This window comes from Brachyhypopomus gauderio, chromosome 10 (assembly GCF_052324685.1).
Source record: "Brachyhypopomus gauderio isolate BG-103 chromosome 10, BGAUD_0.2, whole genome shotgun sequence".
NCBI lineage: Eukaryota > Metazoa > Chordata > Actinopteri > Gymnotiformes > Hypopomidae > Brachyhypopomus > Brachyhypopomus gauderio.
Window position 1 is genome coordinate 20,433,165 of NC_135220.1, and position 144,179 is coordinate 20,577,343.

At 42.8% G+C, this 144,179-nt stretch overlaps 10 protein-coding genes and 1 pseudogene across 10 annotated transcripts; 3 read left to right on the forward strand and 8 right to left on the reverse strand.

Moving 5' to 3' along the window:
- Positions 1-8,357: 8,357 nt before the first annotated feature.
- LOC143526201 (olfactory receptor 1500-like) lies at positions 8,358-11,342 on the reverse strand. Its single transcript, XM_077020846.1, has 4 exons — positions 10,534-11,342; positions 8,867-8,990; positions 8,493-8,762; positions 8,358-8,366 (listed from the first exon to the last, which is right to left on the reverse strand). Exons 1-4 carry the CDS (start codon positions 11,340-11,342, stop codon positions 8,358-8,360), a joined length of 1,212 nt encoding a protein of 403 aa, XP_076876961.1.
- A 10,834-nt stretch (positions 11,343-22,176) lies between these two features.
- Positions 22,177-26,480, reverse strand: LOC143524936 (olfactory receptor 1J4-like; annotated as a pseudogene).
- A 7,201-nt stretch (positions 26,481-33,681) lies between these two features.
- On the reverse strand, positions 33,682-34,674 carry LOC143526202 (olfactory receptor 1J4-like). Its single transcript, XM_077020847.1, has one exon. The coding sequence runs from the start codon at positions 34,672-34,674 to the stop codon at positions 33,682-33,684; it is 993 nt and encodes a 330-aa protein (XP_076876962.1).
- Positions 34,675-42,072: 7,398 nt separating this feature from the next.
- LOC143526203 (olfactory receptor 1J1-like) lies at positions 42,073-43,065 on the reverse strand. Its single transcript, XM_077020848.1, has one exon. The coding sequence runs from the start codon at positions 43,063-43,065 to the stop codon at positions 42,073-42,075; it is 993 nt and encodes a 330-aa protein (XP_076876963.1).
- Positions 43,066-52,880: 9,815 nt separating this feature from the next.
- Positions 52,881-55,106, reverse strand: LOC143526204 (olfactory receptor 1-like). The gene is made up of 2 exons (XM_077020849.1): positions 55,091-55,106; positions 52,881-53,752 (listed from the first exon to the last, which is right to left on the reverse strand). The coding sequence occupies exon 2, from the start codon at positions 53,715-53,717 to the stop codon at positions 52,881-52,883; it is 837 nt and encodes a 278-aa protein (XP_076876964.1). The 5' UTR covers positions 53,718-53,752; positions 55,091-55,106.
- A 6,408-nt stretch (positions 55,107-61,514) lies between these two features.
- Positions 61,515-62,435, reverse strand: LOC143526205 (olfactory receptor 2AT4-like). The gene has a single exon (XM_077020850.1). It carries the CDS (start codon positions 62,433-62,435, stop codon positions 61,515-61,517), a length of 921 nt encoding a protein of 306 aa, XP_076876965.1.
- Positions 62,436-70,614: 8,179 nt separating this feature from the next.
- On the reverse strand, positions 70,615-96,582 carry LOC143525919 (olfactory receptor 1M1-like). Its single transcript, XM_077020393.1, has 2 exons — positions 96,412-96,582; positions 70,615-71,967 (listed from the first exon to the last, which is right to left on the reverse strand). The coding sequence occupies exons 1-2, from the start codon at positions 96,566-96,568 to the stop codon at positions 71,165-71,167; spliced, it is 960 nt and encodes a 319-aa protein (XP_076876508.1). The 5' UTR covers positions 96,569-96,582; the 3' UTR covers positions 70,615-71,164.
- Positions 86,230-89,678, forward strand: LOC143526119 (olfactory receptor 1F1-like). Its single transcript, XM_077020775.1, has 4 exons — positions 86,230-87,177; positions 87,959-88,018; positions 88,499-88,682; positions 89,452-89,678. The coding sequence occupies exons 1-4, from the start codon at positions 86,230-86,232 to the stop codon at positions 89,676-89,678; spliced, it is 1,419 nt and encodes a 472-aa protein (XP_076876890.1).
- Positions 96,583-102,269: 5,687 nt separating the features above from the next.
- On the forward strand, positions 102,270-105,479 carry LOC143526207 (olfactory receptor 51F2-like). Its single transcript, XM_077020851.1, has 2 exons — positions 102,270-103,274; positions 104,646-105,479. The coding sequence occupies exons 1-2, from the start codon at positions 102,270-102,272 to the stop codon at positions 105,477-105,479; spliced, it is 1,839 nt and encodes a 612-aa protein (XP_076876966.1).
- Positions 105,480-119,186: 13,707 nt separating this feature from the next.
- LOC143526208 (olfactory receptor 1500-like) lies at positions 119,187-120,161 on the forward strand. Its single transcript, XM_077020852.1, has one exon. It carries the CDS (start codon positions 119,187-119,189, stop codon positions 120,159-120,161), a length of 975 nt encoding a protein of 324 aa, XP_076876967.1.
- A 2,591-nt stretch (positions 120,162-122,752) lies between these two features.
- ubl3a (ubiquitin-like 3a) lies at positions 122,753-144,043 on the reverse strand. The gene is made up of 5 exons (XM_077020394.1): positions 143,391-144,043; positions 130,714-130,822; positions 128,407-128,493; positions 126,697-126,774; positions 122,753-126,322 (listed from the first exon to the last, which is right to left on the reverse strand). The coding sequence occupies exons 1-5, from the start codon at positions 143,415-143,417 to the stop codon at positions 126,270-126,272; spliced, it is 354 nt and encodes a 117-aa protein (XP_076876509.1). The 5' UTR covers positions 143,418-144,043; the 3' UTR covers positions 122,753-126,269.
- Between the last annotated feature and the right edge of the window lie 136 nt (positions 144,044-144,179).

Sequence of the window (144,179 nt, forward strand, 5' to 3'; positions counted from 1 at the left end):
AAGTAAGTGTCATCTTGCTAGTAAGGAGGTCTCATACCTAGGCAATATCCTGGGTGGGGGACACATACGACCCCAAGTGGACAAGGTTGAGGCTGTGAGGGCAACACCGCAACCTACTACAAAGAGGAGGGTGCGCTCATTTCTAGGTCTTGCAGGATGGTACCGTAGGTTCATTCCCAATTTCTCAACGGTGGCAGCACCACTGACAGATGCAACTAAAAAGGACATGCCACAGAGAGTCAACTGGATGCAGGATTGTGAAAATGTTTTTAATGAACTAAAGGACGCTCTGTGCAAGGAACCAGTGCTAGTCAGCCCAGACCTTTGCAGACCATTTTTGGTTCAGACTGATGCATCAGGTTTGGGGCTGGGCGCTGTCTTGTTGCAGGATGAAGGAGAGGACCGAAGGCCCATCCTGTATATAAGCAGGAAACTGAGAGAGGCCAGGTATTTGACCATCGAAAAGGAGGCCCTCGCTATAAAATGGGCCCTGGACTCATTAAAGTATTATTTGCTGGGCAATGACTTTATCCTTGAGACTGACCATAGGGCTTTGCAGTCGATAAGAAAGATGAAGGATTCTAACGCCAGAGTCACACGCTGGTATCTGTCATTGCAGCCCTATCGTTTTGACATTCGGTATAGGAAAGGCTCCCAGAATGTTACAGCGGACTTCCTTTCTCGCCACTGGGATTGTGTCGAGCTTAAGGTGGGGGGTGTGTGATGATGTAGACCTATACACCTACACATCACCTGTAGACATATGACTATGATTATGATTTATGAGTATACTTACCTGTGACCAGTCTGCATCCAACTGACTAAAAGAGTAAGAGTTTAAAATTCAGGCTTTTACTTACCTGGGCAGGTGCAACCTCTGCAGAAGAGGAGGGACAAACTTGAACTGTATAAAAATGATTGTATATGCATGTGGGAATTATGTAAAATGGAGCAATGTCATGACATGAAAAGATGTGACCAAAGCTGTTTATTCATCGCATGTTGACAGCAATTAGAATGTTTTATATTCTTTGTTCCCGTTGTACCGGTATCAGGAATGGAATGTTCTGGGGGAGGGGCTTATAGAATATAATGAGGTGTAATTAGTAGAGTGGGGAACGAGTCCGGGAGAGCAGGCTCACAATGTATGTGATGATGGGATCTATGTGACTTTGCAGTCACCAATCTGTAAACTCTGATTAAGAGGACTCAATTTAATATTGTTTTATTTCTTTCCATGAACGCGCATTGTAAATATGTATATAGCTGTAGGTGTTTAAAATAAATGTGCAAAGGAAAAAGGCAAAGTTTCGACCTCTTGATTTATTCCAGGCCACAAGGCCCTCGCCCGACACTACCCATAGAGTGCAACTCCCTCCTCCTATACACCTGAGGGGTTTAGGGTCGCGCTTTATCACAGGGGTGTCCCGTGGGCCTAGTGGTCAGAGAAATTGTAAATTCTAATTGTCTCTTCTTTTTGTAGGACACCAGGATGTCCGTTCACTCATGGTTTGGCACCCTACTTGCTGTGGTGTGAGTTCACGTGCATTGCACTTTTGCTGGTGTGGGTGTGTACTGGAGATTTTAAAATATAGACAGGGCCAGACTGTTGGTACTTGGGCACGCACGGTCAGTAGGCCAGATTTTTGGAATTCCTGTGTTTCTGTACTATTTTCTGCATTGTGTGTTAATTCTGTCTTTTAAGTAATATTAATAAAAGAAGTGATTTTATGGATGGGTTATGAATAAACCTTTGATTACCTCAATCCACATCTCTGGATATTTATTCAGGTTTACCTGTGTTACGGTGACAGCTCCGGACCCTTCCCTGTGGGCGTGCCGCTACGTTGTCTGCGTGTCGTTGTGTCCATGTATGTACTTCCGTGGGTGTGGGTTGTTTGTGAGCGTGTTCGTGGTCACACCTGTGCCTTGTCTCGAAATCACGAGGGTGTGTTGATCATCTATTTAATGTGCGCTCGCGCAGTGTCCTTTGCTCGTCTTTGTCTGAGTGTCATTACGTCCGTGCTTGTGTGTATGTGTTCCGAGTTTGAGACACTCAATAAAGTTGCGCTTGAGTGTGCGCGCTGGAGTTTGTGCCTCAACATTCCGCCCGCACCCCCGCGTTACAACCTGTGTGTGTCTAGGTGCCTTTATTGGCTGACATTAATAGATGTCCTAGGGTGAAACTCCCCAGGTGGCGTAGTCGGGTTTTTCTATATTACTACGGGCCACACATGTAAAAAACAATACATGGTGCAATCAGAAGTGACAAACAAAACCCACAGACAACGTGCTGTCTTGCTTTTGAATGTAGGGCATTCAGTGATTCTATGTTTATATTGTTTATGACCAGTGTTGCGAATAACACCGTTATTTTTAAGGTATATTTTAGGTAACAACGTCATTTTGTCAGTAACGGGATAATATAATTAATTACTTTTCCTGTCATTACAACGCCGTTGACGTTACTGGTCATTAAAAGCGGTGCGTTACTATATATTGATATACTAACAGTAATCCGAGCGGACCCCTGCCTAGGCTAGTGAGGAGTAACAGATCTCGATAGGTCACAGTTCTCGGTGTAACACCTGTTTAACTTAACAAGTCAGTAAGCAATTGGCTAAGGTAGCATTATGGTGGCCAATCAGAGCCAGTGTTTTTACACGCGTGCAGAAGCACGCCAGTGACGCGACACAAACGGAGAAGAGGCAGAAATGGCGAGTCAGGAGCAAGCCGAAGAAAAATTAGCATTTTCAAGGTGGCGATATAAACATTATTTAAGAAAATACTTTAGTTCCTGAATGTCTGCCAGATTTATTTGATTTATTTAATTAAGAATAGAGGTTTTAGTGTTAAGTTTACTTCTGTTGTGAACAAACCAGTTGTCTCAGGTTGAGATAATTTAATTTGATAGATGTAAATGCACTTTATATAGTGTAACTGTTTACTTTTGCTTTTTGCTTTTTTTTACAATAATTTGGGATTTTAAAGGATTTTATCCTGCACTGGTCTATTGATGTGCAATAAATATCAAAAGTTACACCTATCTGATCTACTCATCTATCTGATCTACTCATTTCAACTGACTGTGAAAACTGCTTTTTCAAAAAAATCCTTATTCATTGGCATATAACTTTTTTTAACTGTAATGCAAATAGTTACTTTCCCTGGTAACGAGTTACTTTTATTATAAAGTAATTCAGTTACTAACTCAGTTACTTTTTTGAATAAGTAGTGAGTAACTAATTACTTTAGTTCTGTGCCCATGACAAAATAATTGCCTAAAACAGTTACAGCGTACACAAAACAAATAAATATATAGTAATACTTTGTATGTGGAACATTGTAAAATCCATTGATGTAATATGTGACCGGATGAAAAATCGTTGTATTATCTGTGTATGTCATGGTTGCATGAAATATTTGAATATGTGTTATTGGAAAAATATCTAATTCAAGAAGCATGGAGGAATTTCATATAAAAATTTAAATGATCAAAATAGATGTGTCAAATATTAGGTTTTAAAACAATCAGTGAATTAATAATAAATAGTAGTGATAATACAATTGTTATTAACCATATTATTACTAAAATACAGGAAAATTTTTAATATCTGCAAAGGATTGTTACCAGGGCTTAATTTGTAAATCAAACATTGCCGGAACGCAAACAGCGTTTACAGCGTCGACTGGGGGGTGGCGAGTGTAAATTGTTACACTGGCGGTATAAAATGTTACCGGATCGAGGCAAACAGTTGCCGGAACGCACGCTTCAAAATTAAAGAGTTCCCGTATCCTGTTCCGGCAGGATTGATTAGTAGACTTCAATTATACTCCCACCCCCCCAAAATAAATTATTTGTCATTCATCATTGTCGTTGACAATCACTTGGTCCAAAAAGGTACTCTCAAAGAGTAAATGAACAGAAGCACTCAAACAAGACAACTTGTTGAACCTAATTTTACCCCAGTGCCATCCACTGCACGGCTGTAGGATGAAGTCAACATGGTCCGTGGTGGGTATAGCAAGCTAATTCAAGAAAATGCTAATGGATTTGTAGCAAATTAAAAAGGGAGAGCCAGCAAGCTTTAACAAACCTGTCCATAACACTTTTTTTCCAATCTTCCTCTGTCCAATGTCTGTGTTCTTTTGCCCATATTAATCTTTTTCTTTTATTAGCCAGATATGGCTTTTTCTTTGCCACTCTGCCCTGAAGGCCAGCATCCCGGAGTCGCCTCTTCACTGTAGATGTTGACACTGGCGTTTTGCAGGTACTATTTAATGAAGCTGCCAGTTGAGGACCTGTGAGGTGTCGATTTCTCAAACTGGAGACTCTAATGTACTTGTCTTCTTGCTCAGTTGTGCAGCGGGGCCTTCCACTTCTCCTTCTACTTTGGTTAGAGCCTGTCTGTGCTCTCCTTTGAAGGGAGTAGTACACACCATTGTAGGAAATCTTCAGTTTCTTGGCAATGTCTCGCATGGAATAGACTTCATTTCTCAGAACAAGAATAGACTGTCGAGTTTCAATTGAAAGTTGTTTTTTTATGGCCATTTTGTGAGTTTAATCGAACCAACAATTGTAATGCTCCAGATTCTCAACTAGCTCAAAGGAAGGTCAGTTTTATAGCTTATAGCTTTATAGTTTTTATAGTTTTCAGCTGTGCTAACCTACTTGCACAAGGGTTTTCAAGGGTTTTCTAAATATCCAATAGCCTCCTTACAGAGTTAGCAAACACCATTAGAACACTGGAGTGATGGTTGTTGGAAATGGGTCTCCATACATCTATGTAGATATTGCATTAAAAACCAGATGTTTACAGCTAGAATAGTCATTTATCACATTAATAATGTATAGTGTATTTTTGATGCATTTAATGTTAGCTAAATTGAAAAAAAAAACCTGCATTTCTTTGAAAAATAAGAACATTTCTAAGTGACCCCAAACTTTTGAACGGTAGTGTACATCTGCTACGTCCTCACTGGAGTGTGACGTGACGTGTGCAGGTGCGATGTATCATGTACAAACCAATAGGGTGTCGGAATATTATATGTTTATACTTCTCATCCAACCACAATCAAATTCATTCTATCCTGATGGCGCGAAGGAAATACTTTTCTAAAAGAGTGATGACAGACTTTTAGATCAGAAGTTGGCAAAATGTACAACACATGCTGCTGTTGACTGTAGACTGTATTCAGGCCCGTTGACAGTTTTGCTGGGGCCCGGGACAAAGACTAACCCCCCCCCCCCCCCCCCCCCCCCCCCCGCGCTTACGTCATTTGAATTTCCTCTGTAGCAGACAATCCTTGTGTTAGGTCATATAGTATATAATATAGCCACACATCAAAGTTGTTTCTGACAGCTGACTGGTTTGCGAAAATGACATAATCGCAGTGGTACCGCCCGTGCGCGAGGGCCTCACGCGCTGTCGATTCGCGAGGTCGTGCACATTGATCTATATTACTGATTGATCTATATTACATTAATCTATATTATTATTATCTATATTATTGATCTAATATAGATCATTGGTCATGCACCTCTCGAATTTTGTAACTTTGCGTGCTCCGCGCCTCAGCGCAAAGAACAAAGTCATGTTTGCAGGGTTCATACACCTTTATAAGGTGGAATTCAAGCACTTGTACGTCACTTTAAAGGTCCATTTCAATATTTCCCAGAACGTTAAACTTAATTAAGTTAAATATTTATACATATACTCGGAATGATTCGAAATAATTCGCTTTTTATCACATTATTTAAAGGTTGTTTATTTTCAAAACGCCCAATCTTAACATCTTCACGTTCTCTCATGTTTCGTCCTGGAATTGCAAGAGGCTCGTATTTGTTAACGTAATACAAGAGAACTGTTCAGTCAGATAAATATTTGTTGTGAAACGAAGTAGTTACAATTTCAAGCATTTTCAAGTACTTTTGCCTAAATTCCAGCACTTTTCAAACCTGGAACACAATGCAAAATTAAAATTCGTCAGGTAAATGTTTTTCCTTTCTTTTCCGCGCTCCAGATTTCTGTTTACTTTAACTATCCACCACTATATTTCCCACTGTTGGACGGGTACCAGCCGGCTACGGTTGGTGCTGGATCAAACCATTTTTCAATGGGAAGCGGGGGTGTATGCACTTAATGGAAAATATGCAGATATGTAAAAACATATATATTTTAGCCATTGAGCTTATTTTGAGTACAGAATTTTATATTAATGAAAGATTTCAAGATTATTTGAAATTATAGACTTTAAATAAAAAATAAATTGCTGGGCTCTTTGATGGGCCCCCCTGGCCCTGGGGCCCGGGACAACAGACCCGGTTGTCCCCCCCTGTCGACGGGGCTGACTGTATTGACAACAGATATGTTGTTTTTCCATCCTACGCTTGTTCATGTGTCTTTTAGATTTTCCTGGTTTTCATGTATTCCCTGGATCTGTTTGTATCATCAATTCTATGTCCCTGGACTGTCTTAATGACTCTGATTGTGTATTTGCCCCTAATAAATCTCACTCTTCTCAGAATTTACATACCTCATAATTGCTTTGTGTTAGATAAACACTGGTGCAGTTATTTGCATATTAGAATTTCATAGTGGAAAAATCTAAAATTCAAATTTGCTGTGTGAAGAGACCAACATTTCTTGTTTTTGCATGGAGAAAAGTTTCGAATTAGAGTGTATTTTGAAAATAGGTGTTTTAAAATTATTGTTTTGATAAACAATGAGATAAAAGGTGCAATAAAATAATTTCATTGCAAACACTCAAAAAATTCAAAGTCATTTATTTAGATGTATGTACTGAGTTCATCAAATTAATTATTACAAAAGACATTTTTTTCTTTGAGAGAAACCCTAGTTTCATTTACAGTTCCTGAACATGAGCTTTCTCCACAGTATAGCTTAGAAGTCTTTGCTTCCTTTCAAGACACTTTACTGCTGTTTTGACATTTTAATTCTCTTCATTGCTAATCATATTTCATGAAATTGCATAGTTCAGCTTTGCTCGTCTGTACAGTTCTTTAAAAGACTGCAAAATCTCTTTTGTCTTAAGAGTATATATAATGGGATTCAACATGGGTGGAATAGTTTGTGTCAGCACAGAGTTAATTATCCTAGCATTTGGATGTAGATATGTTGTAAAAACAACAATGTAAATGCTAATAATTGGGAGGTAATACATGGCCACTAACATGAGATGAGAAGTGCAGGTCTTAATAGCTTTGATTCTATCAGCACCATGTGAGATCTTGAGCAATGCAAAACCAATACAAACATATGATGTTGTTATCAATATCAAAGGTATATAAAGTATTGTAGCAACACAGATTATGTAATTCATGTAAGTGTCATTACATGCTAGTTTATATACTGGTCCATGATACTGGTGTTCAGTGCATGTCTGACTGGGAGGAGTCCCAGGTGAAGAACCAGGACACACTGGAGTGATTGTCTCTCGGCAGTCCTGGGAACTGAGGTGGAAGATCTTGACCCAGATAAGCAGTGGTGAATGGATGGATGGATGGATGGATGGATGCAAGGCCTCCTTTGAAATAGGAGTAGTCTTGTTATAGGTCAGATGAGCCACATAAACTTGCTCCTTGCATGTTTTACTAACACAATCCATAAAATTGCAAACTGTCAGTTATGAAATAGGTATACAGCTCAGGTCTCCCAGGGTTTAATTGAAAACTTACACCCTTGCAGAACAGGTTTTAATGGCCTACAATGGTGGGGGATTATAGGTACAATACAAAGGAGTACTCTGTGCTCAGGCTAAAGTTCCGAAAAAGACTTGGTCATCACTAACTTACCAAATGCTCAAGGCAAAACAACAGGTGACTGTGATAGGCAGGTTTTTTAAAGCATGCAGGCTTATCTCTGTGGCTACGTTACCTACAGTGATGGAAACAGCCAAGCAATTAGGATATTACTGTATGTGTTTCATCACCATGATGTGCAGTTAACTTTGTGAGTCTGGTGGGTTTTCTGCACTGCACTAGAAATCCATGTCAGTCAGACCTCAAGCTGTCATTACCTACAGTGATGGAAACAGCCAAGCAATTAGGATATTACTGTATGTGTTTCATCACCATGGTGTGCAGTTAACTTTGTGAGTCTGGTGGGTTTTCTGCACTGCACTAGAAATCCATGTCAGTCAGACCTCAAGCTGTCACCCCATTCATGGATGGATACATGGATTCATGTATCCTGGTGTCACTACAACAAAGCTTCTTGTGATCAGAGGTGTATTGTTACGTTTGTGACGGGCAGGCATGACGCAAGTGCAGAAGATTCGGATATTTTAATAAGAGGGGTTAACAGACACGATAAAGACACAGAAGACAGAGGGAGCTATGCAAACTACCGGGGAGAGGAACATTAACTTAAAGGGTACGCTACACAACTAGGAACATGCATACATGAGAATACACAACTAACAAACCATAAACACACAAGCAGTAAAGAGTATCGGGGCTGACGTCCGACCTCCTGGGGTGAGTGGCCACTGCGTCCCCCCAAAAAATTCTTGGGGGGCCGTTGGGGAGTGGCTTCCAGGATGCAATCATCGGGGGTCGTGGAGGTCCTAAGCCTGCTACTGACCCACAGGTCGGCGGTTATTCCCCGTTGAGGCTGAGGAGTAGAATCATAATTTCCCCCCCCAAACCTTTCACACAGCAAGCGACAAAACCCTGCCACGGTCCAGGCGTCCGTCGCCCGGTGTTTTAGGATAATGTCAGCCCACTCCAGGGCTCTTCCCTTCAACAGAGACCGCAAAAATATCACCAGTATGTTCTCAGGTGGGCTAGGAACAGTGAGGTGTCGTGTATATATGCTTCACTCTGAAGAAGAAAGAGTCTGACTAATCCGTTCTCGCCATCGTATTCCTCGGGGCAGGGACACAGAGAAGGCAGCGCCACAGGCTTACCCTCAGCGTCCTTAGCCAGTAAGGCTTGGATAGAGTACAGTTGCTCTGTGAAGGCGTCCCTATCAAACGGTTGTATAGGAACAACCAATGTCTTAGCACTCTGCTGCGTCACATCTTTAGGGTCGGTCATTCTGTTACGTTTGTGACGGGCAGGCATGACGCAAGTGCAGAAGATTCGGATATTTTAATAAGAGGGGTTAACAGACACGATAAAGACACAGAAGACAGAGGGAGCTATGCAAACTACCGGGGAGAGGAACATTGACTTAAAGGGTACGCTACACAACTAGGAACATGCATACATGAGAATACACAACTAACAAACCATAAACACACAAGCAGTAAAGAGTATCGGGGCAACGAGACACAAGAAAACCTAAAGCACAACAGTACAACTTTAACTGAGTAACCAATGAGACATAAAACTACTAAAGATTACAAAAGACTAGGGATACATACAAGGAAGACATAGGCGCTGAACATGGAATATCAAAACAAGCAAGGCTAAAACAAAACAGAGAGGGAGCAAGAACCATAACACGAACAGACCATCAGGCAAAACAGAGGAACAGCAAGGGACTCACATACAGGGAATGACCGACAAGGGAATGAAACACTCGGGGTTCTTTATACACAGAGACAAGACGGTGAAACGAGACTCAGGTGTGTGGGCACTAACGAGGGGGGCGTGACAGACAGAGGGAGGAACAAATGGGAGCGGGGAGCTAGGCGAGACCAGGGAGGAGGGAGGGGCTGGACGTGACATGTATAATCCAGGTTCAGAAAGTAAAAGTCCTCACCAGGATTTTGCTCAAGCTAGCTAGATTTTCTAATTAGTGCAATCCAGGTAAAATTAGTGGAATCAACACAATCCAGGAAAAAAAATCCTGGTGAGGACTTTTACTTTCTGAACCTGGATTATACACCTCTGCTTGTGATACTTGAAAATCTTCAAAGAAAGCATAGAAGCTAAATGGCCTTCTAAATAATGGTATTTTATTAGTGAGATACGTGCATAGGTTTTAGAGGGTGTAGCTATCATTGAATACCAAATACAAAGTATTTCCATATTTTGTTTATTGGTGTCAACCAATGTGCAGTATATAGCCTGATGTAGGCTATGTAGAAATGCTAAGTATTGTATTTAGGTGTTTCAACTACATCTTTGCTAAAATGTGCATACACAAACTGTGTTTAAATTAAGGATTCTATTTTAAATATGAACATTAACCATGTATGTTGATTATTTGGGAAAGTTACAAAATTTTAGGGTATGTGGCTTGTACAAGCACAATCCAAAAATTGAACTAATTTTTTATCTCATTTATTAGAATTTTTATTAGAAATTATTAGGAAATTGGATTTTAATAGATGTTAAACACAACATCTTTACTTGATTAAATAAATGATGAAATTAGTTTAATATGTTTAATCAAGTTACTTAATCAATAGTGAATCACAGTAAAGTGGCAAGCCATATATAGTAAGTAGCAGTCATTATGCTGATGATCTCTAAAGATGTTCAGTTAAGAACAACTAAGAATTCTTTTCTTTCTTGCAAGACAGTATCTACTGTGTTTATTCACATTGTTTGCCACTGACACTGTAGACTTCATTTTAGACCGTTTGTAGAGTACTGTAATAGACTGCAGAATCTCCCTTGTCTTTAAAGTATATATAATAGGATTGAGCATAGGTGGAATAGTTTGTGTGAGGACAAAGTTGATTATCCTAATATTCGGATGAATATATGTTGTAAGAGCAGTAATGTAAACTGTAGTAATTGGGATATAAAAAATGGCCACTAATATGAGATGAGAGGTGCAGGTTTTCATAGCCTTAATTCTGTCAGCACCATGTGAGATCCTGAGCAATGCAAAGCCAATACATGCATAAGAGAGAATTATGAGTGACAATGGAATACAAATAAGTGCAGCAGTACCGACATATGACATTATGTAATTCATGGTATTATCATTACATGCTAGTTTATAGATAGGGCCATAATCACAGAAATAGCTGTCAACTGTAGTTGATCTACAGAAGGACAGTCTGGTAATCAGCCCCACAAGCAAAGCAACGAAAGTCATCGCAATAACCCATATTGTGCCAGTGATCATAGTCATTGATGTTTTTGTTACAATAGCATGATACCTCAGAGGGAAACATATAGCAACCAGTCTGTCATAAGCCAAAACAAGTAGACTAAAAGATTGCAGACACATAAAGAAACTAACAAAGAACATGTTAGCCAGACAGTCCTCATATGATATGTACTGGTTATCAAAAAGAAACATTTCCACATGCTTTGGAATGAGAGCTGAGCTTCCACACAGATCACAGAAGGCCAAGTTGAAGACAGCTATATACTTTGCTGTGTGTAAAGTCCGTTCCAGGAATAAAACGCCCATTACGAATGAATTTCCTAAAACAGTCACAGCATAAACAAAGCATAGGAACATATAGTAATACTTTGCATGTGGAACATTGTAAAATCCATTGATGTAAAATGTAGCAGGACGAATTATTGTTGCATTATCAAGGGATCCTATGTAAGTCATGTTCACGTGAAATACTGAAAGAAAAATATGGTTATAGAGCAATTAACTTTATCTCACAATTTAAATTATTAAAATAGATATGTAAGATTTTAAAACATACAGTGAATGAATAACAAATGATACTCTCTGCAATACATATTACAAATAGTATAGTAGAGTACTACTATAGTAGAGTATAAAGAGACCTCTTTCAGGTGAATGTTACAATATCTTCTGCAGCCGGAACAAGAGACCAAGCTCTTTTATAACTGACCTATAATTAATTACGTAATCCATATTCACACATCCAAAGCCAATTGTCCCATTATTTGTGACAAACAAAGTTTTAATAAAGAGTAACATAATTTGGCTTCAAAATGTTGTACTGTCTCTTTAAGAGCTATATGCATTTCATTGATTCGCTCCTTCAGGCTGCATTAAGTAGTGAAAGGAGAGGTACGGGTATGAATTGTGCCGTGTAAAAACATTGTTAGATGTGTATTCAGCGTTTTGGATGTATTTTTTCCTTTAATGTAAAAGTAAGTCGAGTGGTTAGGCTACACGGCCAATTGAGTACGGTGATGCGGTTAGCTTGTACTAAAATGGAGTTTATGGTAATGCTAATCCAGTGCATTTACGGAGATTTTAAGAATAATTTTTTTAATTGTCCGGGGGTGTCTACAAAGTGCTTTATTAAGAATTACAATTTTAGTTACATTTAAAAATATAAACAAAAACCTTTGTGAAATATTTAATGATGTTTTTTTTTTTTTTTTTTTTTTGCTTTGCGCTCATATTTTAGCTATCTGCTGGGCTAGCTACTACCATTCACCTGAATGTGTTTGTCCTTTAGCATGCTAGCTTGATTTACAGGCTAACCAAATTAACTGTTTAAAGTCCTTAACAGGTATTCGTTGGAATCATACATGACTATTACAGACAATAACAGAAGGTATCAAATATTTGGTGTTGGAAAAACGTTTGTCGATGTCTATGACACAACCTAGCCTACCCAATTGGTATCATTGGACCTATCTTAGACCTACTGTTCGACAAGCAATACATGTAAATTAAATTTGTATGAAGTAATGAAATGCAGTTTGGTATCTAATCAAGTGCAATACGTGCAGATTGTATAGAATGCAGTATTTAGAGATAAAATACAGTTATTTACAGCTGGTGTAAGTAAAGATGGTTAATAGATATGTGCAGAATAGATAAATTACCTAGGGAAATGCATGTAGGGTATGTGTAATGTAGTTATGGCAGTACAATGTACAGGGCAAAGAAAAATAGCATGGTATAAATAAATGTGATAAACAGACGGAATCATACAGATAATATACAGATTATCCTATACCACTGTAGATAGGGCTATACAGATGTGAATTGAAGAGGAACACTGTACAGATGTGTGGATGGTAAGGTATGAATAGAGGGGAAGGAAAGAATGTTCTTTGGAAAGAGTTCAATAAGGTAACCGCTGTGGGAAAGAAGTGGTTTCTGAACCTGCTTGTGTTAGTCTGCAAACAGTGAAAATGGTAGAGCCTGGGAGAGGAGCAGAAAAGAGTATGGCCTGATGACAGGAGTCTGAGAATCTTACATGCCTGGTGCAGGCATCTCTTCTTGTGGACCTCCTGTGATTGCCTGTCAGCAATTCCCTCTCAGCTTAGTACTCTTTTAAGGTTCATATTGTCAGTTCTCAAAAATTTTATGTTGAACATGGGTCAATACTCATTTAAACCTTAACGTAATCAAAAAGTAATCCAAAAGTAAATAGTTACATTACTTTTTAAAAGTAATCGAAAAGTTACACTACAAGACTTTTTACAAGAACGAATTACAAGAACGTAATACAAGAGAACTGTTTAGTCAGATAGCTATTTTTTGTGAAACGAAGTAGTTACAATTTCAAGCATTTTCAAGTACTAAATTCCAGCTCTTTTCAAACCTGGAACACAATGCAACTTTAAAATTCGTCAGGTAAATGTTTTTCCTTTCTTTTCTGCGCTCCAGATTTCTGTATTGACTTTAACTATCCACCACTGTATTTCCCGCTGTTGGGCGGGTACCAGCCGGTTACGGTCGGTGCTGGATCAAACCATATTTCAGTGGTAGGCGGGGGTGTATGCACTTAATGGAAAATATGCAGATAGGTAAAAAACATATATATTTTAGCTATTGAACTTATTTTGAGTACAGAATGTTATATTAATGAAAGATTTCAAGATTATTTAAAAATTATAGACTTTCAATAAAAAATAAATTGCTGGGCTCTTTGATGGGCCCTCCTGGCTCTGAGGCCCGGGACAACAGACCCGGTTGTCCCCCCCATTGATCTATATTACTGGATTGGACATCGCCTGTTGCCGCTATAGCTAGCGATGCGCCGCCCTCGGCGCCATTACTATGAATTGAGTCATGTCAGCAAAGCAGTATAGTTCCTATGTGGGATGTGCATCCATCTATCACAAAAACAGTCCTAGCGCCCTTATTTCTTATCCGATTTTGATAAAATATGGCTTAAATTAAAGGTGAGAATATTGCCGATGTTGTGATATGTAAAACTTTGTATTATCCCAAGAGATAAATTTATAAGCAGTCTGGGAAGTTTTCAATTTAGGTAAAATTTTAACAAAACCCTGCATAAAGCCCTTTTCTTTCACCTGGCTAAAACTAAATAACACATGTATGTCATGTTTTTGATATTCAATCATAATTATGGTAAAAAAAGTTGTAAATAAATAACTTTGATAAGTTTTAATTATGATCACAATTCTGATATTGAAAGTCAAATTTATGAGTTTATCTGTCACGTCTAGCCCTGCCCCCCTCCCTGGTCCCGCCTAGCTCCCCGCTCCCATTCATTCCTCCCTCTGTTTGTCACGCCCTCATCGTCAGTCTCGTGCACCTGAATCTTGTTTCACCGTCCTGTCCCTGTGTATAAAGATCCCCGAGTGTTTCACTCCTTTGTCGGTCATTCCCTGCACGGTACCCCTCGCCTCTCCTCTGTATCTCCTGGTATAGTCCTGTTCCTCTCGTTTGGTTTCTCCTAGTCTCCGTGTGTTGGTTTATCTTTCCCAGTGTCTAGCGCTTGTATTCCTTGTGTATGTTCCCCGTCCTCAGTGTTGTTGATGTTCGTTCTCTCGTTGTCTGTTTGTGGTTCGTATGCCTTAGCGTTTCTAGTACTCCGTTGCCCCTGTATTTCATTACATCTCATGTGTATTTGGTTTGTTAGTTGTTATGTTCTCCTGTGTTCACGTCTCCCGGTTGTCTAGCCTACCCGTCACAGTTGTATCCTTCCCTAGCGTTTATGATTAACTTCCTTGTTGCTTGTTGCGTTGTGTCGTTTGTATTTTAGTTCTCGTTTAGTATTCTCCCTAAGTACGTTGTTAAGTAAGGCTTGTATGTTTCTTAGTTCTGTTTTCTCTGGATTCTGGTTGTTATCGTGGTTTTTATTATTTAATAAATTAGCTTGTCTTGCATTTGCGTCACCCCCTTCCCTTGCAACGTTATATTATCTCTTTTATTTGTCAACTCTCCCCGTTACAGCTGTAGTTTTCATAAATTCTTTAAGTGCAATACCTCTTATATATGTTCAAGTATAATATGAGATGGCATCAGTGTGAAGGAGCATCTTTGAGCACTACATGGCTAAATGTGGGTGAAATTAATTGTGAAATTATGATAGAGAAAATAATGAGTTTGAATCTGAAAGTTATGACAAAATTTGTCAGATTTTTTTACCTTCAAGTAGCAGAAAAGAGCTTACACAATTCAGTTTCCCACAAATACATAGATAAATTGACCTGACACAAAATATACAATTTTCAAAATAATTTATTGCAGCCACTTCTCATTGGCTACAGAATTTCATCAACGTATAATAAAATATATAATATAATAAAATATTTATTATTAATAATATAGTCTGGAAGGTTGAAAATCTGTGGCACTGCTCCTTCTCTAACATGTGCCCTCTTCAGTGTACGGCTGATATCAGTGGTGTGACGATTGGGTCGTGGCGAAGGATGAGACACTGAATCCTCCTTTAGACTGACGTCACTTTTATTTTAAATAGGAATTGAGCAATAGCGCACACGGAACACTTATACATACACACTGAGACGTGTAGACTTTAGACAACGACGAGCACAGGACACTGCGTGAGCGCACATTAAATAGACAAACCACATTAGCCCCATGTGATTACGAGACGATTCACAAGTGATACACATTATCACACGACATAGCCTTCACCACAGAGTTCCACAGACGCAGACAAAGCACGTGGACCACGTATACACACGCCCAAAGGGGAGGGGCCGGGGTCCTCAATGTGACAGACGCCCCCTCCAAGGGCACTACCCGTCCCGGGGTGCCAACAGGACAGAGTGCCCTGAACCCACGACGATGGGCGGATCCGATGCGCTCAGTCCTGCGTCTGGGAGGTGACTGCCCTTGGTGAAGCGTCCATCACGAATCGCCTAGCACACACTCCCTGGGAAGACCGGGGAAGAACGTTAGACACATTCAACGGAACAGATACGAATACACACACGGGTACATTAACACAAAGAGGAACGAGAGGGAAAAAGGGGTTAGGTAGACATACGGGTAGACTTACAAACACTGGAACAAACAAACAGGCGCCAGGCTACGCGCCAGGAGTAAGGCGATAAGGGGAGATAGATCGGGAGCTGCAGCAAACGGTCCTCCTCCGACCTGTGCTGTGAAGCCACCACCCGGTGCAGCGCGACCACACAACGGACCACAGAGGGACCGCCGATCGAACGGCCACCACAGCTTCCCCTGGACGGAGCAACGCGATCCAGCGGAACCTTCTCCTCAAAAGCGCACGAAGGAGTCCTCCTCAAGAGGCTACCTGGCCTACTGCACGGGCCGCGGACTGAACAACTCAAAGGAAGACTGTGCATCTGGGCAGACTTAGAACAATATCTTGTTTTACTCTTTTCTGTGTGCTTAGATCGATATTTTGTGAATGCTTGTTTGCAGTGGTGTTTATAATCACATTCATGTTAAACCGTACTCTGTTTAAGGCTTAAAGAGATATTCCGTTTAAAGCTTAAATAGGTATTCTGTTTAAACTTGTTCGGTTATTCACACTGATTCCTTTATTTCATAGTTAATATCCGATTCCTCGTGTACTTGTTAAACGTGTGTCCCACTATACGCTCGTTGGGGCTGTACAGTGACTGACGAAACCGTGCCTTAGTTAGTTAGAGTAAATTTGCGTTGTGTTCGTGACTGTAGTGGGAGCTCGGTTTGGTTTTCGCGCCATCGAGTTTCTCTTTGTCTAAAGGATCTCCTCCCCCATACGCACGTCCACACGCACGTACCCACGCGCGCACTCGAATACACATCCACGCACGCACGCATACACACACACACACACTAGCCTACCCTGTTGCCCCCTTTGTTGGTGATGTTTTTAACTATTATGCTTTGTGATTAATAAATGTTTTATGTTTAAATGCTGTCGTTTGAGTCGTTGTTTCTCTGTTACAACCTGAAGCCAGAACTATTATTTGAACTGTAACCTTCAGATTTATAGTTTGTTAATCAAACAATTTGGGCTACGGGAGTTGACCACAATTAGTGGCGACCTTAGTTAAATGAATTTATATAAAATTTGGGTAAATTTGACACGGTCTGAACTCCCACCATTTCGTAGGTAATTTTATGAGACTGATTACTAAATAAATTTGGCCAGCACCTACATAATTGGTGCCCTGTGTGAGGAATAGTTGCTTGGCTTCAGTTGTAACCGCGACAACGACTGTTCAGTAACAACCGCATAGTTAAAGGTATATACACCCATCCCGCCACTAGGTGGAGCCAAAATCTAAAAACAAAGGTGTATACAAGGGCAAAGGTTTTGTTTCATATACACTCATCCATATCGGATAACACTAGATGTAATTTCAACACATAATACATCACTTAATACATTTTTCCCTAAGAATAACAACTAACCATACTCTAATTTGATCATTGTTAATTAATGAGCAACCACTTTTACTGTCTACTCATATTAATTAGGACTCTTATTGATCACATCTGGGGTGTTGTTATTCAGTAACCATTGACTGGTAATGAATTAACTGTTATACTAATAAGCATTGATGCTTTGATATACCGATCTTGATTGAATTCAGAGTAGCCTTTTCACCTAACTGAAAGTTCGGTTGCTTGCTCCTGTTGAGTAGAATTTAATGCTGGTACACATCATTGGAGGTAGCTAGCGCGTGTGCTAACTGTAGTCCCCCCTTGCCATAACTAGAATAGATCCCTTAGCCGCTCCAGTACATTGGGTTTGCAGAAGTTGCTGCTCCTCGCTTGTTGCCCTATTTGATATAGTCAAGGCTTGGTGCTAGCTTCATATTCCCTTTTAATACATTGCTTGTGGTTTCTATTTGAGATATATTCAAGGTTTGCTGCTAACGTCCTACCCCGTTTGAGTACATTGCTGGTCCCCATCTGAGGTTTGCTGCTAGCTTCATATTCCTTTTGAGTACATGCTTGTCGTTTGACCTAGTCAAGGCTTAGTGCTGGTTCTATACACTTTGAGTACAGTGCATAGCCTGCTTGCCCCTAGGAAAACTGAGCCCTAGTCATAGGCCTGAGAATGAGCACAGCATCAGCATCCCGACGCAACTCTGGGGAGCAACCCCAGCAACCCCCTCACATCTCCCTTCCCAACCTGATCAGCCAACTCATCCGGCTGCCTGAAGAAGAGGAGAACAGCATCCAGCAATATTCCAGGGAGGACTGTGAGAGGAAGATAGGTGAAATGGTGGCTTTTATCCAGCAAGCTTCTGAGGTCAACATTCAGGAGGCCATTGGTCGAATATTCCTGCTCTTCCACAAGAAAACCAGGATGGAGCTAGATGCCCTGCAGGAGGAGGTGGATGACCTAACCAGTGCGCGACAGAGGCGGGAGGATGCCGGCTCGGGAGGTGAGAGCGACCTGGAAGTGAGGTCCATAGTGGAGGCAGTCAGCAGGATGTCCCTTCGCTCCCAGAACCCCAGAGATGGCCATGTCGTGCCTCCCCTGGAGCCAATACCATCTCGCTGTATGAAGCTAGATGCTGCTGTTGACTTACAGTCGCCGACTGGGCTAGATATGAAACATGCTAGATATTAAACATGCTAGATATCTGCCGGTCGTCTGTGATGAGTTGGCGACCACTCGGCGACAGCTCGGCGAGCGTCTTTCAGCAGTTCACACTACACGACTGAGCGAGCGCCGAATGATCCCCGATTTGCCTCCGACCACAGTTTCTGTCGGCGATCTACAAAAACAGTTGGCGACTGAAAAACCAGCCTAAAATCATGTAGTGTGAACCTGAACTTATTTCTCGCATATTAATGTTGATGGGCCCCCTAGCTAAATTCGCCTTGAGCCCCCAAATTGCTAAGTCCGCCACTGGGTACCAGACAACCCAGCCTACGCCTCAGTCCGCCACGGCCAGCAGTACCAAGTACTGCTCCACGCCACCACACTTCAGGTTATGACTCAGAGGAGGAACACCCTGAAGAGCTCAGCCCAATACGGGCTCCCCGAACCCCCTCCAGGGTTCGCACGTCCCGCCACGCGCCTGAGAGACCCCGAACTACGCGTCAGCACTACTCCTCCTTCATGTCCCCCTTTTTCTTCTCACCCCCACGACGAGAGTCAACTCGCTGCTCCTACCGCTCTGACGCTCAGCACCAGGAACAAGTTCGCTTTGCTGACCAACAGCGGAAGGGCCTCCTAGAGGTGTGGAGAGCTGCACACTCCAGACCTCCCTACCAGGACTACAGAGACTATGGACTTGATGACTACTCCCAGGAAAGAGAAGAGCCCCCGCACCATGACAGATATGACAGACGCATCCTCCAGTCTCCTCAGCGTGGCAGGTACGAGCCACATCACTATAGCTTTGCCCGAGAACCAAAACCTAGTGAGGCCCCACGCCTGAAGCAGCTGGACGCCCTCGCCAAAGACATTGAGCGCTTTGATCCAGAGAAGCGCGACCACAACATTGAAGACTACCTCAGAGAGATAAGGCATTGCTCAAGCAAGCTTGAGCAAAATCCTGGTGAGGACTTTTACTTTCTGAACCTGGATTATACAACTCTGGTTGATAACATGTTTATTCAGCTAAACATGATATTTGAAATGTAAGCCAACATTTAGTACATTTAACCTCACAGACGTAATTTGGGGGGACACTTTTTCAAAAGCCGGTTTTGGTCCTCTGCAGTTTTAACGGTTAAAAAGAAATATTTAAATAGCGACAAATCTAGCGCTAGGACCATGCAGAAAACGACCGCTCCGAGCTCCACTCCGGTAACACTTTCCATGAAGCAAACCTGGCGACTTCGTGACTGCAATGCATCCATGTAAACACATGTACGATTTGTAATTCACAGGTTTGAAAACTCGTTCTCTCCCCTACTGTGCAATTTGGTTAGGAATACAGCCGAGCTAAACTATCAAGTTGAAAGTCATCATAGTTTGCTTACCCATTTTGACCCCGTTCCCAACCGAACTTTAAGAATAGATTAACGGCGATAATTTTTATATCGCCCGATAAGAGTATCAAATTAACGAACGCCGTTAACGGGCCACCACTAATATATATATATATATATATATATATACACACACACACACACTGCTCAAAAAATAAAGGGAACACTTAAACAACACAATATCAAGTCAACCACTCTTCTGTGAAACCAACCTGTTCAGTTAGGAAGCAACACTGTGAATCAATTTCACCTGCTGTTGTGCAAATGGAATAGACAACAGGTAGATATGAGAGGCAATTAGCAAGACCCCCCCTATAAAGGAGTGGTTCTGCAGGTGGGGACCACAGACCACTTCTCAGTACCTATGCTTTCTGGCTGATGTTTTGGTCACTTTTGAATGTTGGTGGTCCTTTCACACTCGTGGTAGCATGAGACGGACTCTACAACCCGCACAAGTGGCTCAGGTAGTGCAGCTCATCCAGGATGGCACATCAATGCGAGCTGTGGCAAGAAGGTTTGCTGTGTCTGTCGGCGTAGTGTCCAGAGGCTGGAGGCGCTACCAGGAGACGTGGAGGAGGCCGTAGGAGGGCAACAACCCAGCAGCAGGACTGCTACCACTGCCTTTGTGCAAGAAGGAACAGGAGGAGCACTGCCAGAGCCCTGCAAAATGACCTCCAGCAGGCCACAAATGTGCATGTGTCTGTCTGCACAAACGGTTAGAAACCGACTCCATGAGGATGGTATGAGGGCCCAACGTTCACAGATGGGGGTTGTGCTCACAGCCCAACACCGTGCAGGACACTTGGCATTTGCCAGAGAACACCAGGATTGGCAAATTCACCACTGGCGCCTTGTGCTCTTCACAGATGAAAGCAGGTTCACACTGAGCACATGTGACAGACGTGACACGGTCTGGAGACGCCGTGGAGAGTGATCTGCTGCCTGCAACATCCTTCAGCATGACCGGTTTGGCAGTGGGTTAGTAAGGGTGTGGGGTGGCATTTCTTTGGAGGGCCGCACAGCCCTCCATGTGCTTACCAGAGGTAGCCTGACTGCCATTAGGTACCGAGATGAGATCCTCAGACCCCTTGTGAGACCATATGCTGGTGCGGTTGGCCCTGGGTTCCTCCAATGCTAGACCTCATGTGGCTGGAGTGTGTCAGCAGTTCCTGCAAGATGAAGGCATTGAAGCTATGGACTGGCCCACCCGTTCCCCAGACCTGAATCCGATTGAGCACATCTGGGACATCATGTCTCGCTCCATCCACCAACGTCACATTGCACCACAGACTGTCCAAGAGTTGGCGGATGCTTTAGTCCAGGTCTGGGAGGAGATCCCATCCCCCCACCATCATAGGGAGTTTTTCCTCGCCACTGTCGCCTTTGGCTTGCTCATTAGGGTTCTGGACCCATAGTATTGTTAACCTTTTAAATCCTGTAAAGCGCTTTGTGACAACATGTGTTGTGAAAAGCGCTATACAAATAAACTTTGATTTGATTTGATTTGACCATCCGCCACCTCATCAGGAGCATGCCCAGGCATTGTAGGGAGGTCATACAGGCATGTGGAAGCCACACACAATACTGAGCCCCATTTTGACTTGTTTTAAGGACATTACATCAAAGTTGGATCAGCCTGTAGTGTGTTTTTCCACTCTACTTTTGTGTGTGGCTCCAAATCCAGGCCTCCATTGGTTAATAAATTTGATGTGTGTGTGTGTGTGTGTGTGTGTATTTGTATTAACCCAGTGTAATTTCAATGTACCTACAAAGTACCTTCCCTCAGACACCAACTCATGTTTGGTATTTTATATACTCATATATATGTGTATTTTACAATGCAGAGCACTACAATAAATGCATGAGTGAAACCTCAGGACCATCTCTGCATTTACTTCACACGATGTGGAGTGATGAGCAACACACACCTCAGCGGTGCGGGGGGAACGCACTTGTACAAGGGAAAGACTCCGGCCACATACAGACCATTTAGAAATGAACAGAAGTAAATGAACCATTGACAATCACTGCACAGCATTATTACACATGTGTCAACAGTACACCACCAGATTTCCGTGTAGGCTTGGCTTGATGTAGACACATGTTGGTTTGCTCCCACAGAGCCAAATTAAAATTTAATGTGTTAATCAATCTACAACTCCTTTTATTTGATTCAATTACTGATATTGCTTGATTCTGCCAACTAGACAATCAGTGTTGTAATGCCTCCTAAATTTAATGAAAAGTTGGGTCCATCACCATTGTTCGTTTGGCCTTATTTTACAGGCTATATCCTCACATGGTAGTACCCCTAATCCTCCACTAAAGAACTGTTGTACATCAACCTACAATATATCTGGGTGCTGTGAGGCTGAGGGTCAAGCTAGTTTGTGCTGTAGTGGCAGAGCTCTGATCTGTTCTGAAGCAACCATACCAGCATTAAATAGGAGCTCTAGGATATGAAGACCAAACGTACCCGAGACTTTACATTGTTATGGTCAGAGTTTGCTAAGAAGACTGCACTGACATTCTGCTGGCACCGGGGAAGTGAGCTGCTGTGTGGCTGGTTTACTGTACAAAGGATTTTGTAGTTTAGTCATTTTAGTGTTAAGAAAGCCAGACGGGAACAGCAGATCACAGTGTCGGTTATTGTGGTTGCTGCCTTTTCTGTTTTTACAGTCAAGGTGGCTACTACTTGCAGACGTCGCTGAAGTTTAAAGTGACGTAGCTAGCTAGCTAGGTTTAGCAAAGGAACATTGGTAGCCAGTGAAGAATTACATTTCTTAAGAACTAAGCTATACATGTATATCTCTCTTCTGGTTGAATAAACTGGTGTTCAATATAAAGGGAAATTGGGTCCGTAAATAATTGTTCTGTGTACGGGTTGAAGTAATGCTGAGCCAGTGGGACTGTACTAGTTTGTAGTAACAATGATCATACCAAAATGGTGGTTCTATTGCTGTATGTATGCTGTGTTACTACATTTGCCCATTAGTAGAAGGCGAGTTAGCTATTGTCATCATTATTATTATTATTATTACTGTAACTTGTGATTTAATTAATGTAAGAATGTTTATTCCAGAGTAATGTGTATAATGTGAATTGTTAAAAGCTAGTTTAAAAAATACAAAAAGGTCAGAATAAACCTTATGCCACAGGCTAAACGCAACTCCACTGTTGTGCTGTTTCCCTTCGTTACCACAGAGAGAGAGAGAGAGAGAGAGAGAGAGGGAGAGAGAGAAAGAAAGACAGAACGAGGAAGGGAGTGAGCAAACGGCTCTTATAACGCCATCATAATGTCATCCCAGGGGTTGACGTCATCTTGTGCCTGGCCAAGGTTCCCCTAGGCCTGTGGCCAGCAACACAACCATACCAGCATTAAATAGGAGCTCTAGGATATGAAGACCAAACGTACCAGAGACTTTACATTGTTATGGTCAGAGTTTGCTAAGAAGACTGCGCTGACATCCTGCTGGCACCGGGGAAGTGAGCTGCTGTGTGGCTGGTTTACTGTACAAAGGATTTTGTAGTTTAGTCATTTTAGTGTTAAGAAAGCCAGACGGGAACAGCAGATCACAGTGTCGGTTATTGTGGTTGCTGCCTTTTCTGTTTTTACAGTCAAGGTGGCTACTACTTGCAGAGCGTTCACCAATGTTCTGGAACAGCTTTGCGCTATGGATGGTGTTAAATATGATATGTTTTCTCCAGTGCTCCACCAGACACCTATAACGGCATGTTTCATGACTTTACCTCACCCGAAGAGGTCAAACAGTCTGTCAAATAGGGAGAGTCGCCTGTGGTTACATGCATCTTACCATTGCCGTAGCACTCATCAAACGATCACAGTTGGTGAGCGCTTAAGTAGCAGCCAATCAAATTTGTACATTTGCTATTCTCTAGATACAGTGTCAGACCTGCAAGTGGATTTATCCACTGCCCTGTTACACGTGCCCCCCAGTCAAATTAAGCATTTAAGGAAATGCAGATCTGAATGCAGATATAATATTGTTACAAGAAATCCATTTTAAAGATTTTCCCGGCTGGTTGCTAAAACAATTAATGAATTCTGATGAATTGTTATTGTTGCATTTTCCCTTACCTCTTCCACACACATTTCTTACCAAACTTACCAAAACTTGTTCTACTGAGGTGGAGATCTCTGAAAATTTATGTTTTGCCAAAGTTCCTTTGTTTTGTGATGACAGGGGTGTCATAAATGAAGAGGAGACTGTGGGTGAGGATGGCAGAGGAATGTCTTTACTTTCCATACTCACAAGACAGTCAGGAACTGTTTTGTGTGGTTTGGACTGTGTATGTTAATGAGAGCGCGTCCCCATTGGGACATGGGACACTTTACTTTACATATATGCCATCATCTTTACCCAGAAAAAATTTAAATCTCTTGACCAATTTTTTGGCACTTGTATGGGATAGGAACTCTCAGAGAGGGCAAATATCTCTTTTGCAGAGATTTATACATGATTGAGGAATTCCTTAACATTTTGCATTAGTATTGGTCAGCTCATATCCACAAGACTCTTGTACAACACTGGTTGAATGCTTCTTGGAACTGACTGAAGCTTGTGCTTTTAGTTTGGTAGGAATGTTTACCTAAACACAATATTCAACACTAAAAATAAAATAAAATGTAAATGTGCCATATTTGTCAATTGTGGTTTTCACCTCAATCAAAATTTGTCCTCCGCATTTACCCATCTGTGCAGTTAACACACACACACACTAGTGATTACTAGGGGGCTGTGGTGCATCCATGCCCAGAGCGGTGAGCAGCCCTAGCCCAGTGCCCAGGGAGCAGTTGGGGTTAGGTGCCTTGATCAAGGGCACCTCAGTCATGGCCTCGGGCCTGGGAATCGAACCTACAACCCTCCGGTCACAAGACTGGTTCCCTACCCACCAGACCATGACTGCCCCAAAATGTGCTGTTTCATTGGACAAAAAAAGGAGTCTTAAAATGTTGCTACTTTAAAAAACTGACAGAGGGCACTGCTGAAAACAACCCAGTAGAGATCTTTGGAATATTTATAGGGGTTGTAAACATTGTACTCTAGAAATACTTCTAGAATAATTTATACACATTTCTAATTTATAGAAATTGTGACTTATTTAAATAAAGCTCTGAAGGGCACCACTTTATCATTATAATTTATGTGTATATACACCACACTATTTTTATTGAAAATGCTCACAGATCAGAGAAATTATTCATAATTTAAAATTCAGCAAACTGAAGATTATTACTATGCATACAATGTAAGTATACTTTGCATGTAAATATGATCTAATACATGCCCAGACTTTATAGATTAAGCTACAGTATATCGGTACAATGACAGACAAGTTGAAGGAAATTATGATTTCAGTAAGTCTATAAAAGGAATGTAGTATATAAACTGTTCAGCTCTGTACTTTTGAAAATTCTATTCTTTGAAATTAAACTATCCTTGCAAATTAATATTATTTCATTGCATTACTAATCGTATGCCCTTCTTTTGCAAAGATCAGCTTGGCTCGGCTGTAAAGAACTTTAACAGACTGCAATATCTCATTAGTCTTTAGAGTATATATAATGGGATTCAACATAGGTGGAATAGTTTGTGTCAATACAGAGTTCATTATTCTAGTATTTGGATTTATATATGTCACAATAGCAGTAATATAAACACTAACAATTGGCAGGTAAAACATGGCCACTAATATAAGATGGGAGGTGCAGGTCTTTAAAGCTTTGATTCTGTCAGCACCATGTGAGATCCTGAGCAATGCAATCCCAATACAAATATAGGAAACAATTATCAACAACAATGGAATATAAAGTATTGTTGTAACACCTACATGTGCCACTATGTAATTCATACTAATATCATTACATGCTAGTCTAGTGACTGGACCATGATCACAGAAATAACTGTCAACTGTAGTAGATCTACAGAAAGATAGTCTGGTAACCAGTCCCACAAGTACAATAAAGATTGTCATCCCAATCACCCATATAACTCCAATTATCACAGTCATTGATGTTTTTGTCACAATAGCATGATATCTCAGAGGGAAACATATAGCAACCAGCCTGTCATAAGCCAAAGCAAGCAGAGTAAGAGACTGTAGAGTCGTAAAGAAAAAAACAAAAAACATGTTAGCCAGACAGTCCTCATAAGATATGTACTGGTTATCAAACAGAAACATTAGCACATACTTTGGAATGAAAGCTGAGCTTCCACACACATCAGAGAAGGCCAGGTGGAAAACTGCTACATACTTTGCTGTGTGTAGTGCACGTGCAAGTAAGATAACACCCATGACAAAAGAATTGCCTAAAACAGTCACAGTATACACAAAACACAGAAATATATAGTAATACTTTGCATGTGGAATATTGTAAAATCCATTGATATAAAATGTGACTGGACGAACAATTGTTGTATTATCAAGGGATCCTATGTAAGTCATGGTAGCATGAAATATCTGAAACACCTTATTTAAAGAAAAATAAAGTTATACAACCATGAAGGAACTTCATAATACAATTCAATTCAAGGAGTCAAAATAGATGCATTAAAAATAGATGTGTTGTAAAATGTCAAAATGGAGCTGTACAGATTTTCAAACACATTGACATAGCAGATAATGATCTCTGCAATATGTACTAAGCATATTATTACTAGAGTAGAAGAAAAAAATATCTCCAGGAGTGATGCCTTCTGCAGTTGGAACACATTAGCAGAGATAAAGCACATTTATAGACCTTTATTTACGTCACCCACCAAATCACACCTCCAAAGCCCAAACCCTCGAAGAGAGGATAAACTGTATTATATGTGTAACGTGTAGCCCCATCCCGCTGTCAATCACCTCCCTGTCAATTCCCTTCTTCTGTGCTTTTTCCTTCCAATGAGTGTTTTTGTTTACTTTTATTTTCACGCCCCTGTTCAACCTCCTTGTTCCTAGCCATCACGATCACCTGCGTCTTGTTTTATCCCTTGTTAGTCTGGTTACTTATACCCCGCATTTCTTCCTTGTCTTTGTTGGTCATCGTCTGTTTGTGAACTTCATTGTGTTCCTGAGTTCTGTTATTTGTGTATATTTGTATAGCTTTAGCTGTTTTGTTAAAAACCTTTACATCTGGTTTGTGCTTGCATTCCATGTCAGTACTACTGTTTCGTGTTTGGGAATTTAGGCCCCGTCCACACGACGCCGGAGGTTTTTAAAAACGGAGGTTTTTGTCTCCGTTTTAGCCTCCCGTCCACACGACGCCGGAGGTTTTTAAAAACGGAGGTTTTTGTCTCCGTTTTAGCCTCCCGTCCACACGACGCCGGAGGTTTTTAAAAACGGAGGTTTTTGTCTCCGTTTTCAAAAATATCTCTGTCCACACGACACCGGAGGTTTTTAAAAACGGAGGTTTTTGTCTCCGTTTTAGCCTCCCGTCCACACGAAAACGGAGGTTTTTGAAAACGCCTTCCAAGGTGGAGACTTTTGAAAACTGCGGTCTCGGCGTTGTCGTGTGGACGGGGAAAACGCATGTTTAGGAAAACGCTGACGTCACATAGGGATTCTGCGCATGTCTTTTTTTGTTTACATTCGTTCAGCTTGTTCAGCATGGACAGCTCCGTGATTGCTTTCGTTGTCACTGCAATTGGCGGATTATTAACATGTGTACAGTTTAATTTAATGTTACTTTCGCATTACATAACACAGCGGAGGTGCCTAAATGCGCTGCGTTCAGTTTTTTCAAATCGTTCCCATAATCCCTTTCGTGTCATATTTGGTCGCTAAGTTTAGTGTTATAATGTCTGTAATGTGCTTGTGATAAAGTGCTATGTGATGAATGTGTCTGTACAATGTAAGCTTCTAATCGATGTATGTATGAGTGTTTTTAATGTGCTTGTCAAACCTACCACCCCGTCTGTTCGTACTCATTCGATACCCCGCACCCATTCAATGTATGTGTAAGTCCGAGTTCACAAGCATTACCCGTTGTGTTGAAACAGGGCTGCTTTCTAATAAAGAAAGCAAGTATTCAAAATGGCTCGTTCCCTGAATCAATCATCCGCACTACACGCTACATTATTGTTAACTTTGTAAATCCTGTAAAGCGCTTTGGGACAACGTGTGTTGTGAAAAGCGTTATACAAATATATTTGATTTAATTTGATTCTTCAAGTGTTTTGATGTCATTCTGTGGGAAGTACGATCGCCCTCTACTGGGCTGGCATGTTAATTGCAGCGTTTGACGGCTGCGTATCAGCTGCGTATCCATGCTGAACAAGCTGAGCGAATGTAATAAAAAAAAAGACATGCGCAGACTCACTATGTGACGTCAGCGTTTTCCTAAACATGCGTTTTCCCCGTCCACACGAATACGCCGAGACCGGAGTTTTCAAAAGTCTCCACCTTGGAAGGCGTTTTCAAAAACCTCAGTTTTCGGTGACCGAAAACGCCGTTTTCGTGTGGACGGGAGGCTAAAAACCTCCGTTTTTAAAAACCTCCGGTGTCGTGTGGACGTAGATATTTTTGAAAACGGAGACAAAAACCTCCGTTTTTAAAAACCTCCGGCTTCGTGTGGATGTAGATATTTTTGAAAACGCTGATCGTGTGGACGGAGATATTTTTGAAAACGGAGACAAAAACCTCCGTTTTTAAAAACCTCCGGCGTCGTGTGGACGGGGCCTTAGTGTCTTCTTAGTTTCTACGCTTGGCCATTTTTGTTAAATACCCTTTCATCTGGTTCATGCTCACGTTCATGTTAGTACTACTGTTTCGTGTTTAGTAATTTAGTGTCGTCTTAGTTTTTACGTTTAGCTATTTTGTGTCGGCCCAGATATGCATTCTAATGCTACTTCTATGGTCTTAGGAACTTCTTTCCAACTCCTAATTCCGACTTCCACTTCAACATTCCTTACTAAGTTACTTAGTTTTATTATTGATCCAAGGGTGTTGCGAGAAGGGAGGGACTTGCTGTCATGCCGACATATATTCAAAGTTAAGGCATTTCCCTCCAATTGGTGTCACGTAGGGCTACGCCCCCTCTCCTAGCTGTCACTCTGGTTTCCCTGTTCCCTCGTGTCTGTGTTGTTACTTGCCCGTTAGTCCCGCCCTGCTTGTCTGTTGCCCTGGTTTCCCATTGTCTGCCACGCCCTTGTCGTCATTGTTATCACCTGTTCCTAGTTAAGTTTTGTGTATTTATAGTCCTTGTGTTCCCCTAGTCAGTTGTCGGTTATTTTGTGCTGTTAGCCCTTTGTGCTACTATCTGTTTGTTTCTATGCCTAGTTTGTTTCTCGTACCTGTTGATATCCCTGTTGCGTGTCCTAGTTGTGAGTATTGTTTTCCTTTTTGAGTATTCCTGCCTGTTCTGTGTTTCCCCGCCGTGTTTCGTTTCCCTGTCCTACTATGCCTATGTATATTTCTTGTTCTGCCTGCTCACCCGATATGACCCATGCCTGTTGTAATGACCACGTCTTTGGAATTCCCTTGAATAAATCTCGCTCTCCTCAGCGTTTGTGTCCGCCTCCCTGTTCTGCCTCGTGCAGATCGTTGCATAATAACCGACCATACAAGGACACAGCGAGGGAGCGAGACTCTGGTAAGTTTAATCGTTGTGATGAGATCTTGGCTGCTTCAGTTCAGTTTAACTCTCCGATATCACAGCGCGAACGAACCAGAGACAGGAATTCCCCTTGCGCTGTGGGTACAGGGTCTCGTCGCTTTAAAAACAAAGTGAAGTTACTTTCAGTTTCTAGTTTTAGTGATGAGCTCCCTGATAAGCGCTATGTGTATGCCCGGCTTGGTGAATGCTACAGGGAGGAGCAACCTGTAGTACAAGTTGCTGGCTGATGGAACGAGTATGCAGACGAGCGTTGGCTTGGCTCCCGGTTGGCTTTCAAAAGCCATTGTGAACTCCCGATGCCTCCGACAGGGCGGAGTCACAATAAAAGCCACAGAGAAGCGGTTGTGTCTGTATGTTCTTCCAGGCGTAGACCAGACCGGGGAAATAAGACCACGCCCCCGGAGCAGAGCCCTGCCGCCACAGCGCATCGTGTGGTCAGCACCTGCCCCGTGGAAGCCGACCTCCCTCCACTGATCCCGCCAGCTACTCCGCACAAAACTCCCAAGAACTTTTTTGGGGGGGAGTAGTGGCCACGTCAACTTGGCGGCTCCGCCCCCCGAGGACAATCACTGCACAGTATTATTACACAAGTGTCAACAGTACACCACCAGATTTCCGTGTAGGCTTGGCTTGATGTAGACACATGTTGGTTTGCTCCCACAGAGCCAAATTAAAATTTAATGTGTTAATCAATCTACAACTCCTTTTATTTGATTCAGTTACTGATATTGCTTGATTCTGCCAACTAGACAATCGGTGTTGTAATGCCTCCTAAATTTAATGAAAAGTCGGGTCCATCACCATTGTTCGTTTGGCCTTATTTTACAGGCTATATCCTCACATGTTATTACCCCTAATCCTCCAGTAGAGAACTGTTCTACATCAACCTACAGTATATCTGGGTGCTGTGAGGCTGAGGGTCAAGCTAGTTTGTGCTGTAGTGGCAGAGCTCTGATCTGTTCTGAAGCAACCATACCAGCATTAAATAGGAGCTCTAGGATATGAAGCAGACCCTCCAGAAAGTTGCGATGTTGCGATTTGCAACTTCAACGCAACTTCAAGCAAACCCCGCGAATTCAGGGCGGTGTTGCAACTTCAGCCAATCACCGCAACTTTCCCGCAAATTTGACCAATCACTGATGTCGTCTTGATGTGACGTCGACAAACTCCCGCCTTACCTCCGTATATACGTTCAAGAGGAGCAGACTGAAAGCAGCATGAGCGACGAAAATAACGGCAAAAAGATCGGGAAAAGCAGTATCCCGGTACACTACATGAAAACGGGGATAAACTGTCCAGATCCGACCCGCGAATTGATTATCTATGGCCCCCTGGATGATATTTAATTACTATTAGAACCGGCCCGCAGGCCACAGCCGCCCGATGGTGTTTTGCACCCACAAACACTACATTCCCCACAATGCAACGGTAGCCCGCGAAGTCACTGCAGCGCACGCAAGCGGCGAGGGTCTGAGATAAAGTTTATAAGTTTAAACTTTGAACTGAGATTAAGTTTAAAGTCAGAGATAAAATTTATTTATCTCTGATCCATATCTATGAGTTACTAGTTCGCTCTGGCGCCAACCACTGGCGATCGATGTCGATATAATACTTAATTTGTGTCCATTTTACAGGCCGCCCGGTAACAACTTACGTTCGCTAACCCCGCCCCCCCTCCCCGTCAACAATTAATGTTCGCCACCCCCCCCCCCCCCCCCCCAAAAGGTTCAAATCTCACTTCAAGCGATCTTGAAAAGTTGGCAACCCTGAATAAATAGGTAAATAGATAATTAAAATGGACTACTAAATAGAGGAAACCATACAACATTTACTCCCTATTGTAATGTACTCACAAAAAAGCAAAAACACACCGCAACTTCCATCGCAATTTATAAAAAAAACACCCGCAACATCAAACATTTTAGCCCGCAACAATCACAAAAAAGGCCCGCGAAATCCTGGGGGGACTGATGAAGACCAAACGTACCCGAGACTTTACATTGTTATGGTCAGAGTTTGCTAAGAAGACTGCGCTGACATCCTGCTGGCACCGGGGAAGTGAGCTGCTGTGTGGCTGGTTTACTGTACAAAGGATTTTGTAGTTTAGTCATTTTAGTGTTAAGAAAGCCAGACGGGAACAGCAGATCACAGTGTCGGTTATTGTGGTTGCTGCCTTTTCTGTTTTTACAGTCAAGGTGGCTACTACTTGCAGAGCGTTCACCAATGTTCTGGAACAGCTTTGCGCTATGGATGGTGTTAAATATGATATGTTTTCTCCAGTGCTCCACCAGACACCTATAACGGCATGTTTCATGACTTTACCTCACCCGAAGAGGTCAAACAGTCTGTCAAATAGGGAGAGTCGCCTGTGGTTACATGCATCTTACCATTGCCGTAGCACTCATCAAACGATCACAGTTGGTGAGCGCTTAAGAAGCAGCCAATCAAATTTGTACATTTGCTATTCTCTAGATACAGTGTCAGACCTGCAAGTGGATTTATCCACTGCCCTGTTACACGTGCCCCCCAGTCAAATTAAGCATTTAAGGAAATGCAGATCTGAATGCAGATATAATATTGTTACAAGAAATCCATTTTAAAGATTTTCCCGGCTGGTTGCTAAAACAATTAATGAATTCTGATGAATTGTTATTGTTGCATTTTCCCTTACCTCTTCCACACACATTTCTTACCAAACTTACCAAAACTTGTTCTACTGAGATGGAGATCTCTGAAAATTTATGTTTTGCCAAAGTTCCTTTGTTTTGTGATGACAGGGGTGTCATAAATGAAGAGGAGACTGTGGGTGAGGATGGCAGAGGAATGTCTTTACTTTCCATCCTCACAAGACAGTCAGGAACTGTTTTGTGTGGTTTGGACTGTGTATGTTAATGAGAGCGCGTCCCCATTGGGACATGGGACACTTTACTTTACATATATGCCATCATCTTTACCCAGAAAAAATTTAAATCTCTTGACCAATTTTTTGGCACTTGTATGGGAAAGGAACTCTCAGAGAGGGCAAATATCTCTTTTGCAGAGATTTATACATGATTGAGGAATTCCTTAACATTTTGCATTAGTATTGGTCAGCTCATATCCACAAGACTCTTGTACAACACTGGTTGAATGCTTCTTGGAACTGACTGAAGCTTGTGCTTTTAGTTTGGTAGGAATGTTTACCTAAACACAATATTCAACACTAAAAATAAAATAAAATGTAAATGTGCCATATTTGTCAATTGTGGTTTTCACCTCAATCAAAATTTGTCCTCCGCATTTACCCATCTGTGCAGTTAACACACACACACACTAGTGATTACTAGGGGGCTGTGGTGCACACATGCCCAGAGCGGTGAGCAGCCCTAGCCCAGTGCCCAGGGAGCAGTTGGGGTTAGGTGCCTTGATCAAGGGCACCTCAGTCATGGCCTCGGGCCTGGGAATCGAACCTACAACCCTCCGGTCACAAGACTGGTTCCCTACCCACCAGACCATGACTGCCCCAAAATGTGCTGTTTCATTGGACAAAAAAAGGAGTCTTAAAATGTTGCTACTTTAAAAAACTGACAGAGGGCACTGCTGAAAACAACCCAGTAGAGATCTTTGGAATATTTATAGGGGTTGTAAACATTGTACTCTAGAAATACTTCTAGAATAATTTATACACATTTCTAATTTATAGAAATTGTGACTTATTTAAATAAAGCTCTGAAGGGCACCACTTTATCATTATAATTTATGTGTATATACACCACACTATTTTTATTGAAAATGCTCACAGATCAGAGAAATTATTCATAATTTAAAATTCAGCAAACTGCAGATTATTACTATGCATACAATGTAAGTATACTTTGCATGTAAATATGATCTAATACATGCCCAGACTTTATAGATTAAGCTACAGTATATCGGTACAATGACAGACAAGTTGAAGGAAATTATGATTTCAGTAAGTCTATAAAAGGAATGTAGTATATAAACTGTTCAGCTCTGTACTTTTGAAAATTCTATTCTTTGAAATTAAACTATCCTTGCAAATTAATATTATTTCATTGCATTACTAATCGTATGCCCTTCTTTTGCAAAGATCAGCTTGGCTCGGCTGTAAAGAACTTTAACAGACTGCAATATCTCATTAGTCTTTAGAGTATATATAATGGGATTCAACATAGGTGGAATAGTTTGTGTCAATACAGAGTTCATTATTCTAGTATTTGGATTTATATATGTCACAATAGCAGTAATATAAACACTAACAATTGGCAGGTAAAACATGGCCACTAATATAAGATGGGAGGTGCAGGTCTTTAAAGCTTTGATTCTGTCAGCACCATGTGAGATCCTGAGCAATGCAATCCCAATACAAATATAGGAAACAATTATCAACAACAATGGAATATAAAGTATTGTTGTAACACCTACATGTGCCACTATGTAATTCATACTAATATCATTACATGCTAGTCTAGTGACTGGACCATGATCACAGAAATAACTGTCAACTGTAGTAGATCTACAGAAAGATAGTCTGGTAACCAGTCCCACAAGTACAATAAAGATTGTCATCCCAATCACCCATATAACTCCAATTATCACAGTCATTGATGTTTTTGTCACAATAGCATGATATCTCAGAGGGAAACATATAGCAACCAGCCTGTCATAAGCCAAAGCAAGCAGAGTAAGAGACTGTAGAGTCGTAAAGAAAAAAACAAAAAACATGTTAGCCAGACAGTCCTCATAAGATATGTACTGGTTATCAAACAGAAACATTAGCACATACTTTGGAATGAAAGCTGAGCTTCCACACACATCAGAGAAGGCCAGGTGGAAAACTGCTACATACTTTGCTGTGTGTAGTGCACGTGCAAGTAAGATAACACCCATGACAAAAGAATTGCCTAAAACAGTCACAGTATACACAAAACACAGAAATATATAGTAATACTTTGCATGTGGAATATTGTAAAATCCATTGATATAAAATGTGACAGGACGAACAATTGTTGTATTATCAAGGGATCCTATGTAAGTCATGGTAGCATGAAATATCTGAAACACCTTATTTAAAGAAAAATAAAGTTATACAACCATGAAGGAACTTCATAATACAATTCAATTCAAGGAGTCAAAATAGATGCATTAAAAATAGATGTGTTGTAAAATGTCAAAATGGAGCTGTACAGATTTTCAAACACATTGACATAGCAGATAATGATCTCTGCAATATGTACTAAGCATATTATTACTAGAGTAGAAGAAAAAAATATCTCCAGGAGTGATGCCTTCTGCAGTTGGAACACATTAGCAGAGATAAAGCACATTTATAGACCTTTATTTACGTCACCCACCAAATCACACCTCCAAAGCCCAAACCCTCGAAGAGAGGATAAACTGTATTATATGTGTAACGTGTAGCCCCATCCCGCTGTCAATCACCTCCCTGTCAATTCCCTTCTTCTGTGCTTTTTCCTTCCAATGAGTGTTTTTGTTTACTTTTATTTTCACGCCCCTGTTCAACCTCCTTGTTCCTAGCCATCACGATCACCTGCGTCTTGTTTTATCCCTTGTTAGTCTGGTTACTTATACCCCGCATTTCTTCCTTGTCTTTGTTGGTCATCGTCTGTTTGTGAACTTCATTGTGTTCCTGAGTTCTGTTATTTGTGTATATTTGTATAGCTTTAGCTGTTTTGTTAAAAACCTTTACATCTGGTTTGTGCTTGCATTCCATGTCAGTACTATTGTTTCGTGTTTGGGAATTTAGGCCCCGTCCACACGACGCCGGAGGTTTTTAAAAACGGAGGTTTTTGTCTCCGTTTTAGCCTCCCGTCCACACGACGCCGGAGGTTTTTAAAAACGGAGGTTTTTGTCTCCGTTTTCAAAAATATCTCTGTCCACACGACACCGGAGGTTTTTAAAAACGGAGGTTTTTGTCTCCGTTTTAGCCTCCCGTCCACACGAAAACGGAGGTTTTTGAAAACGCCTTCCAAGGTGGAGACTTTTGAAAACTCCGGTCTCGGCGTTGTCGTGTGGACGGGGAAAACGCATGTTTAGGAAAACGCTGACGTCACATAGGGATTCTGCGCATGTCTTTTTTTGTTTACATTCGTTCAGCTTGTTTAGCATGGACAGCTCCGTGATTGCTTTCGTTGTCACTGCAATTGGCGGATTATTAACATGTGTACAGTTTAATTTAATGTTACTTTCGCATTACATAACACAGTGGAGGTGCCTAAATGCGCTGCGTTCAGTTTTTTCAAATCGTTCCCATAATCCCTTTCGTGTCATATTTGGTCGCTAAGTTTAGTGTTATAATGTCTGTAATGTGCTTGTGATAAAGTGCTATGTGATGAATGTGTCTGTACAATGTAAGCTTCTAATCGATGTATGTATGAGTGTTTTTAATGTGCTTGTCAAACCTACCACCCCCGTGTGTTCGTACTCATTCGATACCCCGCACCCATTCAATGTATGTGTAAGTCCGAGTTCACAAGCATTACCCGTTGTGTTGAAACAGGGCTGCTTTCTAATAAAGAAAGCAAGTATTCAAAATGGCTCGTTCCCTGAATCAATCATCCGCACTACACGCTACATTATTGTTAACTTTGTAAATCCTGTAAAGCGCTTTGGGACAACGTGTGTTGTGAAAAGCGTTATACAAATATATTTGATTTAATTTGATTCTTCAAGTGTTTTGATGTCATTCTGTGGGAAGTACGATCGCCCTCTACTGGGCTGGCATGTTAATTGCAGCGTTTGACGGCTGCGTATCAGCTGCGTATCCATGCTGAACAAGCTGAGCGAATGTAATTAAAAAAAAGACATGCGCAGACTCACTATGTGACGTCAGCGTTTTCCTAAACATGCGTTTTCCCCGTCCACACGAATACGCCGAGACCGGAGTTTTCAAAAGTCTCCACCTTGGAAGGCGTTTTCAAAAACCTCAGTTTTCGGTGACCGAAAATGCCGTTTTCGTGTGGACGGGAGGCTAAAAACCTCCGTTTTTAAAAACCTCCGGTGTCGTGTGGACGTAGATATTTTTGAAAACGGAGACAAAAACCTCCGTTTTTAAAAACCTCCGGCGTCGTGTGGACGTAGATATTTTTGAAAACGGAGACAAAAACCTCCGTTTTTAAAAACCTCCGGCGTCGTGTGGATGTAGATATTTTTGAAAACGCTGATCGTGTGGACGGAGATATTTTTGAAAACGGAGACAAAAACCTCCGTTTTTAAAAACCTCCGGCGTCGTGTGGACGGGGCCTTAGTGTCTTCTTAGTTTCTACGCTTGGCCATTTTTGTTAAATACCCTTTCATCTGGTTCATGCTCGCGTTCATGTTAGTACTACTGTTTCGTGTTTAGTAATTTAGTGTCGTCTTAGTTTTTACGTTTAGCTATTTTGTGTCGGCCCAGATATGCATTCTAATGCTACTTCTATGGTCTTAGGAACTTCTTTCCAACTCCTAATTCCGACTTCCACTTCAACATTCCTTACTAAGTTACTTAGTTTTATTATTGATCCAAGGGTGTTGCGAGAAGGGAGGGACTTGCTGTCATGCCGACATATATTCAAAGTTAAGGCATTTCCCTCCAATTGGTGTCACGTAGGGCTACGCCCCCTCTCCTAGCTGTCACTCTGGTTTCCCTGTTCCCTCGTGTCTGTGTTGTTACTTGCCCGTTAGTCCCGCCCTGCTTGTCTGTTGCCCTGGTTTCCCATTGTCTACCACGCCCTTGTCGTCATTGTTATCACCTGTTCCTAGTTAAGTTTTGTGTATTTATAGTCCTTGTGTTCCCCTAGTCAGTTGTCGGTTATTTTGTGCTGTTAGCCCTTTGTGCTACTATCTGTTTGTTTCTATGCCTAGTTTGTTTCTCGTACCTGTTGATATCCCTGTTGTGTGTCCTAGTTGTGAGTATTGTTTTCCTTTTTGAGTATTCCTGCCTGTTCTGTGTTTCCCCGCCGTGTTTCGTTTCCCTGTCCTACTATGCCTATGTATATTTCTTGTTCTGCCTGCTCACCCGATATGACCCATGCCTGTTGTAATGACCACGTCTTTGGAATTCCCTTGAATAAATCTCGCTCTCCTCAGCGTTTGTGTCCGCCTCCCTGTTCTGCCTCGTGCAGATCGTTGCATAATAACCGACCATACAAGGACACAGCGAGGGAGCGAGACTCTGGTAAGTTTAATCGTTGTGATGAGATCTTGGCTGCTTCAGTTCAGTTTAACTCTCCGATATCACAGCGCGAACGAACCAGAGACAGGAATTCCCCTTGCGCTGTGGGTACAGGGTCTCGTCGCTTTAAAAACAAAGTGAAGTTACTTTCAGTTTCTAGTTTTAGTGATGAGCTCCCTGATAAGCGCTATGTGTATGCCCGGCTTGGTGAATGCTACAGGGAGGAGCAACCTGTAGTACAAGTTGCTGGCTGATGGAACGAGTATGCAGACGAGCGTTGGCTTGGCTCCCGGTTGGCTTTCAAAAGCCATTGTGAACTCCCGATGCCTCCGACAGGGCGGAGTCACAATAAAAGCCACAGAGAAGCGGTTGTGTCTGTATGTTCTTCCAGGCGTAGACCAGACCGGGGAAATAAGACCACGCCCCCGGAGCAGAGCCCTGCCGCCACAGCGCATCGTGTGGTCAGCACCTGCCCCGTGGAAGCCGACCTCCCTCCACTGATCCCGCCAGCTACTCCGCACAAAACCCCCAAGAACTTTTTTGGGGGGGAGTAGTGGCCACGTCAACTTGGCGGCTCCGCCCCCCGAGGACAATCACTGCACAGCATTATTACACAAGTGTCAACAGTACACCACCAGATTTCCGTGTAGGCTTGGCTTGATGTAGACACATGTTGGTTTGCTCCCACAGAGCCAAATTAAAATTTAATGTGTTAATCAATCTACAACTCCTTTTATTTGATTCAGTTACTGATATTGCTTGATTCTGCCAACTAGACATTCGGTGTTGTAATGCCTCCTAAATTTAATGAAAAGTCGGGTCCATCACCATTGTTCGTTTGGCCTTATTTTACAGGCTATATCCTCACATGTTATTACCCCTAATCCTCCAGTAGAGAACTGTTCTACATCAACCTACAGTATATCTGGGTGCTGTGAGGCTGAGGGTCAAGCTAGTTTGTGCTGTAGTGGCAGAGCTCTGATCTGTTCTGAAGCAACCATACCAGCATTAAAAAGGAGCTCTAGGATATGAAGACCAAACGTACCCGAGACTTTACATTGTTATGGTCAGAGTTTGCTAAGAAGACTGCGCTGACATCCTGCTGGCACCGGGGAAGTGAGCTGCTGTGTGGCTGGTTTACTGTACAAAGGATTTTGTAGTTTAGTCATTTTAGTGTTAAGAAAGCCAGACGGGAACAGCAGATCACAGTGTCGGTTATTGTGGTTGCTGCCTTTTCTGTTTTTACAGTCAAGGTGGCTACTACTTGCAGAGCGTTCACCAATGTTCTGGAACAGCTTTGCGCTATGGATGGTGTTAAATATGATATGTTTTCTCCAGTGCTCCACCAGACACCTATAACGGCATGTTTCATGACTTTACCTCACCCGAAGAGGTCAAACAGTCTGTCAAATAGGGAGAGTCGCCTGTGGTTACATGCATCTTACCATTGCCGTAGCACTCATCAAACGATCACAGTTGGTGAGCGCTTAAGTAGCAGCCAATCAAATTTGTACATTTGCTATTCTCTAGATACAGTGTCAGACCTGCAAGTGGATTTATCCACTGCCCTGTTACACGTGCCCCCCAGTCAAATTAAGCATTTAAGGAAATGCAGATCTGAATGCAGATATAATATTGTTACAAGAAATCCATTTTAAAGATTTTCCCGGCTGGTTGCTAAAACAATTAATGAATTCTGATGAATTGTTATTGTTGCATTTTCCCTTACCTCTTCCACACACATTTCTTACCAAACTTACCAAAACTTGTTCTACTGAGGTGGAGATCTCTGAAAATTTATGTTTTGCCAAAGTTCCTTTGTTTTGTGATGACAGGGGTGTCATAAATGAAGAGGAGACTGTGGGTGAGGATGGCAGAGGAATGTCTTTACTTTCCATACTCACAAGACAGTCAGGAACTGTTTTGTGTGGTTTGGACTGTGTATGTTAATGAGAGCGCGTCCCCATTGGGACATGGGACACTTTACTTTACATATATGCCATCATCTTTACCCAGAAAAAATTTAAATCTCTTGACCAATTTTTTGGCACTTGTATGGGATAGGAACTCTCAGAGAGGGCAAATATCTCTTTTGCAGAGATTTATACATGATTGAGGAATTCCTTAACATTTTGCATTAGTATTGGTCAGCTCATATCCACAAGACTCTTGTGCAACACTGGTTGAATGCTTCTTGGAACTGACTGAAGCTTGTGCTTTTAGTTTGGTAGGAATGTTTACCTAAACACAATATTCAACACTGATGGGTAATAAAATGTAAATGTGCCATATTTGTCAATTGTGGTTTTCACCTCAATCAAAATTTGTCCTCTGCATTTACCCATCTGTGCAGTTAACACACACACACACACACACACACTAGTGATTACTAGGGGGCTGTGGTGCACACATGCCCAGAGCGGTGAGCAGCCCTAGCCCAGCACCCAGGGAGCAGTTGGTGTTAGGTGCCTTGATCAAGGGCACCTCAGTCATGGCCTCGGGCCTGGGAATCAAACCTACGACCCTCCGGTCACAAGACTGGTTCCCTACCCACCAGACCATGACTGCCCCAAAATGCGCTGTTTCATTGGACAAAAAAAGGAGTCTTAAAATGTTGCTACTTTTAAAAACTGACACAGGGCACTGCTGAACACAACCCAGTAGAGATCTTTGGAATATTTATAGGGGTTGTAAACATTGTACTCTAGAAATACTTCTAGAATAATTTATACACATTTCTAATTTATAGAAATTGTGACTTATTTAAACAAAACAGACCCTCAAGAATTTTGCGATGTTGCGATTTGCAACTTCAAGGCAAATTCAAGCAAACCCCGCGAATTCAGGGCGGTGTTGCAATTTCAGCCAATCACCGCAACGTTCCCGCAAATTTGACCAATCACTGATGTCGTCTTGATGTGACGTTGACAAACTCCCGCCTTACTTCCGTGTATTCGTTCAAGAGGAGTAGACTGAAAGCAGCATGAGCGAGGCGAACGTTTCACACTTGCCAACGAAAACAACGGCAAAAGTTCGGGAAAAGCAGTATCCCGGTACACTACATGAAAGTGGGGGTAAACTGGATTTTTTTGTTTTCAGTGTTTTATTGTTTCACAACGATGGGTTCATACATGTATTTCCAACAAGTTTAACATTTCTAGTACCAGCCCATCCACTCCAAGTGATTTTTCATAGTCTTTTAAGTGACGGAAAGTTCATTTCTGCCACCGAGCTGTTGCACTTCGAGGGATCATTTCAAGAAAGTGAGAGGGATCATTGTGCATTCTCTGTCCCAAGACCTGTGTTTCAGGGAGCGGGGCATACAAAAACTTGAGAGGGATCATTCCTGCCCAAACTATTTCATACCACATCGAGTAAGAGAAATAAAATAATTGCTTGAAGTGTTAAAACCAGGGGTAAAACACAGGATAAGAAGCATAATACCCATAGGGAGATCCAATTAAATAAATAAATAAATGGACAATAAATACATGGGTAAATAACAGGGTTGCCAACGCATTTGACCGTTTTCACACGCTGTCACGCCACACATCCATATCTCATGTCGAAAAAAATATCTAGTTTATTTATCTCTGATCCATATCTATGATTCAAAGAGTTACTAGTTCGCTCTGGCGCCAACCACTGGCGATCGATCGGTCGCGATATAATACTTAATTTGTATCCATTTTACACCCCGCCCGGTAACAATTTATGTTTGCCACCAGCAATTTACAATTAAAATGGACTACTAAATAGAGGAAACCATACAACATTTACCCCCTATTGCAATGTAATCACAAAAAAAGCAAAAACACACCGCAACTTGCATCGCAATTTTTTTGAAAAACACCCGCAACATCAAACATTTTAGCCCGCAACAATCACAAAAAAGGCCCGCGAAATCCTTGTGGGACTGAATAAAGCTCTGAAGGGCACCACTTTATCATTATAATTTATGTGTATATACACCACACTATTTTTATTGAAAATGCTCTCAGATCAGAGAAATTATTCATAATTTAAAATTCAGCAAACTGCAGATGATTACTATGCATACAATGTAAGTATACTATGCATCTAAATATGATCTAATATATGCCCAGACTTTATAAATTAAGCTACAGTATATCGGTACAATGACAGACAAGTTGAAGGAAATTATGATTTCAGTAAATCTATAAAAGGAATGTAGTATATAAGCTGTTCAGCTCTGTATTCTTCTATTCTATTCTTTGAAATTAAACTATCCTTGCAAATTAATATTATTTCATTGCATTACTAATCGTATGACCTTCTTTTGCAAAGATCAGCTTGGCTCGTCTGTAAAGAACTTTAACAGACTGCAATATCTCATTAGTCTTTAGAGTATATATAATGGGATTCAACATAGGTGGAATAGTTTGTGTCAATACAGAGTTCATTATTCTAGTATTTGGATTTATATATGTCACAATAGCAGTAATATAAACACTAACAATTGGCAGGTAAAACATGGCCACTAATATAAGATGGGAGGTGCAGGTCTTTAAAGCTTTGATTCTGTTAGCACCATGTGAGATCCTGAGCAATGCAAACCCAATACAAATATAGGAAACAATGATCAACAACAATGGAATATAAAGTATTGTTGTAACACCTACATGTGCCACTATGTAATTCATACTAATATCATTACATGCTAGTCTAGTGACTGGACCATGATCACAGAAATAACTGTCAACTGTAGTAGATCTACAGAAAGATAGTCTGGTAACCAGTCCCACAAGTACAGTAAAGATTGTCATCCCAATCACCCATATAACTCCAATTATCACAGTCATTGATGTTTTTGTCACAATAGCATGATACCTCAGAGGGAAACATATAGCAACCAGCCTGTCATAAGCCAAAGCAAGCAGAGTAAGAGACTGTAGAGTCATAAAGAAAAAAACAAAAAACATGTTTGCCAGACAGTCCTCATAAGATATGAACTGGTTATCAAACAGAAACATTAGCACATACTTTGGAATGACAGCTGAGCTTCCACACACATCAGAGAAGGCCAGGTGGAAAACTGCTACATACTTTGCTGTGTGTAGTACACGTGCAAGTAAGATAACACCCATGACAAAAGAATTGCCTAAAACAGTCACAGTATACACAAAACACAGAAATATATAGTAATACTTTGCATGTGGAATATTGTAAAATCCATTGATATAAAATGTGACAGGACGAACAATTGTTGTATTATCAAGGGATCCTATGTAAGTCATGGTAGCATGAAATATCTGAAACACCTTATTTAAAGAAAAATAGTTTTACAACCATGAAGGAACTTCATAATACAATTCAATTCAAGGAGTCAAAATAGATGCATTAAAAATAGATGTGTTGTAAAATGTCAAAATGGAGCTGTACAGATTTTCAAACACATTGACATAGCAGATAATGATCTCTGCAATATGTACTAAGCATATTATTACTAGAGTAGAAGAAGAAAAAAATATCTCCAGGAGTGATGCCTTCTGCAGTTGGAACACATTAGCAGAGATAAAGCACATTTATAGACCTTTATTTACGTCACCCACCAAAGCACACCTCCAAAGCCCAAATCCTCGAAGAGAGTTCTTCCTCCTCGGGGAAGACCGGGAGCAGTGCGCTGTCTTCCTCTTTTTCGCAGCTGCCCGTTGCACGGGGTGGCAGTTCCACAGACGCGGGGGAATCTCTCTCCTTCCACACGCGTGCCGCGATCTGGCGGAAGTGTTCCGCCGTCTCTGCGTCCTCCGCGTCCTGCGCCGCGCAGAGCATGTACGCGCAGAACGGGTCCTGCTCCATGGTCTGCTCGGTGACGGGGACATCGTGCCGCCGCACTGGGGAAGTACCGTGGTGATGTCGGCTTTTCTTCTTCCCCTTTGCACGCTTGGCATATCCAGGCATCTGTAACGGCTCGTCTTTCTGTGACGCTGGTGTGTGAGAGGAAGGAGGAGACACAACGAGCGTCTTGCGATGCACACTAAACGTTTAATCAGACACAAACACGTAAAGTCCAGCACAAACGGAGCAAGCACGCTGACGCGATGCTTGCACGGGCATGAACTTTAGACAAAGACGAGCAAAAGACACTGCGCGAACGCACATTAAATAGGTGTATTACACAGACCCACGTGACCTCGGGACAAGACACAGGTGATACCACGAACACGCTCACAGACGACCCACGTCCACGGAAGTACAAACATGGACATAACAACACGCAGACAACGTAACGGCACGCCCACAGGGAAGGGTCCTGAGCTGTCACCGTGACAGAACCCTCCGCCAGGGGCTCGCTACTCCCGGAGCGTCCCGTGCAGCTGGAAAGCCCCGAACCAACACCGACGGGCAGGTCCGGAGCCGCCGGGATCACGAGCCTCCAAGAGCTTTCACCCCCGACGGCGGGAACCGTCGCGAACAGCTCTAGCATACCCTCCCTGGGAAGACGGGAGAATACATTAAACAACGGCACAAGCACACACATGCACACAGGAACATGGAACACAAGAGGAACAAACAGGAAAAGGACATTAGGGAGACGCAGGGGAATAGACAAACACATGGGTACAGGCAGCCATGGCATCGCTCCGGCTGCCTGCCCAAGCGCAAATGGCGTCGCAGTCCCTCCTGGGAGCGCAGACGCAGCGGGCGGCGGAGTCCCTCCGGTCTTCAGGTTCCGACCTCGCGCGTTGCGCTGCTCGGGGCTCCCGCTGCCCTTGCTCCTGGTGGCTTCCCTCGAGGAGCTCTGGTCCTCCCTCTGGGCGCGACTGGAGTCCTGGCCTTGTGCCGCGCGCCGACTGGTGGCCGCGGCGGCTCCAAGGGCACCTGACGCACCCACCTTGGGCTGCAGGCTACGCCAGGACCTCTCTGCGTTCCTGGGGATGCCCTCGCCTCGCCCCCGGACGTCTCCATCTCCTCCTCACTCTCGGAGACGCCCCGACCCAGCGACATGGGTTCCTCCGGGGTTGGGCAGCGGGACCAGGCCATGCTGCTCGCCGCTGAGGGGGACCGGGGAACCTCCTTCCTGAGGTGCACGGTGCTCCCCGAACGTCCCGAGGCGCTGTCCACCCCCTCGCTCTCGACCTCACTCCCAAAGGGCGATGAACAAATGGACGGAGGGCGGCTGGCGTCCTCCCCCTCTCCGTAGTATACAGTAGGAGCCAAGAATACGGAAGGGGGAGGACTGCCGTCGTCCTCCGCATCGTGTCGCTCTGCGGAGAACGTGTGGCTGGAGGGAAGAGAGCTGGTGTCCTCATCACCCTCCCCGTAGTCTAGGGTAGACTCGGAACACACCGACGGGGGGTAGGTCTCGTCGTCCTCCTCTCCCTCACTGTCCGTGGGGGGAGCGGAGCAGACGGATGGAGAGCGAGCGTCTTCCTCGTCGTCTCCCTCCGCCTTACCGTAGTCCATGGTGGATTCGGAACACTCCGACGGGGGGTAGGTCTTGTCCTTCTCCTCGCTTGGAGAGTCCGCTTCCCCAAACTCATCCTCGGGAGGGGTGAGGGCAAAGGCGCCTGCACCCACCAGAAATGGCTCACCGGTCTCCTCCTCCTCGGGGAAGACCGGGAGCAGTACGCTGTCTTCCTCTTTTTCGCAGCTGCCCGTTGCACGGGGTGGCAGTTCCACGGACGCGGGGGGATCTCTCTCCTTCCACACGCGTACCGCGGTCTGGCGGAAGTGTTCCGCCGTCTCTGCGTCCTCCGCATTCTGCGCCGCGCAGAGCATGTACGCGCAGAACGGGTCCTGCTCCATGGTCTGCTCGGTGACGGGGACATCGTGCCGCCGCACTGGGGAAGTACCGTGGTGATGTCGGCTTTTCTTCTTCCCCTTTGCACGCTTGGCAAATCCAGGCATCTGTAACGGCTCGTCTTTCTGTGACGCTGGTGTGTGAGAGGAAGGAGGAGACACAACGAGCGTCTTGCGATGCACACTAAACGTTTAATCAGACACAAACACGTAAAGTCCAGCACAAACGGAGCAAGCACGCTGACGTGATGCTTGCACGGGCATGAACTTTAGACAAAGACGATCACAAGACACTGCGCGAACGCACATTAAATAGGTGTATTACACAGACCCACATGACCTCGGGACAAGGCACAGGAAGGGTATCTGCACATTTTTTAATCTCAAATTCAATGACTTTTAAGACCTTTTTAATACCTCTCACAAGAAAAAATAATACTATTACCGGGGATGCAGGTGTGTTCCACATTGTTGACGGGGGGTGGGGGTGGCGAACGAGAATTGTTGACGGGGGGGGGGGGGGGGGTGGGGGGGTGGGGTGGTTGGCGAATGAAAATTGTTGACGTTGTTGAGGCCGTATACTCCAACGCTAGGAATCTAGCACTAGGACCCTGGAGCGGTTATTTTCTGCATTAGCGCTAGATTCGGCAAAGTTCACATCGCGCCAGAACAACTGAACAACACACACTTATAATAATTTAATGCCTCCCCTCATAAAATTCCAGACATTTTAAGAGGCCTTGAATATGGAAAACTAAATTTAAGACATTTTAAGACTTTTTAAGGACCCGCGGGTACCCTGACAGGTGATATCACGAACACGCTCACAGACGACCCACGCCCACGGAAGTACAAACATGGACATAACGACACGCAGACAACGTAACGGCACGCCCACAGGGAAGGGTCCAGAGCTGTCACCGTGACAAGTACTCAGTCCTCAGGGGTAACAAAGTTGGTATTTAAGTTCTATTTAGATTATTAATCCGAGGTTTCATTTAATTTCTAGGTTCTATATCAATGTTTATATCACTAGCTGCGGTAGGTATAATTAAAGATTAAGTGGGTTAAAGTAAGTATAATTAAAGAACTATAGTAAGTATAATTAAAGAGCTATGGTAAGTATAATTTGAATATTAAGGTATGTATTAAAGGTAGGTATACGTTTGTTTCACAGACTAAGAGGTATGTATTTGTTTTGTCTATTGCTCTACAATATAATAAACCAGTGTTATTTCTTTCTCAACACCATAAATGATTTTCAGCAATTCACATAACCAAAATAATAAAACAATCAATTAAAATAAACAAATAACAATAGTATAAAACAGTGAATATCAAAGTGAAATAGTAAATATCAAAACTCGGTAGAGTTCAAACACAGAAAATATTAGTTAATGGTAAATGTCACATTAATTCACATATAAGGAATGAGAGTGTTCACATGACAGGTTAAACAGAGGAAAGTATATCCTTTAAAAATGTTTAGGACTCTAAAAACCTTTAGAGGTCGGTGCTTTCCAGTCCGTTGTGGGGTAATGCAATGTAACTCACTCGGAGCGGTAAAAAAACAGTTCGACCGCAAGAAAAACAGGGAATACTCAAACTCAATGCTCAGATGCGAAGTTCCTTGGGCTTTTGGCTCGCCAGCTCGTATCCCACACGACTAGACTCTAGTAACCAGGCATTGGCGGGATAGTGGCGGTTTTGGCGGTTCTTTTACTGCCAACTGCTTCAGGGTTTTTACTGGGCAGTTTTTGCCGCAAAGCGCGGTTCTATTGCTGCTGCTTGAGCGTAAATATAATAATAAAAATTTACTATTATATAATAATTTATTATATTATATAATAATTATTATTTATTAATAATTAATTCCTTACTAATTATATTTTATTATTATTTATCAATATCTTCATATCTTATGTCAACTTATTAACTAGGATTTTATAATTTCCAAACACCTACTTGGGGCAGTATGTCCAAGGGGTGTCAGCCCCAGTAACCTGGGTTACACAAGCTCCAGACACAGTTGTCTCTCTGGACAGATTCCACCTCATACGGGCGGACAGGACAGCGGAGAGCAGTAAGAGAATGGGAGGAGGACTAGTAGTGTTTGTGAATAATAGATGGTGTAACTCTGGGCACTTCACTATTAAAGAGCAAATCTGCTGTATAGATATTGAACTAATTGCCGTCGGCATGAGGCCTTACTATCTCCCTCAGGAGTTCTCGCATACTATCGCGATAGTAGCGCATGTACCCCAGTCTGCTTTGATCTCTTCCTTCACCCAGTACGTCACTTGCCACACCAGAGACAATAAAATACTGGACCTGTTCTATGCCAGTACAGAGGGGGCATATAACTCTTCACCCCTCCCTCCCCTGGGAAGATCAGATCACAACCTGGTTCATCTCCTGCCTGTATACAAACCCCTCGTACACAGAGAGCCAGCTGTCACTTGCAAAGTGAAGAAATGGACTACAGAGGCTGAAGAGGCTCTGAAGGACTGTTTTACACAACAGTGTGGGAGGAACTGTGTGATCCTCATAGGGACGATATTGAGGGCCTCACACACTGCATAACAGACTATGTCAATTTCTGTATGGAAAACACTATACCCACCAGGACTGTGCAGTGTTTTTCCAACAACAAACACTGGATTAACCCTGATATTAAGGCTCTACTGAAGGAGAAGAAGAGGGTTTTTAGATCAGGTGACAAGGAGGAGATGAAGTCTGTGCAGCAGGAGCTGAGGAGGAAGATCAGAGAGGGTAAAACCATCTACAGGAGGAAGATGGAGGACCAACTGCAGCAGAACAACGTCAGCAGAGTCTGGAATAGTCTCAAAACCATTTCAGGTCACAAGAAGTCTGACTTGCAGGCAGTGGGGGACCAGAAGTGGGTGAATGAACTCAATCTCTTCTTCAATAGGTTTGATCATTCTCCTGCTCCTCCCAATGTACAAACACCGCTGCTGGATTCTCCCTGTCTGACACTACCAGCACGCTGCCCTCTTCCCACTCCCACACCCACCTGCTCTCTCCCAACTCTCAGAGCATTGTTTGTTTGGCTTCAAACCTTAGACTCCACATGTGTAATAAGAGGCAAATATTCATTATAGAAGATGGGTAATGGATCATAAATTGAAGCTTAGGTAACAGGTTTTTATGTGGATACAACTGTTTAAATAGTTTTTGGTGGTCAACAATCAAATGCTTTAAATATATTGTCATACTTGAAGTGAGAGAAGGTGAAAACACTGTTCATTATTTGAAGTAATAATAATAAAACATTCCAATATTTCTCCTTTAGGAACAATATCACCAAAAAACAGTGGGATGCTTTTCACTAAACACAATGTTTGAATATAATTCAAACCAATGCCATTGCCAGCACTCTCCAAAAAATAATAGAGTTCAGCATGATGCATTTGTTCCTGGATGGATGGGGTTTGCAACACATCTTTGCACTAGATTGGTGGATGACCACCCGATGCCTCCAGCGCAACATATCATCAGTTGTGTACCCCGGTCTCATTGGGTGTTTCGGCCGTTTATCATAATACACCATCCCCCGAGTCTGGACCACCACAGGCTGATCATGAGGTCACTTAGCAGCCCATGCCATCTACTTCTTCTTCAGCCACAACCAGTCACTGCTTCTTTCAGCAGCAGTTCCCAGTTCCTTGATGGTCTTACGTTGAGCCTGTCCTCTGAGTCCTACCTCCTTCAGTAGCCTTATGATGGAACTAGCTACAAAGCCCCTACATCCTATTTCCACTGGAAGCACATACACCTTCTACCCCTCTGCTTCAGCTGCCAGATTTCCATATTGCAGTCTTCTCCTCTCATATGCTTCATCGATGCCTTCCTCCCAAGGGACACAAGCTTCCTCACAGCTCCACAATGAAGACATGTTTACTGGATCTGGACCATTTGAATTTTTATTTGATATAAAAATCAGTTTAAAACCCCATATGTGGACACCATGCATGAATGGAGTAAACATTTTCTATAAAAACTGCCACAGCATAAAAAAAAATTTTGAGAATTTTTTTTGAGAAAAGAATTTGTCCTCAAGTTTGTTTAAAACAAGTTTGTTCTGTTAAAAGAATCTTGAAAACATTTGAACAGTTAATTTAATTATAATGCCGTTTGGGCAAGAATTTAGCTGTGAGACTGGATTAATACATAATAATAATTAAAATTATGCAATTAAATTATTAATAATAACTGGATTGGAAGACCAGTACATTCAAATTCTGGTATAGTGTATGTACTAAAGGTTTGTTTGGTGCACAATCTCATCAGTTAGTGTGTCTGGAAACAGACTGGAGAACATCTCAATGGGTTCCACACCCTGTGCTTTCACCTCAAAATGACCCATGAACACAGGTGGGACCCCTTAGTAATGATTATCCTTGCATCTCCAGATTCTATTCCTGCCTTTGACATTCTGTTTTCTTTGATGTTTATTTACACCTTCCTCATTTTCTTCTTCGCTCTCCTTTTCACTCCCTGTCTCACATCTTGACTCAGACCTAGACTCCTCCAAAACTGGCTCATATTCCCCTTCACTGATGTCACTGTCACTGTACGTGGACTCTGACCCCTGCCTTCAGAAGTATTCTCAATAACCTTATTTGTTGTTGATGATCTACACTGCCCCTGGTTGAAAAGCAACACATAATGTACTACAAAAACAAACATTTTGCCTTAGATTATGCTTCTCTTTAGGCAATAAATGGAAATTTTTTTATTTGTTTCTGTTCATTAATTTGATTTTCAAATTATACATATTCTTTTACAGCAATAACACTGTCAGGGCTGACCCCAGAGTCACTCATCCTGTCGCTATAGGAGGGGACTCACGAGCCAGTGCTTGCTCCCGAGCCAACACTCGTTCGCGGACCAGCGCTTGCGCGCAGACCAACATTAGTTCGCAAACGCATTCTCAAAAACGCAATCAGCAATGATGACCTGCAGCTGTTCTCCTTCCTATTTTACAAGGACGGCTGCAGAGTTTCATTGCTGAGTTGTTTGTTGCCGTCTCTACACGCTTTCAGCCAGACTCTCCTTGCAGTCTATGTTTCCTCGTACTTACCTTATTCGCTGTTTTCTCTGTCATTTTCCGAGTTCGCTCACCTCTTTGACATTTCTGGCCATTCTCAAGTTTTCCAACCCTGCTATTTCTCTATCCAGTTTCGTTTGTTATTTTGGGACAGGTTTTTTGTTTGCTCCCCATTGTGGTTTGATAGCCAGCTACTTCTCCTGGCGTCTTCAGTTTGTTTCTTTTGTTTTGGTTTTCTCGCGTCGAGTTTTCCGCAATCTTTTGGTTTCTTTCTCTGCTTTGTGTTTCCTTCGTACTTCCCTTTCACGGAGGTTTTTTCTTTTGGCGCTTTTCCCGCATTCCTTTTGGTGGAGGTTTCAGTTCACTGTTTTATTTTGTGATTGGCATTTGGGTTTTTCCGGTTCAACATTACATGCGTAACACTATTATTTATATAAATGACTTAAAAATCTGAGATGATATATAATTCAAATTGCCATTGTTGCATAATTTCCACATATGAAGACAGTTGGTTTATGAGGTTAACCCTTTCATGCATGGTGTCCAAACTTTTGGACAGTTAATAATTCTTCATCTTAACCTATTTGAAATGTGTTGTCTACTCCAAAGCACTAGATGGTGCAGGCTCAAGATTCTTCTATAATGTAACAAAAGACATTTCCTGAATTCTATTGTATTCTTGAGTTTTGAGGCTTACAATCCAAGATGGCTGAAGTTAGCATGAATGCATCAAATGTCTCAGGTATATCTGTTCAAAGTTTCTATTCTAAAAGGCCTAATGAGGTAATATATGTATGTATATATGTATATATATATATATATATATATATATATATATATATATATATATGTGTGTGTGTGTCAAACAGACTATTGCACATATTTAGATTCAGTAAAACTGTTTTCCTTTAAAATCTAAAGTTTTTAAGTCTACTTGCATTTCACAGTCCCCGTCTGCATTCAGTGGGCATAAATTTTGGGGTATTTTACAAGGTGGCTGTTTCTCCCCTTCTCGAACAAAGGATTTTTGCCTGGTGATAGTTTGGACTTCTAGGGGCATGGCATTGACGGTCACTCATACTTTCCAGTGCAGCGGCCAGGCACGGTAAAATTTGGTTGTGGCCTTGAGTGAGGCTGGTCTTGCAACCAAGATTAGTGGCTTGTGTTTCTCTAACCATGGCATCCCTAATATTCTGATTGTTCAAGAACAGGAAAGTTACCGATTTGTGTTCTTTTGTTTGTTCTAGGTTTGCTTTTGTGCTTTGCCTTCTTTTTGTACAAGTTCCTTGAATTACCATCATATCCCAGGATATGGAATTAAATAAACAAATCTTGTACATGTCCCACTTCCTCATTTATGTTGCAAGCCCTGTTTGTACACTTTGCTAAATATAAATTTATATTGAAGGATGCAAACATCTTTATTCAAATATCTTTCTGTCCATTATTTACATTTGCACCATAAGTGTTACAATGTTCCTAAAATCAAAGTCAGCACCGTCCACAAATGTCTGTGCATTATTATTATTATTATTATTATTATTATTATTATTGCCTTTTCTTTACAATGAAAAAATATACATTAAAAAAATTGTGAAAGAAAAACAAAAAGTTGTTCCAGGAAGTGGCCTAAATGTCACGGTGAGGCGGCCCCCTACCGGCCGCCTCCGTCCACAGCGGCTGTTGTTGTTGTTGTTTGGTGACGTCATGTGCGTCCCTCAGGTGGGCGGAGCCCGTGATCCGTCTCACCTGAGGGTCATTTGTTTGCCTATAAATGTCTTGTCTTTGTACCAGTTGACCGCTGGTCATTATATCCACTGATCCATTATATATATTGGATCTTTTGCACAGGTTTTGGTTTGCACACTTTCTATTAAACCATCCTTTTTCCCTGAGACTTGGCGTGATCGCTTCCTTTTCGGTTGCTCACACCGCCCGTCACACTAAATGTCAACATGTTGTATCACAGTAAATGGTAGACCAATTGTAATGAACAGTAGCTACAATAACAGTCTTTAGAGGGGTAATGCCTATGAGCTTTTCAATTGAATACAGATGAGAATTCTCTGCTCTCTTTCAATATACTTATGTACCATTATTGTATAATTTTTATTCTTTCCATTGCTAATTACAGGCTGTTCTATTGTATAGTTCTGGGGTGGTGTTTCCCGAAACGTTCGTAGCGCTAAGTACTTCGTAACCTCATATGAAACGTACGAGGTTAAGAAGTACTTAGCGCTACAAACATTTCGGGAAACCCACCCCTGTTGTGTAATTTAGCTTCACTCGTCTGTAGAGGACTTTAAAACATTGCAAGATCTCATTTGTCTTTAGAGTATATACAATGGGATTCAACATAGGTGGGATAGTTTGTGTCAGCACAGAGTTAAGTATTCTAGCATTTGGTTCTAAATGTGTTTTAAAAGCAACCATGTAAACACTAAAAAGTGGAAGGTAAAACATGGCCACTAACATGAGATGAGAAGTGCAGGTCTTAATTGCTTTGATTCTGTCAGCACCATGTGGGATCCTGAGCAATGCAAAACCTATACAAATATATGAGAAAATTATCAACAACAATGGAATATAAAGTATTGCTGCAATACAGATCACTGACATCATGTAATTCATGGAAGTGTCATTACATGCTAGTTTATATACTGGTCCATGATCACAGAAATAGCTGTCAACTGTAGTAGATCTACAGAAGGACAGTCTGGTAACAAGGCCCACAAGGACAGTAAAGAGAATCACTGCAAGAACCCATATAACTCCAATGATCACAGTCATCGATGATTTTGTCACAATAGCATGATACATCAGAGGGAAACATATAGCAACCAGCCTGTCATAAGCCAAAACAAGCAGAGAAAAAGACTGCAGAGACATAAAGAAAAAAACAAAAAACATGTTAGCCAGACAGTCCTCATATGATATGTACTGGTTATCAAACAGAAACATTTCCACATACTTTGGAATGACAGCTGAGCTTCCACACAGATCAGAGAAGGCCAAGTTGAAGACAGCAATATATTTTGCTGTGTGTAAAGTCCGTTCCAGGAATATAACACCCATAACAAAAGAATTGCTTAAAACAGTCACAGCATACACAAAACACAGAAATATATAGTAATACTTTGCATATGGGACATTGTAAAATCCACTGATGTAAAATGTGCCACGACGAATAATTGTTGCATTATGAAGGGATCCTGTGTATGTCATGTTAGCACGAGATAGCAGTAACTGTTATTGCAAAAACATATGGAACCATGAAAGAATTGTCAAAATAGTTAAAACTTGATATTTTAAAACATACAGTAAATTAATAAATGCGAATTGTTGTAATTAAGCATATTATAGCTCCAAATGTTAATCTTCTGCAGCTAGAAAACAATCTTGACAGAGATCAAGCACATTTATAATAGGCCTATGTTTACGTCACCCTCCAAAACACCAACCTCTGAAGGCATGAGCAACAGTACTGCATTCTTACCTGGTAATATGCTTATCAGGATTATATTTAAATAAAAATACAAAAACTGATGGATCTTTTAAGAATCATACTGCCATTATTTATAACAGAATGCAAAAACACACAATGATAGTCTCAACAAGTTTAATTAATGCCAGCATGCTAACAGATGCACATTAATCAGTTAACTGGTATCAGTGGCACAGAAGGAGCAGACAGGCCACTACCTCAGTAAAAACCAGTCTGAAATGTATGACAGGTACCACAAGTTTGAAACTAAATTGACTATTGAATTCTGCGAATTATGATGTTCATATTGAGTTTATCTGATAGAAACTATCTAGCTATCTACATAGCAGTACAGATATTGCCTATGTTATAATTTATAAAGTTGTCATTATAAAGAAATGGGTGTTAATTGTACTAAATCTACAGCCTTGTAACCAGACTTACAGTAAGCCAAATAATAGTCAAAAGTGATGAGCCACATAACGCCAATGATAAGACACATAGCTATTTGTGTGTGTGTGTGTGTGTGTGTGTGTGTGTGTGTGTGTGTGTGTGTGTGTGTGTGTGTGTGTAGTGCCTTCAAATCATACTTGAATCTTGTTGACATCTTGTTGTATGGCCTCTTGACATGAGTGATATGCACACGTCTTGTAAAATCATTGCAAATGCATAAGGGTTTGCTACAAATAACCAATAGCATTGTTGTCATGATTTGCATGTGTCATTATAAAGGACACAGAAGCAAATTACTTATTATTTACTTATTCATAGTCATTTATAACTACTGAAGTTAATTCAGTACTTGAGCATTCAAGATCACATTCCCTCATCCTGTAGCTAAACTCCACTGCTCCAAAACCATGAAAACTGGCATCCTGTACCATAACGCACTGGTACACAGGCTACTTTCAATGTGTTGTTTAATTTGCATCATACTACATTCTGGACTATGAGCCCAGTTAACGCAACGAAAATAGGCCTGTGATTCTGATGAAATCTGTGACTCATAGGATGCAGCACAGACAGCAAAGAAAGTTTGAAGTTCTGAGACAAAGGTATTAAAAGCCAAGCTGAAGTCCACAAACAGATATTTTGCTTAGGCAGCCAGTGCAGAGATGCTTAAACAGGGCCAGTCTTAAACAGACCTATTTGCTTTGTATTCAGACTGTAGGCATTAATTTTCAGCTAGGCTAGAATTATATGTTCTAATACAGGGGTGCACAACATACGGCCTCTGTTGCGCCCCACCGGTTGCCTTCTGGCTTCGTGCCTGAATTTGAACGACGAACCAGCAGTGTTGTTTTTTGGGCTACTTTTTAGTTGGGCTACCGCGGGAGTAAGTAAACATTAAGAATCGATTGCGACATAATTTGTCTACATTTTACACTACTCGCCACCCACCCCCCCCGCTCGACAATTTAAACTTGCCGCCACCCACCCCCCCCCCCCCCCTCGACAATTTAAACTTGCGCCCGTCAAGCAGCTTTACATTTATTTTTGGCATGGCTCCTCCTTCAAGTTGTGCATCCCTGTTCTAATACCTTTATGCCTACAGAGGCAATTAAACTGAAGTGATTTATACTTATCTTCATGTAAACAAGTTAAAAATAGTTCAGTTCAGAAACAGGATTTTTTGTCTTATTCATGGCCTTGCTTATGAGTTCATGCATTTAAATATTAACTAAAGTGAAAATATACCAAGATCAGTTTTTCTTTTAGTTCACTCTCTTCGTAATGGCAAGAGACTAGGATCAAACAGAGTAATTACAATATAATATAACCAGAAGCCACAAAGATTAGCTGGGTTCACTGGTTTTATTTCTTGTTTTAGAACTGTCTGAAGAATAATGTAATCCTATTTCTACGATATGCACCATAAGAGTAAAGATTAAAAATATAAACAGAAAAAGTAGGTGTTGGACAATCATGTGGAGATGTATATAACCACCCACTAGCAGTTGCACTTAACTTTAAATGCTTGAAAAATCTTGTTTATCCTGGCCTGTGCAGTTGTACTTCCTATTTTCATGATTTGTAAAATATATATATATATATATATATATATATATATATATATATATATATATATAAATATATATATATATATATATATATATATATATATATATATCACATTTGTGCAAAATAAACATAGTGAAATGAACATGTTCAAATGTTAAAACAACTAATAACCAAATAGCAATAATTGCTACTTTAAAATAGGGACAATATTCATTTTATGGCCTTTCCCCTTATTCAGAGCACACCACTTCTGCAGCAGTAGGTGGATCTCTTTGGTCCTAAATGTCAGGAATAGCAGATAACATAATCACGTTCACCTGTCTCACCACCACGCCCACATTCCGGGCATACTTAAGCACCCAGACTTCACTTCCTGGTTGCGAAGTATTGCCTCATGTCGTTGCATACCAAGCCGTTATTCCTGATTGTCTCTCTGTGTGCCGAACTCTGCTTGTCCCCTAGACCACGTCTCCTGCCTGATCCCTGGATACCTCCCGGACTCTGCCCTCGCCTCTCGACCTTGGACCGCACTGACCACCGCTCCCACGCTACTGCTCTGCACCTGCCATACGTCACTTTGCTCATCGTGTGGCTTGTTGTACAGAGTTATTCAAATAAAGAACGTGTTATTCCGCATCAGGATCCCTCTCAGCGTGTTCTATACGTTACAGAATACTTCGCCCTTCCCATGGATCCTGCGGAAACACAGGCTCACCTAGCTCGCCAAGAGGCGACTATCGCGGCCCTGACGGAGCGTATACAACAGCTCACCGAGACAGCGTGTAACCAAGAAACTGCGCTCCGTGCCCTCACCGAATCTGCACGCCAGAACGTCCAAGGTGCCAGCCCCGTGTCCTCTGCCCCCCTGACCGTTGCGATGCATCCCGCCAATATGCCAGTTGCCCTACCTGAACGATATGACGGGTCTCCGGAGCGTTGCAAGAACTTCCTGATGCAGTGCTCCATGTACTTCACCTATCATCCGGCCCTGTTCCAGACGGATCGTCAAAAGGTGGATTTTATGCTGACATTCCTGACGGGAGAGGCAGGAGCTTGGGCTACTGCTCTTTGGAGTAGCGGAGACGACTCCCTGAATACGGAGCGCCACTTCTCCGAACTGCTCCGATCCGTCTTTGACCACCCCGCCGCCGGGCGCGATGTCGGCACCCAGTTATGTGAAATCAAGCAGGGGAGACGCAGCGCGGCAGACTATGCCCGAGAATTTCGTACATTGGCTGCTGGCAGTGGCTGGAGTGGAACTGCCCTCAAGACGGTGTTCCGCCGCGGTCTCAGAACCGATCTGCAGATTGAGTTGGCCTGTAAAGATGAAGATTTAACTCTTTCCGAGTTCATACAAGCAGCAGTGAACATAGATAAGCTGCTCACTACTCACCGTCCTAACACAGCAGGTGTACGCACTTCCACTCTTTCTCACCAGTCGTCTCGTCTCCCCGGAGAGGACAATCGAGAGTACTCCGAAGCGATGCAGCTGGGCCGGTCTCCACTCACTCCCCGGGAGAGGGCGCGTCGCATGCGCGAAGGACTCTGCCTCTACTGTGGCGAGGAAGGTCATTTCCGAGACCGATGTTCCACACGACCACCTCGTCTCCGTGGGAATTCCCCCTCTCAAGCAAAAGTAAGCCCTCCATTACTTTCTCTTTGTGGTAATTCCCAATTTAACCTACCTATACAGCTCACCTGGGGAGGTGTAACTCGCAGCTACTCAGCGTTAGTTGACTCAGGCGCAGGAGGGGACTTTCTCGACAGCGAACTAGCCAGATCGTTAAACATTCCCGTTGAGGAGGTAAACCCCCCTTTCCGAGTTAACTCAGTAAGCGGACAACCCATAGGTACCGGATTAGTTGACCGACGTACCAAGCCCTTGCTCCTCCGTGTCGGGCTGTTCCATACCGAGATGAGGCAGTTCTTCCTGGTCTCCGCTCCTCGCGATTCTGTCATCCTCGGTTTCCCCTGGCTAAGAGAACATGACCCTGTCATTTCGTGGCAAAGACGCGAATTAGTTGCGTGGAGATCGCATTGCCAGCAGGGTTGTATGCATTTACCCCTTCGCTCCTCGATGGTTGAGAGTCCTCACACACCTCTCTCCGATGCGGTCCCTGAGCAGTACAGAGAATTCGCTGACGTATTCAGTAAGGAGCGTGCCAGTTTACTCCCTCCACACAGAACCTGCGACTGTGCCATCGACCTCCTTCCCGGGGTAACCTTGCCCAAGAGAACTAAGCCGTACCCGCTCTCCCGCCCAGAAGATGCCGCTATGGAATCTTATGTCAGTGAGGCCCTACAGAAGGGGTTTATTCGCCCGTCGACATCTCCCGTCGCGGCTGGGTTTTTCTTCGTAGAGAAGAAGGACGGGGGGTTACGTCCCTGTATTGATTATCGAGCCCTGAACGCTGTCACGTCTAAATATGCTTACCCTCTACCCTTCATCTCTGCCTCACAAGAGCGACTAATGGGGGCTGCAGTGTTCACGAAGCTTGATCTCAGGAGTGCCTACAACCTGATTAGAATTCGCGCTGGTGACGAGTGGAAGACAGCCTTCGTCACCGCCAGGGGGCACTATGAGTACCTAGTAATGCCATACGGGCTGTCTAATAGCCCGTCAGTGTTCCAAGCTTTCATGGACGACATATTCCGAGACATGATTGATAAATACGTGTTTGTTTACATAGACGATATCTTGATCTATTCCCCCTCTATCCAGGAACACATAACTCACGTCTCTTCGGTCCTCCAGCGTCTGCGAGAGAACGGCTTGTACGTGAAGGCGGAGAAATGCGAGTTTCATGCACCTGTCATCTCCTTCCTTGGCTGTACCCTATCGCCGGGTTGCATCAGTATGGACAACAACAAGGTAGACGCAGTCACAAACTGGCCTGTTCCCCGTTCCGTTAAGGATCTCCAGCGCTTCCTCGGATTCGCCAACTTCTGTCGTCGGTTCATCAGGGGTTTCGGTTCGGTGGCGGCCCCCCTTACCGATCTCCTGAAAGGGGGGAAGAAGCGCCACTTCATATGGACACCCAAAGCGGAACAGGCGTTTAAAGCGCTGAAAACCGCGTTCACCAGCGCTCCCATATTGCATCTCCCGGACCCTTCGTTACCTTTCATCGTTGAGGTCGATGCATCCGACGTTGGCGTGGGGGCAGTGCTTTCACAGAGACAAGGCAATCCACCCAAACTGTTCCCGTGTGCCTATCTTTCCAAAAAATTACAACCGGCCGAGGTGAACTATAGCGTGGGCGACCGCGAACTCCTGGCCATGAAACTGGCTCTCGAACACTGGCGGCACTGGTTAGAGGGAGCAGAGCACCCTTTCCAGGTATATACAGACCATAAGAACCTGGAGTATCTCAAGTCCGCTAGGCGACTCAATCCCCGGCAGGCCAGATGGGCGCTGTTTTTCACCCGCTTCAGATTCACAGTACATTACCGACCTGGATCCAAGAACACCAAGGCCGATGCATTATCCCGGATTCACGAGAAGACGCCGAGCGGCGAGATACCTAACCATATTCTCGGAGAATCCTGTTTCGTTGACCTCATCCGGTGGGATGTTCAGGACGAACTGGAGGAAGCCCTCCGCGCCGACCCAGGCCCTGCAGATAGTCCCGATGGAAAACAATACGTCCCGGTCCCGCTCCGGGGACGCCTCCTCCAACTCGCACACGACACGCCGGGCACGGGTCATCCTGGTATAACTCGCACCAAACACCTGATCGCCCAGAAATACTGGTGGCCGTCCTGGGAGGAGGACATTCGCGACTACGTACTCGCCTGTGTTGTATGCGCACAATCGCGCACACCCCGAGCACTGCCCACTGGTCAGCTCCTCCCCTTGCCGATACCCCGCCGTCCGTGGTCTCATCTGGCCATCGACTTTGTTACGGACCTGCCTGTCTCGGGCGGTAACACGGTGATAATCGTGATGGTGGATAGGTTCTCCAAGATGTGTCGTCTGATCCCTCGCTCGAAACTGCCCACTGCCATGGAGACGGCCTCTGACGTGTTCCACTACGTCTTCCGGATATATGGGTTACCCGAGGATATCGTATCGGATAGAGGCGTGCAATTCACCTCCCGTGTCTGGACCCAATTCTGCAAGTTACTCGGAATAACCGCCAGTCTAACCTCCGGATACCACCCCCAATCCAACGGAGAAGTGGAGCGCTACAATCAAGAGCTAGGTCGCTTTCTCCGCCAATACTGCTCTTCCCAGAAAGACTGGCACAAGTACGTCCCCTGGGCTGAATACGCACGCAATTCCATCATACATTCATCCACCAAACTGACTCCTTTCCAGTGTGTGTACGGCTACCAGCCGCCGTTCTTCCCCTGGGATAAAACCCCCTCTGACATCCCCGCTCTGGATGACTGGTTAAAGAACAGTGCCCGCACCTGGGAGCTCGCACACGTTCAGCTGCGGCGCGCGCTCCACACCCGTCGTATGAACGCTGACCGCCGTCGTCTCCCCGCGCTCATATATCACCCCGGTCAGCGAGTATGGCTCTCCACTCGTAACTTGAACCTACGCCAGCCTTGCCATAAGCTCAAGTCTAGATACATCGGGCCGTTCAAGATTACCCGCAGGATAAACGCTGTTTCCTACGAACTGCTGCTGCCCCCTCAATACCGCGTCCATCCCGTCTTCCACGTATCCCTCCTAAAGCCTGTTCACTACAGTCCCATGTCTGTAGCCCCGGTTCTGGATCGCCCCCCCGAGCCCCTGGACATTGACGGCCGACCTGCATATATAGTACGGGAGCTGCTGGAATCACGTCGACGGCGTGGGGGTCTCCAGTATCTCGTCGACTGGGAGGGTTATGGTCCCGAGGAACGAGCCTGGGTAGCCGCTCGCGATGTCCTCTGCCCGTCGCTCATCGCCGACTTTCACGCTGCACACCCACATTTCCCCGCCCCCCGGGGCCGTGGCCGGCCGCCTTCGCGGCGTGGAGCGTCTGGAGACGCTCTGTTGCGGGGGGGTACTGTCAGGAATAGCAGATAACATAATCACGTTCACCTGTCTCACCACCACGCCCACATTCCGGGCATACTTAAGCACCCAGACTTCACTTCCTGGTTGCGAAGTATTGCCTCATGTCGTTGCATACCAAGCCGTTATTCCTGATTGTCTCTCTGTGTGCCGAACTCTGCTTGTCCCCTAGACCACGTCTCCTGCCTGATCCCTGGATACCTCCCGGACTCTGCCCTCGCCTCTCGACCTTGGACCGCACTGACCACCGCTCCCACGCTACTGCTCTGCACCTGCCATACGTCACTTTGCTCATCGTGTGGCTTGTTGTACAGAGTTATTCAAATAAAGAACGTGTTATTCCGCATCAGGATCCCTCTCAGCGTGTTCTATACGTTACACTAAAGTAGTATATGAGTGGGTTCACTAGTGGAGGGAACAACCCATAAAACATTGTGATTGCAATTTTCTGATCTGAATTCATTTTTAAGTCAGAAAAATAAGGTGTGAGATACACAATAATACGTGGAATGTAATATATAGAAATGATGGACAACTGTGTGGCGCATGTAGAGAAAGCTTTTAGCCTGCCATGGTTGTTTGCAGTTCTGATTACAGACATCCCAATGCTGATATATGAGAAGATGATAAAACCAAAAGGCAGAAGTAGAACAATTGAAGCCACAGTGGTTGAAATATACATTTGCAAAGTTATATCACCACAGGCTAAACTCTGCAGAGACATGCCATCACAGTAGCACTGAATAATTAGATTGGACCCACAGAACAACATCTGCGCAGTTTGGATTGTGCTAATACTAGGGGCTATCATGGCTGATGCCCAAGATAGCCCTGATATAACGGTCATAGTTCGGTTGGTCATCATCATAGGGTATCTGAGCGGAAAGCAGATAGCCAGATATCGATCAAGAGCCATGATCATCATAATCAGTGAGTTCAGTGTGCCAAAATAGTGAATGAGCTGTCTTTGCAAGAGACAGACAGAGAAGGAGATAGTACCGTTGTTGAACCAGTAACGAGATATTACTTTGGGCAAAGCCACAGTGCAAAATCCAATGTCAGACAGGGCCAGGCTCAACATAGTGATATACATAGGCTTTTGGAGGCTTGGTGCATATGTAAATGACACCACCAGAACTGAATTCCCCAATACAGCAAATACATAAATAACCATAAAAACAGCAGCCAATAAGTTATAGTACTGCGGCTGAAGTCCGGGAAAGCCAACGATGAAAAACTCTGTTACAACAGGCTGGACACTCTGGTTTCCTTGTGACATACTGGAAAAAAAGGTTTAGGTTTATATGCATTTTAGATTTTGTTCTATTCATTTGGTGTACAAACATACCACTTGTACTAGATAAAATTTTTATCCTGTGTATTCAACATTCATTATTGATTGCACTGTTTTTTTTCTACATGTAATTTGTTATTTGAAATTGAAGACATTAGTAACAAAATTAAAATTAGATCGGTTTAGATCAGTAGTTCATAGTATTTTCCAAGACCAATCAATACCCAGTCTTAACCACCGCTGAGGTGGTTGCTGTATGGCCTACAAAGAAACCCAGCAAGTGATTCCTGGCCTCACCTCTCTCCCAGAGCTCTCACCAGAGACTAAAGGACCTCAGCCCTATCCTTCAATATTTTATAGTGATGCCTAATATCGTCAAGACAACATCTAGTTAGTTCAGTTGTGTTAATAGTTTCAATCAATAGCCTATAGCAATAGTTTGACGTAGGAAACAGATGTAACACATCTTTGAAAGACTATTGAAGCAGGTTCACTACCACTTGTGAGTGGCACTTTTTGTGAATAGTTTCAGACTATATACAGCTGTTTTCTCTGTACCTTTGAATGGCCAAGTACTAACTAAGTATTATTATTATTATTATTATGTCATATTTATCTATGACAGCAGAGCATTTGATGGAAGTTGCTTATATATTCAGTAAACATATGTGTTTGGGTTAAGAAAAGTTTAACAGTTTTATTTTATTTATTAATTTTTTTTTGGAGCACCAAATGTTTTTTTTTTTTTTCGTGGCAGTGCCATTGTGGTCATTTACATTTTTTGTACACATTTACTTTATTTACCCTGTCTTAAGTCTTAAGCAAATGCAAGTCTCCAAGGGTTTATTGGAACTAAGGAAAACCAAACTATGTAACAGAAGGCTAAACGTAAACCAAACATCACATGCAATGGCACCATCGTCTTATCGGAGGCTCCCGGCAGGGGGGCACCATCACAGCATCCCCCACCAAGCACCATGGAGGTGTCGAAGCAAAGGCAGAGGAAGACGGGACCCAGTAGGCTCCAGGCCCAGGCTTGGGTGTCTGAGGCATAGAGTGAATGGCATTTGGAACACGAGGACATGGTGGATAACATTACACAAAAAAGGAAAAAATAACTCAAAAAGGAGACTGTTGACTTAAACTGAAGAGGTGGTGGTCATACAATGGTCATACAAACAAATATGGCTTGGAACGACCAAAGTAACAAAGTTGGTGCAGCAGTGAGACCAAATGGGGCAAGGTAATAAAACAAAACAGAACATGTGTAATGGAAAACAAAACATAAACAAAATGCTGCATGCAGTATCACCATTGTCTAATGGAGGCTACTAACACAGTTGACTTGCTCGTATTCAAGTCTTCCACATGCCACATGATATACGATGGACTAAAACAAACCTGGGCATTGATGGCCTGCAGGCCCCATCCAGCCCTCTGACTATCTCTGACTGGCCCACATGAGATCATTGATAAGTTGGAAGTCAAAATGTGACTATGACACCTATTACACTGCGATAAGTACATGAAATAGAATTTCACTGCATTTATATTGAAGGCCACTGTTTTGTTTTTGGTTTTAAATTTGTGTCTATCCGGTCAGTTCGCTCATGCACCTTCACTCAAATGTGTTGGCGAATGTGTTGGGCAACTTAAAAAAAAAATTGACTCTTAGTTCTATATGTCAGCTAACAGTAAATAAAGAATGATTGATACAAAATGCAGTTTTGTATGGACTTCTAAATATTAATTTACTTAAGTAAAATGGAAAGTTGTCTGCTTACTTTGCAGAGAACAGTTAGCTTTACAATTTCAGTCGCTATTACGAGAGTAAACACGCAGAGAAATGCTATGCATTATACTATGCATTATATTAATAATAATAATTTCCACTTATATAGCGCCTTTCAAAGTACCCAAGGATGCTTATGCTTATGTAAGGACTATGCAGTAACTGATGCATAACCAGCATGGGTGCCTGAAATTTGCTAGCGAAACTGCAAAGGCAGCAAGGATTTTTTACAGAGCTACAGTTGTCCAGGGATGTAGCAGTCAGTACTAGCTTTGTGATATCCCACAACATTGCAACAGTAAGACATTCTCTGATAGGGAGTTTGTCCAAGCATGTTGGGTACTAATTTGTCCTGAGAAAAAGGAAGCGTTTGCAAATGTAAGGGGAATTTGGGCATTCAGCTGCAAAACAAAGCAGATTTTTTTTGTCAAAACACTTTTTTGTCTTTTTGTCAATGCAAGACTGCCATGCGACTTATTTATTGGACACATTTATTGGAAATCGTAACTTTGAAAATGCAGTCATTTTCACCCAGTAATAATTTTTTCCTCATACTTTGAACACTTTTATTACACATCAGTGTCAAGTTTACACTTCCTGTTACACTGCAAAAATTCCACCACTGTGAAAAGTAGCTAATACGAGAGGATTGGCAAAAATAAAATGAAAGGACAAAAATTATTTCATACAATATATATTTTCAGTACAATGTTTAAAACCCAGCATAATCTGCAGTACAATGGCACTAAAAAGTGTTATGGAAATTTTTGTCAAATGTAGTGGACCAGGAAATATTATGTTTGACATTATATTACATCAGTAAATTAACATGATTACCAAAAGATGAGAAACCCCAAGGTCCAGACCCACACAACTTCTCAAAGTTTTCAAACACTTTACCAATAGCAATGACTACCATCCTGAACTACCATAGCTCCACGTAAACCTTAATACAGTAATGGAATACATTTCTGAATTTCCAAATATCAACTCATTAGTACTGAAATGTTGTAGTCTATAGCCTTGCTTCTCAGGGCCTTAAGGAGTTGCAGCATGTGCAGAATTCAACTGCTAGGGTATTCACTCAGATGCCAAGAATGTCTAACATTCAAAATTTAATATATGACAAAATACAATATATCAAATTGTTCTTCTAAACCTTGAATACCTCAATTTTTCATCTATTCTCATTTTTTGCACTGTGTTGTTCTGTATGTGCTGAAAGAGATTTTATGTTGCAGGCCCAAAACTCTGAAATCTATCCTCATATTCTATAATTGTAATTCCTTCTCCTTTTTTCAGACATGATTGACAACTCCTCTGTGTCATCTTGCTTTCTGTAATATAACAATTATTTTTCTTTAGCATTTTATTTATTATTTATTTATGATACAAAACTCTTGCTTTCTGTAATATAACAATTATTTTTCTTTAGCATTTTATTTATAATTTATTTATGATGCAAAACTGATGTCTTGTATAGGTCTGTGTGGCTTTGTCAGGAGGGAATCTTATTTTGAACCATTGTTTAAAGACTATTACATTTTCTCATTATTAAGTGTGTGCAGTCTCTCAGGGTACATATCCTGTCAGAGCAGTCCACTGAGTCTGTTAGGCATCCTTAGAGAATCAATTAAGGACATACTGCATGTGCTCAGAGACACTGGAAACAAACAAGCATGAGTGTTTTTTTGATAAGCATTCTCATGAGAGTCCTGGTTAGTGTACATGTGCAGTTGTGTACATGTTTGTATGGTGTGTGTGTGTGTGTGTGTGTGTGCTGACATAGAATAACGTAACCCATTGGCCTTCCATACATATGACCCTAATTTTAAAACAATGACTTTTCAGATAAAGTAATTGCATTTTAATAATATAGTAGATGTGGCTAGAATAACAAGGTGATGCAGAATAGTGAACTGAAACACTTCTTGAACAGTGCATCCAAATTCAAGGTACAAAAGAAAAGTACAAATTGAGCCACCAAATAACAATGACCGGAGATGTAGGCCATAACACCATTTGTCAGCAAGTCGTTCTAGTCCTCAGGTCTTAAATTGTTTACCCACTGAGATTAATCATACGCCTTTGATTGAATCTTCTGTAGTAAGATATTTTAATTAGGTTAATAGATTTTGCATTCAATTATTCTTTTGGGAAATGAATATGGGGGGGTTGGATATATTTTCCGTGCCCAAAGGATTTAGGAGTCAGGAGGCCAGGATGTTGAAAAATGTTGTAAAGTATCTTGTAAAGTACTCACAGTTCTGTTCTGAAAACTGTTCTGAATTGAGTTAGACAAAACAGCATTGAAGTTATGATGTATAAGTTATGATGTATTGTGATGCTAAATAAAAAGAACAGAAGAAAAAGTGAGGGGACTCATACATGCCTCCTTTATTTATGGTAAAGACAATGTATATGCATTGGGTTTCATACATACCTCCTGTATTTATGGTGAGGACCATAGGCGTGCAGACATAGATATCAGGATGCCTAACAGACTCAGTGGACTGCTCTGACAGCATATGCACCAACTCTGCCTTTTATCAACGAAAGTGCCCTTTTGAAACTTCGCTTTAAAAAATATATTTATTATTATTATTAACATTTTACTGAGGTCTGTTTGAAACGATCTTTTGAAAACCTTTAAAACAATGCCCTGAAATGAGCCACCACCTCGCACACACCTGACCTCTCTCTTCCTTTGTCACACCAGATGCGCTGCAGCAGCAGTTCAGTTCAGCGAGTGGAAGGAAGCGTCTTCAGCACAGCATGCACGGTCACAGATAGGCTTCTTCTCCCGTGTCCCACCAGCCAGGTCACATACACATCAAGTAAAATTGTGCCGTTTGCCCTCTAAGCTCACCGTGAAATCATTTTGTTGTGCAGTAAAATGGCTTGTACAGCACCAAACTACTACAACATTTTAGCCGACTGGTCACCTGATAAACTAGTCGCTCTAGCCCAAATCAATGATAGACGTGAGGATGACCACATGCAAATAAGTAAGGTAGAGTTTGCAAATCTATGTGGTAAGCTGAACGTTTTCTGTTGTATAGGTTTTGTTAACATAAATTAACACATTCATTTGTGAAAGAAGAAACTGGAAGTTCCCCATTACCTGTGAAAAATGCCCATCTGCATTCATGTAATGACAACACGCAATAGACTATAACTCCTCGTACGTTTTGGTCTTTTTACTGTCTTAATTGTAGGCATTGATTGATTTACTAATTGCAAAATATATGCAACAAGGCCTGCAGACAGTGGAATGGAAGTTAACTGAAGGACTTAACAACGACTGTATATAGTTAATATTGGATATGGATTTTATCAGTTGGTGGTGTGACTTTTTTCCATTGAAAACTCACGTTTAGAGAATGTTACAAATTTCATTCAACATGTGTGTGTAATTTTTTTATAATGAAGTGTTTCACGTGCACTAAAAAGTGCCCTTTTTTCCCCCTGAGCACTTGCCCCCTAAAATGTCTGTGCACGCCACTGGTGAGGACCATGTGTGTGTACTGGGTTTACATACCTCCTTTATTTATTGTAAGGACCATGTGTGTGCACTGGGTTTTGTACATTATATTTATGGAGAAGACCATTATGTGAACTGGGTTTCACTGTAAATAAAACATTGTCTCTGGAATTTGTAGTCAATGAGCTCATTGCTTTAGTTATTTACAAATCATTTGCTAATGTATGTTCTTCATTGATCAAAGGCTACATTCACATTTCATTCCTTGTTAAATAACGTTCAGTAGTGATTTTTGGTTGGTCTGATCTTTTTAGCTTTGGTGCATATGCGCGTGATCTCTGCCCTGAAAGTGCCCAATAATGTCACATGCACACACATACAAAAGCAATAATGTGCAAATCCCAACCTGCAGTGTTATTTAGGTGCTAACAGGAATGATGCAGAGGATTATCTGAAACCTGCTACTTTATTATAACTGCATAGTGACATCTAAAGGCCCTACACTTTCAATGTTTTTTGTTGTTTTGTTGGATGTTGTCCCATCCAGCCAGAGGAAGATGCACTTTCAGTTTCACCATAGTTTCTACAAAGGCCTGGTAGAGTTAGACATCTACAATATGCATAACACTCATGAGTCAGAACAGGTAGCTACAAAGACAGCAGATACTGTTTTGTTAGGTTTTTTAATCATAGAAAGACACCTAAGGCACCCACTTACTGTATGTTGGCCAACTTTTAGATTATTTTCAAAATACAATTCTAAGACAGAGCTGTTAGACAGTTAAATCAACTAAGAGAAATATTGTTTTGTAAAACATACTGGAACATATATTTTATGTTTTGTGCCATTCACAAGTCTTTGGACAGTTCAAGACCTTCTCGTGTATTGGTGCTTATTTATTTAGTCCCATGTTTGTTATGTTTGTTAACATTCAAAATGAGTTTTGAATGTAGTTAACATTAATGTAAGAATTTTAAAACCCTTACATGTTTTCTAATGTTTCACTGATGTGCTCCCAAGTCAAAAGGTGGACCATTCATACGGGAATGTGTAATTAGGTATAGCAGCATGTTATTGTGCGCTCACAGAACTAATGAGCTGAGAGACAGATGACAGAAATCTCTCAAGTGTTGTTTTCATACGCGTGTCTCAGTGGAATCATCACAATGAATGGCTAATTAGCAAAGCTAATTAAGAAGTTTCTCTTTGGCAAGAGTAATAGGTGTGTGTGTGTGTGTGTGTGTGTGTGTGTGTGTGTGTGTGTATGTGTGTGTGGTTGTCATTCTCTCTAAGCAAGTTCCCAAAAGAAGTTAAATTGATGCAATTTGTATAGCAGTTTTATAGCAAACCTTACTTTTAACACATTACATGTTTAGATGTTTAGTTTTACATGTTTTAGATACATGTTTAGTTTTACCAGTATCATAGATTATGTACAGATGGCCCAAACTGATTAGGTTAGGTATAGGCCCACTGTAGTATCAACAGAAGATGTTTCTGTTTTAAAGAAGCTCTTTATTGCAACAACAGTCTTCTCCACAGAGAGCAAATAATGTGAAAGGGAACTGCTCTGAAGGGGAAAACAAGGAAGGCTTAACTAACAAAAAGCACTACTTTGTAAAAATAAATAAATAACTTTGCATTGGGTGCAATACACAATACTTTGCATTGTGTGGACAGTTGCAACACATTCCTTAAATCATACTGTAGGAGTAGTCACCAGCAAAACCATGGTTTTGTGTATTAACAGCAGTGTGTACATTTTCCTCTTCCACAAATATTTTCTTAATGTGTTCATACAGTATACCAAATAATATTAGATAATAAAGTTTCTCAAAACAACCATTACAAATATGGTAGTTCACAAAACTAGGGGATGTAGAGACATTCTGTAAAATGAAACTTGCCTTCCAGTTCTGTTTTTGGTCTTTTTTTTTTTTTGGCTTGGTTGTTTAGATTATTGTTTAGACTATTGTTATTGTTTTTATTTGTCTCAATTTTATTTAAGTTGGTGGCCACATCCTCCAGCATGACACCAGTGTCATATTCAAAGAATTTCATTTCTCCTTGACAGAAAGAGCTTTTTTATTTATCAGTTTTACCTTACAGTGCAAGTAGAAACAGGGACTAAAATGTACATATCACACAAATCACAACACTTTAACATACTTGCTAACAAATCCTGAGGTGACAGGTTAGCTATATAATTAAACTCGTCTATACCCCCCCCCCCCAAAAAAAAAAAAAATACAACAAAATATACAATAAAATATAGAAACTTTAAACCAGTTTAAGAGCCCAGACACTCTGGAGAGATCGTATCTCACACCTGTCCTGGGAACGCCACAGTATTCCCCCAGAAGAGCTGGAATAGGTGGCTGAGGAGAGCGAGACCTGGGCCTCTTGGCTTAGGCTGATGCCCTTGCAGCCTGGATAAATGGAGGAGGATGGATGGGCAATACATGTAATAGGTGGACATGTAGTATAAGCAATGAACCAAAGTGAATGTGCACCAGTTTGTTTCTTTTCTTTTTTTGTTGTTCTGATTGGGATAAAATAGTTTTGTAAGAATTCAGTTTAGAATAAAAATAAAAACTACAAAATTATATAAAATTGTATTACTATTGAATATGTAAAAGCACATTGTTATAGCTTTTTGTGCCTTTTACGATGGTGGGCATATAGTAGGTCATGTGAAATAGGAATATTGTGAATATTCTGAATCACTAAATATTGTAAAATCAAACCCATAACACAATTGATTGTAACTTTTGAATGACAGATTAATTCTGGATTTTTGTATTAATAAACTCAAGTAATTGTGAATAGCTCAAATATTCTAAAGATGATCCCCCCCCCCCCCCCCACACACACACACTGTAGACAGGTAAGGCAAAAAAAAACATCTTAAAATTATTCTTATTGTCTCCCCCTTTCCTGTACCTGATGCTGCTTTTGGATGTTGATTGTAAAGTGTTCCTGGGTATGATAAAGGCACTAAATAAGTGTAAATAATGATATACACAGTGTTATATTTAGAGAAATGTTTGCATACTAAACCCAAAGTGAAAGATTCTACCAGTGATATACACTTCTAAACATCAGTCTATTTAAACCTTTGGCACATCAATAAATATGTGGCATTATTAAACTTGCTATATATCCCTCAACTAAAAAAAACATTTATTATTATGACAGATTACATTTTAAGAGCCGTTCACACAAATTTTAATCATTCTTTCATTTTAAAATAATGTTGACTTTTGTTCAGCTTGGCATACAAATATAAAGATTATTTCACATTCATGAACATGATGAAACATGCTTACATGTTTTAATAAACATATTTATGTTTCAGTAACATAAATAAAGCCAGGTGTAGATGTGTTTCTTTCACTTGTATTTTAACCTGACCTTTTATTACTCATTAATGTATTTTATCTCAAACCTGCCTGTGCACTTATCCTTGGTAACACTTCTACCTTTACCTGTTTGTAGAGTTTTTTAATAGCCTGCATGACCTCCTCTGTCTTTAGAGTGTATATGATTGGGTTTAACATGGGTGGAATAGTCTGTGTCAGAGCAGAGTTAATCATCCTGTCATTTGCTTTAAGAGACAATGTGAGAGACATCATGTTAGTGATAAAAAATGGGAGGTAAAATATGGCCACTAAAATGAGGTGTGATGTGCAGGTTTTCATGGCTTTGGTTCGCTCAGAACCCCTTGAGATCTTGAGCAAGGCAATACCAATGCAAACATATGAGACAATTATTAATACCATGGGAATGCAAGACAATAAAGCAAAACAGAGGATTGCCAAGATATGATTTATAGATTTATCATTACAGGCTAAAACATAGATAGGACCATGATCACAAAAGTAACTGTCGACAGTAGCAGATCTGCAGAAAGACAGTCGGGTTATCAGAGCTACAAGAAGTGCAATGATAGCTACAGAGAAAATCCATGTAACACCAATGATTAGAGTCATTGCTGCTTTGGAGACAAAGGCATGATACCTCAAAGGAAAACAAATGGCAACCACCCTGTCATAGGCCAAAACAAGCAGAGTGAGTGACTGTAAAGTCATAAAGAGTAGAACAAAAAACATGTTAGCCAGACAGTCTTCATAAGATATGTATTGATTCTCGAACAGGAAAGTATCCACCATCTTTGGAATGAGAGCAGAGCTTCCACACACATCAGAGACCGCCAAGTTGAAGACAGCTACATACTTTCCTGTATGGAGAGTGTGTGTTAAGTATATGGTGCCCATTATAAAAGAATTTCCTAAAACAGTCACAGCATAAACAAAGCACATAAATACATAGTAGTATTTTGCATGTGGGATGTTGTAAAATCCGTTGATATAAAAAGCAGAAGGTCGAATAAATGTTGCATTTCCTGTCAAAACTGATCCCAGTGAAGACATATCAGGAGTTGTATATAACCTGTGGGAAACAACACAGCTCACAATGTCAAACATGATGCAGTGCATTAATGTGCAATGTGTGATATCAATAAATGCATGTTGCACGAAAGGATTTAGAAAGTGAGGCATACTACCTTCTGCAACTGGCAAAACATTTCAACATTTCCTCAACACATCAGACATTTATACTCTTTATATGGTGACATCAGTGACTGAAGGACACATCCAGAAAAAAGAGTGGAGGGGGAGAGTTAATAGCTGTGACCTAATCCAACAGCAAATGTTACATCTCTAATACATAATTCATAATGCCTGAATGTTTTATTTGTATTCAGTGTGGCTGTCATGTTGTGGGGGGGCCCCCTGCCGGTCGCCCCCGTTTACAGCGGCAGATGTCCTGTTTTTGGTCACGTGATGTTCATCCCTCAGGTGGGCGGGACCCGTGATCCGTCTCACCTGAGGGTCGTTTGTTCGTCTATATATGTCTTGTCTTTGTACCAGTTGACTGCTGGTTATTATTTCCTTAATCTGGATCTATGTCACGGGTATTTGGTTTGCGCACTTTCTATTAAACCATCCTCTTTCCCTGAGACTTGGCGTGATCGCTTCCTTTAGTTGCTCACACTGCCCGTCACAGAATAACCAGCCACCCTTTCGGAAGCCGCCAGTCTCCTTTGCTCTCTCCTTCGTTCGTGGTCATGTCTCGTGGTAAGTGTTTGTCTACGTGCTGTGTGTTTGTCGTGTTTTGTCCGAGAGAGTGTTGAGTCTGTCCCCACTCGTCCCGCCTGGGGACCAGTAGACTCCGCTCTCGCCCAGCGAGACCACCGGTACCTCACAGTACGCTCGTCCGTTGTTCGTTATCGTCGGTGTATGTGTGTGTGTGTGTGTGTGTACATTGTTGTGTTTTTGTTTTAATAACGACACGGATGGGAGCGAGTGTGCCGTGGTGTGTGTGTTTCGCTGGTGGTGTTCGTGTGTGTATGTAGACGGGTCCACCGGTGCGTGCCGCACGCTAGAACGCGATAGACGCGAGAGTCTCTCGGCTCCTTTCGCCTCGCTCACCCGATATCCCGTGGTGACGGGGGTGAGCAACTGCGAGCCCGAGAGACGCGTCGCTGTGGGCGTGACGCGTAAGCCGCTCGTGGATAGCTCTCTCTCTCTCCAAAGATCTGCGGATCCCATTTTGAACATGGTGAGAGAGAGAGAGAGCTGGAGTAGGCGCGTCACGCTCTACAGAGCGCGCGCACTGGTGGGTCCTGTCCGTTTGTTTGTGTTCTCTGTCTTTGCGTGTTCGTTTTGTCCTAGAGTGTAGCGTGCTTTGTTTTATGTAAATCCTCTCTTGCACCCCTCTTCACTGTGTGTGGGGAGGGGCCCATTTGAGGTCCCGTGCCACTAGAGGTGGCACGGAGGGCATCCTAGGTGCGTGTGTGTTATATGTTGTGTCTGTGTTTTTTGTTTTGTTATTCCCTGGAGGGGCCCCCCCTAAATATGTTTTTGGGGGGGAGCTATGGGGTTCCTGAGCCATGACAGGTGGCTCAGAAGGCACTGCTCCATAGAGAGACCCGACCTTTGGGAGGGACCCCTGAGCAGGGAGGAGCCCCTGTACCCCTTTGTAGGCTGAGGATGCCTGGGGTGTAAGGACAGGGTGTCTCCTCATGCCAAGAAGGGGTCCCTTCCCCCCTGTGTAAAAGGGGGTCAGTGGTCAGAGCAGTGCGCGTTTTGTGTTATGTGTTGTCTGTGTGCGTGTGTGTGTGATGTGTTGCAGGTCGCTCCTGGTGGTGGACTGCGGCACTCCCGGACCTAGTGGGGTCTCCAGGAGGAGACCCTCTTCATCGAGCTCGTGGTAACCAGCGTGTCCCTGATGCGCATTGCCAGGGCCCTGGTCTCTGGCGCTCCTGGGTTGGATGGAGGAGTCCACCTTGAGATGAGGGGCCCCATAAAGGGTTCACTCCCCAGGAGTCTGGGGTGACCCCTAGCGAAAAGGACAGGGGTCAGCTCCGAGCAAGGAGGTAGGTTCGGGAGGTGGTCGGTAGAAGCCGTGGTTGCACCCCAGTGTGGCGGCCTGCACACATCCACACCTATGACGTATGTTGGGCCATGTGCTCCCGGTTCGCACTCAGCGGTGGGGCTTAACACTGGGAAGGCCAACGCTACGAAAAAAGTTGCGAGGAAAATCAGCCGCCGAGTAGCCCACTTCCCCGCTGTGAAGAGATTAGTGCCCTTTGTCTTGCTAAAGACATGGTGCGTGTTTGAAGCGCCGACCCCCGCTCTCCTTTCCAAGGAAATTCAGCCCGGCCAGTGCATCTGTATATCACAGCTCCAAGAAGCAATTCAAAAGTTACAATCTATCTTTCTTTATAGCGCGAATATAATTATTCATTTGCTGAATAGGAATGAATCCTTTGGTTTGAATCGCGCTAAACATTCTAAGTGAAATAAATCCTCGCGTTGTTTTTGTATTAGGCGTACGTGCTGTGCGATTTTCTCAAGGCAAACCAGACACATACTATCCAGTTTTATATGTTTCATTCGCATTTTATGCTTACTTCATCGCACTAAAGAATAAACTACAATAATGTGCATGTAGTAGGCATACGTGTTGTGCGATTTTCACAAGGCAAACCAGACACTGACTAGCCCATTTTATGAGTTTCAAGCGCCGACCACCGCTCCATTTCCAAGGAAATTCAGCCTGGCCAGTTCATCTGTATATCACAGCTTCAAGAAGAATAAACAATCCATTTGTAGTAAGCATACGTGTTATGTGATTTTGTATGTGTTTCATATGTTTTTTATGCTTCACGGCGGCTGATGCAAAGGCGCTAATGACATGCGTATCGATACCCGCTAATCACTAACCGATACTTGCGCCTTTCCATTTCTTTATATCTGATGGATGAATAGATGTATAGATGAATGGATAATCAGTCAGTCTCTGAGTTAAAATTTAATTTAATTGTTCTGTAATTATCTGGAATTAGGTGGAAAAACAAAATTGATATGGCTAGAATTTTTATATAAGTAGTGCTGTTTCATAAAAGCAGAACAACATAAATAACATGTAGGCTACAATGACTATATTTGACTTTCTCTAAATATCTATATACAGATAGAATATATATAATTTTTATGATATTTCAGAGATTATTTTGTGGCATTTCCTGTCTATGTAGCAGTGCAAATTATATATATTCTCTACCTGTAAATTAGTGCTGTTTCGTAACGGAGGAATTGCAGAAATAACATGCATACAATGTTTGATTCTGTCTAAATATCTAGATACGGATAGAATATATATAATTTGTACTGATTGATTTCGATTTTTACTTAATTTTAGATAATACTTGGATAGTATAAAACAAATAACTTCTAGCACATACGCCTACTACAAGTACAACGTTTATTCTTTAGCGCGAAGATTTATTTCAGTTAGAATGTTCAGCGCGGGGTCGGCGCTTCAAAGGAAGCGTAAAATACGTATGAAACACATATAAAATGGGCTAGTCATTGTCTGGTTTGCCTTGTGAAAATCACACAACACGTATGCCTACTACAAATACAACGTTTATTCTTTAGTGCGAAGAAGTAAGCATGAAATGTTTTTGAAACACATAAAATGGGCTAGTCAGTGTCTGGTTTGCCTTGTGAAAATCGCACAACACGTATGCCTACAACGAGCACATTATTGTAGTTTATTCTTTAGTGCGATGAAGTAAGCATACAATGCGTATGAAACACATAAAATTGGCTAGTCAGTGTCTGGTTTGCCTTGTGAAAATCGCACAGCACGTACGCCTACTACAAGTACAACGTTTATTCTTTATCGCGAAGATTTATTTCAGTTAGAATGTTTAGCGAGATTCAAACCAAAAGATTAATTCCTATTCATCATAGGAATAATTACCTTCGCGCTATAAAAAAAAGATAGTTTCACGGGTTGTAACTTTCGAATTGCTTCTTGAAGCTGTGATATACAGATGAGCTGGTTTTCTGTGGAAAGGAGAGCGGGGGTCTGCGCGGTTTGCCTGCGAAACTCCTCGTACTTTTAGCCATATTAGTGTTTGACCTGCTGCCTCAGTGCTCCGCATTTGCATAATAAAAGGATGGCTAATTGCTAGCAAGAAGGAGGGGTGATGTCCTGGAGATCCTGAAATTTCAGTCTTGCTAGTGTTAAGCGGCCTAAGGCCGGTTAGGGCGCAAGGGCCCTGTGACCGACTGGGGCGTGGTTATCGTCTTGTTGACGGCCCAGTCGGTCCAGGGTCCCGCCCAGGAGGCGAGCTAACGTGTTTGTACTTTTTATGTTTCAGCTCCAGGACTGCAGGGAACGGGTCCCTGCCTGGTCTGAGTCCTGCGACGAGCAGCTTTTATGTGTTTTGTGTTTCAGCTCAGGACGGCAGGGAACGGATCCCTGTCTTGTCCCCGCCCTCCCGCCCCTTTGTTGTGTTTTGTGTGCTGCCGCTGTAAGCCGCACATCCGGAGGGGAGTGCGGCTTTGGTGGGGGGGTCTGTCACGTTGTGGGGGGGGGCCCTGCCAGTCGCCCCCGTTTACAGCGGCAGATGTCCTGTTTTTGGTCACGTGATGTTCGTCCCTCAGGTGGGCGGGACCCGTGATCTGTCTCACCTGAGAGTCGTTTGTTCGTCTATATATGTCTTGTTTTTGTACCAGTTGACTGCTGGTTATTATTTCCTTAATCTGGATCTATGTCACGGGTATTTGGTTTGCGCACTTTCTATTAAACCATCCTCTTTCCCTGAGACTTGGTGTCACATATGAATTCCGTCCCGCTGTCAGTCCTGTCCTTGTCTTCTGTGTAACCTTGTTTAGATCCATTCCCCAGTTAGTCCGGTCCGTGTCTTCTGTTGTTCACCTTGTCTTGTCTGTCCCTCCTTCCTTGATTTCAGGTGTGTCTAGTTTGTCTTGAATTGTTTGGTACTTGTACTCCCTGTGTTTGAGTCCCTCTTTGGAAGTCATTGTTAGTATCCTGGTTGTTCGTATTCCTGCCTTGTAAGTTGTTCTACGTTTATTGGCCTTGTTCTGAGTTCTTATATTTGTTTTTCATCTGTCTTTTTTATTCTGAGTCATCCTGTCTGGTTATCAGTTCTTGGTTTGTGATAGTTTGTATTTTATTAGTATGCCTCGTCACCCTCTTACCCCCTATGTTAATACTCCAGCCATTAAACCCTGCTCTCCTCAGCTTTTGTGTCCGCCTCTTAGCTCTCATTCGTTACATAATGACTTCCCTTCTAAGGACACAGCTAGAGAGCAGGGCTCTGGTAAGTCTTTGTGCTGGGACAGACCACAGACTGCTCCCATGCAGTTTGAGTCTTCCATGTCGCAGTCTTGGCTAATCAGAGACAACAACTCCCCAGGCGCCGTGGGTACATGTTATTCTCCATATGACAAACAGGTCATTGCTAATATCTTTCGCTTGGCCGCCTATTGTCAAGAGAATCCTGCAAGGCGCCAAGACCTTACTCGCCTTACCCCAAGATGCAGGAATGAGCAACCTGCTGCTAAAGGTGAGGTAGGTCGGTTGGAACAGACAGTTAACCCAAGGCAGAACTCTCGGCGTGCTCTTAAGTACCATTGGGAGCTCCCTGTATCCCACATGAGGGGGAGCTGGCATGGTAGGGGCAGCCAAGAGGGGAATGTGTCTGTCTGTCCTATCAGGGTTTCCCGGACTGCTACAGAGGCCAACACCACAGCCCCTGACCTCCCTCCATTGATCCCGCCAGCTACTCCACACAAGACCCCCAAGAAATTTTTGGGGGGGAGTAGTGGCCACGTCGGCTTGGCGGTCCCGCCCCCCGAGGGCGTCGGCTTGGCAGTCCCGCCCCCCGAGTGTATCCCCTCGCCTTGGCGGCCTGTTCCCGCCACCCGGAAGGGGTTGACTCCGTCTACGTCTCCTGTTCCCGCGACCCGGAAGGGGTTGCCTCCACCTACGTCTCCTGTTCCCGCGACCCGGAAGGGGTTGCCTCCGCCTACGTCTCCTGTTCCCACGACCCGGAAGGGGTCTTCCACGTCTCCTGTTCCCGCGACCCGGAAGGGGTTGACTCCGTCTACGTCTCCTGTTCCCGCGACCCGGAAAGGGTTGACTCCGTCTACGTCTCCTGTTCCCGCGACCCAGAAGGGGTCTTCTACGTCTCCTGTTCCCGCGACCCGGAAGGGGTTGCCTCCGCCTCCGTCTCCTGTTCCCGCGACCCGGAAGGGGTTGCCTCCGCCTCCGTCTCCTGTTCCCGCGACCCGGAATGGGTCCTCCCCGGCCGCCGCGCTCTCCAGCGTCTCCCCGGCCGCCGCGCTCTCCAGCGTCTCCCCGGCCGCCGCGCTCTCCAGCGCCCCCGCAGCCTCCATGCTATCCTGTGATACCGTGCCCCTTGTTCCCGTGACCTGTAAGAGGTTGCCTTCGGCTCCAGTCCTCGCGGCCCGCCAGCGAACTCCTCCCATCTCTTTGGCTGGCGTGGGACCTGGCCGTGCCCTCGAAAGCCACCAAGGACCTGTTCCGACACCCTGTGACATTTGGGGGCCCACAGTGACTGCTCTGCCTGTCTGTGGTCCTAGTAATGGTGGTGTGTCTGTTCCTCCTGTTGATTCTTCTTCTGTGCCTTTGTTCCCATTGTTCCCCTGTTCCGTCCCAGGTTTTCTGTTGGTCCCAGTCCCTGTTCATGAAACCGTCCATGTCTGCGTGCCTGTTCCGGTGTCAGTGTCTGGTATGGTTGTTTCTGTTCCTGTCCCTGTGTCGGTCCCTAGGGTTGTCATCTACCTTGTCCCTGTTCATGCCTCCATTGTTATGTCTATTCTCTCCGCTGTCGCCTCCTCATCCCCAGGTCCCTGTCCTAGTCCTGTGTCTGTTCCCGATCCTGTCCCGTCAGGTCCTACGTCTGTACCCCGGCCTGGCCCCGTCTTCTCCCACGTGATTCCATGCCCCGTTGTGACTGCCGGTTCCCCTCTGTGCCCTGGTTCCCCGTGTGTTTTTCCACGTCTGCCCCTGATGTGCTCCCCTCGGGTTGGGGCACGCTTAGAGGGGGGGTTATGTCACATATGAATTCCGTCCCACTGTCAGTCCTGTCCTTGTCTTCTGTGTAACCTTGTTTAGATCCGTTCCCCAGTTAGTCCGGTCCGTGTCTTCTGTTGTTCACCTTGTCTTGTCTGTCCCTCCTTCCTTGATTTCAGGTGTGTCTAGTTTGTCTTGATTTGTTTGTTACTTGTACTCCCTGTGTTTGAGTCCCTCTTTGGAAGTCATTGTTAGTATCCTGGTTGTTCGTATTCCTGCCTTGTAAGTTGTTCTACGTTTATTGGCCTTGTTCTGAGTTCTTGTATTTGTTTTTCCTCTGTCTTTTGTATTCTGAGTCATCCTGTCTAGTTATCAGTTCTTGGTTTGTGATAGTTTGTATTTTATTAGTATGCCTCGTCACCCTCTTACCCCCTATGTTAATACTCCAGCCATTAAACCCTGCTCTCCTCAGCTTTTGTGTCCGCCTCTTAGCTCTCATTCGTTACACTTGGCGTGATCGCTTCCTTTTTAGTTGCTCACACTGCCCGTCACAGTGGCCCTGATTTATTTTTCTTTATTTTTTTTAAGATTAAGATTTAAAATGCTATTATAAATAATAAATAAGATTGTTTTAAATAAGATTATGAACAAATGGGATTATTTACCACTGCTACCGTCATGGTCTCCCACCTTTGATATCCAGAAGGCAGAGACAAACCACTAGGTGGGCTGTCTTCTGTTAGTTCTCTCATCCCCTTAAATGTTCTAGAAAAAGCTAAGGTATACAAAATACTGAAGGGTTCCCACCTTTGGCATCACAATTCCAATGGTGTTTGGTGTCATGTGATGTTTCTGTTTTTGTTGTTTTACTGCCTAACCTGGGGGCTATTCCACGAAGCGAGCTTATGAAAGCGGCACTTATTAGAGTAAGCCTCGCTTGAGTTAGCCAAACAGTTAACTTCCGTCTAGTTCCATTCCACTAACGAAATCCAGACACAACCTGTTCCCACTAATTCAAGCCAGGCTTTTGTAATCGGCTATCATGCGCGTGCACACAGTATTTAAACAGCCTCATTAATTGATATTTGAAAAGGCAAGAAAATGTCGAAAGAGCTGAAGGAACGAGCAGCTTTTTTTCTTCTTCTGCTAAACAGGATCTACTTATACGTCTGTATGAGGAATATAAAGACATTATTACAAAGAAAGGCAACACGTCCTGTATTTATAAAGCCAGATAAGCTGCCTGGCAGAATATTGCAGACAGATTAAATGCGTGATCATATAATTTAATCCATTCATTGGCATTTTAAAAGTGTTATACTAAATTAATAACGTTAATTAATCATTGCCTGATTTAGAAGTAACATGAGCTGGGTAAAGAGACCGTGGCAGCAGGTCAATGTGAAATATAAAATTAGTGGTGGCCCGTTAACGGCGTTAAGGAGCTGAAACACAAAACATAAAACATTAATTAGCTCAACTTCCTGGGTGGGACCCTGGACCGACTGGACCGTTAATAACACAAAACCACACCCCGGTCGGTCACAGGGCCCTCACGCCCTAACCGGCCTTCAGCCGGTGAGCCCCACAGGTGTGAGGACGAGGAGCTACAGCTCCTTTCTCGTCCCTAATGTATGTGTGTGTGTGTGCCGGTTACCTCCCCGAGGTGTGGCTACTTCACCTCCTGGACCTACCTCCTCCCAGAGCTGACCCCTGCCTTCTGCTAGGGGTCACCCCAGCCTCCTGGGGAGCCAACCCCTCCCGGGGCCCCTCATCGCAAAGTGGACTCCTCCACCCAACCCAGAAGCGCCAGAGACCAAGGCCCAGAGCACCCCCGTCGCGGACTGGGGAGCAACCCCAAGGGCCTCCTGGTCACCCCGGGCAAGAGGGAGGATCTCCATCTTCAGCAGGAGCTTCTCAGACCAGAGCCCCATGGTCCCCAAACATCCGGGGGCCCCAGCCCTCTAGTGGGGCCCTCTTTGTACCAGTTGACCGCTGGTCATTATATCCTTAATTGGGATCTATTTACGGGTTTTTGGTTTGCGCACTTCTTCATTAAACCATCCTTTTTCCCTGAGACTTGGCGTGATCGCTTCCTTTTTGTTCGCACTTCCTGCCTGCCACAGAATGACCAGCCGCTTTCGGAAGCCGCCAGTCCCTTTTTCTTTCTCCTTCGTTCGTGGTCATGTCTCGTGGTAAGTGTTTGTTTCGTGAAGATTTCCGCCGTGCTTTTGTGTTGTGTTTGTGGCACGGCGAGGACCAGGGCTGTCTGCCCTGGGAAAACTCTTCATGTTTGTTTGTTGTATGTAGTTGAAGAGCCCCGCCATGCTTAGTTGTGTGTGTGTAGCATGGCGGTGACCAGGGTAGTCGACCCACGGCTCTTCGTGTTGTGTGGTTGTCGTGTTGGGTGTGTGTGAACGGACGTGTGGATCAGTGCGCTAGCTCGCTTGTTAATTGTAAAATGTTGTGTGTGTGACGCGGCCGCTGCTCGTCACGGTCGTCTTGCTCCCCGTGTGTCTTGTGTTTTATGTGGGGAGCGACTGCAAACTTGAGTGGCGCATCACTATTGTTTGTGTAGAGCGCGCATGTGTGGGTCCCGTCCGTTTGCTGTTTGCACCGTTTGTTTGTCTAGTCTTTGCCTGTGTGTTTTGTCCTAGCGTGCATGTGAAATGTTGTGTGTAATTCCACGCATGCTCCTCCCCTTAAATGTGTGTTTGGGGGGGACCGGCTGTGGTCCCGTGCCACGGGGTATGGCACGGAGGGTGTCGATGGGGCGTGTTTGTGTTTTGTGTTGGGGTGTGTGTGTGTGTGTGTGTTTTCTGTGCAGGTGCTTCTCCCTGGCAGTGGATCATAGTGTTCCTGGACCTTGTGGGGGTCTCCACCTGGCAGGAGCCCCCTTATGTTGTGGGGTGACCGGAGCCTGGTCATAAAGAGCCCCTCCCTAGAGGGCTGGGGCCCCCGGATGTTTGGGATGTCTGAAGAGCTCCTGCTGAAGATGGAGATCCTCCCTCCTACTCGGGGTGACCAGGAGGCCCTTGGGGGCTGTTCCCCAGCCCGCGATAGGGGTGTTCTGAGCCTTAGTCTCTGGCGCTCCTGGGTTGGGTGGAGGAGTCGACCTCGTAAAGGGAGTTGTAGCCAGGAGGCTGGGGTGGCCCCTAGCAGAAGGCAGGGGTCAGCTCTGGGAGGAGGTAGGTCCAGGAGGTGATGTAGCCATGCCTCGGGGAGGTAACCTGCACACACACACACCTCGGACAGATAAGGAGCCGTAGCTCCTCGTCCTCACACTAAGTGGGGCTAAGCGGCCGAGTGCCGGTTAGGGCGTGAGGGCCCTGTGACCGACTGGGGCGTGGTTTTGTGTTGTTAACGGCCCAGTCGGTCCAGGGTCCTGCCCAGGTAGGTGAGCTAACCTGTGTATTTGTGTTTTATGTTTCAGCTCCTGGACTGCAGGGGATGTGTCCCTGCCTTCCTGCCCCTTCATATTTTGTGTGCTGCTGCTGTGTGCCAAACACCCAGTGGAGGGCTTGGAGGTTACGGTACGGCGGGCCCCCTACTGGTCGCCCCTGTATACAGCGGCAGCTGTCCTGTTGTTGTTGGCATTGTGTTCGTCCCTCAGGTGGGCAGAGCCCGAGATCCGTCTCACCTGAGGGTCGATAGTTTGTCTATATATGTCTTTGTACCTGTTGACCGCTGGTTATTATATCCTTATTTCGGATCAGGTCACAGGTTTTTGGTTTGCGCACTTTCTCATTAAACCATCCTTTTTCCCTGAGACTTGGCGTGATCGCTTTCATTTTGTTTCGCTCACCCTGCCTGTCACAATATCAATCTCTGGAAAGTCGCAGGTGCAATTTGCAAGTCAAATGGAATTATGGAGTACTGGAGAAAATTGTCAGGCGTATCAAAAGACGTTCAGATGCCACAGGAGTTAGACAGACTTGCCATTATTAGAATGCAATCCTCCATTCTAAGAAAAGGGAAAGAATTGGGTTTAGTAATGGCATTTACTCTTCTGTAATCAGTACAAAATCTACTACAGTACCATTAGGCTTGGGTACTAGTAGACAGGGCAAGCTCCAAGAGCTAGCGCTAGGTGTAGCTAAACTATTCTTCAAGAGGTACTCAACCTCCTTTTGTATTTCTTGGCATTTTACAGTATTAACACAATATGTTAATTTGTTGTTTAATTGGCTGTTTTCCTATATCATCAACATCATGATGAAGCTGTCAGCTCTGACTCCGGGATGGCTGCCCCTGTTGAGTTGTTGGTACTCTTTTGCTATGAGCAGTCAGACTTTTCTCTGTTGGTATCGGATGCGTTTTGGTGTTGTCACCTCGTTTCTATCTCCTTTTGGAGATTTCTCGCTACCGCAGTTATTTCAAATACTCTCACTTCTGTGCCAGTCTCACTGGCCTCCCTCAAGTTTTCCCCACTCTCCTTCTCTGTCAGGGTTTTTGTTTCAGTTGGGAAACTTATTTGAGTTACTTACCTCACTAGCGAGAGAGCCAGTGTTTTCCCCTGGTGGTTTCTGTTTATTTATTCATGTTATTTTGTAAAGTGTTTTGCGTCCTTAGTTGGTTTTTCCCCTGGTTTTCGCTTTGCGTTGATTATTCTGCATTTTTCTGTTCTCCCCTGTTTTTTCCCCGTGAGTGTAATTATTTTCACACGCCGGCATAACAATTACTGCCCTTTTCCTGTATCTTTTGTTACCGAAGATAAAGCACTTCCTTCTCCCGTAGGATGGCATTTGGGTTTGCTCTTCTATAAAAATCACCACGGTGGAACTTGCGTTCGAGTCCTACTGCATTACAAAGGAAAAGTAGTTGTTGATGACTTCAATCACATCTTCCCATTCTTTCTCACCAAGGCAATATAGCAAACACAACTTTTTCTGTCAATCCGGAGTGCGAAACACATAATCAGTGTCACTCAATTTATGTCCCACACATATAGACCTAAACATTTTGCACACACGGCTGAACCAGGAATAGATAATATCACACGAACCTTATCTCTGCTATTGTGCTTTCAATTTACTGACCTTTTTACCAAACGAGCCTTCATGTTTCACTGTACCAATGACAAGGTTGCTTTTGCAACATCATTTGCATGATGCAGTCTTTCACGGAAAGCTCTCACATACTCCAAAATGCTATTGTCCTTTTGGTCATCAGCAACTAGTTATTCTCTGAGTAGTTTTAATGGCCCACCCACTGAATAACCAAAGATATTAAGTCTGCTGGACTAAATCCACATTAAAAGCTCTTAAAATCTGATCTTCGTGTAAAAATAAACATTTTTATTTTTCACCTGAGATTCTCCAGACCGAGGTTACTTCAGTTCAATTTCTGCAGTGATTAAATAATCTATTTCATGTCTAAAACTCTAAATTCTGTCACGGTGAGTCGGCCCGGACGCCACCAGAGGGCACCCGGAGCGACCCGCACACGCACCAACACGCCCACTGTCTCACAGCACACACCCTCACATAGCAGGACACTCCCATGCTCCCAATCACCTGTGTTCTGACACCTGTTTCGTGTTAGGCTTTCCCCTTTATATTCCCACAGGTCGCTCCTTCCAGCACTGCTCATTCACCTGCCACAGCGCCTCGCTACGTGGGAGAGTTCTGCTAGAACTTCAAAGAGCTTTACTTCAGTGTTCGCCTTTCTGTTGCTATTGTTTTTGCCTTTGAGCCTGAGTCTTTTCGTTGTGTTATTCTATGGATAATAAACCTGAGCATCCTTCACCTCTGCCTCCTGCTGCCTCTGTCCCAGCGTCACAAATTCTGGCTATTGTAAAATAAATTCTCTGCTGTTCTTAGCACTTACATTCTGCCTCCATTCACTCAGCCTCACCAGTAATCACACTTGGTACAATTACTGCAAGTATTAAATTACATTACTTTAAATTACAATAACATTATTAAAAGAATTCAAATGTAACTTTTAAAAAGTATAAAAATGACAAAACCTACTGATTCTTCAACAGAGCAAGAAAAAAAAATTGGCTTCACTACGTTTTATGAATCAAGATATTTCATTGTCATTTATAACCATAAATTCAAGATCACAAGGAGCCTAAAGAACCATAAGCATCTCAGCACAGGCTCTTATGCCACCTGGCCAACTTGGCACATGGACCCTCATGCCACCTTGCTCCAGTGCCACTTTCACCTACAAGACTTTCTGGTTCACCATTATCTCCAAATCATCCACTCCAAGGCAGATGTTGTGGACAATGGCACAAGCAGTTATAACTTGAAACAGAACAGAAATAGGTATATGTTGTACTGGATGTGTATAATGTCCTAGAGTGCACATGTCTTTAAAAATGTTAGTGTTTTCCCTATTACCAACACACCGAGTGAGCTAAATCCTGAGTTGTAATGGCAGTTTTAGAGCATGAATACAACAACCATGCCTGAGACGCATGTTTTTGAACAGAATATTTAGATAAGGAACAAATGATGGATGGGCCTCATGTGCCTGAACTCCAACTGCCAACTACAAGAAGTCTTTATACTGTATCGTAGAACATCCTCATTCAATGCACCTCTGCAAATCACTACTGCTAAGCATGGGTGTGGTAGTGGGGGGAAAAGTGGACCTGACTACCCAGGGCCCGAGTAGGGAGAGGGGTCCATTTTGCTCATGTGCCTCATTTTCTGGCATTTATAGGGGCCCACTGACATTGAGAGTGTACAGGGCCCAGAATTTGCTGCTACACCCCTGCTGCTAAGGCTATGGCGTACCTAGCAACAATACTTTGGTTGAGATGCATATTATAGGTGCACATGATAACAGCACAGCCTGAGTATAAATGTGACTGAGCCTGTCAGGGATGCTGAGATACTACTATAGCTGCAGAGGTGAGAACATTAGTCAGATGTAGACCACTGTCTCCATCTACTTATACCTAATAACCTGACAGTAATATCACAGAAATATTTTATTTTAATGTGAACATTGGTGTGATTTTTTATATTATTTTTGCACTAGGGAAATTACCTTGTGGTAATATTAACTGATGCAAGCCATTGTTTCTTACAGGTTTTTATGAAGTTATAAAACTGCTAATATGTCTGTAAACTCGGCCTCTGCCATGAATGCAACAATCATCCGTCCTGATGTGTTTTTCATCAGTGGATTTTACAATGTTCCACATTCAACGCATTACTATATATTTCTGGGGTTTGTCTATATTGTGACTGTTTTGGGTAATTCAGCTGTTATGTGTACAATCTACCTGGCACGCAGCTTACACACTGCAAAGTATGTAGCTGTCTTCAACTTGGCCTTCTCTGATCTGTGTGGAAGCTCTGCTCTCATTCCAAAGCTTCTGGACACATTTCTGTTTAACAACCAGTACATATCATATGGTGCTTGCTTGGCAAACATGTTTTTTGTTTATCTTTTTATGACCCTGCAATCTCTTACTCTTGTTGCTCTAGCCTATGATAGGGTCATTGCTATATGTTTTCCTTTGAGGTACCATGTTATTCTCACCAAAACATCAATGGCTATAAATATTAGTGTTATTTGGATTATTTCTGTATTCATTGTCACTCTCACTGTAGCTTTGATTACCAGACTGTCTTTCTGTAGCTCTATTACTATTACCAGCTATTTCTGTGATCATGGACCTGTCTATATGTTATCCTGCAGTGATCAGTACTGGAATGATATAATGGCATGTATCTGTTTTTATGGACTGATATGTACCCCAGTAATAGTAATTATCATTTCCTATGTTTGTATTGGTACTGCCTTGCTTAAGATCTCAAAGTGGACTGAACGAATCAAAGCCATGAAAACCTGCATAGCCCACCTCATAGTAGTGGCTGTATTTTATCTTCCAATTTTAAGTACAAATGTAGCAGCTATGATATCATCCATAAACCAAAATGACAGAATAATTAATTCAACTCTGACACAAACTATTCCACCATTGTTAAATCCCATAATTTACACTCTAAAGACAGAGGAGTTCAAGCAGGCCATTAAAGGAATCTGCAGACGAGTCAAAGTGGTTGTGATGCATGAGCTCCCTCAGTCCAGTGGCCAGTTGTTGGATCCGCAACAGGTGAGACATGTTCAGAGTGATAAATAATGTTAGGACAGGTGAGGAGTAGAACACAATTTACAAAGCACCTGGCTTTACTTATTTCACAGATGCTATACTTTACATGATGTTTTGGCCTAATTAATTGTTTTTAATGAGTGTTGGTCTGTTTCTGAAAACTCTAGATGGGTCAGAGTTAAATGAAGAGACAGGTGAGATGAATGTATTACTACAATAAAAATCCTGTGAAGGGTTTGGAAAAATTTTATCACCATGATGGGCGATGAAAAAGAAGGGAAAATGTTTAATTGTGTGTTGTGTTGTGCTATTGCATGAAAAGGACAGAAGGGGGAGCTCTGGCGGGTTTAGAGATGACAATGTAGAATAAAGAGTGAGAAAGAATAAATGGAGGATTGAAGCTGATTCATGCTTGAAGTCTCATTCTTTACAATTGAGTAACATCACAAAATTGGTGACGAGGATGTCAATTTCTGTGCCTTAACCCGCTCCATTCATGTCATGCCCGGGTGAACCGGCAATACCATTTCCCACATGGATAAAGATGTTTGATAACTACATGCTGGTGATAGCTGCGTCAGGAGATGGGTGGCCTGATGCCAGAAAACGCACGGTTCTACTTCATGCTCTGGGAACGGAGGGACAAAGGCTTTTCTACACCCTGCCGAATACCGAAGACACGTTTGCTGCTGCTATTGCTCCCCTGAAAGAACATTTTGTGCCGAAGGTGAACGTTATTGCTGAACGCCACAAGTTTCGTCAAAGAACACAGAGACCGAATGAGACAGTAAACCAGTTCTTAGCTTCATTAAGGGAATTGGCTGCTGCATGTGATTTTGGGGACATGGAGGACCAAATGCTACGTGATCAGTTGATCGAGCGTGTTGCTAATACTCGCATAAGAGACAGATTATTACTAGAACCAGACCTAACTCTAGCTAAAGCTACTACTCTGGCACTGCAAATTGAAAGTGGATTAGGAGACGCTAATGTTCTGTCAGATACTACTGCTGCCGGTGTTTCTGCTCCTGTGAGGATCATACAACGTCAATCTTAAACAAGTTGCACAAGCCGCCACCAGGACACAAAGAAGAAGGTACAGAATCTTGCTCCTGCTGCTGCTCACGCTGGAAATCGCTGTTCCTGCTTCCGATGTGGATCTTTCAACCACCTCGCCAACAAACCTTCCTGCCCTGCTAGTGGAGTGAACTGCAACAAGTGTGGTAAAGTGGGACATTTTTCACGTGTATGTCGTTCAACACAAAAGGAGGTACGTGAAGTTGTAGTTAATGAGCCCACAGTTCTCTACATGAACAATGCAGTGCAGGACAAGATCCTCTGCACGGTTCAAGTGACTGTCAATGGACAATGCGAAACTGTTGAGCTGATTGTAGACACAGGCTCATCCGTATCCATTATTCCAGAGAACATTTATTACGATTGCTTCCCAGGTAGCATGCTAACTGAAGCTACATTTGCTCTTGTCACATATGCAAAAGAGAAAATACCGGTAAAGGGATGCTTAAAGCTACTATTTCTCATGATAATCATTCTACCACAGGTACTCTTGTTGTGGTTGAATCAGGTGCTGCCCTTCTTGGATTAGATTTATTTCAGGCATTACAAATTAAACTTGAAGGACGAAAAATCACTACTAAAAATTTTCCTCCTACCTCTTCTGCTCAACCAGCTGCACCAAAGACATTGCTAGAAAATGCTGCTCCAGAAATTTCAGTTCAGGAAATAGGGTGTGCTATAAACTTCATTCACAAAGTGCATGTGCTACCAAATGCTGTTCCAGTACAACAAAAACTAAGGAGACTTCCCTTCGCAGTGAGACAAGCTGTTTCAGAAGAGCTCAATGACCTCCAGGATAAGGGCATTATTGAACATATTAACGCTTCTCCTTGGGTTTCTCCAACAGTTGTGACACACAAAGAGATGGTGGAAAACCATGCATGTGTGTAGATTTAAGGGAGCCTAACAAAGCCATTGTTGCTGATTGCCATCCATTACCACACATGGATGAACTGTTCTCAAATTTAAGAGGGGCTACTGTCTTCTCTACAATTGATTTAGCTTCTGCTTACCACCAAATGCCTCTGCATCCTGACAGTCATGACATTACTCATGATGGACTTTTTCGTTTCGGTAGGGTCCCATTTGGTTTAGCTTCGGCTCCCTCTGCCTTCCAAAAAATGATGTAAATGATTCTTGCAGGTTTGCCAGGTGTGCAGGCATATCTGGATGATGTCATCTGCTATGGCACTACACAAGAAGAACATGATGAAAACCTTTGGAGAGTGCTCCAGGCCCTGACTGATGCTGGACTCAAACTAAACATGCACAAATGCAAGTTCAATCAACTGTCACACTATTTTGAAGGAAGGACTGCTATCGGACCAGGACAGAGTCACTGCCGTAATTCAGGCCCCGGCTCCACATGACGCATCTTCCTTGAGATCTTTCCTTGGCCTTGCATCATGGTATAGTAAGTTCATGCCAGATTTTGCAACTGTTGGTGAGCCACTGCATGCAGTGCTCAGGGACTGCACAGATTCAAACTTCAAGTGGACAACTGAAGCACAATCTAGCTTCACTTTGCTTAAAGAGCTGGTAGTTAATAGCCCGGCTTTAGCTCTTTTTGACCCAGAATTACCAACATATGTGACTGCTGATGCTTCAGATTATGGACTGGGTGCAGTATTGACTCAATTGCATTCTGATCAAAGTGAGAGAGTTGTTGCTTTTGCATCCAGAACACTATCTTCTGCTGAGCGCTAGTACTCCACGATTGAACGTGAGGATCTTGCTTGCGTTTGGACTGTGGAGAGGTGGAGAACATACCTATGGGGTCGTCGTTTTGTCCTTCAAACAGACCACCATGCACTTACAACTTTGCTCACCTCTAAAGGTTCTGGCCGTGCTGGAATGAGGATTGCCAGATGGTCTGTGTGACTTCTTTGCTTCACGTATGACATTACTTATCGTCCAGGACACCAAAATGTCATTGCTGGCTGCCTGTCCAGATTACCAGTAACCACTACAAATGGGGCAACAAAGGAACCTGACATGATTGCAACAGCCTTTAAAGAGTCATGGCATGCCATTTCTCTTCCAGAGTTTACTTCTGCAAGAGAAATATGCTCAGAATTAGCTCTACTGCGTAGCCAAATCCAAAAAGGCTCGCCCAAATGCAAACAAAGTCTGCACGAGAACCATGCTCCATACTTTCAAGTACGACAAGAATTGTCAGTCCATGGTTTGCTGATAATGAGGGGGCCAGACCGAGTTGTTGTTCCTGTTTCATTACGTACTAGAGTGGTTGACTTGGCACATGAGGGACACCAAGGCATAGTCCGCACCAAACAAAGGCTGCATGAACTGTTCTGGTGACCACAACTGGACAAACTGGTACATTCTGTGATTGCCTCCTGTGTGGACTGCCAATATAGCGATAAGGTAACCAAAACCACCCCTGCTCCACTCACACCAGTTGAAATGCCTAGTGCTCCATGGGAAAAGGTTGCTGTAGACATTACAGGTCCATTTGAAGCTGCTACATGGGACTGCCGTTATGCTGTTGTACTCACAGATTACTACAGTAAATGGCCTGAGGTTGCATTTGCCTCTGCTGTCACTACGGACGTCATCATCCACTTTTTAGCAACTGTGTTCAGTAGGGAAGGTAATCCAATGTATCTCACCTCAGACAATGGTTGTCAGTTTACTTCGCATGCATTCAGTAAATTTCTGAAGGGGAGAGAGATACAACACCTGAGGTCCAGTGTATACTATCCCCAAGCCAATGGTGCTGTGGAGAGATTCAACAGAATACTTAAGGAGTGCTTACAGACATGTGAGAGAAGTTACAGTTCATGAAAAGAAGCGGTAACGGAGTTCTTGCACAACTACCGAGCTACTCCTCATGCAACCACCGGAGCCACCCCATTCGAACTACTGAGGAACAGAAAGATGTGCACCAAATTAAACATACTCCCAGTCGCACTTAAAAGCAAAACACATGCCCAAATCAAAAAGAGGGTGATACAAAAGCAAAATAAAATGAAGGAATACACAGACAAAAAAAGAGGAGCTAAAACATCATTCAAAGTGGGAGACACTGTTCGTATCCGCAGACCGGAACACATTCACAAAGGATCTTCGAGATTCACAGAACCAAGAACTGTTGTGAAGAAGGTGGGACACAATACATTCTCACTAAGCGACGGACGCAAGTGGAATGCTTCAAAACTTGCACACTTTGCAACACAAGCCTTGCTTTGTTCTGAACAAACTAAGGACACCGTGTTTGATACAGTTACGCTCGCTGAAAACACTAATGACACACTGACACACTTAGATGGAGTCAGAGGTCTAGAAATACTCCAAGATGGTTAAACAGTTATGTGAGATAAACAAACATTAATGTAAACCATTACTGTTCGGTTGTCAAGTGTCCATAAGACCAGTAAAGAAGTATAACTGTTCTGCAGAGGTACAGTACAAAATGTTAGATTGAATTACAAGGTTAACAACTAATATTGGGATGATACATTTGACTGCCAAACTGTTTATTATTTATTGAATTGTCATTCATTTAATTTACAGATGCTGCCTTGGATAATGCAGTTTTATGTTGCTTTTGATTCTTTAAGCTAGTAACGTTGCAAGTGTTACATGTAAGTAATTGCTTCAGGAAAAAGGGAAAATGTGTTGTGCTATTGCATGAAAAGGACAGAAGGGGGAGCTCTGGTGGGTTTAGAGATGACAATGTAGAATAGAGAGTGAGAAAGAATAAATGGAGTATTGAAGCTGATTCATGCTTGAAGTCTCATTCTTTACAATCGAGTAACATCACAAAATTGTGTTAAACAGTGGATTTAACAGAGCTCACCATTTTGGAATCAGGTAACCAGCACCTGTGTTTTATGTGTATATACATACATACATATAGCACACTATATTAATGTATTGTGTGTTAAATGCATCATATATTAAATTCAGTTTGATTCTTACCAAAAATATTTAAAATATATGACATTACACCAAATAGCATCCTTGCATTATTTTGAAAAGTATTGATTATGCCTTATTGTCACAGTGCACCTGTACCAGCCTAAGAGGCAGAGGTGGGGACTCGAGTCACATGACTTGGACTCGAGTCAGACTCGAGTCATTAATATTAAGACTTTTGACTTGACTTGAAAAAATATTCAGAGACTTAGACTTGACTTGGACTTTTACACCAATAACTTGGGACTTGAATTGGACTTGAACCTGTTTACTTGCAAAGACTTGATTTTTTTTTACCCCAAATCTAAATTTTAAAACGCATATTAATATTTATAAAGTGCGCCCCATTAATTTCATTTCCGTCCTTCTGACGCAGACCAGTCCTCTGCTTTTCCACACTCTGTACGTGTGTGTGTGTGCATGAGCTGCAGCACAACCAATCAAATGGGGGGTTGGCGAACGTAAATTTTTACCGGGCGGGGTGTAAAATGGACACAAATTAAGTATTATATCGCGATCGATCGATCGCCAGTGGTTGGTGCCAGAGCGAACTAGTAACTCATTGAATCATAGATGTGGATCAGAGGTAAATAAACTAGATTTTTTCCGGCGTGAGAAATCGGATGTGTGGCGTGAGAGCGTGTGAAGACGGTCAAATGCGTGTGGCTCACGCTCAATGCGTGAGAGTTGGCAACCCTGGGTTCTGTATCTGAACTCGGGGAAGAGAGCCTCTCTCTGTCACCATCATAATATCCAGTTCTATCTCAGCATGGATTGTGTATTTGAAGACATCTACGTCGAGAAAAAAATATATTGACAAAAGTGGAGCGAGTTTTCAGCTATGGGGACATCATTCATCGTGCACAAATGACATACAGACTTTTGACCAGCAAATGCAATGCAGAATAGTTTACTGAAATGTCTAAAGTTGCAGGTTCCTGTTAATTGTTCAGTTCTTATATTTGTTTGTCTTGTGTCACTCACACATGTTCTCCAAGAAACCAGATAAGAGAAGAGAGGGAAAATGCTGTTATGGTTCTTTGTATTGTACTGTGAAAATATCAGCACTTTTTATTTAAACATGGAGTTCTACTTATGACTTTTTCACAGAATATTTATTTCTGGAAAATTGTAGTTTAAAGTATGAATATTTTTGCAGCTAAGTTTAACAAATTGAACTGTGCAATAAAGAGGTGTAATTTTAAATTTTTTTATACTTCGTGTTTTCAGTTGCACATGTTTTATCAAGATTTGAGGAGAATACAGATTTTAAAAAGAACGCATGTCTGTTATTTACATTTAAAATATACCTGCAACATTGGTAAAAAAAAAAAAAAAAAGACTCGAAAGGACTTGAAATTCCAAGTTTCAGACTTGGGACTTGACTTGACTATTGCCTGTCTTGACTCGAGACTTGACTTGACTTGAGTGTCTTTGCTTGAGACTTGACTCGGGACTTGAGGTATAAAGACTTGGACTTACTTGAGACTTGCAAAACACTGACTTGGTCCCACCTCTGCTAAGAGGAACATGCCCACTCCTACACACTGTGATGCGATTCTTCCAAAGAAAACGGGAAACAAAAAACACACAAAGAAAGCTCAACATGGCAGGAAAACAGGAAAACAATGTGTGAGAACTCAAAAGACAAATGAGAAAACCAAAAAGCCAGGGAAGTAACTGGCAGCCAGAGGCATACAAAATGTTAACCAAAATCTTCCTAAAAATAACAAATGGACCGGAAGGAAAATACCATAGGAAAACTTGAGATTGACCAGGAAGTGGTGCACGAGTAAAGGACATGAATAACAAGAGAAGAAACTAGAGAGGTAGAGAGAGACAGCACAAGAAACAAGCAGAGATGTAACCAGAGAAAGGCTGACTTGAGAGAATTCACGTAGTGGCGTCAAACAACTCAGCAGTGAGACACTGCAACTGTCTACCTTAAATAGGAGGGGAGACAGCTGCAGGTCATCACTGCTGATTACGGCTTTGTTGGGAACTGACTCGCGAAAAAACGTCTGAAGACGGGACACATGAAACACCGGATGGACCACATAGAAGGAGGGAGTAGCAGGCGATACGAAACTGGGTTGATCTGCCTTGCAATTTTAAACGGACACAGGAAACGAGGAGCCTGCTTCCTGGTACCCCCCGCGGACAGGTAAGTGGCGGCCAGCCAGACCCTTTGACCAGGGCGGAATGACAATGCCAGTAGGCGATGCTTGTCAGCATTACGGCGATGGATGGCCGAGGCCTTCAACAAGGCTTTCCGAGCCCATGACCAAGCCTTGCAACATTGTCGGACCTGAGCAGCAACCCCGGGCACCGCTACCTCTTTTTCTTGGTCGGCGAACATAGACAGGGTGTTCCCGTACAGACACTCGAAGGGTGACATGTCCAATGATAAATGCCACAACAGGTCTTGATTAACCCTCTCAGTCTGCTCGACTGGGGGTGGAACCCGGACGACAGACTTGCCTTGGCTCCGAGGAGGTCAAGAAATGCTGCCCAAAACCTGGTCGAAAATTGGGGGCCCCGGTCAGATACCACATCCTGGGGAAACCCGTAGTTTCTTACCACATGGAGCAAGGAGGCCATTTCACGGGCCAAGAGGAGTTTGGGCAGACCAATGGACTTACTGAACTTCATGAATCAGTCAACAACAACAGTTGTTTGACCCCTAGAAGAAGGTAGACCCGTAATAAAATCCATGGATATGTGGGTCCATGATCTAGATGGAATAGGAAGAGGGTGGAGTAACCTGCTAGGCTTAGATCGAGGGGTTTTGCAGTGGTTACACACATCGCAGGCCACCACCCTCCCACCTCCTGATCCATATTGGGCCACCAAAACCGCCTTTTAATGAACTCGAGTACGTCATGCTCCAGGATGAGCCACAAAACGATAGGTGTGACCTCAATCCATTACCTTACGTCGGACATTTGAGGGAACATAAAGGCGACTTACAGGCCCCCCACCAGGATCGGGCTCCCTGGTAAGTGCCTTCTTTACTATTCCTTCTATCTCCCACTAGATGGGAGCAACCATGATTTCTGGGAGAGCACAGTCTCAAGGACCTGAGGTTCCACCCTAGGTTCCCATTGCCTAGACCGGGGTCAGCAACCTATGGCACGCGTGCCACTGGTGGCATGCCGAGGCATAATCACTGGCATGTGCCAAGCTGGACCAGCATCAGCAAAAAAAATATTTAAAAATCCTCCAATCGAAATCGCTCCTCAACACACTGCACTCAGCTCCCGCCACAGACCCATGTTTAAATTTAGCCTAATCAAAATAAGTGAGCCTACCTGATACAAGAAATGACAGAGCCTCCGGTTAAAAAAACAAAGCAAGGGCATTTCAAACCTGGACGGAAGACTATGGTTTGGTGTATGTTGAAGACCGTGCTGTGTGTACACTGTGCTATGACAACGTTGCGTGCCGAACTTCCAGCATTAAGAAGCATTTCGAGACAAAACACGACAAGACATATAAAGACCCCGCTGAAAGGGCCGAAGCCGTTAAACGTGCCATGGCTAGGTATGGCACACATTCCGGCTCTCTTAAAGTAGAGTGACTAAACGTCCATATTTCCCGGGACATGTCAGTATTTCACGTCCCATCCCGGGTTTTTTTTTTATGGTTAAATTTTTTTTAATGATTTTTAAATTACCTTCATTGGACCATTAAAATTTAAATTTACAGGTACTACGGCCGCACGGTGCTGCGTGTGACATAATCCCTGACTCCGCACACCTCGCGCAAACCTGCGCGAACGGCGGAGGCGTCACATTCTTTGCAGTGTTCTCCGTAACGATATGTGGTTGTATAAAGAAACACCCCTTAAAAACAGGGGAAGGAACATTTGCCTGACTAATTTTAATGTTGCTTTGTGTTCCAGGTTTGAAAAGTGCTGGAATTTAGGCTAAAGTGAGGGCTATGTTCTTAATCACAATGTAGACACCGTGACTGTCCCCCCCAGACCCCCCCCCCCCCCCCGCTAGTTATAGTGGCACACTCATTGACTAAAAATGTTGAAGTTGGCACTCCATGTCTCAAAGGTTGCCGACCCCTGGCCTAGACAATGCATATGGTTTGGTGTTCTTTGATCCTGGCCAATAGGACAGTGTGAAATCGAAATGACCAAAGAACTGTGCCCACCTGGCTTGTCTAGGGTTGAGACGCTTGGCTTGTTGCAGGTGAGAGAGGTTCTTGTGGTCGGTCCATACCACAAAGGGGTGTCGGGTGCCCTTGAACCAATGGTGCCACTGCTCCAGGGCCAATTTGACCTCCAACATTTCCTTATCCCCCACATCATACTTGCGTTCCGCATGGGTGAAGCTGTGAGAGAAGAAGGCACATGGGTGTAATCACGGAGGTTCTCTCACACGTTTACATTTACATTTGCATTTACGGCATTTAGCAGACGCTCTTATCCAGAGCGACTTACAAAGTGCTTTGCTTCTGATCACAGAATACATCCTAGGAAATAGTACAGATAGGCCAGAATTCAAGACACCATTGAGTCAGACTACTACTAAACTACAGGAGTCAATATCATTACCTAGTGTTTTGCAAGTTAGGCATTTCCCAAGAAGCACAAATAACCATAGACAGACATTCAATTTAAGAACACGGCAAGTGGTATCAGCTGAGTTAGTGCTCTGGTGAGAACTCAACAAACAGGTGAGTCTTCAGTCTACGCTTGAAGATAGCAATAGACTCTGCAGTCCTAGTAGCTAATGGAAGATCGTTCCACCATCTTGGAGCCAGGACGGAGAATAGTCTGGAGCTTTGTCTTCCATAAGACTTTAAGCATGGAGTTTCAAGTCTAGCCAAGCTTGAGGTTCTAAGTGTTCGCTGTACAGATCGGCTTTTGACCATGGACATCATGTAGGGAGGGGCCAGTCCATTTTTGGCTTTGTAAGCAAGCATCAAGGTTTTATATCTGATACGTGCCGCTACTGGAAGCCAGTGAAGAGAGCATAGCAGAGGAGTCACATGTGAGAACTTGGGTAGATTGAAGACCAGTCGTGCTGCAGCATTCTGAATTAGTTGTAGAGATCTGATGACCTGTAGAGGAAGACCTGCAAGTAGGGAATTGCAGTAGTCCAGCTTAGAGATTACTAGAGACTGCACAAGTACTTGAGTAGCTTCCTGTGAAAGGAAGGGTCGTATTCTCCGTATGTTGCAGAGGAGAAATCTGCAGGATCTGGTCAGCTTTGAAACATGTGTTGAGAAGGACAACTAGTTGTCCAATGTTACACCCAGGCTTCGAGCAGTTTCTGATGGTGTTATCAAGATGTTCTCAAAGGAAACTGTGAGGTCGTTGTGTGGGTTTGGGGTTCCTGGAATGTACAGAAGCTCAGTTTTGCTAGGGTTGAGCTTCAAGTGGTGAGCAGTCATCCATGAAGCAATATCTGCCAAGCATGCAGAGATACGCCTAGAGACCTGGGTGTCAGAATGAGGGAAGGAAAGAATTAGCTGGGTGTCATCAGCGTTGGGACAGCACAGCCCCTACCCCCATCTCAAAAGCGTCCTTCTCCACACTCGCAACACGGCAGCAGACACAAACCGCTGCTTAAGACCATCAAATGCAGTTTGGGCTTCGGGGGTCTATTCAAACTTACCCAGCTTTTTACTGGTGAGAGCCATAAGCCTCACAAGATATTTATAATGACCGGATGGGGTGATAAAAGTGGTCCCATACCATTCCACTCATCCCCCTCTCTGACTCACAATAGGTTGTAGGCACTGCGCAAGTCCAGTTTGGTGAGCACAGTAGCCTGATGCAGTGCCTCGAACGCCAAAGACATGAGGGGAAGAGGATGGCGGTCTTTTATGGTGATTTGTTGAGCCCCCTGTAATCTATGCAGGGCCTGAGTCACCCATCCTTCTTGCCCACAAAGAAGAACCCTGCTCCCGTGGGTGAGGTCGAAGGTCGAATAAATGTATGGATGTATGTATGTATTCCTGGATGTATTCCTCCATTGCCTTTCACTCAGGCAGAGCTAAAGAAAATAATCGCCCCCTAGGGGGAGAGGTGCCAGGGAGGAGGTTTATGGCAATGTCATGCATTCGATGAGGGGGTAGGAACCCGGCTTTGCGCTTACTAAAGACTTCCCTGAAGTTGTGATATTCAGTGGGGACCTTCCCCAAATCAATAGCCTCTTGCTGTTCATGAACATCATGGACTCATTCCTGAATGAGGTCCTGAACATCATGGACTCATTCAACTTTGTGCAACATGTATCTGAACCTACTCACACCGCTGGTCACACTTTGGATCTGGTCTTCACATATGATGTCATCTTGGAACATCTACACATTAAGGAAGTGGTCTTCAGTGACCATAAATCAATCTTTTTTAATGCTTTGTGCAATTCAGAATTCATTTCTCAAGTTTGCATTAAGCACAAACGAGTCATTGATGACCCTGTTTTATCAGAATTTTCTTCTCTTTTTAATTTTACACCACATTCCAATACAAATGTTGAGCATCTGGTAAATTCTTTCAACGAACATTGCCAGTCTATTCTTGATCAGATTGCTCCTGCAAAAATGAAGAACTCCTCCACTAATTCCTTCACATCCTGGTTGAACTATCAGACCCGATACACAAAAATTTGCATTCAAAACCAAAACACTGAATTTGTGCCAGAATTGAATATAATACAGCTCAAAATGTAATCACGGCACAGAGGTATTGCTTTTCACCATACGGTATTTCAGACATAAATGTCTCCTTTAAATGTAATGATCACGATATTGATTTAAACACTGATGTGATGAAAACGTGCCACAATGAATAGTAAAAGCTCCAGTGTGTGTAGATTTGTATTTAAAGAAAGAAACGCTGAATTTGTGCCAGAAGCCACCTTGAAATGCAATCGACTGAACGTCATTGTATTCCACTGGAGAATACAGGCACAACGAGTAGGTACAGTAACATATAACGTTTATTGTGAACACTGAATAGAGTGCAGCGCAAACAGTGCAAGCACTCACACACGCAACACTCACAATGACACAAGCTTTAGACAAAGACGAGCACAAGACATTGCACGAATGCACATTAAATAGTTGATTAACACATACCCTCGTGATCACGAGACAAGGCACAGGTGAGACTACAAACACGCTTACAGACGACCCACACCCACGGAATTACAAACACGGACATAACGGCACGCAGACAACGTAGCGACACGCCCACAAGGAGGGGTCCGGAGGGGTCCGGAGCTGTCACCGTGACAGAGCCCTCCACCAGGGGCTCGCTACTCCCGGAGCGTCCCGCAAAGCTGGAAAGTTCCGAACCCACACCAACGGGCGGGTCCGGAGCCGCCGGACTCACGAGCCCCCGAGAGCCGTCTCCCCCAATGGTGGGAACCACCGCGAACAGCTCTAAAACACCCTCCCTGGAAAGACAGGGGAAAATACACTAACACAGGCACGTTTACAATCACACACACAGGTACATGGAAAAAAGGGGCACAAGAGGGAAAAGGGTATTAGGGATACACAATGGGACTGACAAACACACAGGCACGGGCAGCCAGGAGATTGCTCTCACCGCTTGCAGGAGCGCAGCCAGCGGCGCGAACTCTCCCTGGGCTGCAGGCGGAAACCGGAGGCAGAGTCCCCCCGGTCCTCGGGACTGATCCTCCCATGCGCGCAGCGATGCTTGGCGCTCCAGGCGAACGCGCGCCCGCTGGCTTCGTTTTGGGCGCGTCCGGCTTCTTCCTGGGCGTTGGCGGAGGGTCTGCCTGACGCCGTTCACTGGCCAGGGTACGAGGCGCCTCTGGGGGCACCCCGAAACACAAACTCGGGCCAATGGTTCTGCCAGTGGTCTCTCGCGCTCTCCGGGGCAGCGCCTCCTCGCCCCTTGACCTCTCCATCTCCTCCTCCTCTTCCTCCGAGACTCCTGGGCTCTGTGACATTGCCTCCTCTGAGGGGATGTAGGGCGAGCAGTCCATCCTGCTCGCCTCAGAGCCAGAACGCGCCTCCTCCTCTCTCCCTTCTCGGACTGTATAGTCACCTCTGACAATACAGAGGGGGAAGAGCTAGCAGCCTCCTCGCTGTCGGACTCGGCGAGGGGTGCGCACACGGATGACGGGGGGCTGACGTCAGGTTCCTCCTCTGTGTAATACCCGGTTGGATCCAAGTAAACGGATGTAGGGGGAATGGCGTCTGGTTTGTCTCTGCCATAGTACTCGGTTGGTGCTGAGTAAACGGATGGAGGGGGACTGGCGTCTGGATTGTTTCCTACGAAGTACTCTGTTAGTACCGAGTAAACAGACGGAGGGGGACTGATGTCCTCACCTTCACCTTCTCCTCGCACTATTATTGGAGGGCCACATGACCACACACTTCAAATAATTGGATATGAAAGACACTACAAATTATTCTCAATAAGAACACATTTTAAATGAATTCAGATCTGTATGTTTATTGCCCCAACATACATCTATTTTCTGCATATAAATTCATTAACATGTCCTTAATAAGCAACAAAGACAAAACATTTGCTTAATAAAAAAAGTGCAAAAAGGAATTTGAACTCCTTCATATCAAAGAACTGTAACGCAGCTTGCGCTGCGAAGCGAGGAGGCGGACACAAACGCTGAGAAGAGCGAGATTTAATAAGAGGAATTCCATAGGCGAAGTCGTTTGTACAGGCACGGTTCAAAACGGGAGAGTGGACAACAGGACAGGCAGGAGTCGTAACAGGAGAGCCATTCACAACAGAGAAACACAACGAAGATGGAAAATACCAGAACAGCGATGACAGATAATCCACAAAACCGAACAAACCACAAATAACCGACAACGGGCGAAACACAGAGATACAAGTACACAGGACTGAAATAGACACAACTGAACACAATGACGACACGTGCGTGGCAGACAGTGGGATAACCGGGCAAGGAACAACACCGACATGGGAGAGGGGGGCGTAGCCCTACAAAAAAGTCCTGCTCTATCGGTTTTTTTTTCTTTTAATTATTAAATTATTATTGATCTATTTGTGGGCCGCACTGAGTGAGGACACGGCCCGCGGGCCGCCAGTTGCCCATCCCTGGGTTAGGCCAATACATCCTCAAACCTCAACTAACTGTATCGAATAATCACTTATCAAACCGAATAATAAGTCATATCGTTATCAAATCATTTTTGAATCGCATCATATCGTGAACAGGAGTGATTTGTATCGCATCGTAGACAAGGGGTTTCAGAGTATCGCAGTTATATTGTATCGGTGGCAGTGTATCGAGATGTGTATCGAATCTACCTTAGTGGTGAAGATGTACATCCTTAGCTCACAGACGACCCACACCCACGGAACTACTAACATGGACATAACGGCACGCAGACAACGTAGCGACACGTAGCTTCTGGACATTTGCTGTTCTGACAATCTGTTGAACTCTAAGGATTTTCTTAGTATTTTAAGAAACACAATAAAAGAAGTCCATTTTTAAGAAATCTATTTTAAATTAGCCAGCTCTGTCAGTAATTCCCTCAGCTATTGCCCATTATCCACCCAGCCTTTGCCCTTTAGCCTATCAGATGCAGGGAATACGAAAAATGTCTTGGTTGCTTGATCATTTGGTGATAGATAAAAAGGAAGGAACCTCTACAAATCACTACTGCTAAGGCTATGGCCTACCTGGCAGCAATACTTTGATTGAGATGCATATTATAGGTGCACATGATAACAGCACAACCTGAGTATAAATGTGACTGAGCTTGTCAGGGATGCTGAGATACTACTATAGCTGCAGAGGTGAGAACATTAGTCAGATGTGGACCACTGTCTCCATCTACATATACCTAATAACCTGACAGTAATATCAAGTATTTAAATTCAAATATTTTATTTCGATGTGAGCAGTTGAAATATATTGGTTTGATTTTTGTCCTGACCTGCAATGGGGCAATTACCATATGGTGCAGAATCTTAACTGATGCAAGCCATTGTTTCTTACAGGTTTTTATGAAGTTATAAAACTGCTAATATGTCTGTAAACTCGGCCTCTGCCATGAATACAACAATCATCCGTCCTGATGTGTTTTACATCAATGGATTTTACAATGTTCCACATTCAATGTATTACTATATATTTCTGGGGTTTGTCTATATTGTGACTGTTTTGGGTAATTCAGCTGTTATGTGTACAATCTACGTGGCACGCAGCTTACACACTGCAAAGTATGTAGCTGTCTTCAACTTGGCCTTCTCTGATCTGTGTGGAAGCTCTGCTCTCATTCCAAAGATTATTGACACATTTCTGTTTAACAACCAGTACATATCATATGGTGCTTGCTTGGCAAACATGTTTTTTGTTTATCTTTTTATGACCCTGCAATCTCTTACTCTTGTTGCTCTAGCCTATGATAGGGTCATTGCTATATGTTTTCCTTTGAGGTACCATGTTATTCTCACTAAAACAGCAATGGCTATAAACATTGGTGTTGTTTGGATTTTCTCTGTATCTATTGTCGCTCTCACTGTAGCCTTGGTTACCAGAGTTTCTTTCTGTAGCTCTATTACTGTTACCAGTTATTTCTGTGATCATGCACCTGTCTATTTGTTATCCTGCAATGGTCATTACTGGAACACTGTAATGGCGTATATCTGTTTTTATGGACTGATAGGCACTCCTGTAATAATAATAGCCATCTCATATGTTTGTATCGGCACTGCTTTGCTTAAGATCTCAAAGTGGACTGAACGAATCAAAGCCATGAAAACCTGCGTATCCCACCTCATATTAGTGGCTGTATTTTATCTTCCAATTTTAAGTACAAATGTTGCATCTATGATATCATCCATAAACCCAAATGACAGAATAATTAATTCAACCCTGTCACAGACTATTCCACCATTGTTAAATCCCATAATTTACACTCTAAAGACGGAGGAGTTCAAGCAGGCCATTAAAGTACTCTGCAGACGACTCAAAGTGGTTGTGATGCATGAGCTCCCTCAGTCCAGTGGCCAGTTGTTGGATCCGCAACAGGTGAGGCATGTTCAGAGTGAGAAATAATTTTAAGTCAGGTGAGGGGTAGAACACGATTTACAAAGCACCTGGCTTTACTTATTTCACAGATGCTACACTTTACATGATGTTTTTGGCCTAATGCATCGTTTTAAATGGGTGTTGGTCTGTTTCTGAAAACTTAAGAGTTAAATAAATAGACTCAGGTGAGATGAATGCATTACTACAATATCAATTCTGTGAAGAGTTTGGCAGAATGAAAACTGCATGACAGCCCTGCTGGCTGTTGCAAGAGATTTTTAATTGTGTAAAACAGTGAATTAAGAAAAGATCACAGATCTTTACACTTAAATATAAAACTACCTCAATTTCAATACTGCTTAATTCTACTAATACACTACATATTTCACTCATAATCATTATTGAAATTATTATTAAAATGCTATATGGTTTATTATTAAAATACATCTACCAGTGTACAATCTGTATTAATTGTAAATTGAATGCACAACACATAAAAAATACATAAAAGAGCCTTGTGATTCAGTAAAGATGTAACCTACACCAAACAAAGCACTAATATCAGTAATATCAGTCACCAATATCAGTCCATTCAACTGTATGACATTTAATTTGGTGGAGTCCTTTTGGCTAATTTACTAAGATGCTATAACACTGGAAATAGGTCACATTTTGCATTCATATGCAATATTTGCATGAAAATATATACCACCACAACCATTAATGCTCACTGGTACTACTTCCTTCAAAAGCATCAACATTGCATTGTGGGCTGCAGTGCATCACTGATAATGTACTGGAACTACCATACACAAAACATGCTCATAAGTTTGTCATGTTTACAGTTTTCCTTTGCCATCTTCACCAATTTTCTTCATTTTCAGAGCTCACTGATTTTAAATGAGGCTTTTCATAGAATGCCACCTTTGTACACAAGTCAGATCTTGAAATCTGCCCTTCTAGATAATGTGGTTTTTAAAAACATTTAGGAACCACAAGTTGTTCAGCATTGAACTTACAGAGTGGAGCTGTTAAGTGATAAAACATATATCACCTGTCTTCTGTTGCATTGCTCACTACAAACATATAAACTTCAGGAAGGAGCATCTGCACAAGGAGTGTGCATTGGGGGCTCCTTAAAATTGGCTTCCATGGTCTAACAGGTGCATGCAAGGCTGAAGGACTGGGGTGCACTTATTCTGTACTAAATCTATTTTAGACATCACTGCCTCCATGTAGGGAGACCCATTTTATTGGCATAAGATTTGCGGACTACTAGTCAAGATGGCTCCACGAACGGCTGCCTCGGTGATGAGCTCCTCGGTCCTTTGTGTGTTTTTGTTTGTTAATGTTGTTTATTGTTGTTCTGAGTCAGTGGGCTGGAGCAAGGAAGAGTTGTTGGCCCTCAGACACAACTCTTCACCTTTTTCAACTCTGGAATTCATCCAGGATCCTTCAACTATTACAGAAATCCTCACAACGGGCGCGCTGGCTTTGCTCGGACTGGCGAGGAAGCGCTGGAGGGTCCGGCACAGGGGGCGTCGTGCGGGTGCGCTGGTGCGCCTGAGACGCAGAGGATTCCGCACTTCTCTACCATCTCTATTTCTCTCAAATCTGTGCTCGCTTCACAATAAAACTGAAGAACTGCTACTGCTCAACCAAACCAACAAGGACTTTTCAAATGCTTCTACCCTCTGTTTTACGGAGACCTGGGTTTCTGACCTTAACCCGGACAGAGCGCTGCGCGTTCCCGGCTTCCGTCTGTACAGAGCAGACAGAGACTCGGATCTCAGCAGTAAAAGCAGAGGAGGAGGAATCTGCTTTTACATTAACGAACGCTGGAGTAAAGACAACACGGTACTGTTAACGTCATGCTCTCCTAACCTAGAATCAATCTTTATCAAATGCAGACCGTTCTACTTTCCCAGAGAGATCAGCTCCTTCACTTTAGCTGGAGTCTATATCAGTCGCGACGCGCAGAAAGAGCTGGCTGATCTGATAAGGAAAGTAGAGAGAGAGAACCGGGACACACTGCTCATCATTCTGGGGGATTTTAACCAAGCAAACCTCACGAAAGAACTTCCCAAATACAGACTGCACGTCTCCTGCGCTACAAGGGAGGAGAACATTCTGGATCACTGCTACACCACCATCAAAGACGCTTATCGCTCCGTCGCGTGCGGCTCTCGGACACTCCGATCATAGCCTCATTCACCTGATACCAACATACAGACAGAAGCTGAAAACCAACAAGCCTGTCATCACTACAGTGAAGAGGTGGACCAGTGGAGATATAGAAAAGCTACAGAGCTGCTTAGACCTCACAGACTGGACTGTGTTTGAAGAGGCGACAGACAGACTAGACGAGTACACAGATACAGTGACGTCATACATCGGTTTCTGTGAGGACAGCTGTATTTCTACCACACAACGGAAGAAATATAGCAATGACAAACCCTGGTTTTCTGCTGAACTCAGACAGCTTCGGAGGGAAAAAGAGATGGCATTCAGGAGTGGAGACAGGACGGTTTTTAAAGAGGCCAAATACAGATTGGAGAAGGGGATTAAAGCAGCAAAGAGGAGATACTCTGAAAGGCTGAAAAGCCACATTGCTGCTAACGACCCATTCTCAGCCTGGACAGCCCTTGAGCAGATCACCAGCTACAAAGCGAAAAAGACCTCCCCCCTCCTGAACGACCATCAACTCTCCAACGACCTGAATAAGTTCTACTGCAGATTTGAAACACCTAAGGACAATACCAATCAACAACCCTCCCCCACCACCCCCACCCCGGCCCTCACACCTCTGCCCCCTTCCCCCTTCTCAATCTGCCCACAGGAAGTCCACAGACTCTTCAGCAGGCAGAAAGAGAGGAAAGCCCCTGGACCTGACTCCGTCTCCCCATCCACCATCAAACACTGCAGAGACCAACTAGCACCAGTGTTCACAAACATATTCAACAGATCACTGGAACTCTGCTCTGTTCCGTCCTGCTTCAAAACCTCCACCATCATTCCATTTCCCAAGAACCTCAAAATCACTGGACTAAATGACTACAGACCAATAGCCCTGACCTCTGTTGTCATGAAGGTCTTCGAATGCCTGGTCCTAACCCACCTGAAGGCCATCACTGACCCCCTGCTGGACTCTTTGCAGTTCGCGTACAGAACTAACAGGTCTGTTGATGATGCAATCAACCTGGCGCTGCATATCATACTACAGCATCTCTACAGTCCTGGAACATACGCTAGAGTCCTTTTCTTAGACCTCAGCTCGGCATTTAACACGGTAATGCCGCAGCTCCTGGGAGTCAAACTGTCCGAGCTGTCAGTGCCTGACTTCATGTGTAGATGGATTGTGGATTTCCTGACAGACAGGAGACAGCAGGTGCGGCTAGGAAAGCACACATCTGACATCCGGACCATCAGTACAGGAGTACCACAAGGTTGTGTGCTCTCCCCACTTCTTTTCAGTCTCTACACTAATGACTTTGTCTCCAAGGAACCCATTGTGAAAATCCTGAAGTTCGCAGATGATACCACCATGGTGGGCCTCATAACAAATGGAGACGAGTCAGCCTACAGAAAAGAAGTGGAGAGGATGGTCTCCTGGTGCAGCAGCAACCATCTACTGCTCAACTCACAAAAGACAGCAGAGATGACAGTAGACTTCAGACGCAAACCCCCCCTCCCCCCCCCCCCCCCCACATAAAAAATTCTGTGGTTTCTACTGTTCTAAGAAAAAACCAAACTCCACCGCATAATCAGGACAGCAGAGAGGATCATCGGCTGTAACCTGCCAATGCTTCAGGACACCTACACCAACAGGGTGAAGAAGCGTGCCGGCAAAATCATAGCTGACCCCTCTCATCCTGGACATCACCTTTTTCAAACTCTACCCTCCGGTAAAAGACTCAGGACCATCAAAACCAGCAATACCCGACATACCAACAGCTTCTTCCCCAGAGCTGTAGCTCTCCTCATCCTTAGGGGTCAGCACTGAGACATATATACATAAACAAAATTCACCTACAGCACTGACCAACAACCTGCACATCAGCATTGCCTGTACAAACATATGTATATTTCTGTAGATAATCGTGTAAACTACTTTTTACTCACCAGGGGAGGGTTTCCCGAAACGTTCGTAGCGCTAAGTACTTCTTAACCTTGTACGTTTCATACGAGGTTACGAAGTACTTGGCGCTACGAACGTTTCGGGAAACCCACCCCTGTACAGTATACCCATACACACATCACCAGCCTCCGACCACCACGTAGAGTATCTGTATCTCTCATATTTATTGTTTTGTATATTATTATCCAATATCACTGTAAATACTTGTTCATAGTCTGTGTTCATTACATGTCGTTACATGTCATACATGTTTGCTCCCACCAAGAAAAATTCCTGTATGTGTAACATACCTGGTGAATAAAGAGATTCAACTCAACTTCAACTTCAATGTGATTGCTTATCTTATGAATTGTACTTTGTAGACAAGTAAAAATAATAATCACTTTTCTAAATATCGTTTGCTACTTTTTGTTGGTAAAAATTACATATTTCTCCTTTACGCATTCCTAAAATGTAGGTTGGCAAAGTGCTCCCAAAAAAGTGTTCCATTACTATCAGGACTGTCCTTAGGATCTTCCAGAAATGGCCCGTGCCACTGTTTGCACTATATTGTATAACCCAGGATTACACAGAAAACCAACTTGCACAGGTCCATTACAGCTGTCCATGCAGTGCATTAAGTTTCCTCTGCCAGTGGCCTGTGCTTCTTGCCACTTTGCGCCAGATGGTCTTGTGATCTCTGTGGATACAGTGTGCTGTCTATCCAAATAAGGATTTTAATATTAATATTTGCAACAGCAAATGAGAGAATGTGATGGCCTGTTCCAATGTTGGAAGATGTTGGAGGGTCTGTCTTGGCTTTCATGCCTGCACAGTATCTCATGGACATGTCTCTGGATTGGTAAAAGGGGCTAGCGGCTCCCATTTTTAAGAAAGAGGACCAGACTAAAGAGCACTTCTCATCCTTCCTGGGAAAGTCTGTTATTTGATTGTCAAGCCTCAGAATCAGAAGATACAATGCAGATTATGTCCTATCTGTTGAGTGGTGGTCAATTAGCTCTTTATCCTCTCCTAGATTGTTGAGGGGGCTTGGAAGTACGCGACTGTACTTTTACATGCATTTATGAATCTGAAATATGAGCGTGTGTCCAGACACGCCCTGTGGAGCAGCCCTGTGGAGGAGCTCTGGGAGTGTGGAGAGCCAGGGCTGTTAAGGCAGGCTGTTCGGTTCTCGTACTCTGAGAGAGAGCCATGTCTGCATCCTCTATAATGAGTTAGGATGGCTTGTCTCCACTCTGGTTTGTGATATGCATGGACATATTCATAACATTATGTCTGAGATGTATAAGGTCCATTAGACTGGATGTGTGATCATGGCTTCACTTGAGATGTAGTGCTGCCCTCTGCTGTTGCTCTCAAGACAAAACACTGGGTGCTGACATTTCCATTGAAACTCATCACATGCTGTGATGGGTTACAGCAACGTAATGCCACCCAGGGTGTTCTGCACCACGCAGCCCATGCTGGTTGCTAGGAAACAATTTGCTGATGTTTATGCTGCTCACAGTAGTGACTGCTGCTTATCCTTGATATGTGCTTAGGGATGATGTGTAGTAACAAGGTCTGACATTATTGTTTATAATTAGAAACAATGGTATAGATAAACTTCAAGTGTTTTGTGTCATGATAGCTTTAAGCACTAGTCATATTAAGCATATGAAGGTGTGAATGCTGTTTTTGTTTTTTTTGTTTTTTAATGTTTGTTTGTTTCTCCTTTTTTACTGATTACCAAAAGTGGAACAAGTCACCTTTCTGTGTCTTCAGAATATATGTTTTCATTTGAATTAGACTAGTTTTATGAAGTCATTAGAATCAATTTGTTTTTGTGGTTATCCATATATCAGGTAAACTGCTTATACGCTGCTGATAATAACTTATCACTAATACAAGGCAATGCATCAAAGTCGTTTTTTTTCTGTTTATGTGACTACAACATAACCCCAGACTAGAGCTTACTTTAGTTTTAAAATTAGTTTAGTTAACATTATTAGTTAACATTATTAGTTAAAATTAGTTAACATTGTTTGTTTTTTTATTATAAATTTTCTGTTTCTCACATGCAGACTAAGAGTAAGTCACAGGAGACATTCCTTTAAAGAGTCTAGGAGTTAAGAAGACTAACAAAGTATACAGAGTACAAAATGAACACACAACAACAGTAGCATTGTATTAGAGCTGGGAAGTATGGCCTAAAATCACGATATAAATTGAAACACATGCGGTAGTAGTATATATTGAAAGTATGCTTGTTTTTTCTAAAATGTAATTTACTAATTCCTCCAAGTTCTGCAGCAGTCTTACTCTACTCCTGGTGTTTAATAAGGCACGAACCAGATCCTCCTTCAAGAGCCTCATTCCAGATCTACGGGCAAAGGAGGGGCAGCATTGCTACTTGTCCATTTGTCAAAGGTCAAAGGCTGATGCATGATGCATGACAGCCATCACCCCCCCCCCCCCCACCCCCCGGCAAGCTAAGCCTGTAGGAGACATCATTTATTCTCTTCACTGATTAGCTTGCCGTTCCCACTAGTCTGTGAAGTCACTAAACTACTGTCAGTCCTTCAAATTGGTGGTACATTCCACCTTTGTGTGTGACTATAGCTGAAACGTAACATAGCTGGCTGCTGTCCCTCAAAGACATCCACCAAGGCGGGATCATTCCAGCAGGTTCTGGCAGGTACATCAGGGCTTGTCCACACATCCTTCCCCATCGAGGGTGATTGAAAACAGCTCTTGAACAATCTCAGGGTAGTCTGGAACCCAAAGCACTGGCCTACAAACCCTTTGCATGCTTCAGGATCCTCGTTGTAGGGCTCAGGAATGGCAATGCTCCAGCTCGCATGTCTCCTGACTCAGATGACCCAAAGCCACTATCTGGATCACCAGCAGGGTACCACAATCAGGGCTAATCGCATCTCCCCCTTGTGGTTGTGCATTCTGTAACAATGACAGGGAGAGGGCAAGAGCAGAGGGGTTTGTTTGGAGGTCTTTGCTTTTCTCCATAAAGCAAGAAATAACGATGGAAAGTGTTATGTAGCTCCCTTTAGTGTCTAACTTACAACAGTTTGCACGAAACATAGAGATACGCAGACCGACAGTAGGCTGATTCACTTCTCATTTCTTAATTGAACCACTGCCCAATTATACAGCTTTCACAAGCTCTCACTTTGCTTGGTGCCCTCTACTGGAGGATACTGTATAGATTAATTACGAACTAGGTTCATACATAACATTTCCTCCCCACTAAGATTTGTTGTCAATAACCACAAAAGCTCTTTTCTCAAGCACAACTCAAAAGAAAATATTAAAAGATAATTTCCTATGGTAAACACCAAATAAGATGGGAATGTTATGCTACCTTTAACTTCAAGATTGGAAACAATGCTTCAGAACTCAAACATTCATTCATGGCAACTATTTCCATGTGCTTACTCATCACGGTAACGTATGGGTGGTTTTGTGACTCTCACAGGATAACGTCTTACATTCTCTGTTATCTGTGTACACTCAGTTTGTGGCGGTTCAGTGGACTGTGGTCCACTTTGTGTGTGTAATTTGTTGAGGGGGGGCGAGTGTAAATTATTGGCTGTGAAGACAGTCAAATGCATGTTTTCCACTACGCCGGTTTTAAAAGTATTAGCGGCTCGCTAGGCTTGTAAACAAACCGCGCACCACGAAAATGTAGCAGTGTGTCGCTCCGTTTGTGCAGGTGAGCCAGCAGACCGGCTGGGGAGCCGTATGAAACCAGGCAAAGAGCCGCATGCGGCTCGCGAGCCATGGGTTGGCCACTCCTGCCCTAGAGTGTTGTTGACGGCGTTGCTGCTGAGAGTCCTGTGACTGGTGCACTGTTCCAGCAACACAGGGTTTCAGATAATCCAGCCGAGAACGCAGCCTGCGTCCCATAAACAACATAGCTGGTGTGTCCTTTGTTGTTGCGTGGGGGGTGTTGCGGTAAGTCAACAGAAATGTATCCAGGTGCTGCTGCACTGATGTTGTTCCTCTTGAAGATTTCAAGGCGTACTTGAACGTCTGTACAAAATGCTCGGCCAACCCGTTGGTGGCAGGATGGTACGGCGCCGACCGGATGTGTTTGACTCCATTGCACTTTAGGAATGTGCTGAATTCTTCAGAACAGAACTGTGGTCCGTTGTCACTGACCAGAACGTGTGGAATACCATATCGACTAAAAAGGCCCCTCAGAACTTGTATGGTTTTACTGGCTGTGATGCTATCCATGATGCACACTTCAGGCCATTTGGAATGTGCATCCACCGCAACCAGATACATATGTCCTTCAAACGGACCAGCAAAGTCTACATGTATCCTTTCCCAAGGACTAGATTGCCACATCCAAGGGTGTAAAGGTGCTAGCCCCAGGTCCTTTTGTACACGCTGACAAGACTTGGCCTGAAGCTCAATTTGAGAGTCGATGCCTGGCCACCAAACATAGCTGCGTGCTAATCCCTTCATCCTGACTACATCTGGATATGCTGAATGGAGCTCTTCCTGTCAGGGCTGGCTCGGATTCCACACCATCTACCTCCACTAGGGGCACCCGAGTCAGCCCTAGACTACATCCACGCAATCAGCAATGATCCGTCTCACCTGTTGCCATGGCTTTTTAAGGAAGCTTTTGGAGACGGATCATTGCTGATTCGTTTTGGTTATGCCGTCATGCTATCAGCCTGCTCCTTCATTCCCCGAAGTTGCATTTCTCAAAGTTGCAAGGTGTCTCGCCACCTTTCTCTCTCTTGCTTGTCTTTCACTTATTCGAGTCTCTGTCTCCTGCGCTGCTTTCTAACCAATCTCAAGTTTTCCTCCATCTGTTTCTCTTCCTATCCGTTATTCATTTATTTTGGGAAGGTTTTGTTTTGTTGCGGCATTTTTGCCAGTAGCCAGATTCTTCTCCTGGTGTTCTTATTTCGGTTTTACGCGACGAGTTTTTTCCGCGTCTTTTTAGTTGCCTTTATTATTTTTTCCACCCTCTCGCTACGAGTGAGTTTTGCTTTTCATGCGTCAGTCTTCCGCGTTGTTTTTGTTTCCTTTTTCTACAGAGTATCTACGGTTTAGTTTCATTTTGCGCGTTGTTTTTCCGCGTCGTTTTGTGTTTGTGTTTTTGCCACACTGTGTGTGTATGCATTAACTCCACATTTACTACTCTCGCATATTATTGTGCCAGACCGAGCCGGCACTTGGGTCCCCCTCTCAAGTATATTCACGCGGTGGTTACGTCACCATACCCGCCGCGTTACAGAACGAATCAGCCTTAAACATGGACTCAGCCGTGACTCGCGAGGCAGCTGAGCTCAGGGCTGCTCTCACTGCTCAGGGGCAGCTACTTAGTGGTCACGACCAGGCGCTCCAACAGATAACAGAGCAGCTCGGCAACCTCACAACCGCCATACAGGCTATGATCAGTGATACCCATGTCTCTGTTGAAACACCCGCTGCCGTGGCTCGTCTTGAACCTGCTCTCCCTCCTCCTGCCCTGAAGGGTGTAGGGGTTTCTTGTTACAGTGCGCACTGGTGTTTGAACAGCAACCATCACGTTTCCCAACCGAACGATCTAAAGTAGCCTACGTAGTGGCCTTGTTGCATGACAAAGCTTTAGCATGGGCTACTCCTCTGTGGGAATCACGGGCTGACGTGTGCTCCACATATTCACTGTTTTCTGCTGCCATGAAGCATGCGTTTTGCCACCCGTCGTCTGGTGGGGTGGTGGGTCCGCGCCTGTTGCGCCTTCGCCAGGGTAGAATGTCTGTAGCAGAGTACTCACTAGACTTCAGAACGCTCGCTTCAGAGAGTGGGTGGGGGTCTGATGCGCTCATGGCCATATACCAAGAAGGCCTTTCAGAAGGACTCAAGGATGAGTTAGCGCTCCGTGATCCACCATCCGACCTAGATGCTCTAATTGCGTTCACAGTGCGTCTTGATAACCGCCGTCATGAGCGAAAGCAGGCCAGAGGGCTGCATCGATGCAACAGTACACCTACCATAGGGAGTAAACTCACTGCCGAACCACGAGAAGCCACCGATGACCCACAACCCATGCACCTAGGTCACACCCGCCTGTCACGTCAGGAGAGACAGTCTCGTCTCCGAGGAGGCAGATGCCTCTACTGTGGGGGTGAAGGGCATCAGCGTACCCGATGCCCTGAATTACAGGGAAAAAGGACCAGCCCGCCAGTAAGTAAGGAGGCTCTGGCGGGCCCAGTTTCAAGTCCTCCCAATAATGGACTCTACGTCCACGTGTCATTAACCTGGCGGGGTTCTGATGAAAAACGCCTGTTGGCTTTTATTGATTCTGGTGCCACCGCCAATTTTATCGACGCCTCACTAGTGAAGGAGCTAGACATACCCCTGGTCAATCTGGAAAAACCCCTCACTGTGGCTGCAGTGGACGGACGCATTATAGCCTCAGGAGAAGTAGCTAGGCAAACCATACCCATCAACATGGACATAGGGGGTCACAAAGAACAGATCACGCTTTATGTCATCTGTGCCCCTCACATGCGACTCATACTGGGGTTCCCTTGGCTACAACGCCACAATCCTGAGGTAGACTGGCTTTCCCGTACTGTGCGGGGTTGGGGTCCTGTGTGCAGGGAGACCTGTCTCCAGAGACGCTTCGAGTCCCCTACCAAACGCTCCCTTGACCCGGTGGATCTGACCAAGGTTCCCTCTGAGTACCACAACCTCAGAGAGGTGTTTAATAAAGAAAAGGCTAGCTTCCTTCCTCCTCACAGATCATATGACATAGCCATCAACCTGCTTCCCGGTTCCAGCCCTCCCAGGGGCCGTCTCTTTTCTTTAGCCGCCCCAGAACATAAGGCCATGGAGGAGTATATCCGTGAGGCCCTGGCCGCAGGGTTCATCAGACCCTCCACGTCTCCTGCCGGAGCCGGCTTCTTTTTTCTGGGCAAGAAAGATGGAGGGTTAAGGCCCTGTATTGATTACCGAGGGCTCAATAAAGTAACTGTTAAGGATCGTCATCCTCTACCCCTCATGGCCTCTGCTTTTGAGGCACTCCAACAGGCCACTATCTTCACTAAGCTTGACGTCCGGAATGCCTACAACCTGGTTAGAGTCCGTGAGGGTGATGAGTGGAAGACCGCCTTCATCACACCTTTGGGTCACTATGAGTACCTGGTTATGCCATTCGGCCTCATGAATGCCCCGGCAGTGTTCCAACGTTTTATTAATGAGGTTTTGAGAGAAACGTTAGACAGGTATGCTTTTGTTTACTTGGACGACATCCTCATTTATAGCCGTACGGTAGCATAACACGTTACACATGTAAGACGGGTACTCCAGCTCCTATTGGAAAACCACCTCTACATAAAGCTGGAGAAGTCCCTCTTCCACGTCCAGGAAGTAGGATTTTTGGGGTATCGTATAGCTCAGAATACCTTGGCCATGGATCCCTCTAAGATCCGGGCCGTGGCTCAATGGCCGACTCCTACCTCACTTTGTTTAGTTCAACGCTTCCTGGGGTTTGCTAATTTTTACCGGCGCTTCATTAAGGGGTTCAGCACCCTGGCGGCCCCCCTTATTGCTCTCACTAGGAAAATTCCTGGTCCTTTTGTCTGGTCTCCTGAGGCCCAGCAAGCCTTTGACAAACTCAAAAAACAGTTCACATCTGAACCCGTTTTGTGCATGCCTGACCCTGACCTCCCATTCATCGTCGAGGTCGATGCCTCCGATTACGGAGTGGGCGCCGTGCACCCTCTCAGAGAACAGGCACTCCTCAGAAACTCCATCCTTGTGCCTACTTCTCTCACCGCATGACACCCGCCGAGCGCAATTACGAGGTGGGGGACAAAGAGCTGCTGGCTGTCAAGCTGGCACTAGAGGAATGGAGGCACTGGTTGGAGGGGGCTAAACATCCGTTCCTCGTGTGGACGGACCACAAGAACTTAACCTACCTCCAGCAGGCCTAACGACTTAACCCCAGGCAGGCTAGATGGTCCTTGTTCTTTGGGCGGTTTGATTTTACACTTTCATACAGACCTGGCACCAAGAATGTAAAGCCAGATGCCCTCTCCCATCAGTGGGAACCACCTGCCGACATCTTAGAACCCGGTACGGTAATACCGGCTTCCAAGATTGTAGCACCCATACAATGGGGTATCGAAACCGAGGTTAAGCAAGCTCTTACGGGCAATCCTGGGCCTAGCGGGACTCCCCCTGGTCGCTTATATGTTCATCCTAATTTAAGGAAAAAAGTTATGAGTTGGGGGCATGACTCACTTTTCGCAGCCCAGCCCGGAGTCCGTCGTACTCTCGAGCTCCTGAAAAGGAGATTTTGGTGGCCTGGGATGGACCAGGAGGTGGGCAGGTTTGTTGCTGCTTGTGAGACATGTGCAAAAAACAAAGCCTCCCATTCTAAACCCGCTGGGTTGTTGCGTCCACTTCCTATCCCGTCCAGACCATGGACGCACGTTGCCCTGGATTTTGTGACGGGCTTACCTCCCTATCGTGGCAACACCACTATATTGGTTATTGTTGACCGGTTCTCTAAGACCGCCAGATTTTTGGCCTTGCCTAAGCTCCCCTCGGCCCGTGATACTGCCTCCCTGTTTCTCCATCACATTGTCCGGTACCACGGCTTCCCCTCCGACGTGGTGTCTGACAGGGGACCGCAATTTACCAGCCGTTTCCTACCGGCTGCTGCTTCCTCCTTCCATGCGTGTCCATCCGGTGTTCCACGTCTCGCGTCTCCGCCCGATTTTGTGTCACATGCCCCGTGCTCCGGCCCCGCCGCCTCCCCGCATGGTTGATGGTGGCCCGGTGTACACGGTTACCTGGTTATTGGACCACCGCCGTGTTCGTGGTCGGGACCAATACCTCGTTGACTGGGCGGGTTACGGTCCCGAGGAACGTTCCTGGGTCCCTGCCTCTCGCATTGTCGACAGTTCTCTTATACGCGACTTCCGTCGTGACAGGGCAGTCGCTCTGGGCCCGCGGGGTCTCTGGCCTAGAGGGGGGGGCTCTGTCAGGGCTGGCTCGGATTCCACACCATCTACCTCCACTAGGGGCACCCGAGTCAGCCCTAGACTACATCCACGCAATCAGCAATGATCCGTCTCACCTGTTGCCATGGCTTTTTAAGGAAGCTTTTGGAGACGGATCATTGCTGATTCGTTTTGGTTATGCCGTCATGCTATCAGCCTGCTCCTTCATTCCCCGAAGTTGCATTTCTCAAAGTTGCAAGGTGTCTCGCCACCTTTCTCTCTCTTGCTTGTCTTTCACTTATTCGAGTCTCTGTCTCCTGCGCTGCTTTCTAACCAATCTCAAGTTTTCCTCCATCTGTTTCTCTTCCTATCCGTTATTCATTTATTTTGGGAAGGTTTTGTTTTGTTGCGGCATTTTTGCCAGTAGCCAGATTCTTCTCCTGGTGTTCTTATTTCGGTTTTACGCGACGAGTTTTTTCCGCGTCTTTTTAGTTGCCTTTATTATTTTTTCCACCCTCTCGCTACGAGTGAGTTTTGCTTTTCATGCGTCAGTCTTCCGCGTTGTTTTTGTTTCCTTTTTCTACCGAGTATCTACGGTTTAGTTTCATTTTGCGCGTTGTTTTTCCGCGTCGTTTTGTGTTGGTGTTTTTGCCACACTGTGTGTGTATGCATTAACTCCACATTTACTACTCTCGCATATTATTGTGCCAGACCGAGCCGGCACTTGGGTCTGCCTCTCAAGTATATTCACGCAGTGGTTACGTCACCATACCCGCCGCGTTACACTTCCAGTACACGTGGGTGCAGTTTAGGGGGCACAATCACTCTCCCACCCCACATGAGGCATCCCTGCTGAACTGAGAAGTCATGGCGTTGCAGCAAATAAGCTGACAGCTCTTCACCTGCGTCCTTTGCTGTCGGAAATCGACCAGTTGTGACCATTTCCAGGATACGACACAATGTCGAGTCAGACATGGTCTCACGCCTAATCTCTGTGTCACTGACTGGTAATGTGTCCAACTGTGATGTGTAGAACACCTCTACTGCATCTTGCTTTTCCTTATGAGCATGAGGAAGCGGTAACCTCAAAAGTCCATCAGCATTGGCATGTAATGTACCTTTTTTGTACTGAATGGTGTAATTATGTGCTGACAGAAGGAGTGCCCAACGCTGCATTCGTACTGCAGCCATTGATGGTATGCCTTTTTCTGGGCTCAGTATGGAAGTTAATAGACGATGGTCCGTTAGTAGGGTGAACTTGTTACCACAAAGGTACTGGTGGAACTTACATACTCCAAAAAATATTGCTAATGCCTCTCTCTCTCGATCTGAGCATAGTTTCATTCTGCTTTGCTGAGAGTTCGTGATGCATAGGCTATAGGTTTTTCTTCACCTTTGGGCATGATGTGTGAGAGCACAGCTCCGACCCCATAGGATGAAGCATCACAAGCCAGGTGAAGAGGCAGCTCAGGATTGTAGTGGGTGAGTACTTCCTGAGATATGAGGAGTTCTTTCGCTCTCTGGAATGCTGACTCACAAGCTGGCGTCCATTTCCACTTCTTCTCTTTATTCAGAAGTTCATTCAATGGATTCAGGGCAGTGGCTAGGTCAGGAATGAAACGTCCATAATAATTCAGCATCCCTAGAAAAGAATGTTACTGGCTTACATCCCCTGGTGCAGGTGCTTCCACATTGGCACATACCTTCTCCGGTGATTTGTGGAGCCCAGCTGTGTCAATGATATGGCCCAAATATTCCACAGTGTGCACGACACATAGAGATGCAGACCGACAGTAGGCTGATTCACTTCTCATTTCTTTATTGAACCACTGCCCAACTATACAGCTTTCACACTTTGCTTGGTGCCCTCTACTGGAGGATCTTGTATAGATTACTTACGAACTAGGTTCATACATAACAGTCCTTGTTCTTTAAATTGTATGTTTATTTGTGATTTTAGGTATTGGTTTTCTAATTATGTTTGCTTGTGTTTTGAGTCTATGTTTATTTGCATTACTAGGTAATAGTACTAATTCCTGTAGTTTAGTAATAGTCTGGCTCCAGGGTGTCTTGAATTCTGACCTAACTATGCATTCTGTGAACAGGTGCAAAGTACTTTGTAAGTTGCTCTGAGTAAGAGTGTCTGCTAAATGCCCTAAATGTAAATAAATGTATTTTAATAATAGTTTTATCATAAAGCACAAGAGGTGAATGTGTGTTTTAACCAAGTAATCCTAGTTATTACAGAACATGTTACTCAGGAGCTAAAGTTCTATTACATCACTTGTCCAATGGCATGTTGCGATCTCTGTGGAGTTTTAATATATCAGTCTATAAAAGAGAAGAGGGGAGAAATGTGCCTCATAAAGAGAGGTACGTAATTCCTGCCATCCCCCATACCCCAACCCATATATGAAAAGATCTGTTAACTGTTCTAGCAATCTGCACGAAACTGATAAATGAGGTTTTATGTGCAAGCTATAGTCATTTAAACAAAATGATTGGGTGCTTGCACCACAAGAAACAAAAATAGATTAGCTGTATTTTTTTGATTTTTTGGTTCAATACTTGAACACTGTACTATCAAATTATGGTCATTAAGTTCCCAAATGTTGATTTTTGCAAATATTTGTATGTATCTTGATTACTACTGATTTGATTACTGATTTCATTATTTAGACCAATGCATAACAGTGCATTAAGGTACGTAACTGGTGAAAGCATGTTAAGATCAAACATAACATTTTAAGATGTGTTAATTGTATTTATGGTAGTAAAATAACATTTGTGATTTTTAATTAATTTTACCATTTTTCTAGGATGTCTCAGAATAACCAGACTGTTGTGACAGAGTTTTTTATTGTGGGGTTCCCTGGACTTTTGCCTGAATTCTACAATCTCATTGGCACATTTTTCTTTATCATATATATCATTATACTAGTGGTGAATTCCATTTTTATAGTGATGTTTGCCACTGAACCACAACTTCACAAGCCTATGTACATCATCATGTTCAATCTGGCTCTGTCTGATGTTGGATTCTGCACCGTGGCTTTACCTAAACTGATCTCTCGCTACTGGTTCAACAATGGTTCTATCTCCTTCCAGCTATGTGTGATGCAAAGGCAGCTCATTCACTATTTTGGCACACTGAACTCTCTGATTATGATGATCATGGCTCTAGACCGATATCTGGCTATCTGCTTCCCGCTCAGATACCCAGCACTGATGACCAACCAGACTATGAGGATCTTGGCAGGGTTCATTTCGGCATCAGCAATGATTTCACCAGGCATTTCAACATCTCTGACTGCCCAAATGCCTTTCTGTGGACCAAACCTGATAATTAACTGCTATTGTGACACAATTTCTATGAACAGTCTAGTCTGTACAGACACAAGAGTTGCCTACCAAGTGCAATTCTCCCTGGCCATGTTTGTTCTTCTGGCACCTTTCTCTTTCATTATATTTTCCTATACCATCATTGTGGTGACTGTAATGAGAAAGGCCAATAATCAAGGAAGGCTGAGAGCCTTCTCCACCTGTGCTTCACAGCTGTGTATAATCACCATATACTACATACCTCGTTTCTTAGTGTATATAATGACTTATATACCAGGTTTAAAGATGAATATAGATCAGAAAATTGCCATATCAATGTTTTATGGGTTGTTTCCACCTCTCGTGAACCCATTCATATACTGCTTTAAGAACAAAGTGATTCAACAGCTGTTTTTGAAATGGTACACTCGAAAAAAGATGCACAGTGTCAAGATTTTGTCTGTCTCTAACTAAGGCTGGCTATTCCATATTGAATATAAGTCTAATCATTAATTTGCTATTGAGATTTAAAGTCTTATCACTGATAGTTGCTGGAGTCAGTTGAGATGGTAGAGGGTACCATGAAGGGTAGTTCTCCAGGTTCTCTTACTGCTCTTCTGTTTTATATGACAGCCTTGTTGTGACTGTAGCCCAGGATGGCCAGAAATTATTCTCTACGCTTGTGCAGAACGAAAATGAATAAGATTCTAGAAGTTGGTAGTTTAATATTAGCCACTTTATTAATGCATTTGATTCCTAACAAATCTAATTTAAATCTGATCAACTGACCAAATTGTTTTGTGTTTTTTTTCACTACCACCATTAATTACCCCTCACATCAACAGAATGATTATGTCAGTGTTTATCTCTGAATGAGGCAGATGAATGAGGTTTGTTAATATTTATATTAATAGTTATATTTATGTTGTATAGGTTCTGAGCAAACTTAAATGAATATCAATTTGCTTCAAATGCAGTTCATTTATTTAATCTTATTGTTGACCTGACAATCTTAGGTCAGTGAAAATCTTAGGATTCTTTAATACATTTAAGGAATGCTTGGAGTATGCAATTTTCACCACTAGATGGAGACAAGAGTACATACATTACTGTAGTACGCCTCCAATATCTGCTGTTTCACTCAGGCAGTGTCGTATAAACACAACCCCCCCCCCCAAATAATCCTGCTTTGGAAAAGTAGGAGCACATGGGTCTTCATCCTCATCATCCCTATCCTCATCTTCAGGCTCAGACAACATTTTTGAAGACACTTGTGTGGCCGAGGAGAGGGTGTCTCCTTACCCTGGGCAGTGCCGGAGCCATGCAACCTCTTTGGCTGGGTACATGACACCCAGAAGGCTCAATATACCACAAAATATGCAGAATATCATCTTAATAATCAGCATAATAATTAAGTTATGGTACTGGAAGTTCCTCTTACAGAGTTTAGGACCTAGCTAATATATTCACAGAAAACCTTTATGATGTTAACCCCAGTGAAAGTTAATCAAATCAGTTAGTTATCAATCTCCTTCAGGCTTCAGACATTGCGCTGAATTTGTGTGAAATTAGATCTAATGTAAGCTGGTTGGTCAGAAAGCAGATTTTCTTCATGGAAATATACTCATAACATGATGACACAGCAGATTTATAGCTTTATCTCTAGAGCATTTATCCTCTATGTTGAACCTTTTCTTATCCATTTGTGTGATTTGGCACAAAGCATCATTACATTTCCTACAACCCCCCCCACCCAACACTGTCAACCAAGCAAAAACCAAATCACTGTTTTTATATATAATAAATACATTTTTAAAATGCAGTACAATAAAACAATACAATGCAATTTCTATTGTGAATTCATTCTGAATTATTTGGTAGCATTTCATACTGTGACTGATTTTACTAAATGAATTTGCTATAAAAATAAAATAATATACAGATGCTCAATATGACAGTTGCCCCTGCTCCCTTCGACCTCAGACCTCCAGTGGGGAGACATGAGGTCAGTCTAGCTCCGCCCTCCTCCCTGACACATGTTTCTCAGTGGGAAACCTTTGCAGGCAGCAGTCTGGCTAGCTATGAAAGTAGAATCGGACCAGCCTCTCCGCCAAGGTTAACTGACCCTCATGGTGATATGATGATATCACTGTGCAAATTACAATATTTTTGTGTGTGTGGGAATTGCATGCTGCCCATGACCAGATGCATTCCTGTGAGGCAGCCGTGTCAGCTCTATCTATCTAAACCCACCACTGCATGCACACAACACACCTAAACCTGCCACTGCACAAATACACACATGCATACACACCTTAATCCATGACTGTGCGTGCACACACCTAAACCTGTCACTGCGCACGCACACGCACACACACACACACACACACACCTACCTAAATTTGCCACTGCACACCCACACACACATTACTAGGTAATGGTGGGTGATAGTCATTCTTCAAAATGCTGGATAGGTATTTTTTAAAATAAAACTGTAAATGACATTATCATTCATATCATAATACATGTGTTCATAATCAAGACGATTAGGAAAGCTGAGGTTTCACGCAGGTGTCAAAAGAGTGAGATCGAAAATGTTTGAACAATTCCAAAGGAAGCATATAACTTGGTGTTGTGTCTTATGGCTCTGACATATTTGAGTTTCAATAGTCCTGGTATCTTGCAAGCTATTCTCATGCATAGAAGCCTGAGATAGTAGTGCTCTTATTCTGATTTATTAAATTGTGTATATTCACAATATTCATAATAATAATTTGATGCAAGTGGAACTCTCAAAAATAACCACAGATTAGCACTGTGTTTAAGTCTACAATCTCATGTGCACCTTTTTTCCAGAAAGGTTTTTCCATTTGATGCCATCCCAGTAGGACTAAGCAGTGGTGACTTATTGACTGCATGACACAGCAAAATTGCACTCATACCTGAATATTAGGGGTGCCATTTTCCAGTCAGAGTGGTGGAACACTATACCAGTCATACATATTTGTTTTTTTAATGCAAAAATTTGGGATGCCTCTATCATTTGAGCCGAGAACAAAATCATGTCACTTCAATATTCTTTATTCAGTTTATATGTTTTTCCATTTGTAGTTTGGAGAGAGATAGCATTAGGTTTCTATTTACAGTAACTTCTGATAACCAGAGCTGTACAGAATTGCAGAACCCTGATCAAAACAAAATGTAGAATGATGGCATCGCTGTGTAAAGAAGCATAAAAGAGAAAAAAAAATCTTGTTTTTAACATTTGAAAAATAAAAGTACAGAAGAAATCACAAAACATTAATGTTGCTGTTAAGGAGATTTGCTGGTTTATGTTCAAGACATCAACAGATGACTTTCGCCACTGCAAATAAGCTCGCTAACCGCTGAGACAATCATACACTATAGACACTGGTATAGCTATATATCAATAATCTATTGTCATATTCTCAATATGATTTATATTAAATATATTCTACACAAATCTAAGCTTAAGATTTGATTCCAATTTGAAAAAAAATGGAGAACAGTTTATACAAAATAGCACATGCTTTTTGTTGTGCAAATGTATTTCAATCAACAGAAGAAGAAACGTTAAACTGTTTTTACTTTCTGCCTTTGAATACACCATTTTCCACAAATATTATATTTAAATATTTAGGAAAAGGAGTTTAACCTTCAGGGTCCCTGAAGTCTCAAGGTAGACATAAATTATTTAGAGGCCTAAATTGTTTGCTCTAATGAATCATTCCTTCAGTTTAAGCATTCCTTTGATTTCACATTTCATATAAAAAAAATCCCCTACATAGTGTATTAAAATCAATTACAGCTTATGGCATGTTAAAAAGTTTATTTGATATACTTTCATTCATTAATTCTTCCTTTCTTACAAAATAGACAACGAACATATATATTTAGTAAATATTTTACAATCATTTTATGGGACCTGATCTCCAAATGTTCCTAAATTTTTAAAACTTAAGTGTAACTGGTCTATAGTTGGAAGTTGACACTATATTCACAGCAATGTCCCAGTTACCGATGACCACCTGGATGAAAACAACTATTAGCTGTGATTTGGAGACATAATTTTACAACTTTAGAGACTCGTTATGGACCTTCAGAACATAGTGACAATGTAAAGCACCTCAGTCTAGGCCTCTCATGTTGGATACATATACAAGCTCACAGAGATGAGAAATCATGAGTGAATTGCATTGGACTTAACAAAACCAGAAATACCTGTGACTTGACATGAACTTTATGGTCACTGACTAAATGATAAATTACCTCAAGGTTTATTCGAGCATGAACAAATGTTGTTGTTGCTGCATAGCATCTCTTTCGGAGGGTGAATAGTCAGCATGATTTAAATTTTTAAAGGATGAAGACCTCTCCAAGACCAGAAGATATGTGGTTTCAAGTTCAATATCCTTTCTGTCATCTGTCATCTCATTTGCAATGGTTTGGAGCACTTCAGGATTCACTGGATTCACTTAACATAGCAGATCTCATCAGCTAACTCTATAGCATAGCTACAGCTTTGCTATATTTGCAGGATTGCTGTACAGAAAACCTTCTGCTTGTGATTTATTTTCATTAAATAATGCTATAACAAAGATTAGACAATTAATACTTTCTATACTCGGTATCACTGCAAGTACTTACACATATGCCGTGCTTATCAAATGCTATGAGTCAGTGTCATTATTTGCACGAGAGGTTGGAACAGAAGGCTGAATATACATATATTGCAGTATGAGTTAATGTATTAGTTCATTATTAAATCATGGGAATAGTTAAAAACATGAATTGCCAAATTGACAATCTAATTATTAAGCTGAAGGAATGAACAGTTAAATTGAAGGAACTATTTAAGCCTCTACAAACTTCCACCTGAGACTCCAGGTGCTCCGTTACTTTAATCACAAAGTGCTTCCTGAACACTGCCACTTCCCTGAAAGACCTCCTCTTATTTCTCTCATACTAGAAATGACACTGTTTACAGTGACTGCTGCTACATGTTTTACGCAGGTTTCTGAAACCTGAAGTTTAATAATTGCCTTGAAAATTACACAATCAATGTATGAGTTTAGAGCTTTTTACATTTTATCATGTTGAGAACTGTGGGCTAATCAGCTATCAAACATTAGTGAATCAGTTAGGCTTCATGTTCAGTGGAGAGTTCAGTGTTAAATCAGTATCCTGTATTTGCCCCAGTGTTATCGATTATAATCTACTGTTATTAAAAGCAAATTTGTTATCCACCTTTAGCTTTGACAACAAGTTTTGCTTTGTTTTTTCATGATCAGCTTCACCATTTCTATCTATCAAAGTATTTTGCCGTGGTGTTTCACTTCCCCATCACAGTTGATACCACTAAACCAAGGATGTCCCTGACTTGCCCTATTGTCTGTCCAGTCACCATCATGGTAAGGGGCACCTATCTGAGAAACTTTGAACATAAAAGCCTCAGAAGCAGCAGCAGCTATGACATGTCAATGAACGACTTTCATTTAGGGACAACCATTTTATTATGATCTCTGAATGCTATTCAAACATATGATCTGTCCCCTTCCCCTTTAGAAAACAAAGGACAATTGATCTGCACACTCCTCGATGAGGAGGAACCAACATTATGTAATAAGGGTGGACAGAACACTGCTTGGTCAGTTAAAGACTGCACTGACTGTCAAAAACACAGTCAGGAAACATTAGCATGCAACAGCAACCAATAGTGCTGCCCGGTTAGTGATGGAATCAAGTCTACTATGTTTGTGTGATCTGCGATCCTAAGAAATTGCACTCTCAGAATTAGGACATTTACCCATAAAATGTGCACATGGAAAGACATAGAGTTCATTATGAAGAGAAAGGGAAAATAATACAGTTATTAACATTAATCAGGTTCAATAATACTTGGTCTGCTGTGCTGAAAACAATAGGCTACAGATGTTGATCAGATGTGGTTAGATAATTGCCTTTGCCTCTGGGCAGTGGTTAACCCACTACTGTGTAAACTGTGCCTATTACACGCTAACCGATAGAGTGCCTCTTCACCACCCTATTAGATACAGAAAGCTCTAGTAAATTAGAAATGCTGTGCACATCTGGTTTATCAGTAAATGGGAAAAGTTCATCAGATGTTGTGCCATATTCCACAGCCCTCTCCAACTCTCTGTTCACCTAGCAGGACAAGCAGGATGAAGGAGCTCTGCTGATGTGTAAAAGAAACAGGTGTGTGTGTGTGTGTGTGTGTGTGTGTGTGTGTGTGTGTGTGTGTGTGTGTGTGTGTGAGAGAGAGAGAGAGAGAGAGAGAGAGAGAGAGAGAGAGAGAGAGAGATTGGTAGATTGATAAAGTATTATAAAGACAGGTATTCTATCATCTGCTGTAGTCTACACAGGGCAGGCATCCTCAATATCATGGTGAAAAGATGTGTCCCAGAGACTAAGAGCTCATGTATTGTAGATTAGAGTTCAGGGTGATGTCCTTCTGTGTATGTTTGCTGATGTGTGTGTATGTGTGTGTGTGTTTCAGCAGCATAGGGGACCATTGATGCTCACTGATGGAAAAGCAGAGGCCTACAGAATCACACAACAGTTGCTTTCTCCCGTCTTCTCCCGGTTTCTCTGACCTGACACAGAACAGAAGAACCCAGAACACATATCAGTCATAGCCACCAGCAAAGCAACAGTTTCTTCAAAACAAATGAAGCTTTATTTACATTAATCGACAGAAGACAGGTCCACTCACAAACACAAGAGACGGTTTAAAGTCTAAAACAGGAGGACCTCAGTGCTGGGTTTGAAAGAATAAATAACAATAATCTGTTCTCTTAATAAACCGATTGGTCCAGGACAACTGAGTAGGTATGCTCACAGTAAAATAATAATGCTTCAAAGCTGCAGTTTCACTGCACCAATCATACGCACTATGAGACAGAATGATCAGGGAGCGTGTGAAAGAGCAAACAAGAGAAGGGCAGAGAGAGGAAAGGCAAGTGGTTACCTTGGGAATTTGGCTCGGGCAGTGTCTCTCTAGCAACTAAATGCATCACTGTGGTTTTTCCAAGGGGCAGTTTTAAAGCTGTATTGAAAAGAGAATGAAGAAAAGCACACACACACACACACACACACACACACACACACACACACACACACACACACACACACACACACACACACACACACACACACACACACACACACACACACACACACACACACACACCTCAGAGTGAATGGACCAGACTGGCCACGGCAAAGGCAACACACTCAAACACATGGAGTCTGAGTATAGGGCTGACACTTACGGGGGCTCGGGTAGAGACAGCTGAAGACATGAGGAGGAGCACACACACCCCTGACGGGCTTCACTGAAGGCTGCCACCTAACATAAGTCCTAACAGTGTCCCAGTGGCAAGCGCTCCAAAAGCTCTAAGTCGGGCTTTACAGACGGCTGCCAGGGCCCTGACAGGCTCAATAGCTCTGACACGCTTCCTCATGCTGGTCTTCTCTTTCTTGTTCCTTCTCATACCTTCTCTCTCTCTCACACTCCTCCTTTCTCTTTCTCTCATGTCTCTTTTGTGTCTTTCTCGTTTCTCCTTTTTGTCTTAAGTATCTCTCTCTCTCTCTCTCTCTCTCTCTCTCTCTCTCTCTCTCTCTCTGTCTCTCTGCCCCCCCTCTCTCATTGGTGACTGCATTCCTGGTCAAATCACTGAATGTGCAGCTCAGATCTTAGAGCTTCCTCATGTAGAATGCTTTAACAATGGGAATGGCATATGCTTTGAAAAGTGGTAATATTTGAATACACAGTAAATCATCAAACAACTGAATTCCTGTCTTTTGCAGATGGTCACAGCTTACTAGCAAGAATATCAAAGAGGTTTGAAAAAAATAGAAGGGTCTTTTTATAATGTCTAGGTGACCTTAAGACCTTAAGGGTACTAGAGTTCTTGTCCTTATCTTGCCCATCTTTAACCTGTTTTTGTTCACTTGCAAAAAACTGAGAAGATACAGTTAGGAGCACAGAGGATGAGTTCCACCCTCTGCTTTTGTCATAAAACAGTAACCTAGCAACCTTACCTACACACACTTCCCAAAAATGCACACACACACACACACACACACACACACACACACACACACACACACAGTCCCTGTTTCTCTCTCTCTCTCTCTCAAACACGCATGCCCCTTTTAACAGTCCATAACCCCTGACAGATGCAAACAGGCATGGTTGCACACGTCCCCCTGCAGGCCAAACCTTGCCTCTGCTCCCTCTCTGGGGCTAATACAGCCCCGTTCTGAGCGAATGATATACAACAGCTCAGCCCCTACTGCAAATAAACACCGTTTCTCCCCAAGCCTAAGCCCTGAACTAACCCTGAACTGCAGATGGAATTGGCCATATGGCTCAATCTAGCACATTTTCATCATGACATCATGATGTTGGTTAATGTGTGCTGTTCCTTTTAAATAAACAGAATAAGCAGAAGTAAACTAAAAATAAAACCCAGAATTCATTTCCATGACAAAAAAGTAAACCGAATGCTCGTTTACACAAGTAAATCCCTTTTCGTTGCATGTACATGCATCTTTTATGCATGTCCAAAAAAGACTCCTAAAAAGAGCGTCAGACAGACACAATGTAAACATGGGAATGGAAAACTTGTCACTGTGTCATTTCTTCACATGCTGTGCTGGACTGGGAACTCACCCCCTAGTGTGACGTTGCCATGCAGAAATCGTCCCTGGTAGATGAGACGCAGGATGTTAGGGCTGCTCACCTGCTCCTCCTCCCAGTCTGAGAGAGAGACAACGCCATACACATTATTAGACAGGCCAGTGGTCGAGGAACCTTCATGAGTCTGGTGGTTTGAGTCTTGACGTGGCTGGACACACCTGAAGTTTGAAGTGTTTAATGTCATGGGGGCTTCCTCTGGCGACTGATCAAGACATATTACTCCATGCAATATGGAGTCAATGTCTGCCTTGCCTCTAAAGAGCTCACTCAGTGTGCCTTCTGTCAATAATTCATCATTCTGTTTCCTCCTGTCATCTACAGCCCGAGCTTGACCTATAGCCCAAGATCACCAACGATGGAGTGACATCAAAGACTGACATTATTCAATGATGTATATAAAACAGTAGAAACAGTTCTCAGAAAAAAGCTATATATTATAGTCATAGCTCCAGAACTGCTTACACGGAAAAACAAAGAGAAGCTCTATGAAACTGGAACTGAGACATAAAGGAAGGGAACAAAAAAACCTTGAACTGACGAAAGCATAATCTGGATACCATCTGCTCTATCTAGAGCAGGTGTGTGTGTGTGTGTGTGTGTGTGTGTGTGTGTGTGTGTGTGTGTGTGTGTGTGTGTGTGTGTGTGTGTGTGTGTGTGTCAGAGAGAGAGAGAGAGAGAAAGAGAGAGACACTCCAGATCTGAGTAATGAATATTCAAAAGTTCAAAGCCTATTGGATTTCTAAGGTGAATCTGACTTCAGCTCTCACATACACAAGCACAAACACTAGCACACCTGTTCTCTTTTATACCAACTTGACATGTACATGTTGTCAGTCAGGGAAACAACATTACGGAAAAAAATCTAACATATCTAAAATCTAAGCATTTTGACAAGTGGCACACGTGGCATTGCTAGATAATTCAAGTGTGAGAAAATGCCCAATTGCACCCTTGATATGTACAGGCCAAGTGATGTCAAACACACAGGATCACTTTACCAATAAGTGTATGCGAGTCACTCTGGAAAGAAGCACCTGCTAAATGTCGTAAATTTAAATGAAACTGCAAGTGTGATTTGCATATTTAGAACAAACTGTGTCACTGAGGTAGCCGAAAGGATTACAATGAATTTACATGATGTGACGGTAAAGTTCTCAAAGTCAAATGCATTGCCATTGGTTTAAAAGATCGCAAATATTAAAAAAAATTTTAAACTTGAAAAAGAAAAGAAAAAATGACAAAAAATTATCTGACTGTAGCTGTTGTAAGACCATTGACATGGTGCTGAGATGCACTTTAAAGACAAATTGCTGGGTGCAAGAATTATTGATTGTCATGGTGTCATAGTGTCATAGTGTCACTATCATGGTTATAGTGTTACTGTCATTTTGTCACTGTCATAGTGTCACTATCATGGGCATAATGTCACTGTCATGATCATAGTATCACTGTCATAGTGTCACTATCATGGGCATAATGTCACTGTCATGGTCATAGTATCACTGTCATAGTGTCACTGTCATAATGTCACTATCGTGGGCATAGTGTCACTGTCATTGTGTCCCTGTCATAATGTCACCATCATGGGCACAGTGGCATGGTCATAGTGTCACTGCCATAGTCATAGTGTGATTGTCATAGTGTCACTGTCATGGGCATAGTGTTACTGTCATTGTGTCACAGTCATAGTGTCACTATCATGGGCATAGTATCACTGTCATTGTGTCATTGCCATAATGTCACTATCATGGGCATAGTGGCACTATCACTGTGTCATTGTAATAGTGTCACTGTCATAGTGTCACTATCATGGGCATAGTGTCACTCATTGTATCACTGTCATTGTGTCACTATCATGGGCATAGTGGCACTGTCATAGTGTCACTGCCATGAGCGTGTCATTGTCATAGTGTCACTGTCATAGTGTCACTATAATGGGAATAGTGTCACTGTCATTGTGTCACTGTCATAGTGTCACTATCATGGGCATAGTGTCACTGTCATTGTGTCACTGTCATAGTGTCACTATCATGGGCATAGTGTCACTGTCATGGTGTTCCTGTAATGGGCATTCTGTTCACAATGCAAACATTTTAATGCATTTTAATAATGCACCAGATTTTATTGCTGAAAATATATGGATGTTGACAGGAAGTATGTGCTTATACGTGTGTGTGTGTGTGTGTGTGTGTGTGTGTGTGTGTGTGTGTGTGTGTGTGTGTGTGTGTGTGTGTGTGTGTGTGTGTGTGTGTGTGTGTGTGTGTGTTCATGTGAACTCACCCATAGGCCAGTTGTCGTACACAAGCTTGGCGATGTCTGCAGCTGAATCATTGGGAGAGAACAGAAACTCTTTTGTCTTTCCACTCACCAAGATGAGCCGTAAGTTAATCTGAAACAAGCACACACAAAACATGAATCAGTGTGCAGTTCATTGACCTACAAAACCCTGGGGGATCCTCAACACATTCAGAGTTCAACTAAGAGGCCATTCCTTGTCCTTAGAAGATTAAAAGACTGAAACCATTTGAAGCACAAACACAGCTCAGATTGGCAGAAAAAAGTGATGGTGAGTGAGGTATTTTATATACCAGGGGTACTCAACTGGCGGACCGCGGTCCGGATCCGGACCCGAACGCAGTCCTGTCCGGACCCAATCTTATTCCTGATTAACTGGATACGGACCAAAACAAAACCGTAGCATTTATTTCAGGGCTATTGAAAAAAACACTCCGTCACGCTCAACAACTTACGTTCGCCACCCCCGCCCGCACCGGACCTCGGGTCACAGGTATCTGCCAAAATTGGACCGCGGACAAATTTAGTTGAGTACGCCTGTTATATACTAAAAGTAGAATAAAAAAACATAGTTATCAGGCATATTAAAAAACATGTTTTGTGTTTCACATGTTAGGGTTAAGGTTAGTCATATATTGATTGGTATTCTGATCAGTCCCTTTTACTAATTCTACATTTTTTTATACTGACATGATTCTTAGGTTAAAAGAGAAACAGGTTGCAAGAAGCAAGTTTTATAAGCAGTTTCTGTCAGATGCACATGTGTTATTACATGACTCAATGTTCCTTATCTCAGTGAGTCACAGACACAAATACACACACGGTCACTGCTGATGGCCATGATGTAACAGTGCTAACACCAGTGGAATGAAATACAGATCTTTCAGAGCACTTAATCAAATCAGATTAGAGTCAGGGAGCAGAGTGCACAATTAAACACTCACACACACAAATCCCTGAGTGCAAAACAAACACACCAACACTCATACACCCTTATGCCTACCTCACCTCACTCTGACTTTACACAAAATCAAACTCATACCCTTGGCTACATTTGAAAGTGACAGACATGGTACAATAATAAAAATAATGAGAAGAAAACATTGTATTTACATAGAACAAGGTTTGAGTAAACATTGGTATAAGAAAATTCTAACTTGCTTCATATGAGTGTGTATGTGTATCCTTAAAGCACTCATACACACACTCATACAGTATAGTACATGCACCCAAATACAACAAAATACTGCACACCTAATTAATACTGTGACTGTGCCAAAAATATACACTCACACATTGTACTGAAGTGGCACTCTGAATTCAGCATATCATTACTAATCACACATTACTAATCACACATCACATATTGTTTCAGAGTATTATTCAGAGCCTGCAATATTTCAAAGAAGCTATTTAGACTTTGGGTAGAAGTTGCTGGTATACTGTACAGAATAGACTTTGCTTTACTTCAAAAGCAGACACTACATATTAGCCTACACACACAGTCTTATGGGAAAGGCTTAAGTGTGCTGTGGTATACATGAATCAGGGATACGGGAAGGTTTAGCAAAGACTTTACTTCCTCCCATTAGCTCTCATATCCGATTCCCTTCAATCAAAGCGACCCCACTGTTAGCACAGATCAATAAAGTGTGGCTCTGCAGTGGCATTTAGTGATGTAATGTTGTAAGACACGTCAGTCAAAATCTTCTTTGATTAGCTATGGGGATGTGCTTCTGGTGGCCCTTTGGCTCTCTCTCTCACACACACAAAACCTCACTCACACACAGTTGGAATTCCCACTCAGAATTCCCGGTCGCCACACAATAGCTATCAAAAAAACATCAAAAACAGAGTGGAGAAGAACTCCTTCCAGTTGCCATAGTGATAGTTAGCATGAGCCGCTCCTGCATGAGTTCTGATTTGATATCACTTTACACTACCTGCAGACAAGATTCTTTCTTTTTCCATCACCCATCCCTTCCTTTTCGCACTCTCCATTTCTCTTCCAAATCTCTCTCCTTGTCAATCAGTCATCCTTTCCCTCGGCCGCTAACACCCTCCCTCTGTGTCTTTTTTCTCGGGGCAGTCATCAAAACAGGCTCCTCCCTCAGAATACCAACGAGCTCTCCCTGAGACGCGGAGGGAATCGATTCTGTTATTTCACTGTGTAAACAAAGTAAGCGGCTGAAGAGAGAGATTGTGTGGGGGTGGGGGTGAAGGTGTGGGTGTTCTAGGAGCATACAGGACTGTGAGGAACATGTGATTATCATAGTCTGCATTTACAACACACAGCTGTAAGGTGGCATAATGCAAAGAGAGGGTGATGGATTAGAGACAGCTTCACCGAAGGAACCTTAATTACTCACGAAATAGACTGTACAATATAAAGCACATTACTAGTGCTGATCTAGAAGACACACCACGTACACTGATCTTGTAATACGCAGACTGGTCCACACACTCTCTCCGTTCAGAGGAAAAACCATGGCATAATCAAGATATAGACACTCGCCATGCCTGTAAGCTACTCCAAATGCACACTGCACTCCCAACTGCAAACAAAGTGAGAAAACAGGGTTGTAGCTGCAAAACTGGCTCAATGTACACAGGGAGGTACACGGGGAGGTACACAGGGAGGTACACAGGGAGGTTGGTTGGTCATCACACCAAAATCAATAAGGCACAAAAATCACATACTGTACAAGCAAACTGAGAGCACCGAGGAGGAAAATCAGCTGTCAAAGATGTGATCAAAGCACACTGACAATCTGGGAACTGCATTTGAATATCAGAATGAACAGTGTCATTCTGTAGCACAAGCCATTTGAATATCTCAGTGTTGCTAATGATGATGGCACTTCACAATTTTGTCTGAGATGAAAGGATGAGGCAGTGGAGATCAACGATGATGATGAGGACGAAGACTTTGACAATAACGCATTTCAGCCTTTTTTGTGAAAAGGCCCGAGGGAATACTGACACTAGAGCTTGCAGCTCTCAAGGGTTTGCTGTGCAGGCAGACAGACAGAGAAAAATAAATGTAGAAAACAATAAGATTTGAGCAAAACAACCCACGACCAATGATGCCCAAGGTGGACGTGAACATCTGAGCAGCTTCACCCAACTCTGCCCTTTGTCATATTTTGGGAATGACATTTATGCAATACGCAAATACACACACACAAACACACACAGAAGAAAATATATATTATGCAAATACATATCCATGAACACAACATGAGAAACAGCCCCAGGGAAGCATTTCATAAGTAAGTCTACCTTTTCTGAATTAGTGAGCTCCAAACGGTAACCTGCTGCTGTTGACAAGGCACTCCAAGCCAAAACAATTCACACATGCATTACTGCCAAACTACAGACCCTGGAGCATTTGACCACACAAGTCTGGTGTGTGCTTAACATTCAAATTAAAGGAGCTTTTAAATTTAGCAAGATGCCTCGATTATAGCTTAATGTCCCGCAGATGTAACCCCCCCTCCCAACAATCTGTTTTCTACTGCATTTCATTCAACTATGTGTATTTTAAATCAGTTATAAAGACATATTCCACATATTGCATGGTGATCCTAACAGGACAAGAAGTTTAGTGAGTTTATTTTTGAGACAAACAGTAGCTTTTTCAACAATGAAAAAAACCACCAGTATGCAGACGTCCAGTAGACTGAAGGGCACGAGGTAAAAGAGAAAAAGGCAGAGAGAACAGAGGAAAAGAGAGAGGAAGAGAGATGGAGAGAAACAGAGAGGGGGAGAGAGAGAACATGAGAGCCTGGAAGTACAGCATGAGTAATAAAAGATCGTGTCTCCTCCAAAGACTGTTTGGAGGAACTGTCATTTCAGTGTATATCTCCTACATACCAGCAATTGATGACATACATAGACTATACAAAAGTACACCAACACAACAGGAGTAAACATCACACTCAAGCATGGTTTACGCTGTACCGGATGGTCTATGTAATTAACAGATAAATTGCAATCACACTGACTAGCATGAGACTCCACTTAAGTAATATAAATAGAATGAAGTCTAAAGGTAACAAAGAGGAAACTATATGAAAGATTTAAACTGAAACAAAATTAAATAGAGAATTCCCGGACTAAAAATAATATCAAAACTTAATAACAAAAATGCAGGACTAAATCCACCACTGTACTTCACAACAACTTTACCAACTTAATCTAGTAAATCTAAAAAAAGCATGTCTTCTCTATTCCTGTTCCTGTCCCTCTCAGACTGAATCTGTACCAGCTCTACATATCCTGTTCATTCAAACCATGTGTGTTTGTGCATGTATCAGGGAAAGAGACAGACAGACAGAGAAAGAGAGAGAGAGAGAGAGAGAGAGAGAGAGAAAGAGAGAGAGAGGGAGAGAGAGAGAGACAGCTAAAATCAGACAGCAGTCACTCTGAAACCTGTGATCACACAGCTCTTGCCTCATCTTAAGGGCGTTAACAGAATGTCTGCTTTGAAAATGGAAGAGTGCTTCCTAAGCCTCCAGAGTAATGAGCATTGTCCTGTTGTCTGACTTGCTTGTTCTGTACCCATAATGCACACACACACCCTTCTTATTAAACATACCTGCTGAGACTGTGGACTCAGCATAAATATGTAGAAGGAAAAAGAAAACTGAAAGATAATTTAAAAATATATATTTTCAAAGTTATTCTAGATATTATCGTATATCAATTAACTAAATGCAAATGCAATCCTGACAACAACATTGTGTTTATAAACTAAAACACATTAAAATCAAACACTATGCAAAGCCCACTAAGATGCCAAGGAACACGAATCACTCCATTTTCCCACCATGGGAATTTGCACTGAAACAAAATTTGACCAGAATTCCACTGCTGTCTGTCATTAGTAATATTCCTGAGCATGATAGCAGGTTGCTACACTTTAACAAAAAATAGTTCTCAACTGTCATCCAGTGCTTGTCTAATGCAAAATACTCATCAATGGCAACTTTTCCAATACCTATTAAAACCAAAATACACAGAACGTTGAATGACTACTCAAAACATAGAATGACCAATACACTGATCTCTTTCCTGGATAAATGTCAGAATAATTTAAAATATTTCTATCATAAACTAATATATGCAGTATTTTTGTCAGAAGAGTTGCTAACCTTTATTGGGTATAAATTTGAACAAGAAACTATGGATATAAATTAACAGGATACACTATAAATACACATACATGTAAATTATGTTTCAAAGGCTCTTAACCAAAAGTTACAGAACACTTACACAAATCAGAGATACAGAGGCAGAGCAATGAAGCCATAATGCCTTATCCACAACTCATAAAGGGCTACAAGAATGACCTCCCAAATACAAGAGCAACTGAGTGTCCAATATAAAGGAATCTTCTGCTCATTGGTAAAAATATTAGTAAAAGATTTCAGTTATACATGAGGCTGTACAGCTGAACCAGTGACACGTTTAGAAATGCAATATGGAGAATAAGCATCTTGGCTTTTCTCAGGGGTGGTAAATTTACACTGCAAATATTCTGCAGTAACACAACACAACACACTTTCATTCACAAAAAAGTGCAGAAATTGCCCTAAAGGGAACATTCTTTGTGCATTCTGCATCGTGTTTTTCTCGGTGCGTGTCTACTGTGTTTTGTCTTATGTATGTACTGCTGTGCCAAGAGCATCTCCATTAAGTCATTAGGTAGCTGCAGCACTGACACGCATGTATGCCTCTGGTGCCTCGAAGCATGCTTTAATTACTTGAGATGCTGTCAGGGACGTTGAATGCTGCATATCTCCAACCAGTGGGTGTGGTAAAGGGTGTGGCAATTATTACACAAGCTACAAAGCATGTCGCAATAGCACCTAACTACATCCATATTCACAACATTAAAGGAGTGAGCAACGACACTAATAAAGCCAACTGTTCATCATTGTTGTATTCGACTGATTGGTGCATTAAAACATCCTAATCCTCCCACTGAGATTTGACTGCAAAACACAGATACTGGTACAAAAACAAAAGAAAGTATTAAAGCACTAACATATCCAATGGTAAAATTATGTTTCTTGAAATAATGACAGATGACAGATTTGAAGGTATGTGTTTCAAGTAAACCAAAGAGGTCCACATCCATAGTTTCATTGCCAAAATATTATAATAAAACTGAACAAAATTTAAACAGTAGGTATGCACAAATGACAGAAAGAATATAGCTGAACCAGCCAATCAAAATAACCACATGCTCATATCAACATCTAGTTTCATACTCACTGAAATACCCTCATTAAAGTGATATGGTGATACGATGACTTGATAAAAGTACTAGATTCACTGTCCTGATAAAGGGTGATAGACTCACTGGAACAAGTGCTGCAAACAGTGCAATATATGTCATGCAGTGATCATGACCTATATAAGTGTATGTGTGCGCACGCACGTCTGTGTCACTGAGTATCAAATAAGGTTAACCTCTTTTCTTCCTGTGTGCTGGTTGAAGGCACACAGTCTGCCATCCTGCAGGCACTGCCCACGTGTCTGCTGATGTGAAGGGCAGAGAGACTGGGAACACCATCCTGCTGTCTCTCCACTTGTTAGCAATAACACTACATCTTATTTATAAAGTGTTTTTCATGTAAATAAAAAACAAACTGCCTGTAATTTGAAAATGTAATGAAAGTACACAGGCAGAATAAATCACAGTAATAATAAGAAAGCCTCCCAGAACAGGAGAGAGGACTGCACTGAAACGAAGCCCCAGTTCAGCTTCACAGAGTGGATTCATCTTAAAAGAGCTGGAATTGCACAGGTAAGCATCAGTCAGTAAGTGTCTGGTCTCAGTTTTCACAGTCCTGGCACAATAATACCAAATGCAGATCTTCTTTTCCTACATACAAACTCGTACTCTGCGGTGTACCAGAGCTCCTCCAAAGGTTTCCAAATTACCCTCCCCCCGATTGCATCTTCTATGAAAGCCTGATCTTCAGGTCTTGACGCTGTGACTTTCCAAAGAGGCAACAGCACAAACTCTCCTTCAATTATCCCACCCATGACTTCTTCCCGGCTCATCTGAGTGCATTACATCATGGCTGTTAGCCATGCGCTGTGAGCGCTAGCTTCCGGAGCTAATCACCAACACAGCACAACAGCAGCTGCAGCCTCAGTCTGTCCAGACGCCTCATCAGCAGTCCTGAAGGACACTCAATCACACTCGGACACTTTCTCCCTCTCTCCTTACGCTCAGTGTGCACACCATACTGGCCTGAAGTGCATGAGAAAGCAGTGGCTTACATACAGTAATGATAAATGACTGTAGAATTAATGGACACACCTGTCTGTAAAGTACCAATATGTCTACGACATGGTTTCACAGATGGTCAGACAATTTTTTTTATATTACTCATAAACCAAAATCAACACCAAAGAAATGATATAGGATTGACAGCACAGAGGAAGCCAGAGTTATGCAGCCCACCCCTCAAGCTGAAGGTCCTCTAATGGCCTTGAAACTAAATAAGAGGGGAAACGTGTTATTTCTGATCTAATCCAAGGCAAATGTTCTGGGGGGAAAAAAACCCTGAAGTAAATATTTCATTGCAGCATTAGACATTGTGGCATAGTTGATGAGACGTGACAAGCATGTAGTAAAGCACAGCTTAGACTCTTTAGTAAGCTATACTCTGACTATTTTCATTTAAAAAGTCATTGAATGTAAATACATTTTGGTAACATTAAGTGTATTTTGAGGTGTGGTGTTTGACCTTGCATTAAACCTTGCATTCACTGCTTCCATTAACTGTTTAAATATTTCACTTGTTATGTAATCAAACAAATACATTCTGAGAGGTGATCATTTTTAGGTAGAGCACAGATCATGGTATTCACTAAATAAAATACATATACATATACCAAAATGAAAAGTGGTGATCACATTCCAGTCTATAAGGACATTGCATGCTTAGATTAATATACATTCTCTGATATCCGTGTTTAGCAGGGGGATTAGTGCTTTGCTGCTAAGTAGGCCTATATATTTTGTTTACTAGAATAACGATCATTTAATGATCACCATAATCAGATGATGCTAACTTTAAATGTTCAAACCACCAAACAGCAATAAAGCAAGACATAAGGAAAAAGAGTTAGTGAGATCCAGAGGTAAAAGACCAGGTGGGAGGGGATGAACAGGGCTTCAACCTGTGTGCTGGATGAAAGCACACAGTCTCCTGGCCTGCAGACGCTGCCCACGTGTCTGCTGATGTGAAGGGCAGAGAGACTGGGAACACTCAGCCATTCTGCTGTCTCTCCACTTGTTAGTGATAACACTACATCTTATTTATAAAGTGCTTTTCATGGGAAAATTTGCCAAATTCCCAAGTTTGAAAATGTAATACAATGCGAAAAAAAATGCATGGGTAAAATTTATCACACAGATCACAAGAAAGCCTCTCAGCAAGTGAAAACCCCGGCCAGGAGCTCGGCTTTAAGACTGTCTTTAAATTCCATCTAGAGGCAACAAGCTACTGAGGAGCCTTCCACTGAGCACAACTTGTCCCAGAGCATTTAAAGATTCCTGAACCTGAAACTACCTTGACATCAAGCTGTACAGCAAGTGTCCGAAGTACAATGCACTCTTCAATTGTGTTTCCATGAAATATGACTATGCATTGAAATGTACAAAAGATTTTTTCTTTTTAAGTGTTCGTTTTATTAAAATTTCCTGTGTTGCTCCAAATTATCTCACTCCTGGTCCACCAAAAGAAAACTAAGAATCATTTTGATTAGCAAATATAATTAACTGATAAGGAGTGAAATACAATCATACCAGGGGCGTTGGGAGGCCAGCGACATAATGTCTGGTAATACATCTGAGACTTTCTCTTCCAAGAGTGTCAGTTTAATTGTGCAAATATCCCATTATAACCAGCAAGACACAGAATGGAACATCTTCTGAACAGAAAATGAAGAATTCAGACTAGGCTTTATGTTCATTCCTGTGCTTGCCAGATGCCATGCAACTGCATTTTTTCACAACCCTCCAATAATACATTGACTACCTAGCCATTAAACCCTTGGTCTTTCACACAAATGGATATCCATTAGCTATGCTGAGGTATGAGCATGAGTTGACAGGGTGGTTAATAGCACAGCTTCTTAAAATTCTACAAGTGATATTAAGGCACACTGAAGCATGAAAGTACATCAAGATGCATAAAAAAGTAGCTGTTATTTTTCAATGTAATAAAATGTAAGCAATAAATCTCCTATTTGCAATAGCACAACCATTTTCAGGTCAGTAAATTTTTTTGATTTCTCAGACTGCATGAAAATCTGGTGTTTGTTATTGTGGTTAAGGAAGAGTCTCTCACACAGCTCAGTGGTACACTAATTTAAGAGGTAGTGCCAGTTCTAACTACAAATTCATGGTTGTAGCAGTCATACTAAATAAACTGCAGGCTATTAACTACGATCATTTGCCATAATAATGACTTATAGCTGTGCAGCTGTTAATTGCAAAGCTATAAAATGTAACCTGTACAATGCATAATGACTACTGGTTACTGCAAAAAAATAATTACCAACCATGTTAATTGCTCTTAAATGACTCAAACTGTCAAAAACAGTCAACAGAGAAGCCCTGACCATCACTTTAAGTAAATGAGAGCAGTGCTCTCATGGAGCAGTGGTAAATTGTTCCCCATTTCTCTGAAAGACTCGTTTATTGAGTGAGTCTGTGCCACTTCCTCTCTAGAAATGTTAACCCTTACACCTCCAAGCCTCTCCAGAACTTTCTGTCTGAACTATTCTCTTGTAGCTATTCTAATCGATATTAGCATGGATTCATATTCATGTGGTTATTCAGAAAGAGTTGTATATATCAGATGTCGATTGTCTACAGCTTCTGTGGATAAACTAATCAAGCCTGACTCCACAAGCTTATGTTAATCCCTGGGGATTCATCAACCTTGATGCTGATATTAATGAAAGACCGGCCTTCCCTGTATTGTCTTATTTTTGATGACACAGTAGTCCTCTTAATACTGCTTAACACTGCAGCTAGGTCTTGAGATCCCATAGGTATCCAGTTTGTTACACACAGAAAAGAAACCGCAGATAATCACGATGACAATGACAGTAATGAATGTAGGAATGCCTGCCAGAAACCACTGAGAAATAGGTGTTCACCTATTAAGTGAAAATCAAAAGGCTAATCCTTTGTACACTCAAACTTAAACCAAAGCAAAGTTGATGAATAACCATGCACAATGACTTTCTAGATTAGGAGGAGAATCATATCAGAACTGATAATGTGCGCTGATTTAGACCAGCTACTGTTCTGGATAATGGCAACAAAAAAAACATCAGACAGAGCAGCTAGCAGAATGACGCAAACACAAACAAATGACTGTTTCATTAAGAAAACACTGAAGGGAATTATATCATGCAAACACTATTTCTTTGCTTTTTAACATAAAGGGACACTGAATATTAAGCTACTTTTCTAAATGCTAGATAAGGCGTATAATGGTACGAGAATCCCGACAGCCGTATCACATATCATAAGCCATATTTTTAGATGCCCTCAAGGTGACATTGTCCTACATCCATACTATCTTAATCAGGAGATTCCAAGATGTGTACAGTACAGGAGACCCATTAGCCATCCATTACCATGGGACCCCTGAAAACAAAATGGGGTATTTAACCAACCCATCAACTTATTACAAAGTGATTTAGTTCTGTCAATCTTCCTGTAATATAAAGTACTTAAAATGTTATCGCATATCTCTAGCAGTCACTGATCAATCCAGCATTACCACGTGTGCTTCAGTGACTGCTCAGTGCATTATAGATCATTTGAAAATTACAATTTAAAACGTTCACTCGGTACTTCCAATGTGAAAGATCATTCCATAAAGAGACAACCTATTCACCCAAATGCCCACACACAGACTAATGTGCCAGAGAACTCAAACACAAACACACATACACACAAACATTGCCATTGTTGCACTGACCCAGCCCCCAACCAATCTCCCTTCAACTACAGACCACACACTGGAGTGAGGTCTTTTCGAATACTTACTTTGATGGTCAGGCTAAGCAAGCTCAAAATCAGCATGTAAACTAAAGTAGACACAAAATAACAATTTTCCTAACCAACCCAACTCCATACAGTCTATTATTAAGTGAGATGCTTAAGCAGACAAATTAGTGACCTCCTGCCTTGTGCTTAAAACTAAGGTTCCAACAGATTGGTTTGCAAACATAATGCACTGATTCTCTCTTAATATCTTTTGTTTCCCATTGAACTCTTAAGTATCTTCTGATGGGCTGTAAAAGTATTACAGTGTTACATTTTAATAGCCTAGTGACCGTGTCAAAGAATTTTGCAGTATCACAGTCAGTACTAAAAGGGAGCCTACTTTCCACAAATGCATTCTGGTATTCAAGGCCAGAGAGTTTGACTATGGCTGTATTATTCTTAGCACAATAAAAATAACATTACAGGGGACAATTTAGATATACAAACACAGCCAACAGATAAGCGTTGCATGTTCTACCCCATTTTCAAACATAATAATTATTTAACTAAAAATCATATTAACTGAACTGTGACTAAATAAACAAGAAGCCTAAAACATTCTAACAAATGTGTTATAATGCTCACAGGAATTTACTATTGCAGTATATGGAATAAAGTTACATTTTAAGATGCTTCAAATATAAAGGGTATTACATAAAGACTTGATATTAATTCAGTTGCAGTCCCCAGAATAGAAACCTGTCGTGGCTTTTCTGCAATCAGGAATCACAGGACATAATATCAGCATCCATATTTCAAAATGTCATGTTGCAATACAACACAGTATTTGACAGATCACTGAAAGTTTGGTGGTGCTAGTTGTTAAGTCAGTTATGACTTCCACCTTTTAGGTCAGTGGTCACCAGACCTCCTGGAGGTCTAGCTTCCTGCTTGTTTCAACTCCAAACCCAAACCAATCATACCTGATCCAGCTAATCAAGGACTTCTGAAGACTAATTACATGGGTCAGATGTAGTGGATTACGGTTGAAATGAAAACTTTATGGCTGGTGCATGTCCAGGAGCAGGCTTGTTAATCTCTGGTCTAAATATTTACACTGTTATTTAAAAAGTGCAATAATAAGCCAGTTTTGGATAGTTCTCAATAGACGCAGACTGTCAATTTGTCTGATTAATGATGGACAACTCTGTTGTTCAGTGTGAACGTCATTGCTACTGTGTAAACATAAGATATGCCAAATCACCATGTGAAAGCATTAAGGCAGAATCCAACAGTCCGACGCACTAGGTTATATGGTCAGACGTCAACCGAGCAATAACTGACATAAAAAGACTGTGGGGTATACTGTATACTGGGGCAGTAAAGGGGGTTAACATGTACATGACAATTCTCAACAAAGTACAATAGGTTACACAGAATCTCCTCAAGTTTGGTTAACTAGTCTCATCATCAGGCTTAGCTCAAAACTAACTATAAATAACTAACAGCACATAATTCTGTAATTCCCCCAGACGTATTAAAACTTTAGTAATCCTGATTGACACATAGAATAAAAGAAAAAAACTTGTCATTCTATAAAAATGGACAATATGCAACATATCCTTACCATATCAGAGGGGATATTGGCCGTCATCTTGGCCTCTTCTTTTCAAACGTCACAAAAAAAGTTTCCCTCCTTTTGGACACCACAGATAACTTGAAATAAACCACCTCACCATACAAAAATTACTTGTGTCGACTGTTACTCCTGTTGTCGGAGTATGTTCGTCCAATAACGTTGTAATTAAACGAATATGGAAACGTGTTCGTCTTTAAACACGCATCTAATTCGTTTATTTCTCATGGTAGCACAAACCATTTACAAAAGAAGCGAAAATGTATTTATATTTACGTGGGAGGACTCCCTCCCATTCTGAAATAAAAGGTAGGTAAGGAAAAGGTGTCCTACGCCATAGAAAAATAAAATATTACTACAATAACATCCAAGACTTGACCTTTCGGGAAAATCTTGCTGTTGACAAATAAATCCTAAAATTTACTTCCGTCCTGAATATGGTAACTGATAAAAATGGTTTTCCGCTCGAAAAGCCTCTTAACTGAAAGATTTTTCAGTCTATATCCGTCTTCTCCTGCGGACTCTCTACTGTCATACTGGCTCACAAAACATGGCGGCAGTTCACGGGGAAAAAGGCTGAACGGGGAAACCGGAGCTGGTTAGCTAGATAAAAAGGCACGGTGTCGTTTGGTATGTAGATGCGCGCGATACGCCCCCGTGCAACTAAAGGAAGGGGCGGGAAGTGGGTTCCCCGATTTTAAGAGCAAATCTCTCCCTATAGACCGAACTAAATGAAATGACGGAATAGCGTTAGTTTAACCACATAAAAAAATATTTATT

Bases quoted from the DNA above. Each gene is read 5' to 3' on its own strand.
- LOC143526201 (XM_077020846.1), bottom strand. From the start codon at position 11,342: ATGGGCGTTTTATTCCTGGAACGGACTTTACACACAGCAAAGTATATA. The intron at 8,991-10,533 runs GTCAGTGGCAAA...ACCGTTTGATAG, and splicing joins TCTAAAATGAAGTCTACAGT to GGACGCCTTCACAGAGCAAC. The intron at 8,763-8,866 runs GTCAGACTCTTT...TCTCTGTTGAAG, and splicing joins ACGATGGCGAGAACGGATTA to GGAAGAGCCCTGGAGTGGGC.
- LOC143526202 (XM_077020847.1), bottom strand. From the start codon at position 34,674: ATGACTTACATAGGATCCCTTGATAATACAACAATTGTTCGTCCTGTC.
- LOC143526203 (XM_077020848.1), bottom strand. From the start codon at position 43,065: ATGACTTACATAGGATCCCTTGATAATACAACAATTGTTCGTCCTGTC.
- LOC143526204 (XM_077020849.1), bottom strand. From the start codon at position 53,717: ATGGGTGTTATATTCCTGGAACGGACTTTACACACAGCAAAATATATT.
- LOC143526205 (XM_077020850.1), bottom strand. From the start codon at position 62,435: ATGTCACAAGGAAACCAGAGTGTCCAGCCTGTTGTAACAGAGTTTTTC.
- LOC143526119 (XM_077020775.1), top strand. From the start codon at position 86,230: ATGTCTGTAAACTCGGCCTCTGCCATGAATGCAACAATCATCCGTCCT. The intron at 87,178-87,958 runs GTGGTTGTGATG...TTTGTGCCGAAG, and splicing joins GAATCTGCAGACGAGTCAAA to GTGAACGTTATTGCTGAACG. The intron at 88,683-89,451 runs GTAGCATGCTAA...TGATTCTTGCAG, and splicing joins TTATTACGATTGCTTCCCAG to GTTTGCCAGGTGTGCAGGCA.
- LOC143525919 (XM_077020393.1), bottom strand. From the start codon at position 96,568: ATGATGTGGGGGATAAGGAAATGTTGGAGGTCAAATTGGCCCTGGAGC. The intron at 71,968-96,411 runs GTGGGCACAGTT...CTCTCCATACAG, and splicing joins CTCAACCCTAGACAAGCCAG to GAAAGTATGTAGCTGTCTTC.
- LOC143526207 (XM_077020851.1), top strand. From the start codon at position 102,270: ATGTCTGTAAACTCGGCCTCTGCCATGAATACAACAATCATCCGTCCT. The intron at 103,275-104,645 runs GTGAGGCATGTT...TGTTGTTCTGAG, and splicing joins AGTTGTTGGATCCGCAACAG to TCAGTGGGCTGGAGCAAGGA.
- LOC143526208 (XM_077020852.1), top strand. From the start codon at position 119,187: ATGTCTCAGAATAACCAGACTGTTGTGACAGAGTTTTTTATTGTGGGG.
- ubl3a (XM_077020394.1), bottom strand. From the start codon at position 143,417: ATGACGGCCAATATCCCCTCTGATATG. The intron at 126,775-128,406 runs GTGAGTTCCCAG...TTTTCAATACAG, and splicing joins TGGCAACGTCACACTAGGGG to CTTTAAAACTGCCCCTTGGA. The intron at 126,323-126,696 runs GTAACCACTTGC...GTTCTGTGTCAG, and splicing joins GCCCGAGCCAAATTCCCAAG to GTCAGAGAAACCGGGAGAAG.